Source organism: Rissa tridactyla, chromosome 2 (assembly GCF_028500815.1).
Source record: "Rissa tridactyla isolate bRisTri1 chromosome 2, bRisTri1.patW.cur.20221130, whole genome shotgun sequence".
Taxonomy (NCBI): Eukaryota; Metazoa; Chordata; class Aves; order Charadriiformes; family Laridae; genus Rissa; species Rissa tridactyla.
The window spans coordinates 62881664-63025842 of NC_071467.1; the positions used below are offsets into that span (position 1 = coordinate 62881664).

General features: G+C 37.5%; 1 protein-coding gene across 1 annotated transcript; it reads right to left on the reverse strand.

The window, feature by feature from the left end:
* Positions 1 to 25604: 25604 nt before the first annotated feature.
* On the reverse strand, positions 25605 to 93121 carry NETO1 (neuropilin and tolloid like 1). Its single transcript, XM_054191911.1, has 10 exons — positions 93094 to 93121; positions 89390 to 89443; positions 87655 to 87792; positions 78880 to 79128; positions 54694 to 54735; positions 54457 to 54584; positions 43665 to 43893; positions 29686 to 29799; positions 26832 to 27390; positions 25605 to 25665 (listed from the first exon to the last, which is right to left on the reverse strand). Exons 1-10 carry the CDS (start codon positions 93119 to 93121, stop codon positions 25605 to 25607), a joined length of 1602 nt encoding a protein of 533 aa, XP_054047886.1.
* Positions 93122 to 144179: the final 51058 nt, after the last annotated feature.

Here is a 144179-nt window from a genome sequence, read left to right on the forward strand (position 1 = left end):
CCCTGGACAGGAGACTTTGCAATAGTGGTAGCACCAGAAACTATATGTAGCCTTTACAGATTCTGACATTATTTATCCATGTCAGGATCAATTTCAAATATTTTCTACCTCAGCATAGCTACAGAAATGTATCTTCCTAAAGACAGCCGTCACAAGGCTAATTTGAAAATTGGTTTTTTATTAGAACCAAGTGAGTCATACCAACACGTTGGGTAAACAATGTGTTTACGTAGATTCTTAGGTTTGCCTGCTTTCCAGACAGCAGGAATGGATCATGCCTGCCTTTATATTCCTTCCAGCAATATAGAGCATATGCCTGCCCAGTTTGGCTGGCAGACACCAATGGAGTTTTGCCCTTGATGGTTCCTGGTTATACAGATGGCTTTAAAAATTTTACTGGAAGAGAAAACAGCCTGAACTGTAGGAAGCATCTTACATAGGAGACAAAACTTAGCAAGGAAAAGTGTTTTCATCCTACTCTCCTGCGCTTGAGCACAATTTGACTGTGGGTCTTGAAATTAATTTTAAACTAATTTTTGTCTGTTATATTTATTCATGTCAAGATTTTCAACATGATATTTTGAAGATCCCATTTAGAAGATTAATTAGAGATCTGGATATTTGACTCGCCTATATTAGTCATGGTTTTCTTCCCCTCCAAGCGGATAGAAGGAAATAACTCAGGTGAATCACCCTCCACATACTTCACACTTGCCTTTGCATGGAATGAATCACTCTCTAGAGAGGGTTATGCCTTTCCACTGACTGCAAGGGGAAGCTTGCAAAACAAGATGTAGATAAACTACAGATAGGGTCAGCATTTCATTCCAGTGTCATATTGAAGCCAGAGAAAAAAATTTCCATTGCTGTCAGCTGTTATCAGGCTTCCAGCCTTTGCTGTGTGAATTGCCATCTGTAGGGCTACTGCCACCAGTTATACAATAATAACGTGCCTCAGCAAAGTATGTATTTCTTTTAAAGCTGTACGTGGTGGAAATTCTAGCAGTTGGTTTTCCTGATCCGTAGTATGATTCATGCTCATTCACTCATTAAAACGATCCCGTCCTGACTGTCTGCATTCATACTTGGCTGATTCCATCGCCCCCAAAACAAACAAATAGAGCAATACAGAAGAACTATAACTAAGTTTTGCCTTGGTCTACAGTAAATGTACATACCAGAGATGAAATCTGGCCTGTTGAGCTCAGTGAGCCTTTTAACATTGACTTCATCAGCACTGAGGTTTTGTCTCAGAAAAAAACCTCTTTTTGAGGGCTAAAACCCCAAACTGCAAAAAGTACATAGAGTAATAATACATTAAGTACAAACGATTAACTGCCCATTTTACAATTATTTTAACATCAGTGCATGCTCACCTCATCTGACAGTTCACGAAAATTGGCCATAATATGTCTTTCTGTTAGGTTCAAGATGATGACAGTCCTTGACACCGCAGTTAGCTGACACTGCCCTTGCTTAACAGCAACAATATGTAAGCCTGCTGTGGCAATATAGATAGATAGGGCTATAACTGAAACAGAAATTAAAAGGAAAGAGCTTGCAGAAATTAATAGATGCCATTAGCTGGGATAATGGAACTATCAGGAGTTAGTGTTTTTCTCATCTTTATGAATTCTAATCATAAAATTAAATACTTTAAAAAATCTTATGATAAATTTGTAAACAAATGACATTGCTGTATATGGAAAAAAATTATAAGTGCCTTTGGATTATTATCATGGAGATAGAGTCACATAATCACTTTATAGACACTTTATCACCTTCTTTAAATTATAGACATCAGAAAACAATTCTCTCTGACCATTTGATCATAGAATAATCAAGTTCAGAAGCTTAATCTTTGAAACAATACCCAGTGAAAAGCTTCTCTATATCTGTGATCACCAGTGTACAAGTCTGGGGATAACACAATTGTTGCTTTAACTTTTAAATTTCCATATTTTTTACGTTAGATGAATTCTCCAAACAAAATTTTACCAACACAGGATTCAGAAGCGACACAGCAAAGTTGTTGATTTTGAAGCGACATGCAGTTTTGTACAATTCGATGAAGTTAATCTGTACTGAACAGAATTCATTTTTGAACTGAAGCTCAGTCAATTTTAGATGAAATGCAATAATAACTTTGCATTGGCAGTGCTACGATGAAAGCTTTGCATAAACAAATGGAAACTGTTTTCTTCGTTCTAAGTAGAAGGAAGATTTTTATGCACAGTACTTGGAAGTAATTAGCTTCATTAGGGAAGACCAGATTAGCCCTGGGAAAATTATAATGAAAGAGATGTAAGAGGTTGTCAGAATGATGTTTTGTGTTAAAGACAGAGGTTTGTTTATCAAGGTTTATTGAGTGTTTTGAAGAATGCAGTAACAGGTAACTAGTCATCACTCTGGAGCCTCCGATATTTACTCCAAGCAGAAACGTTCATTTTCTAGACAGGCAGCAGGTTAGTGACTACTTCAGTGTAGCTGCTATATAGAACTGGAGTGTACAAGTGTGTCCCTACTGACAGAGCATTGTGAAGCTGTTAGGTACATCTGAGAGCCATTTAAATGCAAATAGGATATGAGTTTGTCAGTGACTAAAAACAGTCTTCCAGGCAAGGGTCTTAGTAATTAGAAACCATCTGGTATCATGAAAGAATACAATATTTTCAATATATCCACAGGCTAAAAGGATGCGTTTTATCTGCTACAATAACAGAAACACCTAGGCTTATATATTAGAGGTCTGAAAATTAGTATGCAAAATCAGATCCATCTTGCTATTTTTCTTCTGGATCACTCCTGGAAAAGAAATAAATGAGAAGCCTGGAAGAGACACTGCCATAAACTACAAAAAGGACGTTTAAGAAGAACACACACATGAACAGTTGAGTACCTGACAAAATGAAGGAGCCTCGTTGAAACTTTTACCTCCTTTTTACCTAGTAAGATTATGAAAGACATCAAGAAAAAGATAAGTTTGATAGCTCACCTTTCAGGTCTCCTTACAAAATTATGTTCTTTATTTTCAGTGTGTGGTATGTAGAAGTGGATTCAAATGTAATTAGTTCTTCTCTGTCTCTTAAAAGCTCAGGGTTTAAGATTCTAATGCTGCAGAGTCTGAAATAAAAGAAATCTAGTTTGTCAGTCTAAACCTAAACTACCCTTCATCGTCTTTGTTTCCAAGCTAATATACCCTATAGAATATATAGGCAGGTTATTTTCTATTAAAAAAAAAACCCCAAACATCACACCTCCAGTGCTAGCCTGGGAGGTTAAGTGCTGGTTGAATACTGACAACAGATAATTTGAAATTTAAATTAATAGCTGCAGTGCTTGTCTTCTTCAACATCACATTCATGTGACATTTATAGTCTTCAGTTTCATTTGTCAGTTTGTAACAGCTGACAAAAATACAGAACTTCAGCTCCAAAATTTATTTGTGATAACTGTTTATTAAGGATATGGAAGAAAGTAATATTAAAATATTTCATTTTGAGAGTTTCAATAGTTAGAGGAGTAATAGGAGACGCCTCATGCAAAGGATGCAGTTTTTATGCACAGCGAAACTGTTGAAACGCCCAGGTCTGTGTGTTTATCAAAATAAAAAGGTGGTGGTTGATCCACAGTAGTTCTGATCAGCTTGCATGGGAAAGATTTAACACAGCCAACAATGCAGGTTCCCAGGCTGAATAAATGTCTTTTGCAGGTCATCTTAAAGCCTGTACCATGACACAGCTGTGTTTCTGGGACTACATACTACAGAAATTGAAGCTGTTCCTACACCTTATTCTTACACCTGCCAAAATCCTATCTCTTTTTGCTGTCATGCAAGATCTTCTTTCAAAAATAAAATACACCACAAATACTGAAACTGAGTCATCAAAACAGTGAATAGCAAATGTATCAATTGTGTGTGAAGAGGGTGTCTGTGTGTCTGTTTGTGTGTGTAGCACATTTCCACAGCTCAGTTAATGAACAGTATTTTTTCTTGCATAGGTGAGCATGGCAACTGAGACTTTCTTTCAAGCTCTCAAGACTCAGGATTCCGTACGTACTAGTACTTTGGGATATACCAACTCTGAACAATGAAACTGTCCTGGTTTGATATAGAACAGAAACAATTTTCTTTTCAGTAATTTTACTTTTCAGTTAACTCTCTTCTAACTACTATACTCTCTGAAATTAACAGCATATTTTTCAGACAGTGTCCACTTCTAGCAGAGACAAGGCCTGATGTTTATAGTTAATACCAAGGAATGGTACGCAGAGAAGCTCTTGCTTTTAATTATTGCTATGACAACCAAGGTCAGTTACCTTTGATAACTGCCACTTCAGAGGGTGGGAGGGGGAAGAGTGTAAAAGTCATACCTGTGGGGAGGAGCAGACAGGACAGGTGACCCAAAACTGACCAAAAGCTGAGGGATCAAAGGGGTTATCTCTCTGCTCTTCAATGACCGGTGTCCAAAGAGGACTCTGTCTGTTCATCTGACTTTGACCCCAACCCGTGCATTCCTGAATCCAGTTCCTGAGTCCAGTTCCTGTCTGTCGCCGAGTCCAGTCTGGGACTTTCCTAGTGCCTGCCGATGACGTGACCACCATCCTGGAAGCTCAATACTGGTTTTGTATATATTTATATATATATTGTATATATTTCATTATTTTGTTGTTAATATTATTGTATTTTCTTTTTATTGTTAATAGTTTTCATTTCATAATATTTAATTAAACTAGTTTAGTTTCTTTTCAACCCATAAGTCTCGCTTATTCTCTCTCCCTTCTCTTTTGGGAAGGGAGAGAGGTTAAAGAGAGCATCTGTTGTTCATTTAGCGGCCAGCCCAGCCTAAACCACAACAGAAACTAATTTCCAAAGACATAAATCTATTTGAGACCATCAACTGTGAATCAAAAAAGTTGTTCCGCTTTCTGAGTGTAAACTCTGGGTTAAGAGGCCTTGATATAGTTTCTCTTCTAACATGCATCACTTCTGTACAAAATCAACATTATAACTCTCTAGTACTCATAAAAAATGTCTCTCCACATTAATGGATTGTTTTATAGCCTTATTTCAATCACTACATGCGGTATAAAGAAATCAATACTGTTGCAAATAACAATGCTTCATTCAATATCCCTGTGTGTAATAGCTATTTAAGTAATTAATTTTCATATCAACAACCATTTGTTCTCTTTTTATATGTGAGAGGATGAATTATTTTTCTGTATACTTTTGAGTTATTGTCCTAAATAAACCTTAATCAATGAGAAAACAAACATATAGAGACATCCAATTCCCCATAATGTTTGGTTAATTTTCTTTGTCCATTTGCACATCACAATGGTTTTCTAATGTTCAGCCATTTCACTTCTATTGTCAGCTAATGCACACACATTATTTTGATATGAGAAACTAGCAATAAGATAGTCCTAATGTATTTGAAACAGTGATAGTTTCATAGATAGCTACATAGTTAACATCACTTAAAAGACTCTTAAAAATAAGACTGCAGCAACTTATGGGTGGTCTGTAGATAACATAAATTTCTAGACATAACATATCAAGTTTCTGCAGAACGCTCTGTCTGAGCTGGGGCAATAGGCAATTTACCACACCACAGTGGCATACTTGAATGAATTCTTGCATTTCATATTTCTGTGTTGTCTCAAAGAAAAAGAAAAGAAAGAAAAGTTATTTTTTTTACATAGACACCAGAGAAGGAAGTTTATTAACATCCCTGTAATTTGGTCAATTTGAATTATCACAGTTTGTAAAACATATGCGCATTGTTTAAGCTGAAGATGTAAATCACCATCCATAATACTAAATACAGTCCTCCTTTTATAACATCACCCATTCACACAGCTGATCCTCCAATTCGCCATTCATACCTTCACATGTATTTTCCTTGCATGACTTTTCTTGCCAAAGCTGTTGAAAGGTTTGTAGTCTGTGCCCTTCATAGTTTGTTAGCTCAGCTTTACTGAATTAAAATTTAATAACAGAGATGACAGAAATAATTTACATGATATAAAGGAAAACAATTACAAAACTTTTCGTCAGTGTTATCATAGCATTTTTTCAAAAATATAAAGAGGCATACTACCAATATTCTCTTACAAGTTAGGAAAAGAGATTCATTACAGCAGGCAATATATTAACAGTTTTAATTAGTGTTCCTGCATGAAGTTTAAGAACTAGCAATAAGAAAATGATAAACTGAAGTGAAGAGACTATATAAAATAAAAAAAACAAGTGAGTGTAACATTTATTAGGAAACTATAAAATATAAAAGCAACCTTCAAAAACCAGCAGCCGAAAGTCAACCTCAAGACAGTATTTACAATTTACATATACAGATTTACAGTTTGGTTGCATTATTAACTACATTCATGCCAATTTGCCCCACAGAACATAACTTTGCAAAACTTAAGAGTGCACCTTTCTGGTGTTCAAAGAGAATTTTTGACATATACGACATCGTAAACTGCACAGATGGAGTCAAATAGGGTCACATCAATCAAGGGAGATAAGAACTGTCACAAGACACCTAGTAAGAAATGTAACTTTTTATAAGAAAACAAATTATCAGGTGAAATAATGATCCCAACTATGATACATACTTTGATTATAAAGTTTCCTGTAAAATTTGTGTTAACTGACAAGATTAATGCATTCAACTTGTAATGTGAAAAGACATTTGGATTAGCTATAAAAGCAAGCATTCTTGAGGAGTTCCACTATATTATTCTATTTCCAAAACATATTTTTCAAGCAGCTCCCTTTCTATTTAAGTCCTGTTGCAGTCAGCCAGCGAACTCTACCTTTATGGAATTATTGTAGAGGATGGAACCACCACAGAAGCATGAACAGTCTGCCCCATACTATTTGTTCAGTAGAAATGATTAGTTTTGTCAAAGATTATGCTAATTAAACGCTATAGATAACTCTTTTCAGAGGTGCCAAATAGAACAAAAATTTCAGAGGTATTTTATTTCTCTCTATGCCTAGGAAAGGAGGACAGAAGTCTCTATTTAAAAATGACAATTTTTGACTGAATTTTCTACAAAGTACCAGAAAGTAATTGCTTCAGGCTGTTGGCCGGAAATGGAAGACATGAGCACCCTCACATGGAAGGGGGAAAAGAAGAAGAGGGTATCAGGACTGTCTGGACTTCAGATGTCCCTCAACAACTGGCAGAAATCTTTCAGGCTCCTGATATGCAAAACACTTCTTTTAGAGATGTGGAAATTGAAATTGGCAGTGTCCAAGTCCTCTCACTGTTACCGTAAGGATTGCTGGAAGTCCAAAGGCTTTCTCAGCCACTTCACTCTTGAGTCTCCAGCCTTATTACAAGCTTTTTGTTGGTCCTGATCACAAGGTTTTAAGGTTCTCAGTTTGTATTAACTGAGGAGGGAGGCTGATGCAAATCATGTGCTTAAATGTATACATGTATTTTTTAGTTGTCGTGTTTTTTCTTTCATAATCAGTGGTTGCAGCATAGTTCATCAGATCAACTTTAAACAATGTCATGAGCATGATAAGATTTCTGCTACAAAAGCATCCTCTGTAAAGAAAATATTGAGCAACTAGCTCAGACACAGAGACAGTCCTGCAGATGTCTGTCAAGACATCCCGTAACTAATTAAGACTATGAAGCCAAAAACCTTGAAGCTGTTGCTTAGCCTGTGCTTTCAGGCACTCAGGATTTCAGACATTTACGTGACTTGAAACAGAACTTTTTCCTGGCAAAGTAAATGGGTTCAAGAGGTAGGGGAGTATTTAAATTTTTTCTACTTGCTCTTCAATTTAGGAAAATTCTTTAAAACTATTCAGGAAAAACAACAACAAAACAGGAACTTTGTAACCCCCTACTGTTTGTTCTTTTTGAAGAAATTCTTTAGTTTCCTTCAATTTTGTAGCATATTTAGATCCCTTGTATAGAAATAGAAATTTTGAGGATGGTCACCCCTCATAGAAAAAAATCAATTATTTCCTTGGTAGTGTTAATTTCCGTTACAGTCATTGTGACAGAAGAAGAAGTCTCTAGTGATATCATTGCTTTTTATTCCTGAATGTCAAGGATCCACATACTAGAGCTCTGGGATTTTTAAATTTAAATTCTCCCCTTTCCCTTGGGAACTAAGAAATACTAAGAAATTTATCTGCATTGTTTCCCATAATTTAACAATTTATTATATGAACATAAACCTCTGCTTTCTAGATAAGTGTTCTGAATGTGACCAGCAATGATTAGACTTCAAGGGTTTTCTTTACTTTTAAGATACACTGGGTGCTCCCCGTGAGTAGTTAGCCACACTCGTGAGCGAAGAATGAGTATACTATTGTCTTCAGCATCTTCTAAGGTCTCAGGAAAGGATGCCATTCGCTTACAGCAGACTTTCGCTGGGAGTCTACTCATTTTAGGAAGTAAAGGCCTGATCCAAACCCCACTGAAGTCAATGGAAAAAGACTCCCATTGACTACAATGGGCTCTGGATCATGCCCTAAATCCAATCTCTTCATTAATGCAGGATTAATAATAAGATGTCCTTCCAGTAGCCTGGAGTAACTTAGGTCCCAGAAATTTCAGCTGAACAAATTCACTTTAGATTGCCATCCACTGGAATTTGAAAGGTGAAGCCAAGATCATTTTCAGTGCCAAGAAAACCTTAACTAGTTATATTCAATCCCACCAGTTCAATCAAAATCCTTAGGCATCCTAATGAGAAAATAGCAAGACCAAGTGAAGCCAAAGAAATATATTCATTTGTTCAGTGCACACTTCAGTGCACTGAGCAGTGCACACTACAAATTGTTCAGTGCACACTTCAGAAACACAGTGTAGGCTCTGATATGATCAATGGACAGATGTGCTGATGCTTTTGGAGATATCAGTGTAGAGCCTGACTACACAGGACAAATTAAAAGACTATAGCACAGTTAACTATATAAGGTGTTTGGTTGTATTTCTTTTTAAACTAACAGAGAAGGTGAGATACAAAGTTTCTCAAACTGTTTTCTCAGTTTGCACAACAGATCTTAATCAATTCATAAATAATGAAAAGTGGCAGAAAGATATTAACATTATAAATCGTAATAACACCCTTAAGTTCTCAGAACATGCTGATGTGAATTGTGAATGTTATATTAGCACAAACTTTGACAGACAGATAATAAATGGATAGAATTACTATAGTGTCATTAAATGAGATATAAATATATATCTGTAATACAATCAGTTTTATATAAAATAAAAATTTGAAACAAATATAGTTTGTGCTTTTACAGCTTAGAATTTGTATTTCTGATAAACCACTAGAGAGATCAGCCATTCTAAAAGATCTCTAGCATTATCCATTGCTCACATTTCATTAAATTGCCATTAAAAGTAATTACTGTGTTCCCTTGGTTATTCATACTGACAAGAATGGCTCCAAAGTTGAAGTATTTTCATTTTGTAATTGATAACTAATTGTTCCACTAAAAAATAACATGCAGGCTGCCATGCACTTTATAATAAAGATCTTTCTAAAGTTATATTCTAACATTTAAAAAAAAATCAATGTAATTTTACCATAATTTCAATAGGATTTTTCATTAAGAGATCAGCACATTCACTGATCTGTAAATGCTTGCAGGCATGTCACCATCCTCCCACTAAATGAAATAGATCAATTTAAGCTAAGTTTTGAGCTCAAGAACTGTTTTTGCCTTCACTTTTATTTCAGATTTTTTACCAGGGTCATTTCTGTAATACTATTAGACCACTCAGATTTAGTTTTAAGCAACTCAAAGCCTGCTGATAACATTTATACTAATTAATTTTAGATATAAAGGAACAGATCTTAAATATCTAAATCAAAATATGCCAGTTTTCTAGAGTAATAGATTTATTTTGCATATGCATAAGTACAAACTTGCTCCTCCAAGGACTCTACCAAAATATGGAAAAAACACAGGTTTGAATCTGTGGTATGAATCACCTCAGACTCATGTATTTCTGTGCAAAACACCTGAATACTATAATAAAATGCTGTGGTTTGGATCTCTTGCTTTTCCTTGTTGAATTAATAAAAAAAAAGATCACGTGATTATTGTGCTGCTAAATAAATTTATGTCATTTTACAAAGCTTGACAGCTTCTGGCAAAGGAAAATTTGCCTTGCTGTACAGCATAACTTTAATCACATTTAAAAGTCACATAGTCATGAGTGACATCAAGGAATACCTGATTTGAGATAAATGTGTATGACATTTATTTTTATTTCTTTTTCTTCTTCATCTAACAAGTTCTGGCCAGATACGTAGAATCTAGTATTTAGTAACACAAAAGCTAACCCAGTTGCAAGCCTGTTGAACAAATGAAGTACAAGACCTGTTTTCGGTTTGACTCAATATCTTTTTCCATCCCTTCATTCTTGTTTAAACTGACATCTAGTCAGTACTGTTTCATTCAAACTGTAGTCTCTTAAACTTGATGGAGAAAATGAAAGCATCCTACTACCTGGATCAGGTGAAAAAAGAAGAAAATTCATGCAGTTTATATGACGTGGGCTGAAGCCCACATATAGACAAAATGAAGTTTCACATCTCTTTGTTTAAATAAAAGGCATTAAGTTGCTTTGATGTGGTTTTCAATTTATCCAAGGATCTCCATTTATCACTTTCCAGATGAAAGGTATGGCTATAATCAGCAAGATCAATAGAAATCAAAGCTCTTTAAGCAAGTTTTAGCAACCGCTTGCTTGAGGCATATATAGCTTGGCTACTAAAATTAGCCTGGATCATTGGATTATAAATAACATCTTGATCAATGGCTCCCATGTCATTTAACTAAACAAATATTAAATTTCTGCCCTTAGAGTCTCACAGTGACACTGGCCAAAATTCAAACCCTGGCAGTTGTCCAGGATGTACAATGCATAGAAAACATTCCCCATTGATTTTCAGACAGAAGAAAAAAGTATTAGTCAAGATAAAATGCTTTTCTGGGGAGGATATCACAGCATAACGCTGTATTGAGAAAAATTATTTCTTGCACTTACTGCATCTACAGCAAGGAACGCAAAGCACGCAGGACAATGCTCAAACACCCTCATCAGAGGGAAAAGTTAATGCTATGGTGACATTCAATACATTGTTTAAGCTAGTTTTAAAGTCAACAATTAGACAAAAGTATTTGTATATTAAATAGATTGTTTTCAGCGGTTCTAACTCTTTCATTACACATCTGAGACATAAATTTCAGATCAGTCTGTAATCTCCCTAGAGATCTAGGGAAATCGATGAACAAGGCTATAATGAATTCACAAGGCAGTTTTGTTGTTAGAAAACCTTGTAAGCAGCCAACAGTTTAATTTGTACAAGGAGTGGGAATCACTATCATGCATCTAACACTTTAGACTGTGTAATTTAGGTTTTTAGAATAAAAAGAGTCAGCAGACTTAATTACATTGCACACCATTAGAAATAACTTCTTACTGACCGGGCAAGTCAGTGGATTTGATGGGATTTTACTTTCTCCTTTTCTATCCCCTTACAGTTATTAAATCCAAATCAAAATTTAATTTTTCATTAATTTCACATGCCCTACAAATGCCCTGAATTATCATCTTTCATATACCAATATGCTGTGTGTACCTGCACAGAAGAGAGATAATTAATAACTTTTTGGCCTTGCACATAAGGCCTAAGTCAGTAGCTATAGTGCAAAGTCTTCGCTTAGACCAAAGTTATGATTTTCAGATATGTGCCTGAAAGGGGGCAATATACATTCATTCAAGTATTAGCCAGGCAGTATTACTGGTACATACACTGCAAACCAACAAGTACATGGTCACTAGAACAAATCTGTACGAAAATCCAGCCAAATTACTCCCTTTCTCTTTCCCTTCTTCTCTCCACTACTCAAGTAAATACCTTCCTTCCTCATGGAAGAACATACCAGCATTCAAGTATGTTTTTAGAGGTGTTACTTTGCCCACATCTCTTCTTTTACGCTCTTATCTGAATCTATAGTCTCTGGCATCACATTCTTTTCACCTCTATTGTCAGTTATATCAACCAATGCCACAAATTGGATCAAAAGACATTACTTTTAGGTGTCACTAATGTAAAATAACAAGCACTGATCTGACAGGTTTAAAAAGAAGAATGAATGGATAAGAATGTAATGAGGCTTCAGAAATGAAACCAACTATCAGTAATACTAATCTTGTTTTTACAATGGACGTTCTATGAAATAGAAAGGAGGTTTATCTTCTCTGGAGAGCCTTGATTAGAACCAGGTTTCTTATTAATCAAATGTATTCTTTTTTTAATTAAAAGAGGAGAGGATATGCGTGCTTGCTCTCATATCCCTTATTCGTCATCTCATTTCCCAATTCATCCTCAGGCAAGCACATTTGATAGATAAGGCCTCCACTAGAAAAAAATCATGTTCATATTTTTTCTCTCTTTAGAAACCATCAAAACCGAAGCGTATCCTGAAAAGTTTTAAAATAAAACAGCCTCCCTGTACTTACATACAAAGGAACTCTTAATTAAAACTTAATGAAGGACAGAAGAAAAAGCAATAACACAATATCAAGGGACAGGTAGATGAGAAGGAAGCATTCAATCTGAGATATTTAATATTTTAATTGGTTTTCTGGAAGAAATAAGAAACTGAGTGTTATGAGTCTGATTCTAACCTTATTAAAGTCAGTGGCAAAAAGCCCAGTGAGTTCAATGGGGCCAAGATGAAGCTCTAATTGAATTAGGAACTGACTTCAGGTAAAATATGTTACGTTCTTCCCTTCATCTTCTCATTCTAGCAGAAAGAAATAAGATTTAATGAAATTTGTCACAGAGGCAGGTAATTGAGTTTGTTTTGACCTGGATCAAAAGAAATAAGTACTCATGAGGAAAGTAACTTTGACTATGAATTCATTGAAACAACAATGCTGGACACTGAGTTTTCTGATAGAAACTGTCTGCCATACTCAAGTGTCTAAAACCTGTCCTGCACTGAAACCTGAGGTGTCTTATCACCTTGCTGATAAGGTAGTTCTATTTAAACACAACAAATTTTGAACCTTTCTCTGAGAAAAAAAAAATAATGCAGAATTAGTTGAGAGAAAAAGGCACATTGTACTTACAGTCCCCTCTGTCAGTCAGCATTTGCTGTAAGTTCACACAAGGTGTGAGTTCACACATGGGATGTATGTACTAGTTGCCCAAAGAAACCTTCACTCTCTTTTAGTGGATGCAAGACAACTTATCAGTAGTTACTGGTGAAAGAGCAGTAATAATAGACCAGGAAAAGACCTCAGTTTCCCTTTGCCAACCACACCTCAGGGTCTCATTTCTCCAGCTGCTACTGGTTGCTGCTACCTTGCTGACCTTGGTCATCTGTGAGAGTGACTGAGCTGGGAGGAAGGGAAATTTGGCTGAGGCATCTGTTGGGCAGCAGCCCCTCTTTTGTAAGGATTTTCTTCCAAACCTCAGAAGCAGGAGTGTCCAAATTCTACTGGAATAGCAGAACTGAAACATGGAAATACAGATGCAATATCAGAGGCTCTCTTCAACAGGAAGGTTTCAGACAGTGTTACCTAAAGCTTTGAATTCAAATAACTTAATGGAAATTAATTATTCTAAAACTAATCACCTGCAAGTGCAACAGTCTAACAGTTCTTGCATGGTTCTCTGTTGTATTACTCTCATGAGAGCTATTCCTTTTCTATTTAAAGAAAACCATTCATGACAACAAGAGAGAAAGTGAAAGGAAAGGAGTGAGGAAGAGCCCAACTCCTTGACCCAGTCTTTCTTTTACATGGGAGACTAAATTTCAGACCTCCAGGATCACGTTCAGAAGGAGACAGCAATTCTATTGCATGAAAATTAATGCAGATGAACAATCACCTAGTAATAAATTAGAAGAATGTCAAACAGCTTGAATCTGCCTCATATTCTTTTTGATGGTGGCAAAAGAGGTACTTTTACAGAAGAGGGACTTTATTTATGGTGCTTTGGTCTCGGAGCTACAATAGGGTTAAGGAGTGCAACCAACCTCTAGAAGTTTTTCAGACAAGGCTGTTTCCTTCCCTACTCTCCCTGAAGTGGCACAAGCTTGGGGAAATGCCAAGTACCCATTGTTCCCTTTGGCTCCTGCTGTACTTATCCCAGTAAGGGTCCAACCCATCCAAGATCTTCTTGAAGTAAGACTCAGTTTTGAGACATTACGTACCTTTGACTAACAGCTTTTAAGGTTCAGTGATTGAAAGACATAAAAAGCAATACCAAAACACAAATAAAGAAAGTGTGGAGTTTTTTTAGTCATAATCTGGTAGAACAGATGTTTTCTAAGTATTATGACATTTTAGCTACATCATTTTTTTGTCCCAGAATAAAACACTACCTGCATCTTCAGAAAGAGAACTGATAAATCTTATTTAATTTATGTTCATCATTATAGCAATTGAAATACATTTTGTAATGCCAAGCATGAAATGTTCTGGAAATGGATTAAAACCTTCCTTTGTATTTCTCCGTCCAACTCCATTGTGCAATACAATATTTGCAGCATTACCTTGGGCACATTTGCAGTTTTCGGAAATCTGATGACTGCTTATTGCTGTCTGGGGACATATAAGCTCTTGTGTTCATAATGGAGTATCCACGTACCTGGGCCATATACATACTAAGTGATGGAAAGCATGCCATATTAGAATATTGATTGCACATGTCAGCATATGCACCATATTTTTACAAAGTAGTCTGTGTTAAACGCACTGTCTGCATGACTGGGGGGAAGGGAGGAATTCATGACTTCTGTTCAAACTTGAGCTTCCTGCAAATTTTTAATCTAGAATGTATTTCCTGCTGAAAACAGCAAAGGCAAAATGTAATATTCTCATATCATGTTTTTTGGATTTATGAATTTTATGAAACTTCAATAACAAGCTTTGGGGAGGCTCGCATAGGCATCAGCATTACATGTTATGATCAAAAGGCTGTATCAGTGCAGAATTCTCCCCAAACAATACATCACTCAAGCAGCAGATCTAGAGATAAGCATTACTATTATCATGAAAGTAAAAAAATATCTGGATTATACTTTTGTTCTCCCTTTCTCCTTCACAAAGCTTGTTATCATTTTAGACATCAGCATATGAAAAAAGAAAATTTCAAGCTCCTCAGAAATAACTCTGCACTGCCTTTTCTCTAAAAGGTCCTTTTCCAGGACTGGGTCCTTGAATGTGACCTTATATTACATCACTACATTTTTCCCCTTCAAACAATGCACTACGATTACAGTACTGGCTAGATGCCATAGCTATGCAATGTTTTACTAGGCTCAACAGGAGTTCCATAGTGTAGTTCCTGTTTCTAAATGATCTATAAAATACGTAGAGTAGAGGAAGGTGTTGGAAGTGTCTGGCTAACAGCTTTCAAAAGTATTTAGGAATGTATAGAGGTTGTAATTCTTAGAACTCGATGAAGCAAACATAACCAAAATGTTAGCAGACAATGCTTGATCCATGTCTAAAAACAAACGCCATAAACTCATTAGAAAATCTGCAAATTGTCCAAAAGGAACAGAAGTGGCTCCACCCCATGGTATGCTGTACATTAATTTTATGCACAACTATACAAAGATTTATTTACTTACCACTGCTGCGGTTTGGGATGTTTGTTTGTTTGTTTTCTTAGCAGCCTTCTTTGCTTTCCACTTTCTCTTGTACATACTTTGAAATTGAGGATAATAAGGACTGTTTTCACATGGCGAAAATACAGCTATGGCATAAACCTAGCTCGTTGGACCTTTAGGTTTTTTTCTCCCCTAACAGTAGAAGCATCCATGTGGCTATAGTACTCAAGTTGTTCTTCACACTGAGAAAATATATTAGCAATCTTCAAATGCAAAGATTTTCTTCTTTCTTCTGCCCCAGCTGGTACTCATCGCTGACAAAAGTCAGCTCCAAACTGGATAACAGTTCCTGAGAAGCTTGGAGAGCTTTGAAATGTTAATAAATGTTGGGGGAGGTGAGGGGTGGGTTATACAATAATTTAGATTTTCAGACCCTCATGCTCAAGCTCAGCGTCACTTGAGCGATGACGTTCAACAAGAAATGTTTCAGATAGGTGTTTATCAATGAACATGCCTGTGAAAATCCAGAGTGATAGAATATATTTTAAATTAAATTAACTATCCTGTTATTTCTACTTTGACTGCTAAAATATAGATAGATACAGACAATATACATATATAGTTAAGGCTTAACTAGATGAAGTTGTCCACCACCCACTAACTTCTGTTATTACCATCATAGCTGGAGGTGGTGTTAGCTGCAGTGCTAACAAAAATAACAGGTCTGTCATGAAGAGCATCACCTATGAATAATCAGCGCATTTAGTGTCATCAGCAACAGATGACCTCACAGACTGAATGACAAGACCCTGACTCAGGAACTAGACAGGAGCCTCAGTAAGAAATGAAGTTTCCTTGTGTCTTCATTTGATGTTACCCCCTTGGTATGTAGCATCTTGAAATCATATGCCTTATAGTAAGGAAATCAAAAGGTGACGTTAAGTTTTGCAGTATTTATTTACCCTTGCAGGGTAGTATTTACTAGGTTCAGAATTGCAGACCATACTTCTAAACACTCACTACCATGATGTACTTTTCTTGCTTCTTAAAGATTGCATTTTATACCTCCTATTAAAATGTTTTAATGCACAGGTGCTACAGAAAGGAGCCTGTGCAAAGTCAGTCTGACTAATTCCAAAATAGAAGAACAACTCATTTTCTCAAACCATTAAAAAAGTTCCTGAATGTTCCCTTTCATTTCTCCATATACTCCAAACAGATGTGTGTTTAAAACTTTGTGCTATATAAAGTTTATGTCCCTGTTGAGATTTCCATAAAAGTTTATGCCTGTTGAGATTTCTACCTTTTGATCAAAGCCAGTTGAATAATAAAATCATAGACAACTAAAATCATGCAGAGATTCCAGAGTACTTTCCTATTTTTAATTTTATGCATCTTTGATCTAATCAATTTCCAACAGCCCATTAAGTGATTCAGCTTAACTCTAATGACATCTGATAACCTTTTTTAAAAAAGCTGTATATTATATGTTATCATAGCATATATTTTTTCTTTATGAGTCCCCACTAAGATACTGAATTGTCAGAGATTTTCATCCAATAAACATATACAGAGTACAAATTTTCCATTACAAAAGGGGGAGGAGGAGTAAAACTAAGAATTCTATCTGAATTTAAGGAGAAGAATCACAGACCTGAAAACCCTAGCATATATAATAATAATGTTGCATCATCTTTGCTCCCTTCTGCTATGAACTGAAAGTTTTCCATGTTAATATTGCTCTCTTTTTCAGTCACCAACGTGATGCTGATATTAACAAATGGAGATGACATATTCGTATTATTTCTAGTAATTTAAGGTTTTAGTTATTATTAGCTAACTAACTCTCAATATTTGCCTGGACTGGTGAAGACTTTCCACCAACACAGTGAAAGTTAACAGGATCCTTTATGTCACTAAAGTTACTCTCAAATGACAGCAAAAGTCTCTGGGCCTGGATCTTTGCCATGCAACTTAGGTAACAGTTGAAGAAATTCCTCCTGCAGGCAAAGCTGTAATGTACTGTTTCATTACTAAAGAGGTGCCAGATACACTCAGAATATCAAACAAAACCACCCCATGGGTGTTTTCTACACCAAAACAGTCAGTAGAATGTGGGAGCTAAAAAGTTGTAAAGGCATTAAAAATTTCTTCCATTTGGCAAGGAAAAATCAAAATGCAGGGACTTGGCTCTGAAAAATAGACAACAATAATTCCTTCTGTCCAGCAAAATCAGTTGTATTTAAAATGTCTGTGCCAAAATAAAGAATATCAGCTCCTTGTTCAAATGTTAAATTTATAATTTTAAACGGGTATACATACATAAAATCATTCATATTCCTCAGCTGAACTCCATTTTGTGATACGAAATTTGTCACAAAAATGAGGGTTAGGATTGGGTTTGTATAGTAACCATGTATTCAGCTGTTAGTCTTCTAACTGTTAAAAATATTGCATTCATCAGCGGGGAAATATGCTTACTTTAGATATCTGGCATTCTCTTTCATTGTTTTACTTCCTTTTTTAACTTACATGTTAAAATCTAAGTATAGAGCATTAAGTTTGCTTTGAATCACTGATTTGTCAAAGGGAAATAGCAGCTCACCTATATTTTCATTGATGTTGAAAACTCCTCTAGTGCTAAGCAAGAAATGTGGAATGAAGTTCTCCTTCCCCAATGTAAATTGTATTCTGTGCTTCACTAAAGACAGTGAAAGCCATTTTCTTTCAGCACACTGTTTTTTCCTAATTAAAATTTTGGCTAAACTCAGAAAAAAGCATGATCTAGAGGGATGTTGCGACTACAGCATGAATCAGGCTGAATGAATGCAGTTTTATTAGCAAAACTTCAGATTAAAGATGTCTTCATTTGCTCATGCAGTTGATCATAGAATCATAGAATCATAGAATAGTTAGAATTGGAAGGGACCTAAAAGGTCAATTAGTCCAACCTCCCTGCCATGGGCAGGGACACCTTCCACTAGACCAGGTTGCACAAAGCCCCATCCAGCCTGGCCTTGAACACTTCCAGGGATGGGGCATCCACAGCTTCTCTGGGCAACCTGTTCCACTGCCTCCCCACCCTCACAGGAAAGAATTTCTTCCTAATATCTAACCTAAATCTACACACTGTCAGTTTAAAACTCTTACCCCTCATCCTATTGCTCCCTTCCCATCTTTCCTGTCTCTGGAGATATTCAAAATCTGCCTGGATGCGTTCCTGTGCAACCTGCTGTAGGTGACCCTGCTCTGGCAGGGGGGCTGCTCTAGATGATCTCTAGAGGTCCCTTCCAACCCCTACCATTCTCTGATTCTGTAGGCCCCCTTTAGGTACTGTTAGGCTGCCATAAGGTCTCCCTGGAGCCTTCCCTTCTCCAGGCTGAACAATCCCAACTCTCTCAGCCTGTCTTCATAGGAGAGGTGCTCCAGCCCTCTGATCATCTTCATGGCCCTCCTCTGGACTCACTCTAACAGGTCCGTGTTCATTTAACCAGATATATCTAGGATCTGTGAAAAGCCCCCAGTTATTTATTTTTTTACAATAGATGCCTTTCAGATCCCACTAAATTAAATGCCAAGTAACCACTTTGCAACAAACCCACCATTTTAGAAATAGTTGAGTGGATTTACTATGTCTCTCACTGGAGCTGAGGAGGACAGACTGAAGAATGGCAAACTTAAAAGTTCTAAGTAACTAGATATCGCAGAGCTGTTCACCGCATGTAGCAGCACAAGACTGCCCCTATAGGCCCAGTAAGTCCTTGTCTGCCTACATTTATGCAAGGAGCTGGTAAATTCTTCCAGAGCCCTAAACAAAATTGGTACTCACAGTTGTGGTATCCTGCTCCCTGGGATAACGAAGATGTGCACTTCAGTCTTCCTTTTTTGAGAAAGAAGAGATGCAATGCTGCTGCAGGGTGTTGGTCAGGCCTGTTACTTCAGTAATGAAATCTGAGCAATCTTGTTCTTTCTGAGTTTTATCATGGGCTGCTTAGATTGTCTCTCTACTCCTAGTTATGGTTTGTTGCTTGAAGGGGATAGCAGCTTCCCTTTTTTCCCATAGACCTTGTTGGGAGATTGAGGATCAGCATGACTCCTTTTCCTGGGAAAGAAAACGGAGGGAAGCAGCAACTTCTGCTTCTCCTGGTAGGTGATGTTCTTACCTTGCTGATGATAGCTCTGCCACGCCACTGGCAGGTGTTTGCCAGGCTATGCAGCTCAAATGTGTTTTAATAGGCATGTGAGGGAGGCTAGCACAGGGATTTATGTTGTGTGGAGTGACATACTAATACAAATACAGTATAGAAAAACACATAGAAGTGCTTGAAACAAAACTTGGTTTGACAATGCTGCAGGCATCACTGGGAATAGAAAAGGGGTGAAGGTAAGTTTCTCTTTGTGGCACATTGAGGTATGACTATAGCAGGAGCAGGCATGCCAACCCACAGGTAGACGGCCCAGACAACATAGATGCACAGTCATTAAAATACAACTCCAGTATCCCCAATAAGCCCACACTCCAGTCAATGCATCTTCATAGCATTTGTTGTGCTGCATAAGTTAAAGATAATTAAGACATGCTGTGATGACATGTTTTTGTTTTGCTGTTTATAGCCAAGGTAAGGTTAAGATGGCTCTGAAGTGATAGATGGGGAAGAGCCAGGTGGATGCAAGGGTAACACAAGGTCCATAAGCTGATAGGATTTCAGCATTTACAGTGAATTTGGAGGAGACAAGGGAACAGAGCTGAACTCACTGTAGACAGAAATGAAAGGCAGCAATGATAAATATGTAAAATGATCATAGAAGAGTAAAGAGAGATGATGTTAAGGTAATGATGAGGAAGAACAGTGGAGCCATGAGTCCAGGACTTCCCATCAAATATTGAGTCTGGAGTAAAGGGATAAGAAACTTCCAGATCAGATACGGACTTCTGTGTTAAAAAGAGTTTTGAATGGTACAGTTTTCATCCTTTGTATCACTTAGCTCTTCAGCTGTGCTTCCTCAGCTGGAATATATTTGTGGTAGCAGGGAGATTGCACATAAAGTAGAAGACAAGAAAACACAAAAGGCCAACTTCTTTTTTGTAGGACAGTGTTCTATAAAGCACAAATATTACAGCTGTCTTTTCAAGTTGCGTATGTACAGTACATTTTTATTTGGTGTCTAAGGAATTTGTCTGTCCTAAATATGTCTGTAAATTTGTGAATGGCTGTGAGCAACAATCCTTCATACTCTTCTTCTAATTAGCATACATTTCTCCGTTTGTTTTCTTTGTCTGCCTTTTTTTTTTTTGGGTGCTAGCAATTTCTTTTGAGCAGGAAACCTTGCTACTTTCCCGTATTCACTTTCATTGGTTACATCATTGCTAGGTTCAAGAGAATATCTCCAGCATAAAAATGGACAAAAATAGAAGAATAAGGTAGTAACATTTCTCAGAGCCTTTTTTTTTTTTTTTTTCCTTGAAGCTGTTTTTAGAATCAGGAAGATAGAAAGGGTTTACGCTGTAATGGTTTACAAAATGGACTTCCTAGAGATTTTTAAAAGATACTGCAGAGAAGACTTCATAATCTGAAAAGGCCGTACTTCCTGGAGCAGAGAAAAATGTTTGGGAGTGGTTGTTCCCACTGTCATCTAAAAAGAAAAGCATATACATAACACTACATCCATGGGAGATAAAAGAAAAAAGTGAAACTATGAACAATGTGGCAATGCACTGTGATAACAAAAACTCATCTTTAAAAGAAATAAGCATACTGTCAACATGGCTATACATCACACACATTGCACCAATCAAACCAAAATCGTCTAGTAACTACCAATCTTAATTTAGCTTAAGGCAAACATGATACAAAATGCATGAAGCTAACACTATCAGATCAGCTGGTAATTTAGCAAGCCAAACTTTCTTTCTGTAAAATGGAAAAGATGTAACAGAATAGGTTAAATTTCACTTATTGTATGTGGTGAAATACCAGTTTTGAGCATTCGCTTCATAGCTAATTGAACTTGCATGAACTCGAAGTTGCTCGAACTAGCTTGTCTGTTTGAACTAGCTTGCTTGAACTGTCTTCTGATTTTAAAAAGGTGGCTTCATAATAATAAAAAATACTCATAGGAAAGGCAAACTGTTTATTTTCAGCAACAACCCCTTTTATTTTATTATTTTGAGTTTTATAGATTACATTAATATATCCTACTATTGTGTGATACCAAACAAAAGTTATCTTTACTGTTTGCAGTATAGAGGACTAGGGTATTATTTACACTGACTATATACAGAATATAATTACTTAAAATTAAATATTTAAATTATAATGTTTACTTTGGGTTTGAATTTATTGTTGTTTAGGTTTTTTTAATAGATAATTTTATAATGTGACCTTGTTCCCTCAATATACACATATTTTGTCACTTACAATGGTATTTTTGTTTAAGGGTATACCTAGTTATTAGACAACATGTTTCTAAAGGCGTTTTCAAGATCAAGTAAGCATTACCATTTTCACTTTGCTTGACCTGCTCTATTTACACAGGTTTTTATGTTTCTTACTCATTTTCCCTGACACAAACAAGTTGGGTTTTTTTTTCAGAAAGCAAGGATGTGCATGCAACATAATTATTAATGCCCATGTCTTCTCCAATTCAGTTGCCTCAGTCAACACTTGCTTCACTGGAAAAATCATAAAATTGATTTCATTGTGTGCATGTCTAGGAGGGATTAGACCAACTCCATGTTTCAGTGGGATTTAGGCACTTAAATATATAGTAACTTCGAAATTCAAGGCTTCAGCATTTTTCTAGGTGACCAATATAATTAATTCAAGGCTAAATTCTCATATTTAGATTTCTCCTTATATATTTGTTTATACACTATCTCCATCAGCAAATGTTTATAAATATAGATAGATGTGTGTGCATGTATATGCATTCTTTCAGCAAGTATTTCATTCTTCCTTGATTTTATAATGGATGCATGTATATGCATCAATTTTAAGCACAGATGAGGCAAATATCTTAACAAAATATACTTAAAAAAGGATTATGAGATAGGACTTACTTAGAAAGATTAAGGAAAAAAAGAGTGATAAGGTATATGAACTTGGAAAGAGATACTGAGCTGGAAATGAACTATCAGTGCATGCTAAAAATCCATGTTACTGAGAGATGACTCAATGACTCTCAATGACTGTAGAGGAGGAAAGACGACTTTTCGCAGCTAATATATGATAACAAACAAATTAATCAAGGTAAAATCAAACTATGTAAAATACATTGCAAATATAGCGTACAAAAAGGGAGGCAAAATATCTGAAACCCTCCTTCTTCTCATGTGATTCCTAAATCATATTTGTAGAAATTGCTTTGTAGAAAACAGATTTCCTGTATTTTTAATTATGTAAATTATGTATTATATATTTAAATAGCTTATACAGATCAGTTTATTTTTTATGTCAGTCTTTCAGGTTTTCTCTTTTGACATCTATACTTTGGGAATATCCATGGAATTCTTCCAGCTTTTTCAATAAAACTAGCAAATTTTTTTTATACAGAAAAACCTAATGACCACGAATGACACGATATGTTTAAGAAGGAACTGGGATTTGTTTTGAAACAGAATTTGGAACATAATACTTTAAATAGATAACAAAACTATAATTTTACACATAGTTACTGAGTTCTTAAATGAGGGCGGTTTCAACTTTCCATAATTGTGGCTTTCCAATCTACAGTAATTCCTTAATAACTTAACCTACCAGGTCTGATTTTGGTGTTGGTTACTAATGCTTATATCTTGAATTATGAATATCATTTTATCTTGCATAAGGAAGTGGTTTATACCTGTATCTCTAAAATTGGATCCCAACCATAACATTTGTATAACTGATAAAAACCTGCTACACTGAAGCAAACTTCCTAATACTTATCATGGAAATAAATTAGGTAAGAGTTCAGAATTGAACAAAAAGGTTATCACAAACCTTTTAACTGAAATTAGGTGATCAACTTTATGTATTATGAATACATTTAAATCTTGAGATATTAATGTGTTTTGCTTTTCAATAAGTGAGGGACGAGAGACAGCTGATTCTCTGATGTATCTGGGTTTCAAGTTCCTAGAAGCTACATTTTGAGTTTAATCTCCCGAATTACACAAGATTTGAAAATTTGGTAAAAGAAAACATTGCCATTAAACTCAAGGTAAGAAATTATTATACATTGTTTTATGTATCTTTATATAAAAAGTTACAAGTAGCAAGCATATGACACAGAAATGGAACAGTAACAGCAATAATTGTGAATGCATGCTTTTTACAATGTATCTAATAAAGGGATTTTTTCCAACTCAAATATTCAGTAACATACATGCAGATTATTTTCTCAATGTCAAATTCAGTCATATTGCTAGATGCTTATCCAACAGACATTTCTATTGAAGTGATTATGAATGGCTAAATACCTGATTTCAATAAACTGTTCCTGAAATTGGGAATTTAACTTGCAACAAAAAGAGGAGAGAAAAAGAAAAAGAGAAATGACCAATAAGCATAATAACCAAAGTCTTATTGCCTTCTAGTAATTTTACTCAACACTGTTTGCTGAATTTTGTCATGATATGAGAATAGCTGGTCAGAGAGTCCATAAAACCTCTAGCTGGTGTTTCCAAGGACGATAGTTTCACATTTCATTGTAGCATGTTCAAAATCACCCAGGAGCGCACTATTCTCAAGCAGTCTATATAATGAAAACAACGTACATATAACAAAAGTTCAATGTAAATCTTCTTCCACATATCACACAACATACAAGTAAATAACAGACATAAAACATATCAACTGAAATAAAACTAAGATTAAAAAAAAAAAAGACTGTCTCAGTTAGGAGCTAATTTCTTCTTCAAGTTTGCAGCAAATCTCCAAATGTATTTAAAAACTAAGGAGCACTTGGTGGCTAGCAAATTACAAAAGAAACATTATTGTGCAATGGGAATATCTTGTTAAGGAAGTAAGATGTGCCTGTACTTCTTAGGTTTGGATAAAGGCAATGAAATGAAATTAGAAACATGTCCACTTTCTGTACCAGCTGAAATGATTCACTATAGGTTTTTCTGTTCAGCGTTTGCATGACTGCATGAATAGTTGTCTGAAAGCAAACCAAAGTTAAAATATATTCTCTCTATGAGGAAAAATACAGACAAATATTTACCTAAACTACCTAGAAGCAAAAAAGCATTAATGGATTCTTGCCCAGTAAAATTGCTGTATACATATATATACATATAAACATGTATATACATGTCTATGTTTATATATATACACATAGACATACATAAATTGTCAGACTAACAGCTATCTATAATTTCATTATAAACATCTGAGATTATGTTTATTGAGAATGATGGTAACAAATTATACAAAATGAAAAGCCTAGGAAAAGACTCAAAAAAGGAAGTTTAATTTGCAAACATTAACATTAGTGCTACAGAATCTCCAAATTTATCAGTACTACCACATACCCTTCCCTCAACACTTCACAAGGCTGAAAGAATAAAACGAACAGAAAACAGATAGTTCCACATCTTCCTGACTTGGGTTAGATTGCCAAATTTTACATATTATTTCACATGCTGGGACTCTAAATTTTATTTTCATAAATAAAAAAATAAGTGAAACAGCAGAGCCATGCAAAGCATTTGTCTTTTTGATGTGTTTGGAATGAAAATTATATTAAGCTAGGGGATGATTATATTGGTGTCAATAATAAGGAATTATTAGATTTTGCTGAGTTTACAAAGCTAAAGTGGTCATCTGTATTTAATTTTTCTCAGTATTCAAACCTGTCTCTCTCCATACAAGGTGACATATAACTTGAGAACCAACATGCATTTTAGCAATGTAACAAATAAAATGGAAAGCAATAGATGGTTCAATTGTTGTATAGGTATATTTACTTACCTCCAGTCTGTCTCTTAGACCCTAGTTGTGTTGTACTCAGACTCATGTTTGCTTAGAGACCCAATGAGGCAGAACCTGGAATGTTATGGCTATTTCATTCAAAATAATAATGTTTGCATAGAAAAAAAGAAATATATGCATATAGATACTTAATAAACAGTATGCCATGATAATCTGATCAATATTCATGAAGTAATTTACATTGGCATGCAATTAGATTAAAATAATCAAATAACTTATTTTTTTTAAGAGACAGAAATGCCTTAACGTGCAAAGAAAATATGGAGGGCATGTAAACAGTCACAAGAGGTGTATAAATAATGCATGCAAGAGAAAACACAAATATATATAAAAAGTTTCTGTGGGTATTTTTTCAAATAAATGGTTCATAAATGTTTCTGATTTTCTTTTTCTTTTACTTGTAAACTTTTAATCATTCATATTTACAGTCATTCAAAGTGCAATATACAGTAGAAATAGCTCTTTTATTAAAAATATCATGCTTGACTTTACTTTTTTATTAATTAGAAAGATTCCTCTTAACTACATTCTTGTATGTAAATATGCAAGTATTCTCTATTCACTATGCTGTCTCATATTCTAATAAATATATATATATGTTAATATGACAATCCAAGATACTGTGGTTAATAATGGAACAGATACAGTAAAGTTCTGCAAATACTGTCATTCATTATATAAAAGATAATGTTTCATGAGGAAATGGGTTTTCTTACCCCAGGATTATGTTTCTCATTATTGTGCCATGCATCAAAGTGGACACATGTATTTTTTATTTATTGATGTATTGATTTAGAGATGCTAGTCCAACAGTGGATAATACTCAAGGCCACCTCAGTTACAAGGAAACCACATGCATGTGGCTCTTTCAAAAACTAGATTCATACAAAATCTTCTTTGGTTTTTAAAAATTGTACCTGTTCTCTGTTGACCTCTGTGTGTATGCATGTGGGTATGTGTAAAATAGTAAAAGAAAAAGAAAGATATAAAGTAGAAAGGTAAAACTGAGATACAGAATCCTTCAGGAAACAGAAGCAGAGATGAGAAAAAAGAAAGACAGGAAGAGAGAGATAATATAATGGTATGTGCTATCAGGAAACAGAAATTTAAACAATAAATAAAGAAGAAAGAAAATATGTCTTTACTGAATAAAGAGTGAATATGGTTGGGCAATCAAGTCCTTACACAATAGTCTTCATCAAAAATCTATTGATACTGACCGCTGAACAGCTTTATCATGTCTCGACAGCCTGTGACTTGTGGTTGGTACCTCTTCAATTTCGTCTATCTCACACGCATCTGCAGCATCTTGTGAGTAGCTATGCTTCATGACAAGGATATTTCTCCTGTTCATGGGCTGAATGAGTGGTTTTACAGGCTGGGGTTGTATTTCTGTCAAGACAGAAGCATCTCTTGTGCTGAGGTTACTACGGCTGCCCTTAATGCTAGACACTTGTGATCCACAGTGATGGTCATGAATGCATTTTGAAGATGATCTCCGCAGTTTATGATAATTTTCAAAGTCATCTGCAACATCAGCAAGGTCAGCTGTAGTCCCTGTCCCTCTGAGGGTGCATAACTCATAATGAGGAGGCTCAAACACCTCCTGGAACACTGTTTGATCAAAGTCTGTTTTCCTTTGGACAAATTTTTTACGAGGCTGCTTGATCTGTACTATAACAGAGATAACAATGAGGATGATCACAATGCAAGAAGTCACCCCAATTATAGTCCCACTGGTATTGGTAAGTTGGTCCAATAGGTTAGCTTTTCTTTTTTCTGTGTGACAGGAGAAAAAAAAAAAAAGCACAGCATTAATTGCAGTTCAAGAACAAATGATGATGGGTTCACAGATTACTGCAAAGCTGAACCTAGTCTGCGTCTGAGTTCACTTAATCTCACTGACAAAAAATAAAAACAAAGAAATCAGGTATTCGTGAAAGCCAAATAAACAACACACAAGTCCTCTGTGTGCCTATTCGTTTGGAAAGTGATTTATTCAGCATATATTACAAGCTTAATAAGATGAAAGGATTATTTACATTTTTTATAAAAAGCAACCACCGTAACAAGCAGATGGCTTTAGTGTCACCTCTGAACTCCATTTGCCTGCTAAAGCCCCCAAGACTGTTACAGATGTTCTCTTCATTATTTTCTGTCTCTTCCAGTAAATATATGCAACTAGGACATTAGGACCAATGAAAGGGCAAGACTTTCAGGTTTTAAAAAGAAATTCTTTGCATTGGGAACTTTAGTGAAGTCCTAATATTTGTGAGTTGACTGGGACTGTTGACAGTACCAATGAAAATTACAAACAGGAGAAAATAGAAAAGTTATTCAAATTGAGGTTTCAGAAAGGGAAAAAAAAAAAAGTGCAAGTTATTTCTTTTTTCCCTGACCTATTAATTACCACAACTTTCCTAAACACCCATAAAAGTCCAAAACCTGATCCTACCTACTATCCTTTAATCAGGGGCCTCTAGGAAGTCAGCCAGCAAATTCAGCATTGTGAATGGAGAAAAACAGAAAATATGCAGTAAAATAGTAAAAAGGAAAAATAGTTTCACCCTACTGTTGTGTATGTTTCTCTGTGATTTGCTTTCAGATGGCTGCAGACACATGAGACGGTGACTGAGCCTTGTAGAAATCCAAGCTGAAAGCATTCGCATCAGTCTGTCACAGGCATAGCAAGACTCGACAACTGTGATTAAGTTTCAACACCCAGTTTAGTGTAACTTCTCCTGGCAACCTAAAACATATCAAACAACTTAATAAAAAGCCTTTGGAATGAAAGTTATTGGCACCAAAACAACAATGTCCATCTCTTCATAATCTCCTCGATATCAAAAATGAACTTTTCAGTACTCCCCGTTGCCTACTCTTGTAGATTCACCTGGGGGTTCTCTAACTGACTGACACAGGCTCCGGGGAAGCAGCAGAGTTAGAAAAAGCAACACAACAGCAAACAACTTTTTTGCTGGAATCAGCAAACCTCCTTTTTCTAGTCAGGAAAACAAGAGAGGATAAATAAACCCATAAAAAGATACTTGGCAAATGAAAGATGGAAATCATTCTGGAAATTAAAGAGTGGAGAAGGTTTTCTGTTTTCCTCTGTGCTGAACAAGTAGAGAACAGATAATTATTTCCCAATTGTATGTTTAGTTTCTTTGAAGAATATTATTCCATGCCACACTTTTGCTGTGTTCTTTTGAAGTATGTTTTCATTTGTGTTTTACCCTATTGCACTGCTTGTCAGGATTTTACAGGCTTCAGCAGACTTATGAGCTGACTGCTAATCCATCTCATTCTGATTTTTTTACTTGATTGGTTCCTAAATTTGGCATATCCCATGTTTCCAGGAACAAATCTGCAGTTGCGGGAGGGGGGAGGGAAGAAAACTGTCTCCCTAGCCTGCAGTGTAAGTTAGTTAAACTCTTTTCTCTGAAGACAACACAGACGCTATTTTATTTTTTTTCCCAGAAACACAGAGCAATATTTAGAAACGATTGTCACCACCTGGTTGGGAACATCAGTCCCTACCTATGAAATAGACATTATGCCTGATTTCCTGTGCTTGTTCCTTGCTCTTCAATTTCACTTGATTATTGGTAGATTTGGTTGCTTTCTCACAGTGTTAATTCCACTTCACCTTGTCTTTTTAGCCCACCTGGGCTATTATGAGCATGGCATGCAGCTAAAAGACACCTGCTACCCATATGTTACTCAACTACAAAGGTAACTATGACAAAGGAACCAAAATATTACTTTTAATTACATTTTAGATTGTATGGGAAACAGAGACCAAGTGCTCAGAAAGCCCCCCAGAAGGCCATAACCAGCCAGAAGGACATAACCAACACCAATCAACACCAAGCAAAACAAATGCAAACACTGAACGTAAAATCCATTGGTATTTTTACAGCTTTTCTTTTGTCTATTGCTTGATGTGTACTCTCCCTGAATTATTCTTCCTGAGCTTTGACCCATCTGGCATGTACTTAACAAGAAACTAAGGGTAATATGCTGTATTCCATGCAGTCTAAATGACTTGACATTTCCAATTCTACACCTTACCTTTGCAGTGATTTTCATCCCAAGGATACACACAGTTCTGGAGTCCATTGCAGACCAATGTATTATTAATACACATATTACTGTGGCAAAAGAATGTGTTGGCTTCACAAGGGGCTAAAAACAAGAGAGAAAAAGCTGATATTAAGTAGCAAATCACTCAGGTCTCCACAGCAAACACATCTAGGAGTGATCATGTAGTCTGTAATAGGAGAAAGCTATAAACACAGGTTCCTCGAACATATTTAATATTTGACATGCAGCATTGAGATCACTCAAGTCACACACTGTTTATTATTCTATGGCAACAGATTTTCAGTTCTGTCTAAGATGGATGGACTTTCCCATAGTCTGACTCTTACGTGAGTTGGCCCCCCCAAACGTTGGTGGCGGGTCATTGATATGTTATCAACAGTTTTAGCCACAGATTCAAAACACAGCACCCTATAGGCTGCTCTGAAAAAGGTTAACTGTATTCCGGGTATGGGAAATAATTTGTTTCAAAGATTGTTGCTGAAACTCCAGTTTTATAAGAAAACTTCTGTGACTGAAAGAAGATATGTACTTTAGTGCCCGTATCAATGGTGCCTGAACATTTATACACAGAGAAAACAAAATTATTTTAAAACCCTATTGTTCATAAGAAAGGCTACAGTAAAAAAGTACGCCTTTGATCACAAGTGTGAAGATTAAAAAAAGCAACAGTCTTCAGTGTCCCTGATGACCATGGTCTAGGAGAATCATGCAGATTAATGCTGCAGGATGAAGCATTACTGAAAGAAAAGAAGCAGCTTGGAAGCCACCAGAAGGAAGTGTACACACTGCTAAACTGTGCTACTTAAGTCCTGGGAGATCCTTGGGGTTGGGAATGTAGAGAAACTACTCCAAAATTATATAAAATAGTAAATATAAATTACTCCTTGTATTTCTTTCATTAAAACCAAACCAGAAGACCTTCCTTGATTTAGAAAAAGAGCTACAAACTTTATCAGTGTTAAGTCACTAAAAATTAACTGTTTATGGATTTTTTTTTGTTTCAAAAAACCCAAAAGCATTATTATAATTATTTTAAGGAAAAATTAAAAAATAACCTAAGACCCATATCTAATCAGAAAGGAGCTGATGCTCATATTATTGATGCTTAGAATTTGTTGCTTCATGGTAATTTTTCTCCTCTGCAACTTTAAAAGCAGTTCCTATGACAACTTATATGCATAGCACAGAGACTAGCTGAGAGCAGATGACTGCTTCAGTGGTTTGTTAACTAAGGACAGTGCAAAGGATTTGTATCGTAGAACTCAGTGACTCCATATACCATATCAAGAAAAGCACTTTTCAATAAATGCTTAAGTTCAGATACACATAACTGACTGTAATGGCTTCTTCAGAGCAGTTATGGCCTGTTAAATAAATAGTATATGCCATCAAAACTTGTACACACCCCCAAATACACAAACATCCACTCAGATATAACAGTATATGTATATTGTATCTCTTAGCCAGTGCAGCAGACTGGTTCTGCCCACTGTTCAATTTTTGGAAAAATCTGGTATACTACCTCCTAAGCTGCATTGACCCTGTTCAGGTGCTAAGTTTGTTACAGGAAGGATTTTTCTTTAAACTGGACAGAAAGAACAGAACAGCACATGTGCATATTATCAAGGGAGGCTGTTTTGGGACAGTCCTTATCTGTTGCTGTCATTTGGGGACAGTGAGGGCTGAGCCTGGAGGATACTGTGACAGATCACACAGAGGACCCACCAGAGGTACCATCAACCTTCCACACTCTAGCTGCAATCCCTGTTTCTGGGAAAGGCAAGGATCTTTGGGGACTGGTTCTTTCCAAGACACAGAAAGATTTTCACTGCCTGCTTTAAGCACAAAAAGAAACAGAGAAGGGGAAAATTCATGAAAGGGAAACCTAAGAAGTCCTAAGTAGCCACCCATTCAAAATGCATGGCAGTGAGTAGAAAGTGCCCAAGAAAAGATGACCCAAATGACAAATAGAGAAACGTGTAATACGGAAACCAGGAAGAAAAAATAAATAACGCAGAATTAGGAAAATTTATACTAATAAAGCAATAAAGGAGAAAAAAAAAAACAACCACAGAGACACCAAAAGACACGCAGAGTAACATGAAAAGCCTTAGAAGTGAAGTGGTGAGGACAGAGTGCTATGTCTGAGCAGGGGGAGCCTCTTAGATGTCTATGGCTTGCTCTTGTCATGTTAAAATCAGTTTGATTTAATCCTGAATGCAACCACCAAGTAAGGATTAATAGTGGAAAAACAACCCCCAAAAGAATAGACAACAACTTAAGGGAAGGAAGGAGAGTTGTGTGAGGAAGAAATAAAGGAATTTAGAAATACAGTGGTGGTAAGTAAAAAAGGAGGAACTAGAGGAAGGTAGTAAAGGAAGTGAAAGGAAGGGAAAGAGAGAACTGCACAACAGAAATAGATGACACGAGGCATTCTGCATGTAAAGGAATGACAAGAGATTTTATTTCAAATGAAAAATACTAGGAAATGTTTCAGAAATATGAGAGAAAAAAATAAGAGCAGTACAAAAGATATTTTTTTCAGATTTAAGAAGAAGGGATAATTATGCAAAGTGATGGCCAGGAGATCTGGAAATGAAAGGCAAGGGAAAGGAAGAAAAATGAAATAAAGTTTCAGTTTCTCTAAATTGTGCTGTTGAACTATGAGGAAAAAGACGGTATGTGAATGAATGTCAAAACTAGATGAATAGCGAGGCATAGCAATTTCAGAGTAAGTACAGCAAACTTAGCATGAGAGAAAACCAAAAGTAAGATTCCTAAACTTCATGACAAACAGCATCCTCTTGTTCATGTTTATAAAATTGGTATAGTCAAGTTCTCTCTGTGGTTCCTTGAACCTGGAGTGATTAAGCTGGACAAGAAATCAATATATTTTCCCCACTCTAATGAAGGCTTTTTGCTGGAATGAATGAAAGCACCAGGGGAAGCTGAAAACTTGTCAGTCCCATTGCATATTGGAGGAATTAGGTTTTTTACCCTTGAAGATGCACAGCAAAGAGGTCTTGGGATGCTGCATCAAGGACATTCTAGTAACAGCAAAAAGATAAATGAACTGGTAGTAAACAGGATTCTTTAACAGCAAGATGGATCTGGTCCTGATTCTTTCCTGAAGCTGTTACAGAACCCAAGATGTGAACAGAATCAAGCAGACAAAGTATGTGGCAGCAGCACTTGATAGCTTCAACATCATCTATGACAATGTCTCAATATGTAACCATTTAAGCCTGAGAAAAGATTGTGGGTATTTTCACAAAAGGAAGCTGCTGCTATAGAATCATAGAACCATAAAATTGTTAGGGTTGGAAGGGACCTTAAAGGTCACCTAGTTCCAACCCCCCTGCCATGGGCAGGGACACCTCCCACTAGATCAGGTTGCTCAGAGCCCCATCCAGCCTGGCCTTAAAAACTTCCAGGGATGGGGCTTCCACCACCTCTCTGGGCAACCTGTTCCAGTGTCTCACCACCCTCATGGTGAAGAACTTCTTCCTAACGTCCAGTCTGAATCGACCCATCCCTAGTTTTAATCCATTCCCTCTAGTCCTACCATTACCCGACATCCTAAAAAGTCCCTCCCCAGCTTTCTTGTAGGCCCCCTTAAGATACTGGTAGGCCACTATAAGGTCTCCTTGGAGCCTTCTTTTCTCCAGACTGAACAACCCCAATTCTCTCAGTTTGTCCTCATAGGAGAGGTGCTCCAGCCCTCTGATCATCCTTGTGGCCCTTCTCTGGACACGTTCCAGCATGTCCATATCTCTCTTGTAGTAGGGGCTCCATAATTGGACGCAGTACTCCAGGTGGGGTCTCACAAGAGTGGAGTAGAGGGGGAGAATCCCCTGCCTCGACCTCCTGGCCACGTTCCTCCTGATGCAGCCCAGGATACGATTGGCTTTCTGGGCTGCTAGTGCACACTGATGGCTCATGTTGAGCCTCTCATCCACCAGCACCCCCAAGTCCTTTTCTTCAGGGCTGCTGTCAAGCCAGTCACTGCCCAGCCTATATCAGTGCTTGGGATTGCCCCGACCCAGACGGAGGACCTTGTACTTGGTCTTGTTGAACTTCATGAGGTTGGCATGGGCCCCCCTCTCCATCCAGTCAAGGTCCCTCTGTATGGCATCCCTTCCCTCCAGCATGTCAGCCGCCCCACACAGCTTTGTGTCGTTGGCAAACTTGCTGAGGGTGCACTCTATGCCACTGTCCATGTTGCTGACGAAGACGTTAAACAAGACCGGTCCCAGTACTGATCCTTGAGGGACTCCACTTGTCACTGGCCTCCACTTGGACATGGACCCATTGACAGCCGCTCTTTGGGTGTGGCCATCAAGCCAGTTCTTTATCCACTGAATTGTCAGTCCATCAATCCGATATTTTTTCAGCTTGGAGAACCGGATGTCATGCGGGACAGTGTCAAAGGCTTTGCTCAGGTCCAGGTAAATTACGTCAGTTGTCCCCTTGTCTATTGATGACCTTCTCATAGAAGGCCACCAGGTTTGTCAGGCATGATTTTCCCTTGGTGAAGCCATGTTGATTGTACCCAATCACCTCTTCGTTATTCTTCTGCCTCAGCAGTGCCTCCAGGAGGATCTGCTCCATAATCTTACCAGGCACAGAGGTGAGACTGACTGGCTTATAGTTCCCTGGTTCCTCCTTCTTTCTCTTTTTGAAAATGGGGACTATGTTTCCCGTTTTCCAGTCAGCGGGGACTTCACCAGATTGCCATGACTTTTGGAATATAAGAGAGAGCGGTTTAGCAACCTCATCCACCAGTTCCTTCAGTACCTGTGGGTGTATCCCATCAGGTCCCATGGACTTGTTCACATTCACGTTCATCAGATGGTCACGAACCTGATCTTCACTTACGATGGGCAGTTCTTTCCAACCCCTGCCATTGTCGTCTGTGACTCCATGAGTGTGGCTGGAGCTCTTGCCAGTAAAGACTGAGGAAAAGAAGTTGTTGAGAACCTCGGCCTTCTCCATATCACTCTTCACCAGCTCCCCCGTTTCCTTTCTGAGGGGGCCCACACCCTCCCTATTCTTCTTCTTACCATTAATGTACCTATAGAAATTTTTGCTGTTTCCCTTGATCTCCTTGGCTAGATTTAATTCTAACTGAGCTTTAGCTTTTCTCACCAGGTCTCTTGCTGTTCGGACAGCTTCCTTATATGCCCCCTTTCTAGCTGTCCTTTCTTCCACTCCTAATAAAGTTTCTTTATATCTTCTATCTTCTATCATTACCTTCAACTAGATGAAGAGCACAAACCCTTCCACCCATCAGCCTATGGTCTTTCCCATGACTGTATAAATGCCCTTTAAATGAGAGAGCAGCGGAAATGCACAGAGCTCTCCCTTGGGTTGTATGAGGAGCCAAGTGAGAGTTTTTGGGTCAGGATTAGTGGTCAGCCCAATGTCGCCCACAGCTATCAATATTGTAGTTGATGTCTGTCTGCTATGGACCACCTGATCAGGGACAAGAAGTACATGAAACCTTCAGATAATTGGAAGAAGCCTCACGTTTGCAGGCCCTGGTCCTCATGGGGGATTTTAACAACCTGATATCTGTGGAGGACAACACAGCAGGGCACAAGTAATCCAGGAGGTTTCCAGAGTGCATTGATGATAACTTCCTGATACAGGTAATCAAGGAGTTGATGAGGGGAGCTCTGCTGGGCCTCATACCTTTATAAACAAGGAAAAACTGGTTAGGGGTGTGAATGTCAGGTACAGCCCTGGCTGCAGTGATCATGAGAGAGCAGAGTTCAGGATGTTGCAAAGAGGCAATAAGGCAAAAAACACAATCACAACTCTGGGCCTCAGGAGAGTGAATTTTACTGTTGAGGGTTCTGCTTGGAAGAATGCAATGAGAGATGGTCCTGGAAAGATAGGTGTTCCAGAAGAGTTGGTTGATTATGTAAGATCACCTCCTCCAAGCTCAGTAGTTGTCTATCTGGACAAGCAGAAAATCAAGTGAAGGTGGTAGCTAGCCTGCATAGAAGAACAATGAGTTCCTGACTTAAACATAAAAAGGACACCTACAAGAGGTGGCAGCAGGGTCAGATGACCCCAGCAGAAATACAGGGGCACTGACCAAAGATGTAGTGATACAGTTAGGAAAGCTGAAGTCTGCTTGGGTTTGAAACTGGTAATGGTCTGTGAAGGGCAACAAAAAGCAGTATGTCAGCTGCCAAAGCAAGATGGGGGGAAATTGCGAATGTGATGCTAAATGAGGCAGGAGACTGGGTGACAAAGGACATGGAAATGTCTGAGGTAGTGAAGGACAGACACAATCCCATGGTCCCTGATGTGATGCCCCCAGTAGTTGGCTAATGTCATTGTGAGGCCACTCTTGATTATCTCTGAAAGGTCATGGTGATTGGGGGAGCTTTCCAAGGACTGGAATAAAGCAAATGTCCCCCCGTCTTTGAGAAAGCAAGAAGAAGAATCCTGAGAGCTACAGGTCAGTCAGCCTTATCTTGATCCCTGGGAAGGTGACAGAGCAAATAATCCTGAAAACCATTTCCAAACACATGAAGGACAAGAAGATTGTTGCCTACATTTACTTACGAAAGGGAAGTCATGCTTGAGCAACATGACAGCCTTCTACAATTGGATGACTGGCTTGGTGAGTGAGGGGAGAGCAGTGGATGTTGTGTTTCTCCAATTAAGAAAATCTTTCACCCTTATTTCCCATAGCATCCTCATAGACAAACTGATGAGTATGGTCTAGATAAATAGAAAATGAGTTGGACTGAAACTGGCTGAGCTGCCAAGCTCAAAAAATTGTGATCAGTAGCATGAAGTCCAGCTGAATGCCAGTCACTAATGGTGTACCCCAGGGGTGAGTACCAATACTCTTTAAGGTCTTAATTGATATCCTGGATGATGGGACAGGGTGTATTGTCAGAAATTTCAAAGGCAGTGCAAAACTGGGAGGACTGGTTGTGTGGCTGTGCAGATGTGCCTCAATAGGAGAAACTGGAACTTCAAGCAGATCAACAAAAGGAAATGCAAAGTCCTGTGCCTGGGGAGGAATAACTTCATGCACCAGTAGATGCTGGGGACTAACCATCTGGAAAGCAAGTTTGCGGAAAGGGAACTGGTGTGCAACAAGCTGACCATGAGCCAGCAATGTGCCCTTGTGGCAAAGGTGGCCACCAGTATCTTGGGCTGCATTAGAAAGAGCACTGTCAGCAGGTTGAGGGATGTGATCCTTCCCCTCTACTCAGCACTGATGAGGCCTCATCTGCAGTGCAGCAAAAGAGAGACATAGACATACTGGAGTGAGTCCAGCAAAGGTCAACAAAGACCATTAAAGGCTTGGATCATCTAACATATGAGTAGAGGCTGAAAGAGATGGGACTGTTCAGCCTGGAGAAAAGAAGGCTTGTGGGGAGGAGCGGTGGGAGAGCTCTCATCAATATGTACAAATACCTGATGTGAGGGAGTAAAGAAGACAGAGCCAGCCTCTTCTCAGCAGTTCCCAGTGACATGGCAAGAAGCTATGAGCACTGAATGAAATACAGGAAATTCCTCTTAAATGCAAGAACAAACTTTTACTTTGAGGCTGGTCAAACACTGTGTGACACCTGGTTTCCCAGAGAGGTTGTGGTCTCTCCATCACTGTAGATATTCAAAACCCATCTGCACACAGCCCTGAGCAACCTGCTGTAGCTGACGCTGCTTTGAGCAGGAGGATTGGATTAGACCATATCCCGGCGTCCCTTCCAACCTCAATCCTGTGACTCTCTGAAAAGATGGCTTCATAATTAGATTAAAAGTAACAGCTGGGAACACACAGTTATGTTACTTCTCCTGTGTCCCAAAGCTGCCTTGAGTCAAGCTCTGCCAAGGTACTGGCCTAGAAATAAGTGAGATAGCATATTTAGCATAATGAACAATCCATAACGAACCGTAATCCAAGCAAGCAAATTAGAACTATCCATATAACTCACCCTGATGTATTTTAGTAACTTTAGGTCTTTGTTACATTGTTGGATTTTTACAGCATGAAAACACTATAATCTAAATTAAAGCACCAATTAAAGAAAAAAAAATATTATTAGGGGCTCTTATTTTAGTTTGGATTTGAAACAATAATTATTTTTATGTAAAATTATAGTTTATATAAAATAATATATACAAAACAAAAAAAACACCTTAAAATAATTTCATTTTACATTATTTTTAATGATAATATTTTCTTTTTAAAAATTTCTGTGGTATCTGTAGGGATACCTTGTATCTTAATATAAAAACAGATTTTATAGTTATTGAATTAATTATAATGTAACATCTTTTGCTCTGCAACAAGTATTTACACTGAACACAAGATGGTGCACTTATCCTAGAAGATATATAAGCAAGTGAGCTAACAGGAACAGACATGATATCTAAGAGATATTTCTGTTATCTGGCATGTAAATATATTTTTTTCTAGTACAAGTTAGGAGATTGTTATAATGATCATATTTCCAGAAGGTTGCCATCGCAGTATTTAAAAAAGCCTGAGTTTAGTATTTGAAGGTTACTGCTTTCAAAATTTATAAAAATTGAGCCAATAGAGTTGTCTATATTTTCTTTCTATTGGAAGGTTTTGGGAATGCACATGCAGCCAATAATCTATACTTTTTCATTTATGAATGCAAAATGATCATAAATTCTTTTAATGCTGAATAGCCCTAAGGCAGAGAAACATAAAGAACATTAATAGTTCTTCCATATGGCACGTTTACGAAGTAACAGAAATAAAGGCATTCATATTTTATATTTTTTTAAAAATTACTACTTTCACTGAGGTAATAAAATAAATAATCACAAGTAATATATGCTCATTTATACTATAAAATAACAGTATTTCTAAAGCACTATAGCAATTAAATATTCTGTGTGTTATTAATAATTATTACATTATTGTGATGTTATGAAATAATAAAATACATTATCTGCATGTTGAGCATCATTTTGTTGGGCGCCACAGGATACTTTGGGGATAAAATGCAAACACGGCCAGGTCAAAATATTTTTGCAAGATGAAGTAAAAAGCTGACTTGTTACGGGCCAGATGTGAAACCTGGCCATTCCACTTCAGCGCAGTGCTTCCTCCAGTGTATTTACACTGTTCCTCAGCACCACACAGAGTTAGTGCAACTCCTTTGCTTCTGGGGTGTGAATTAGCTCCGAGCAAGATGGCTTGGGTGTCGACACCGTACTTCATTGAACTGTGTGGATTTACCCTTTGAGCCTGTTTCAAGACAGGGATTTCAGTCCAGGGATCCCAAATCTTAGATGAATACCCTACCCTACTTGCTATTTTTAGACTTCTCTCTCTTCCGCCCTTCCCTTCTTGTCATAATATTTTTGAGAATTCTTGCCTTCTCTTGAGGGTGAATTCAAAAATCTTAATAATGGTTAGATGCGATAAACATTTTACGCTGAACTCGTTAGACATTTCACACCTACTCACGTCCTCAAGATAGTTCATTGCATCATGCTCTGCACATGAATTCTTTAAGTATAGATCATTTGGCTTTTCCCACTGTTCCTTACTGAAAAATAGAGCTTTCTTTCCTTCACAAGAGAAAGAAAAATTAAATTCTTCAAGTGTTCCTTGAATCATCCTTGAAACAGAGGAATTTTTCTCTCAGCCTCTCCAAGGAACAGTTTATCAGTCATGCTGAGAGAGTTTCACTTACTTTATTAAAATTATAAAATTATTAGGATAGTTTTAGTACAGTACACTACAAGTATATTACCCAAAGTAAAATTACTTATCATTTGCCACTAATGGACAAAAAATTATTAAAATACAGCTATTAGAAACTTGAAAATAAAATGTGCTTAATACTGAATTTTCTTTCTCAGTCACCTTCAGACAGCTTCGTTCAAGATAAATGTAACTTTTATGGATAGTTAATGCCACGAGATACATATCGACAATTTAGTCTTTAAAAAACACTTATATGTGGTTCCATGGGTTTTTTTGGAATATGAACTCACCAGAGAATGGCAGTTCAGGAGCATCTTCTCAGAGCTCCAGTCTATGTTCAGTTTATACTCTCTAGGCACCACTAACACATATTTTGTTCAGGGGCAGAGAGACACTGGGATGCTTAGCCAGTGAGGGTTTTTCACCAGAGATAACCGCAAATAGCACAGAGAGGCAGAAAATGTGATGAGTGCTCACCAATAAGGAGGCAATCCCAATGTTTTCTTTTTTTATATATGATAGAGTGGAAGCAGGAAGCAAAACCAGCAAAGCTGCAATCTACTTACACTCACAAGTCCTTGCAAAGGGAAGCCATCTCTTCACTTATCGCTTTGTTGTTCCCTTTCTCAATAGTTCCCTTTGCATCACCACAATAAACACAGGCATTAATACTGCATACCCACGGTGCCTTTTCCCCATTAGAAAATTGCCCTTGCTGGGGTGATCCTCTTCATGGATTCTGGCTGTAAACGAGGACTTCAGTGCTGTTACTTGATAAAGCTATGCGCTACTCTTCTAAACATGGCCCTAGATTTCTACCCAAGTACAGTTTTTCTTAATAAAAAGAAAATAGGAATGATAGAACTTATGCTTCCTTAGGAAAGCCATGTGTGACAGGGCTTTAAAAACAGACTTAGAGCTCAAAGGGGCAACAAAATAAAAGTGGTATTTTTCTGGTCTGGGGTTTGTGATGCAGGGTTATAGATGGAGAAGGAAACAGTGCTACCAAATAGCAGTCAGAGGTGAGAGAAAGAACATCTTGCCTGCTGTGCATACAGAGGCATTTTCTCTTATCCCGTACGCCCTGGTTCTATGAATCTGCTTTTAGGTTAAAGCGTAGGTGTGTCTGCTCAGGAGCAGCTCTTTGAAGAAGCTCTAGGTGTAATAAAGCTGTCATTAATCAGGCTGGAGATCACTCTCACAGTCATGGAAAATGAAATGAACAGTTAGTCAGCGGGTGAAGAAACAAAGACTAATCTTTCAAGTCATCTTACCAGATGAACAGACACCTTTTGATGATACCAGCTTTCTTGTTTTCCTTTTTCCAATCCTTAAATTAATTTATCAAGTATTTGAAATCTATGGTAGACAATGACTCCCATACACAAAAATACTATTAGATACGATTAGATACATATTAGAAGATATTTTGCATGGAAGATATTTTAGATATTAAAAAGGTAATGACATAAGCAGACAAAACCCATAATGATAGTTGGAATAGGTAATAATGCTGATCATGAAATATCAAATCATCACTCTAAATTATCAGCTATCAATAATTAATTGGTTATTAAGTGTTACTTAGAGCTCTACTACTATTTTGATGGTGTGCGAATCATTACTGATTTTCTGGCATAGGAAATTTAAAACTTCTTGCATCGTATGCCTTTCCTTCAGACATATTTAAAGCACAGCTGCTCTGCAGAGCATCACTGGTAGAGGTTTGGAAACTTGTAAGACCACTTTTTAGACACCAACAAAAAGACACACATATTTCAAATGTAATTGGAACATACTTATCAAACCCTATGAAAATAATCATATAAGAAATGTCTTTAAGATTTCTCTGTTCAAGTCAGTCAGAGAAATGTCAAGTCCCCAGGACACAGCTCTATAACAAGAATTAACATTGAGCAGACTTACACAGAAAGAAAACATTCCTGAGGCTAAGTAAGTAGTCTGTTTCCACAAAAAAAAATACTTCCAGTTCACAGACCCTTCTGTTAGGGAAGACTGTAATATCAGCAACTTAACTCCACACTAAGGAGAGGAACTTGGGGAGCTACAGATCACAACACCTCCTGGCCATTCCCACAGCAACAGTAAATACAGGGATTTTACTTCGTCACTCTTTCCCATGGACATAACCACAACATAATGTCATCTTCTATTTTGTTTCTTTCACAGATGTAGGTGAACAAAATTACTTTTTTCCTCTTTGTCCCCAAGTAAAGACACAGGTGTCTGTTCCCTGATGCTCATCTCCCTGAATGAGGACTGACATTCCTTCTCCTCCATGCAGATGATCTAATTATTCCCACACACTGCTGAAAGACATTGCAGTTTACATGCTATGAGCTGTGTCTCACAGTGTGCACCACCGGACATCTGCTCTAGCTGACTCCTGGCAGCTAGCATCAGTCTGCGGCATAGGGCAGCACTTAGGGACAGCTGACTTGGCACAGGGTGTACAATCAACACCACCTTTAAGTCTTTAAAGTCAACTTCCAGCATTAAAAACATGAATGGATTTTCTTCTAATATTTATGAGCAGGCTGTCTATACATATGTCAAACACAACTGAGCCCTTAATAGATTTTCAGCTTTTAGCGAGCAATGATTCTTCAGAATAAATTTACAGAAAACACAGCATGTTAATATTTTCAAATTCACAGTCAGAATACCATACAGTATAAACTATCATCTGTTTACAAGAACAAAGTAGCTCATAAGATGTAGCATGTCAGGTAAACATATTAGGAATACTATAAGAGAAAAAAACACATTTTTCCTTATTTTCCTTTAAATTAGGAAAGCCTTGCAAACACACACTTATTCAAACCTTCATTTCAAGTTAGTCATCACAGTGCTTCACTCTCCAGTTCTTTATGTGCCGTGAACCTCCAGTGTCTATGCAGTTGTTTCTAAGGTAACAGATCAGGATGCCTTGTGAAAAAAATGAATCAGATCTTGAATATTCAAGACATCTCCAGTTGCAGAAATGAGAAAAGGGCAGCACCATCTCAACTGAAGGTTCTTAGTATCTTTTAGACCCTGGCCTGATTTACAGACAAGAAAAATGTAAGCCACCCTAAGGCTGCAGTGTGAGAGTACAGTGGTGCATGCAGTTTCAGGCATGTAGACTGTCAGAAATTTTTAATCAGAGCCATAATTAAGGAATTACAGAGGCTGTTCTCAACAGAATCTCATTGCCTCATTGCAGGGTACACACACACAGAATACAGATGAAGAATGTGTTTGGTAAGATTGTGCCTTCATTCCGACCACTGACAGCCGCACAGAAATCTTTCTGTCAGACATGTGATGCTTGAACCAAAAAATACATTAAAAATTAACATGAATCAGCATATGAAAATAAATGCATATACTCCTTCCTCAAGGGACCAAATGTGCATTATTTCCATCAAAGAAAACAAATCGATACCTTTCACGGGTGATTACCTGAGTCAATAATTTCCAGTGAATGGGATTATTGGGTCTCATTGAGGGTTTTTTTGTGGTTTGTTTATTTCATTGTTTTGCTTTTGTTTTTTTTTTTAACTGGCTAGAACTAGCTTTTGTTTCTTTCAAAAGCTATTTTGCTTATTATCTGAGTCCAGAAATTTTGTGAACATATGAATGCAAGCAAGGTGTATAGAAAGAATATTAACCAAAACATCTAGTAAGGCTTTTAGAAAACCTCTGCTACTAGAAAAAATTAACTAAATTTTGCTTAACAATATCTGACATATAGGTTTATTGATATGTGCATTCTAGAATATGCACAAACACACCCACTATCTGTGATAAAATAATCACAAGGTATTTTTCAAATGCCCATTATAATGAGATCTAAATAATCAAATTCATAGAAAAAGGATCAGGCTTGATAAAAACCTTCAGAGCTGTATTATTGTCCATGTTGTGTAACGGAAAACTGAGACATCAATAGCTTGGGGATCAGATAAAAGTCATGGTTATACGACAGGACAGGTCATGACTACTCATACTTGTCTTCCTGTCTCTGAATCCTGTGCTCTATCTACTGCATTACGAATTATTGCACTCTGTAAATGCTTGGAATAAAAACTGTTCTGAATATTTACATAGTTTGTTTGGGAACATTCTTCAGTGACTTCTCTGCATGAAGAAAATATTAAGAGTTTTGGGGATTTGCATCACTTAACAAACTGAAAGGCAGACACATTGATTAGGGTCTTACGTTCTTGGAAGGATGTGAAGAGCATCTGGAATCGGCTGCTTCGACTGCCTTCATCTGCCCACATGCGGATTACACCGAGGCCTGTCCGCAGCATTACATCATTAGCAACAGTGCTGCAAAACTTCGCTTTCAAATCCTCCACAGAGCTGCTTCCGTCATAGACGGCTACAAAATTCCTTTTACATTCGTTGGAATTCTGCATCTCATAGTCCAAGAATCGCAAATAGATCTATGAAACAAACAAACAAACAACAAAGGTAACATGTACAGACGTTTGAGAATGACTAAACAAACATTAAACACCTTTGCTCTACGTTGTGGGAGAAAGACTACACAACGCCACCACCAAAATGATTTTTCTGGAGCTGATGATCCATAGGCCACTTCCCTGGAAGAGCATTAGTATGGAAACTGAGAACTGTTTATACTGCCTGGTATTTTGTCTCGCTTGAAAGTAGAATCCAGCAGAAGATCTAGATATTTTTGTTTTCCTTCGCGGTAAGGTCCTTATTTCCAAATATATACCCATCTTTGAGAAGCATGTACAACAGTCCTTCAAGCTGAAGGACGGACAAGCTAGAAATTTCTTCTTTCGCTGGCTGGCACAATATTACTCTATTACGTGCCTGACATGGAAAATAATAAGGCAAATAATTGCTGCTCCCTCCCCAGAGTCAATATGTGTCATCTTTGTGATATGACTCAGCTCCACTGATTCAGGAAGTGAGAATCTGGGAGCCAGGCAGAACTCAATCATTAATCTTTTTACGTTTCCTCAAGCAATTTGGCCACCATCTCAGCTTTTCTAAACAAAACCTTATGGTATATATCTTCATAATTTAACAGGGTTGAAATCAAGAGTATTTCGTGGAAACTGCTAGAAACCTAGAAAGTTTTTTAGGAAATGTCTCTTGCATACAAGCTAAGTTCTCTAGTAAATGTAATAGATGTCTTGCCCTTTGCAAGAAACTCTTTAAATCTACTCAAAAAGAAGCAGAGGTGATTACAAAATGCTATTATTTGATATTCAATTCTATATATGACTTTAATAGGGAAAATCACTCATTTTAAAAGCAATTGCTAATGAAAGCAACATCAAGTATTCCAGTAACAGAGAAGCTAAGTAATATTTTAAATAAACACGTGATACATAATCAAACTGCCAAGTGTACCCAGGAGACTTCAGGAGAATGATACAGAAAGCTGAAGTAGGGCAGAAATAGCATAAAAAGCCAGTAAACACACTCAGCATCCAGCTATATGCATCTTCACTTTAAAAACTAAACAAAAAGAAACTCCACTGTAGTAGATATCAGGTATACTTCTTCACAAACAAGCTTGTTAACTTCATGTAGTTTTTTACATGCACAGAACAATTGCTTAAAAAGCTTCTCTGGATTTGCCTAAATTACACAAACACAGGTATCCTAGTAGCAACAGGACTCACCACTTCACCTCATTGATATATTAAAGCTTTTATGGTTTAAGAATTATGTGCTATTATCAGTCTGTCACTGTTTAATAATAACTCAGATTTTTAAATGAGCCTTTTCAGATAATGTATTATAGTACATTTTCATTCCTTATTATGCTTTGCTGTTGTTCTCTCTGAAAAGAATATTTGTACAACAATTTTTACTATCATATGAAATTTGGTATACTAGGTTTCATTTGCTGGCCTAACCTTCTAGTATTTTATTTCTTATGGTAATCCTTACTTCTCTTCCAACATTCACATCCTCCAGAAGAACTCAGGAATATATCTCAATTAAATTGCACTTAAGTGACTTCTATTTTCGCCATGTATCATGTTTTTTAAATACTATAAATTAAGGAAGCTGCTTATATTGATCTCAAAAATGGAACAGTGAACAGCAATACACAAAGTAATATTCAGCTAGCAATATCTTATATCAAGGAATACTTTTTATAGTGTTTTTAATTTCATTTACTGGTTGTTCCACCCCTGCAGTGGAATGAAAAATTACTAGATTTCAGTCATCCAGCATTGCTGAAATTTTCTCACAGTATCCCCAACTTTTTATAAATGTGTTGTCTTGAGACGTCTCGCCATTTCTTCTCCTACTGGGGGACATGCAGTTTTCATTCCTGTTAAAACAGGTCACCTACTTTCTTGGCGAAGTCATACTTAAAGGCTTGTTTTGAATTCTGAAGATTTGTTGAGTGCAGAAAATGCATTTCTGAAGTTCCTCTGCACTGGCCACTCCCTCTACAAGTCTCTCTTTCATTCTCTACACTCTTCCTCCCTTCTCCACGTGCTCAGGCACCTGACCCTTTACTCCTTCTTGTGCTCCAAATCCATGTTGGCGTTCTCCAGCTATTTGGATCATTTTTGTCTTGCTGATGCCTGACTACTTTAGCCCCTCAGGTAAACATCGTCTTCAGCATGGTTCGCTCCTACTCTTCTCTGTTTATACAGCATCAGCCGCTTCCATGGCCATCAGGCACATGGTTGACCTTCACTCTCAGCTACTTCCTAGAAATTGTTACACCTGTGTAATCAAAGTGTATGAAAACATGCAGAAATTAACTGGAACCAAGCAAAAATTAGTAGCAAAAGGCCAGTGAGAAAGCTGCAGACAGGAATTTTGGACCAGCCAGTGACTTAAATGCAGCCATGTAGAACTGGGGTGGGCAACCTGAGACGAGCTCTTAGTCCTCACTCCTCACTTCTCGTATTAGTGGCTTTAGGGGTCCAGCTGGCAGAGGCACACTGTTGTCCTGCGAGTGCAAGATTAGGAGGGAGGGATGTATGGGAAGAGGCAGACCCATGATACCCACAGCCAGCAACTGGCCATAGTTGGACATGCTGGAGAGCTGCTTCCTGTGTCCTACAGACCAGTTGCTCCTGCTCAAATAAGAGCACAACAGGCACTGTGAAACGCTGGCACCCAGCCTCTCCTGTGAAGCTGATGAGATAGTCCATATTCCATCTCTGCACAACATTTCACTTAGAATGGAGAGTTAAACGTGTGCCTTGCTTTTCTTTCCTCCGCTAACAGAAGCTGCCAGCTTCAGATGGGTGCTCCAGTCCTTGCCAGCTTTGTCTCAGGCAAAAAGTAAGTAATGCAATAAAATCCTTCCGCAGCTGATTCTATGCAATACTGTATACACATGACTGTTCTCCAGGAAGCAAAGCATGTCAGATAAATGTCTCATAGGTACGCACAGAAGGCATATTATTGTCATGAATAATTATTTTAATGCCATATATGCCTATCACATATATACTGTATATATATTCTAATATACCATGTATAGATATAATAGACCATACAGATATAATGCAAGGTACGTATATCATATTTTTGTCTTACTACATTCTTCAGGAAAGCTCTTACTTACTCCAGAAAAAAATACCTTGGTCTGACTGCAGAACAATAGTAAAACTATACTTCACCTAATAGGGGAAAGACCTATTACGTTTGCTCAGTTGTTCATTATTTTTATCCTGCTGTCTTATATATATACATTTATATGTACATATATATGTGTGTATACATGTATATATAAGCACATATGTCTTGTATCGGGTATCCCATTTCAATACTGAGATGTAATTTATATCGGTTTTCATTCTTACAAAACATGTGTGCTAATCCTCACTGTGGTTATAAAATACCAGCTTTCACAGCAATTTCCAGCATTCACCAATTATTCCTGATCTGTTCAAACAGATTGTTCATATAACAGTACAGCCAAAGTCTTATTTCTATGAGCTTATCATTTGACATTCTCTAGTTTCTGAGGGCACGCCAGCCTTATGAAATAGTAAAATGTTTCTTAGAGTAGCAGTCGTAAATGCTGAGAAGGGATCAAGAGAACAATAACTTAGTATTTCACTTTGAGTCTTTCAGTGAAGAAGTGAACATTTCCAGTTTTTCTCAAGCCTGAATTCTGCTATTGGTCATACCAGTTCATTTCTTTCTGTGATAAATTCAGCTAAGATCATAACATATATAGACTTGATAGGTCCTGGAAGCACTGGAAAGAAATATTTGGCTTTAAAATCTATGTCCATCCTTCAGAAGAAAGATGGCACCTTCATAAATTAGAGAAAATAAATTCCTGATATTCTGAGATAGCTGGAGTTTCATTCTCATAGTCTCCTTTGGAGATGACTATTCCCAGAACTTTATATAAAGTAATGAGGACTTGATCCAAAGCTCACTGAAATCAGTGGATATTTTTCCATTTGCGTAAATTCATTTGGATCAGACCTATGGATTAAGACTGCAGTGCTTTTTTAAAAACTGGAAACTTGATTGCACAAACTGACATCCTGATATTGGATCGGATTTTATTTTAAAGAGCTGGAATAATTTAATTGCATCTGCACACCTCTGCCAATTTTTGTGGTTTTATTACTATATATTTGCAATTGTTCCTGTCACTGGCTGTAAGACCCACACTGGCAGAAGAAAATGACTAATAAATTGACTTCCCCAGGGAAAGAATAAAACTGATTATATGACAAACTGTTATCTAATGCAAAATGTTCCTGATACATAGTTTTCTGAAATCAGTGGCAATATTCTCATTACTTCTACCAGTATGTGGGTCTCACGAAGAGAAATTAAGGAGAAAGTGGTAGAAAAATTTTCAATATTTCTGGTTATTTCATTTACTGGGATCTTAGTCATCACTTCTACCAGCAGTGGATAAGAAACTTTGCTCCCTTAAAAGAAAACAAATGAACAAAAAAGAGGTCACAAACTCAAAAGCCAGCATCTGCCTTCATTAAGATTTTTTCATTGATGCCAATGGGAGCTTTTAGAATGATAACATTTCCTTAGGTACTGACACATTATATTAGCATAATCAGGACATTCTTGTTGAAGAGAACATCTTATTTGAAAGAAGCAGCATAACTGCCGTATCTCCTTCTTTCACATTTTTGTTGTAAAGTTTTAATAAGATGCTTTACTCAAATCATCAGTTTCACATTACTCAGAAGAACAGGCTCCTAGTGCACAAGTATTACCTTTTACTGAGCCTCAAGATGTTACTGCAAATGCCAATGCCATTAGCAACAAAACTGATAAAGCCTTACTGCAACTGTGGCATATATAATTTACACTCGGTCACAGTATATTTTAAATAATTGTCTTGTTAACTTTAAGGTTTGTATTGTCATCATAATAATGAAAAAGGAAACGCTGGATAAGTTTTACTATTTTTTTATTTTAATTTGAAAACAACAGAAACCTCTGACTGCATATATTAGAAAAGAAAAAAAAAATGGTTGTAAACTATGAATAATATATCACCTCAGTCAAATGGTCAGATTATAATCTCTTCACAGTGAATCACTTTTGATGAGTTCTGCTTTTTAATCAATCACTGAAGGTTAGGGCTGACAACATGATTGATCAGGCCAGTCAGGAAAGGCTTCAAACCATATCCCAGAATATCAGACTTAATATATGTGCACAGACATCCAGTCCTTTATAATGCATCAACACAAAACAAAACAAACCAAGCAAAAAAAAAGCCATTGTTCAACAACAAGTGAAGCTCTTCTTTGCTTTGCCCTACTTGTTTCTTCAGACTTCTGCAAGTCCCCAATAACTGACATTTATTCTGTCAAGTCACCCTCGTTTTTCTCTTATACAGTGGCAAAATGCTTGCAAGTGGCAACCTTTACAGCTCCTTGGTACCGTCCTGCTTTTTAACACTGAAAACTGTAGATCACATCCTGATTCTTCTGTTCTCTTTGGTAGATGCTTTATTACTTTCATCAGTAGTTTTTTAATTGCATTTCCTAAAAATAATTTGGTTTGGGGATGCTGGGGTTGGCTATATTTCTATACCTGAATGGAATAGATTCATGGTAACTTAAAAATGTTTTGGGTTTTTTGCCACTATTACTCTGGCATGTGTATTACCATGCCTGCTAGAAGAAATTCTACATACGCAATTCTACACAGGTGATTGTCTTGCGTCTTCATCTAACAAAACTGTTTCAAATAAGTTGTTTTAATAGTTTAACATAGGTACACAATATTTTGTATTTGTTTAAACATAATTTGTTCACCTTGTTCCAGGGATGCCACATAAATGTGTTGTGTTTTTTTTTTTGTTTTTTTTTTAATTCATAATATTATTTGCATTATCTGTATGGTAGCAAGCTTCACAGCTTCTTCAAACGTGGAGCTCATCTGAAGCCTTTAAAAGTGTCTCTGGCTATTAGGTTTTTCATTTTTCTGTAACATTTCAGGAATCACCATTCAAAGGCTTCCTATTAAATTTTAGTATACTGCTTAAGGCTTCTCTTCTACATCTGATTAAGAAGCCTCTAAAAATTAAGGATATGCTAGTCTGCTAGTGCTGACAGCTTAAACGTGTTTTCCTTGCAGGTCTCATCCGAGAGCGTAAATTTTCACTTCACATGTGAGAACAGAAAATGTTTCTGTTTAGTCAGATTGGTTTATACAGACTTGTAGCTCTACAATTTGCTTCACCACGTGTTTCCTCCTAACTGCCTAGGAAATGTGTGCGCAACAGCCCGTTCCCCTCACCAGACTACATTCAATCCGAAAATCAAGCACCTGGAACTGAAAGTGTCTACCAGGTAGCAGCACCTATGCTTTGTAAATACGCAAGTGTCTTGGTCCCACATGGGCTTTTGGCCCACGCCTGGCCTCGAGCCTCACTGCCCCAGCCTCACCTCGCCAAGCTGCCACCCCAGCGCAAGCTTTGGCTGTCCCCATTGCCACAGGTGTATTCCCACCACCACCACGTCCCGGCCACCACGGCTAGGCCTGCCCGGCTCTCCTTGTCAGCCATGTCCTGGCTCTGTGGCCACTCTTGCCCTGCTCCCACCCTGCGCGCTGAGCATCCCCTTCCCTCTGCTCCCCAACGGCTCTGCTTGAAACAAATGTCACTGCTCATTGATAGCTCAGGTTTAAGGATACTACATTAATATCTCAAAACTAGATACTTGTTAATTAATCCTTTCAGTTCCTTAAGGTTTTTATTAAGTCTTGCATCCTATAACCTGTGAAGATATCTTCTTTTGGACAGTAGTGTGGTTAGGTGGGGTGGGAGAACTAGGCATCACTTTGCCTAACTAGCTTACAACTTCATTTTATTTCTTGTGGTGTCTCTAGACTATTTCCCCAGTCTAAAAGTACTTCTTGCTCTTTTCTCCTTGATAACTGTCACCGGATTAAAATCAATGCTTTCTTATCTGTAGTTTGGATGCTCTTTCCTGAGCTGACCAGACCTTCTGATTATAAGCACTGCTTAGTGTTTTTTCCCAGCATCAGAACATCATCTTTGTAACAGTTTAATTATTTTTACCATGAAATTCTGCTGTCTTTTTTTCCCTACAAAACCTCTCAAGGAATAAGCATGATACAATGGTACCTTGCTGGGAAAGTTACACAGCAAAGGGAGCGTTACCAGAGTGTAAATATGCTTTCTGTTTTCCTGTGGGGCCTTGTCAAACTCTGCTGACACATCCAAAATAGAAAAATGCTTGTCTCTGATATTATCCTTTAATATTTCACCCTTAACAGAAACTGAGAAAATGCCATCATTGTCTTAATTTTCTTATTTTCTACCTGTAAATAGAGAATTATTTGCTTATCCACTGCTGTAGCCTACGATATCTCTGAAATTTTTCAAATCCCAGTGCAATAAGCTTATCCACTTCCTCCTTTGGCTTTGTTCTACAGTGAGTAATTTTGGGATGGGGAGGTTTCTCCATCTCTTTTCTGTTTTGGGTCTGTTGGCACATTTGGTCAGCAGCTGCCTCCTCATTTTCCATTCTTGCTCTCTACTAATTGAAATCTGCTTCTACATGAAGTGCAGAACCGTCAGCATTTCCAAACTCCAGATTCTCAGATATCTTGCTCAGCAGGAACTGACTTCAAACGATTACAAGAAACACACACTTTGCAGCCAGTCACTGACAATATAAGGCTCCAGGTCTGCGTATAGATTGAAGTCCTGTTCAAATTGCCTTCTGCTGCCTTCTGCACTTCCAGAAAGTTTCAGTTCCTCATGCATTTTCAGCATTTTGCTTTCGATTCTATAAGGAAATTAGTGATGGCTCTACGTGTGTGCAAGAAATTTGCTGCTCTCTGACCCATTCCAGCTTGCTGACGATAGCAGCAATATTACACCCAGACTGTCAGTTTGAAGCTCAGGCTTAGAGATCTCAAGTTCGTACTCCCTGACTGATCTCATTGCTCATGTGTTGAGCTCAGACTTGGCTTGAACCTGGAACTGCAAACCAAGGAAAGGACTTGCATCTTGCTTCTGCAGACAGTTTAGATTGGATGAGTTTAAGCCAAATGAAATTGCAAGCAGCCTACATTCTGGCACAGTTTAATTAAGAAACTAAAGATGTAAAGATCCAACCCAAACTCTGTCTGAGAAACTCTGGCCTTTTAGGCATAGTTCCCAGTAACAAACTGTGCAGCCCAGAGTACAGGAACATGTGGATTTAAAGACGTCTGCTGAGTTCTTACTGTTCTTAGCAGGAAAGCCTGTTTTCATAGGTGCAAGCTGCCATAAATTAGAATGATCTCACTGAATTATTGCACTGAATATGTCATTAGTTCAAGGTTAAATATGCACAAATGAAGCTGACTGTAAAATATGGACAATAGAATCCAGTTCAATTGAATCAGGCCAATAAACAACATAAATCTTACTTCATACAAGGTTTTTTAAAATTTTAACCACTAAATCCTTACATACTATATGAAAATTCTGTAAGATGGGAGTAGCAAGATTCATCAAGAGATGACCCAGCACACTCCTCTGCCTAAAGGTAGGATTAGTAATGTTTCTCTCATTTTTTCATAGTTTGTTACCTAACCTGCACTTTAAGACTGCTAGCAATGCTGGCTGAACAAACTTTCTTAACCAATCATTGATAATCGCCTCCCCGCTGTTTGAAATCTTTTTTCCTAGTGTCTAACCTGAATCTTTCTTTTGAAGTGCAGGACCATGACTTATCCTATAGAAATGGACATCAGAGCATTCCTTCCTCATTGTAAAAGCCTTTTATTATCTGGTATCATGCTCCTTCGCAAAATATTCTAGATGACATTAAATAGCTTCCAGTCTCTCCTCAGGTTTTCTAGAACTCCCTCATCGTTCTCCATTCCAGATGCTCTTCAGCTGTTACACACTTTTTGAAATCCAGCACAACTAAATGCAGGTACAAAAGTTCATGAAGAACTAAACAGTTTTTAATCCTCTATTAACAGCAGAAGTGTGACATTCTGTTAGACACTGTGTTTACAGTTATGTGGCTACACAATTTGTGTTTTTACATCAGTGTGGATGAAGTACATGAAGTGTGGATAAATTCTACAGGTAAATAAATGTGGGATTTCTAGCAGGACTTCGAGTCATATAGAACTTTTGTGGTGGTGTGCCACAAAAGAGTTAGAGTTAGATCAAGTGAGAATATCACAGTGACGTTATTTACCAACCAAGCATAAACTGAAATTAAGACTAGAGGACAATACTACTATCTTATTTAGTATGCTGATTCTAATAAGCACAATTCTAATTTTGTGTTTACCTGTTTTCTTTCTATTAATACCTAAGCATATAACATATGCAATAATCATTCATCAGTCCAGCCATTTCACATCTATAGCTACTTACTGCAGCAAAATGGGAAGCCCATCTACTTAATTGAAAACGTCTATGAATATTGAATTTATCCAAAAGTAAAAAAAAAAAAAAAAAGGAATTAAAAGTATATTCTGGAAATAATTTATCTGTAGTCTTTATGAGCCAACTATTCAACTCCTTCCCTAAACTTTCATCATAGAAAAATGCTTATACTAATGACTTTTTCTCTTCTTCTGCTTATTCAATACCAATACCCTTCCCCCTGCTTATTCAATACCAAATGCTGGAACAATTAGATATACTCAGTAGAGTCTGCTTTAAGATTATACAAAAAAGCCTTATCTGTATAAAGATGTCAGAGATTAGTGGATATATAAATTCTACTTTGTAAAACCTTTTCTGTCCAATAAAAGAGAGCTAGAAAAAATATAATGTGGAATTGTCTTTAACAGAGTGAATGAAAGTAGGTGGGAGGCACGAAGCTGTTCCAGTTGCAAAGAGAGGAGGAATGGTAGTGCAGCCAGCAACAATTAATCCATAAAATAACTAATAAACCACGGATAAGAGAGGAACTCAAACAGAATCCAAGAAAAGAATTGTTAAATTCACTGCAGCCCTCTCCTTTTTGTTACAAAGGCATGGCTTGCTGACTGTGGTGGGAGAGAAAACACTCTCTTTTTTTGTCTGTGGCTCTAAACGAAAGGAACTAAAGCTCTCATATAAAGGAACATGAATTTACCTTGGCTCCATTTTCAAAGCTCCCAGATGAGGAACAATGATGAACCTAGGGAGTCAGCAGTATTCCCTTAGTATTCTCTGTATTAGGTATTTGAAATATATTGAAAATTAAAGTGATAAAATTACCCCCTGCTTAAGAAAACACATTGATTCTTTAAAAAATATGAGCAAAATCAAAGATGAATTTAAGAAAATTACTTATGGCACAAAAAGCACATTAACACTGCCCACATCATTATTTATAGAGAAAGAAGGTTATTTTGACTCAGGTGACAAATTACCCTTCCACGGCAGAAGAAAAAAAGTAGTTTACAAGTTCAAGCTGTAAAGTTATTAAACAAGATCTGACTGTGCTAAGAAATGCACAACATATTAGAAAAGTCAATTTCTTAAATTAAATGGCAAATCAGCAACTGGATGAAGGACTGACCTTGGATCGGGGTGGTGCTCGGATGTACCATTTACAGTCTACCGCTTCAGTTTCAGAAGCTTTTCCTTCTTTGACAATTTGTACAGATTCCACAATTCCTTCAGGTCCTCCCATCTCAAACTCACAAACTGAATAACAAAATACCAGAAAAAATGAAACCTGAACAGCAAACAAAAATATTTTCTACAGCAGAGTGCAAAGGCCTCGAAGTCTAAAAAATAACACCAACATACCAACCTGGCAATGGTTTCAAAACGCCAAGGTCCTTAAAATCCGGATCTTAAAAATTGAGAAAGATAAAATTAGTTTTGTTCAATATCTTGGCTATAATGTCAATGTGTAATGTCAATGTATTAAAATTTGACAATGCACTTCAGTGGTATGATTGTACATATATTTCTTGGAAATGAGAAATGTGTCAAAACTATAGTAACAAAGTTATTATTAATGTATAATTTATCAACACTACCATAACAAGTTCTTTTTTTTTCTGTTATGAAATCCTGCTTTTCTCTGCGTCTTTTTTTCAGAAGAGTTCAAAAATATTTCTGCATACACTAGCAAGCAAGAACATCACACAGCTAACCACATGATATTTTAATACATCAGTCTAATGAAAGAGGATATATTTACAGATCCATTCAGAATCCTGTTGCCTATTTTGCATTTTGCACTATGATTATAACACTCATGTTAACTAGAGAAATCTAAACTACATTCTGTTTATGAATACTCTGCCATCCCTACTGACAAAGAGGAGACACTTTCTTTAGCAGAAACATCCATTTGGGCTTCCTGAAATAAATACCATAAGAATTTACAATGGAATTCATTGTGCTAACAAGGTAATAAGTCTAATACATGTGCTATTTTCAAACAGATAAACATGATTATATTTACCCACTGAGATGCTTTGTATCATGTTTTTATAGCCAGATATAAGACATAGATGAAATGAGTTTGGTCTTAGACCTATGCTTCAATAGACAGCTATCCACAGACAAATCATAATTTCACAAAATTTGTCCAAAACCAGAAATGTGAATGAGGCTAAAGTATTTCAAGAGAAGATGATCTCTTCAGGATAGACTGGTCTTGTCTGGGAGATTTGCACTGCTTTTTTTAACTAAAACGAATGTTCCACACTGTTTTTTCTCATTTTCAGGAGAAAAAAAAAAAAAAAGAAAAGAAAAAAAAAGAAAAATCCACTGGCCTTTGTATTTCTCTGAAAAGTTGATAGTATCTGTTCTTCTGAAAACAATGATATATACTCTTCATTAAGCTTCTCCTGAGCCACATACAGAGTGCCAAGGCCTCAAAAGGATTGCACAAGAGGAAAACCACGGTAGAGTTTGAGCCATGTACTCTACTCATGGAACTGATCTTATTGTTTCAGAATTGGGTCAGTGTAGAAAAGGCTATAAATAAAGCAATGAAGAGAAAGTTTGGAAGTAGAAAACATATTAAAAAAAAAAACTAAAACAAATAAAAAACAATCCACCACCAAAACTGCTGTTCCACTCTAGCCTTAGACAAGTCATGATGGTAAGAATCATAACTAAATAATATCCGGAAAAAGTCTAGTGTTCTGTAAGAAAGATCATCCATTTTAACTTGAACAGTGAGAATCTGTTGACTTCAAAAGTCGGAGTTGTAAAATACTTTTTTAAACTGTCCCTCTATAACCAGGTTGCTGTTCTTCCCAGTTATCTTTTACAGTTTCACAATGCAAATCGTGAGTAAATACCATGAACTTAAGGGACTGCAAATATAATTGAGTAGGCAATTAGCATTAATTGTTAAGCAATTTTATAGATCAATAGATAAATATGATAGCCAACAACACTAAATGTAATTAAATATTTCAGTTAATGTACTCAGATGTTGATATCTAGTGCTGAAAGCAAGATACTTAAGGAAGCCTACTTTGACTACTGGTTCAAATTAACATACAAACCGTGTCTAGTGTAACCATTACATTTCTTCCTTTTGCTGAGTTTGCAAGGATCACTTTGGTCTACTGAAAAAACTCCACGACATTACCAAAGTAGAGAGGAGGAAAGAAGGAGAAAAAGATCCAGACAGGATTTCTCCCATATGAAGGAGTTTTCATATAAAGGAGTGTTAATAGCAAGAATCCAGGCTGAAGTATAATCTAGACCATGCAATTTGACCTTCCAAAAAATTCCGGAAGTATGTTCTCATTTGCTAACAATACAGTTAGAACAAAACCACATAGAAGTGCACAATCTGTTAAAATTGTAGAAATACGGTAGATCTTGTTCAGTTTTGAAAAATGTTCTTTTTGCAACCTTTCAACATCTCAAGAGTGATAGTGAAATAACATCTACAACACTCGAGGTGATACACTTCATTAAACATTAAAAGTATACCAATATTACTGTAACAAAAACAACAATCTGTAAATAAGGTATTACCAGAGATGCTGGAAATTCAACCATGTTTAAGCATATTTACCCGGCAAATGTTTGTGTTTTATATAGTCTACCATTAAACAGATTATACTTTAGCAGCTCTTCTGTATGTAATTCAATCAAATTGTTATTATCAGTCTGGCTGAGTCAGAACCCTTTTAATGATATCTAAACACTGACTGGCTAGATCTTCCGATAGACAGAGTCCTGATTAAAATCATGTTCCCATTAGGGAAACCTCCCACAACAGGAAAATTTTGCTGTGAAAAATAAGATCGATCACCTACAATGAGAGAGAAAAACAGGAGGCAATAGGCCTTGAGGGGAATGCAATATGTGTAAATTTTTTCTTGGGGATCTCCTTAATGGGGAAATGAAGTACGTACAGAGGAAACCATGAATTTTCATAAGAAATGTGAAAATGTGTGAAGGTTATGTAAATGGAAGACCTTGTATCCAAAATAAGTTCTGTGGCTCTTTCCTGAAGCACTGAATGTCTCTTTTAAAACCAACTAAAACCAACAAAATAAAGGTTATCCAGAAATTTCCTTTGGTGATATATTCCACAAATAATAGATTCCTGTGATTTTTATTACTGTAAACTTTTCTGTAAACTCTCCATGAAGCACAGTAGAAACTTCTTATGAGATGCAAAAATCTGTGCTAGCTTATTCACAGTTACTGTCCAACAAGCAGAATGAGAAACTTTAGAGTGGTCCAAGGAGAAAATGGTGATAATCTGTAGATTTCCTTAACAAGTAAAAAAAATTGGGTGGATGAGAAGACAGTGAAGTAGACTTGAAAGTGGTTGAACAACCAGGCCCATGATGGTGGTGATCAGTTGCACAGTCTAGTTGGAGGCCAGGAATGAGTGGTATAGTAAAGGGGTCAATACTAGGTCAGATGCGGTTTAACTTCATTCATGATCTTGATGATGAGGCAGAGTGTACCCTCAGCAAGTTTGCTGCTGACACAGAACTTGGAGGAGTGGCTGATACACCAGAAGGTCATGCTGCCATTCAGAGGGGCCTCAAAATCAGCCCTGGAGAAATGAGCTGACAGACACCTTATGAAGTTCAATAAGGGGAATTGCAAATACCTTCCCATGGGGAGGGACAACCCCATGCACAATATATGTTCAGTCCACCCATCTGGAAAGCAACTTTGGAGAAAAGGACCTGGGGTGCCTGGTGGACACCAAGTTGAACGTGAGCCAATAATGTATCCTTACGGCCACCAGTAAGGATACATAAGGATACTCTTTCTCATAAGGCCACCAGTATCCTGGGCTGCATAAGGAGAATTCCTGCCAACAGGTTGAGGGAGGTGATCCTTCCTCTCTAGTTGGCACTGGTAAGGCCGTATCTGAAGTGCTGTGTCCAGTTTTGGGCTCCCCAGTGCAAAATTTATATGGAGCTACTGGAGACTAGGGGTCATAAAACTGATTAAGGGACTGAAGTATCTCTCATACAAGAAAAGGCTGAGAGAGTTGGGGCTGTTCAGCCTGGAGAAGAAAAGGGTCAGAGCAGATCCTACCCATGTGTATAAACACCTGAACTGAGGGTGCAAACAGGATGGAGCCAGGCTCTTTTCAGCAGTACCCAGTGACAAAACAAGAGGCAATGGGCACAAACTGAAACACAAAACACTGGAGGTTCCCAGTGAACATCAGAAAACACTTTTCCCCTGTGAGGGAGACTGAGCACTGGCACAGGTTGCCCAGACAGGTTGTGGAGTCTCCATCCTTGGAGATGTTCAAAAGCTGTCTAGACGTGGTCCTGGGCAATGGATTTGAGGTGACCCTCCTTGAGCAGGGGTTTGGACAAGATGACCTCCAAAGTTCCATTCTAACTCCAACCATTTTGTGATCCTTTAATTCCTTAATAATTAAACACTGGAATTGGTTAATATTGAAATAACTAGCTGAAAGACAAATCTAAGGTAATAGCAGAGGTTAGACAAATCTCTATCACAATACAGTCTTGTTTTGGTGGAATTTGCTTTGAGACATAGGAACTTTTATATCTATCCTGGAGAAATCTGTAATATTTAGGACTGGTTCTAAATGGATCCACCAGCTCTTCATGGGAGCCTCTAAAATTTTCAGGTGCTGGCTCTGGGATCTTTTCTATACCTGGCCCGTGGAAACCATGCTACATTTATTTATTTTTAGTTTCATTGTTAAGATGCAACACGTCTGGATTTTCTAAGCAGCTGTGAAGCGTGGAATTTAAATGCAAAAAAAAAAAAAAAAAGAGTTAGGACATCTGATTGCTCAAAAAGCTTATGAAATAAAGAAAAGTGTAAGGTCAAAAGGGATTAACTATTTGAAAAGTATGTAAATCACTTTGTTTACAAGTAAACTGCAACATCTTATGTGATTGCCCAGCAGTGGCATATCTACACGGACACATATCTAGCCACCTCTGCACTCACAGGTATGCTTGCACTCTCTCACTCTAAGTCACTTGCACAGAGAGTGAAATTGTTTAAAATTCTATTACTTGAGCGATTTCTGTAAGAGACAGGTAGATAGTTTCTAACAGAAAAATGAAAAATGCACAGAGTTCAAACTAATTACTAGCAACAAGATATTCTGCTGTTAAGTATTATTAAATCTATTTAAAAAGATCAAATTTTGAATAAAAAATCCAGTTATCAAAACTGTTCAACTTGTCTTCAAGTACAGTATCCACAGGGCTTTTAAAAGCAATTTTAAATCATACAGAAAAAATACAGTATTTTCTTTCTTACAAACACAAATTTGTGAGTAAACCTTTCATATTTTGTTAATCAGTGTCTTTAACTTTTCACATAAAGTTCATTTGGACACTTTCTTATGCTATCAATGTCAAACCTGTTGCTTGTACTGACAGAAATAATAGATATCTCAGTCTTGGAAGTCAAATGATTTAAGTCAACAGATGTTTCAATATCTCTTAAAAAATGGAAGATTGAGTTTGTATGTTTCTTAGCATATCTGGGTTAAAATAGACTTAATTAGACAGATTTTAATTTTTTTTTATCTGAAGTACGGTATATACAATGAAGAATATGAGCAATTACTGCATGGTCAGAAGTCAAGATGAAGGAAATGTGTACCACAAAATCCTGATGAGATATGAGGCCTGATTGTGATTAACTTTTGAGGTGTTTTGCTTTGTTTTCTTCTATAAATGAGAAAGAAAGGAATTATTTGATCAACCTATACACTACAAAGGGTTGGCATTTGAAACATAAAGGAGTTTTTACTGTTTGTGAATATAACCCCCTCCTTTTTTAATGGATATATACACAAGGTAGTCACAATATGTAGAAACCATATTTCCTAATGATTTATAGGAAAACTGTCCATTTTTACTAATTGAACAGACAGCTGTAGATACATGTTTTCATTTTCCTGTCTTTTGAATGACTAGAAATAGGCAACTTTTATCTATCAATATTTAAGAAATTTTAACGCACGCATGTGGTTCTCTGTCACAGAACTGATAAGAGCTCTAATTTTACATGCAAATGCTCAGGAAAAGTAAAGAAATTTGCACTATTCAGCAAGCCACCGGTTATTTATTTTCAAGTTTATGAAGTCAGGTTCTTTTACAATGATTTCTGGGAGCCTAAACCAGCCCTGCCCTCTTGAGGGTTGAAATATAATTCTCTGTAAAAGCAGAGCTTGCAGAACTCAGTACAAAACAGCAGGATTGTTCTAAGGTATTTTATGTGGTTTCCTCCTAGTATTTGATGATAGAGTAAAAATACTAGAAAATGATGATCAAAAGATTTTAAAAGCATAAAAGTCTGCTCAAAGAATCACTAAAGCATTTCTAAAATATGAGTTTTTATAAGTAAACATTTTTTGTGAAGTGTACAACAAGGGGACCTAGCTATTCTACTGGGAAAAGTAAAGCAAAAGTACAAACAAACAAAAAAAAAAAACAAAGCCAAAACCAAAAAAACAACTGAGATAGATGTGCAAAAATACACAAATTATTGTCTTGTTAGCCAAAAGTTAAATTTGTTCTGATGAACCTTTTCAGCTCTGTGTTCTTGTTGAAACTTCAATATATATGTCTATATCTGTATTAAAGATATCAAAGGATCTTCAAAGAAGGCCTATAGTTTGATAGACAACCTGAAAAACAGTGCTATAATAATTATAGCTGGCAATAGTATGTTCTGTATTTGCTCTTCGTTTTCTACGTTCTTTCTTTTAAGAACAGTATTGTGAGCAAGGGTGGCTATTTTGGAGGCTATGTATTTGTAATCTAAAACAATGCTTCTCAAATTTTTCACTCCTTAGCAAAGTCATGAAAGAATTTAAAGGTGGAAAGTGCAAATGTAAAATTGAATATGACTCTTGGTACTTCACCTTGAAGTTCTACCTGCTATTAGATCAGGAGGAAGTCATATGCAGACAAATAAGCCAAAAAAGATTTGTATTCTCGAGAAGTTTAAGAAACTCTTTTTTTTTGAGGATACAGCTCCATAAAGAGGCACTATTTTGTCTTGCTTTTGTTGATCTTTTCATGCACACAATGGCAGGCTCTGAGATCTTAGCCTGCTTGCTCCCTTGTCTACTCTGAACAGTTCAGAGTAGGTTCTTTCTGTAGTGTAAATTTTGTATGGGTGGAAACCATCTCAGAAGGTAAGAGGATTCATGACAGCTTGGCCGTCATCTTCAAATGGTGTTTGGACTATTTAGTATGCGTACCCAAAAACCACAAGTGAGAAGTCCTTCTTGGAACTGACATAGTAAGAAAGGAGAGCAAGAATGGGCGACAACGTCAGACTGCTGAGTGGAAAGAGGAAGTTTGGGAGTCTTGATGATATGTGTGGGATAATTTGGCAGATCATTTTTATTATGTTAAATACTTACACTAGCAGCTGAGTGCTCCATTTAGGCATCGTATTCCCCTTATGCAGCACACTGTGTGTGGAAACACAGAGAAAAATGATCCCAAGACGAACATTTCAGGGGATGCATATACCTTTATCTGCCAGTTGCTCGGAAATGTGTGAAACAAGACTGAACGAGCTCAGGAGTCCACTTTATCTGAGCAATTCAGCCTTGCTGTGACAGTGCAGCTAACTTGATCGCCAGGACAGACTGTCAGTCAAGGGCGATATCTCGTATGTGTCTCCCCGAGATAAGATCCTGGTGGCTTCCTGTGATTGACTAATGGTCTCCGAACTTGACTAGGAAGAAAGATGTACAACATAAAAGTGCTACAGAGCTTTTCCTGACAGATGTTGAATACTAAGTATGGCCTAGTCATGCAATTTTAGCATAAAACTACTAAGGCTTGAGATTTGTCTTGTTGGTTTGTTAGAGACAACTCCTGACCTAGCCCAAGGAAATGACACTTTAAGTTCACAGCAGAAGTATAGGGAAAAATGATCCAGAGAGTTTAGCCACAGCTGTTGCTAGGCATTACTTCAGATTGAACCAATTTATACATGGTTATTGCTTGCTACCATTGAGTGCTAAACTTGCATATCCTTTTCAGAGAGGGTGTTCATGCTCTATCAGTCCATGGAGTGGATTTCCCAGGAGAGAAGGAACTTACAGGAATAACTTGGTGATATAAAGTAACCTTACTTTGTCATTGGAGAAATTCTTTCTCCTAGTTTTACCTCAGAACATTCAACAGAATGAATTCACTACAGTGTTCCAAATTTTGAAGAGCTACATCTTTTTCAGTTATTCTATTCAACAGAATATATCATTTGTGCTACTTCAAATAGTACTGAATAAACTGTAGTTGACCACATATTAAGACACATTTCCAATACAAACAGAAATGTCAGGATAGTGTTTACCCCTACTGACATTCCCTTGCTGTCACCGGCCACACCAACCATGCCATGTAGGCTACTGGCATCTTTTTGAAGACAACTGCATCTCACATGAGAAGTTCAAATATCTCCTCTAGTTTCCATGTGCAAACAGTTCACCTTCCACTTTAATAAGAGATTTCTTGTGCTGTCTCCAAATATTTTTCTCTTACAGCTTAGCAAAACATCAGGTGGACTTTTGCTAAAGTGATTAACCATGTCAGAGAGCACTGAAAGATGAGTTGCATTTTTAAAAACAACTGATTGCTTAATCATCTGACTATATGAGATACCAGAAAGAGATGAAGCAGACACAATACTTCAGAAAACATGATCCTTAGAGTGGAAAGAAATGAAATAGCCATAGACAAAAAGCCATTCATTGGTTTACTGTGCAACTGCTAGATTTTTCAAAGTTATTCAATTAATTATATTGTAGTGTTATCCTATAACAAAGTCTTTGTATGATTCCAAAAGACAATGTGACAGGATGTTTTAAAAATGTATATCTGGACTCTATATCCAGAGTAGAAATCTGTTGGTGTTTAGCATCAAAGGAAGAATTCTAGGTTTTCATTCCCACAGGACCCTGAATGCTCTCTTCCTAAAGGAAAACAAACAAACAAACAAACAAACAAACAAACAAACAAAACCCCAACGAAATCAAAAGAGGAGGGAAATTCATTCATTAAACCAAATTGTCAACTCTAATTGTAATTATATGTGCCCACCACAGACAATGCAATAGAGCTTAAACCTAAACTTTCAGTGAGCAAGAAGAAGAACTCTAAAAGCCACACAGCTCAATGAATTGCTGAGGAAGGCATATTAACACCAAGTCCAAGAAACAAGTGAGGGAAAAATAAGTCTTCTGTCCTCTCCTTTCAGCATCCATAGTAGTATAGCTTTCAGTGACTGTAGTTTTCCTTCTCTTTCTGCTACTTTTAGGAGGTTTCCTGCCTAGAAATTGTCCTTTCAGGGACCACTGAGCTGTTGACCCCAGCAGTCTTGCCAAATGTACTAAGCCCTCTCTACAGGACGAGAAGATGCGTTTTCATCAGCTTTAGCTACTGAGTATACAGTGGAGCTGCCCTGGAGATATTCTGGCAGTTTCTTTTTCTTCTTCATCCTTTTAGCAGCACAGGGTAGCAGTTTTCTCTGAGGAAGAGTTTCAGTATAGTGCAGTTGCCAAAAAGGAGATAACTCTGTGTGTTAAACTGTGAATTCCTACTTAAATTACCCACAAACTTACGAATTTTACATTTTATTATACAAGATAAAATTCAGATATTTAAGGGATATAAATAATATATGGGAAGGGAGCAATAACCCTTCCGGTCTTTCTACTATTATGAAATTCAACTTCTCCTGAGATTACAGAAGGAAAACATTTTGATAAATTTTTGGTAAGTAAGGTTTTACAGCTAGGTTTTTTGGCCTCACAGTTCATCTGCTTCCTGTTGGTTACAACTGCATGAGTCTGACATTCCCTTTTGTTCAAATAGTAGTTTTTTTCTCCCATTTCATGCAAATAAAAGTGCCAAAGAACAGTCCAAACCAGGCTTAATTGCTAATACTGACCTAACAAACATATAATCTGTTAGAAACAAGATACTAGGTCAGTTAGGACTTTTATTATTTTGATGAGAAAAGCCTTACTGTATGTTTTACTACGTATTTGACTAAAACAAAAAATTCATACAAACCCTAGCTCTAAATTGGTTCCACTTAAATTAATGAATAAAGATGGTTGCTCGTCAGTAAGACATTTTTTGTTATATGCCCCCATGAAAAAATAAACAGGATGATAAATTCTAAATCAAAGGATCTTGTCTTCATCCTTTTTAACTTTTTCTTTAAAAAATCTTTAAAAAAAAATTTTCTTTAAAAAATCTTTAAAAAAAGATCCTTCTAATGGATCCTCAGTCCTCTTTGAGTATCATTTATGCCACTTGTTCTGTGTTCACTGACCGATTCTCAAACTGGTTTGTCATGAACATCAGTAGCCAAATGGGTCTGTGGACAGCTGGAGATCTGTAATCTAGAGTTTGAATAGTTTTACATTTTTGTCTATAAAACCTCAGTTACCACTGACTCTTTCACACCCCAGAAACTCCGGATCCAGCTATCCCTAAAGAGTTCTTATATTCACTATAAATTAGCAAATTTTTAATTCTATTGTCATAACTTGGGAATTTAGATTTAAAAAATCATTTCCATGGAATTCAACATATTTGCAGATTTCCTCCTCTATTCAAAAGCTACCAGTCTGAAGCAACAATTTGATTTCCACTAGATTTACTCACAGTTTTAATATTGACTCTGCAGTTTTAGGCCCACAATCTGACCTGAATTTAGCAATTGATTTATTGAGTGCTACACTGATTGAATGCCTCAGCCTCATGCAGAGAATTAAAACTGGTCTTTTGCATCACATTCACCATGAAAAAAACATGATTCATTAAATCATACTTTGGAAAGGCAGCGTTCATAATAAGTCCTTATGTCTACTTTATACGATATGCAATATTGCCATTAACTGGCTGAAGAGACTGGGAAAAGAAGAGCTAAGTGGCTACTGATCAGAGATTCTCCAGTTCTTCTGTTGGTGTGCTAATATTTAGAAGAAATTAAGTATCAGGCTAGTTTTCACTTTCAGCAGCAGAAGCAGGTCAAACATGACTGTCAGTCACAGTACCTGGGATTTTTAAGTATGGGTCAGACCCTTATCCAACAAGCAGGCCATAATTAAATTTCATTTGACCACATCAAGTTTTTGTCTGCCAAACAGCAGGATTTTTCCTAGCTTGATTTGAAAGAGTTATTTAAAGCTCTAGTGATCAAGAAAAAAATCAAATATAAATAAAAATTTCATATAAAAGCACTTGGTAAATCATTGATCCATATGTATATTGGACTATCACTGATAGGCAACATTCTGGTATGCAAACAACTATATTAATGATATAAATTATTCTTGTGGGGAGAGCACATACAATTACAGAGATTCAAATTACCTGAATCTGGTTTTTAAACTACTAAGTACAAGGGAAGGGGAAGGGGAAGGGGAAGGGGAAGGGGAAGGGGAAGGGGAAGGGGAAGGGGAAGGGAAGGGAAGGGAAGGGAAGGGAAGGATCCAGAGAAAACAAGAAGTGGTGTCATACAATCTTTTATTAACCCACATACTGCAACCAGCAGATTTGATAACATTGTCTCTTGAGCTTCAACTATCAGATAACATCTGGCAAATTATGTTTGTAAGTCCTGTTACACAACATCTTCTGGCTTCTCAGTGTCATCTAGGGGACTGATATGTGACTAGAATAACACATTTCACACTACCTGCTTCTGTCATGCTAGTACAAATTTTTAATAATGGATGTGCCACAGACATCAGTTTATTTGAATCTGAATTCTCAGAAAATATTTCACAATTCTGTTCTCATCATCTTACTCATGACTCAAGCAATCTTTCTTAATGCAAATTACTGGATATTAGATGTTGTCTTTTGACATCAAAGTATTCAAACAACTTCTCTGTATCTCTAATGTGTAATGGTATCTGAAGCAATATTTTTAAAATGTTGATCAAAAGTATTTCCTTACTTATTTTCACAATTTTGCAATGAAATTATTCCTTTTGATGGCATTCTCAATTGTCTGGTAGATTTCATCACCCTGAACATTTAAAAAAAATTTAATCAAAAGTCAATTTTAGACCGTGTGACACAGACCAAAATATTTTGTCTCACTGAAGTTAAATTCTCCTCTACAAATCTATTTGAGGAAACACTAATGTCAGACACTCATTTACCTAGTGAATTGCAGGCTATGCTGTGATCATGTAAACATGTAAACATGTAATCGAGAGGAGTCTTCAGAGCAAGAATAATTTGAGAGCACTGGATCTCTCAATTTCAAAAGAGATTTGTGTAGTTGAATATATGTTGTATTTATTATATAATGCATTTTCAATAAGAAACAGAAAAAGTCTGTCTTGAGAATTTCTCTCTAAGGGCAGAAGTAATTTTGCTAACAGTAATGTTACCTGATTTGATTATGAATGACTAGCATATATTTAATGAAAGGTTCTCAATTAGTCTGTATGTCTATACGATTGCAAAGCGCTCTTAATTCATATTGGAAATATGTAATGTATGGAATAAAGTAGTTTTAAAGATTTCTTTATACTAATAAAATAAAAATACCACATTTTTATCAATATAATGTAATTTAGAATCACACAATCATACAATCATAGAATGGTTCAGGTTAGAAGACACCTTAAAGATCATCTAGTTCCAATTCCCCTGCCATGGGCAGGGACACCTCCCACTAGACCAGGTTGCTCAAAGCTCCAGCAAACAATCAAGTATTGGTTTGGTTTGGGTTTGGTTTTTTTTTTGTTTGTTTGTTTGTTTTTTTTATTTTAGCTGAAGGGGAAATAAAAGGCAGAAAATACAAATAGAATTACAAAATGTAATTGAAAGATAAAAAAGTGCCAGGTTGACAAAGAACATAAACTTCTTAAATTTGAATCTTTCTAAATTCAGTTCTATTGCTTAAATGATTGCTTATGTCAACAGACGTCTCACCACCTAAATGTCTTTACAATTGGTCCTAAATGAATAAAGAAAATAAATGAACAGAGAATGTAGACGTTTTTAAATGTCTTCAGGCTGAATAAATGAATGAGTAAAGAGTAAATAAATGAGTGATAGTCATAGCTGCCAACAGCATACAGCATGGAAGACAGACACCATTCTTTGGAAGATCAGCACCTGAGCTAGCTCAGGCTCAAGAAATCTGAGTTTATTCATTATTGGAGAGCCGTGTGATAAAGACAACTCCTCCTCACTCCTAATGAGTTTCAAAATCAGCTAGAGTGGGGAGATGAGATTTTGCAGAAAAAGCAAGATACTAAAGACCATTTGGCTTTCCCTAGGTATCTCTTGTTTGTGGAGATTTCTCTGTGAGCTTAACTTCCAATTTTAAAGAAAAGAACACATGATAACACAAAAAATCACTGGCCTCAGGATAATTTTTTGAAAGGAATAAATAATTGTTCCTTTCAAAAAATTATCCTGAAGTTCTGCTCCATTTTTATTTTTAAAAGCCCATTTGGCAATGGATGCACTACCACAAGTTTAAGTAGTGGGAATGTAGTAATAATCTACTGGAAAGTGTAATTTATATTTGAAATTTAAAATCCAAGGAGTGGAACCAGTACTCATTGCAAATGGTTGCAGAAGTGGTATTACTTAATTTTACAAGTATTAAACATGATTGACAAACTGAGTTGACCAAAAAGCTTATCTGAATGAACTCAGTTTTAAGCATGGTTGAAGAAAATGATACTTTTTTATATACAGAAAATAATTTAACTTCAGACAATTCTGAGGTGATTTTTTAAGGACAAGGATATCTAGAGGAAGAATAGCACAGGAAGACAGACAAATCACTAATCACCATGTTATTACTCCAACAAAAACTCAAGTGACTGTAACAGAATATGAAAACAAGTGGAAACTGGGAGTTAGTAAATAAATTGAGCCTACTTAAGGCTATATTAGCGTGACACTGATCAAATACGCAAATGCTGAATCAATATATACTACCACATAATTTGTGTAAAGGTAGAAAACTAGTTTTTAATTCACAAAAAGAGTTGAAGAAATAGTAGTTCAGTTCTCCAAAATAAACAAATATGTCATTCTGACTTAGTTCAATAGATGAAAAGGTAGAGGACAGTAAATATAGTTACCTCTAAGCACCCAAGCCTAGAGATTGCCCATATTTAGGTACATGCTTAAATGTAGACTTCCTGAAGTTGTTTGCTAAATTGGGGCTAGATTTAGTGGCTTGCCAGTGCAGCACTTGAGTATAGTAAGCTTAAGCAACTGTTCTTTGGAATTAACCTTGGGCATATCAGAAAGTAATTTCAGAGATTTTTGACGGATTGTAGTGTTAAATTATAGTAGCTATTATTCATATTTGGCTTGAGGGCCTTAGTGAAATGAACAAGTTTTTCAGAGCGAAAAAAAAAAAGACACTTAGCAATTTGGACTTACCACAATAAAAAATGTGTGCAAATTAAAAATAAACACATTGAACATAAATTGAACAAAAATTACTTATTGGCTTTCCCAAACAAAAGAAAAACATTAGCTGTGCTAGTGGCATTCTGCATGTAAAGGTGATTTCAAAGATTTGCAGGAATGAAAATTATGTGACAATTTTTTATTTATTTCAAAGCTAACTAATAAAACACCTACAAGATACAGTGGAAATTACATTATTTGACATTATAGAAACAGAGCATAGGAGGCTAAAAAATTCTAGAACTTTAAATAGGGATGTCAGACATCTGTGGCATCCTGTGTTCAGTAGCTGAACATTTTGTCAGACTTACCCTGTTGACCATAAGAATACGCTACTTAAAAAATTTTGAAGGAATATGTCTGCAAAATGTGAATTAATATTATAAGAAAAAAAGACACTAATCTACTCAGCATTCACAAGCATTAAACAACGCTCGCAATAAGCAGGTGACTCTTGCCTGAACCTATTATTACCAATATATACCTCTTCATTATAGATTTTTATATTTTGAAGTTTGGATTCTTTTAAGATTGAACTTAAAGAATTCAACTTCTCACTTCCTCAATTTATCACGATTGTTTTTAGGATAGCATACCTGTGTTTATTATATACATAACATCAGTTAACATTACTGAGATGAGGTTTGCTCATAACTCCTTAGTGTATGTATAAGGTAAATGTATATAAGGTAAAAAGAGTTTGTCAGTAGCTTGAGGGAGGTTATAATTGTACAGAGAAAAAGAGAAAGAGAGAAAGGGAAAAACCAGATAGGAGTAAGTCCAGTTATTCAGAGGCTTGAGTCAAGCTCTTGATTTTCCACCACGTTCACAACTAGCAATACATATATTGTCTAGAACTAGCCATAGAGATGATATCTACTTCTCACAAAAATCTTTGTATTTCTGTTCCTCACATGGAAAAGACTATGCATGATAGTATTTTTCTACCCTATAAGAGCAGTATGGTATTAAAGATCGCCAGGTCTTTGATATCATATAATAAGAGAGAAGACAGATCAAAGGCATAGATAATCTAATAGGCCAGCTAAAAGTCTATTTACAGAAACATTAGGACAAAATTTCTATCAAAGTTGAATTAAGCATGATCTTACTTTTGGACCTGAGCACCAAAGAATCTCAAATGTTACATCTGACATGAAAGAATTACATAGTCTGCATTTCTGAACAGACAATAAACAAGTCAACATTGGTCACAGCCATCAATATCACAAAAGATATATTAAGGTGACAACATACACTTTCTAGAACTACAAATATACAAAACAATATTAAGTAACATTAACCTCAGTTCTGGTCAGAAAATTAGACTCTCTGGATTGACCTCTTTACAAAAAAATATAAATACTACCCTAAGAAAATGAACCAACGCTAAATAGTTGCTGAGTATACACTAAAATGCTGAGAGAAGATATATTTTGAATTTGATACATTTACTCATTAGCTAATCATTGCATACTGCAAAAGGATTCAGTTCTAGAAACAGAAACATGACTGACTTTTCCAAAGACTAAATAATCAGAGCTTCTAATTATTGATCAAGAACTTTATTTATTAGTTACAGAGGACTGGGAGCTTTCTAATAAGGGTTTGTGTGCATTTCTTTAAGGAAAATTAGCTGGAAGCATTATTCAAAGAGTTATTTATTCAAAATCTGTTAAGGAAAGCTAAATATGTCAAAAAAGATCTTTACTTATTGCTGTTAGAATTGAGAAACACTTCATCAAAGGAACAGATGATAACAACAAAATCAACAATCACAGTTACTTGAACCTATGCAAATATCAAATTAACAAATATGGATGACTCAACACAAGTGATATAAACATGTTTTTTTATCTAATGTAAAAGCATCGCTTTCTATATGACAGCTAAAGAATCAAACTACTTGCCACTCTGTGGCTAGAATAAAAAATAGCTTATCTGCCTAACAGAAGGGCCACGGTCATGCTGATGAGACAAAAGCACTGCGTTATTGTCTATACCCATAACACCTCAGAAACCTGTAGATACAATACATAAAGATGAAAAGTTAACAACTTAAGGAATGGATAAGTAAAGAAAAAAATGCTTCAATGTCAGCAGAAACTCCACAGACATCCACATTGCCAAGGTCACTAAAAGAAACTATTACAGACGACAGTGTTGCCAGGATGAGGCTGCAACACAATCAGCCAGAAGTGCATCCCAGTAAGAGCTACTAGAAAATCTGCCAGATAAGGAAGTCAGAGGAACTGGAACAACTTTGAAGAGTATTCAAAAATTCCTTACTCATTACACATGAGACACAAAGTTTCTCACTTTTTTCCCTGAAGAAATAGTTGTTAAAACATTTGAATGAGAACTACCAAGTAAGATACTTAACAACAGGTTTTGGAGGTGCTATGCTGTTCAGTACAAATTCCATATTATCTTCTCTGTTCTGCCATTTACCAGTGCTTCACAAACATTACAGAGAAATCAAGAATTAATAGGGAAAACAAATGCCCAGGGCTCACTGATTATTTCCACATTTTGCAAGTGTTTAAAGCAAAGGGTAATCGCTCTATAACAGACCTAAGGTTAAGATAATTCAGTATAGTATTTGCATAAAGCCAAAAGTGTATCCTTAGGGGAAAGAGCATAAGAGAAAGACCATATTTAAGGAAAAACCTCTCCTGCCTCTAAGATTTAGTTTTAATTGTTCTGTAACAAGTAATAACATAAACTATTTTGAGAATTACGACAATGGTGTTGTAAAAATGCAGCTTAATCTAAAAGTGTTCATCTTTTAGTATTATTTTTGGATGTAAATCTAAGCTTGTTAAAGGTTCCTCCCAGGTGCTTCTGAAATGACAGACATTCTGTCAGAGAAATGTGGTTCCTCTGTAAATAATATTTAACAACGCAACATCATAATCACCTTTATTGGTGAGATCACCAACATATCAAGGGAGGTATTTCCTCTAGACGTAGAAAAGAATTATTTGTATCGGTACTGCTGTACAATATGCTAGTAAACCTCCTCTAGAAGTCTGTGTTCAACTTGTTGCAGAACAGAAACAAAGAAGATATTCAGGAAGGAAGAGGGGTGGTACTGATGGAAAGGGGAACAAAGAGCCTACGGCATTAAAAGAGAATACGAGAATTTGCCTTGTGCAGATAAGCAAACTGACATCTTAAAAAAGAGATGACTGCCATCACTAAGCTCAGGACACAGTGGCATATAGTCTTGGTGAAAAAAAAGGTTTCAAAGCTCACAAGTAATGTTGCTATAAGAAGGCAAAGGCATAAGCTGGCTGTGAATAATTTTGGGTAAGAAATCAGAAGAATATTCCTAACAATTTGGATCCTGGAACAGTCTTTCATAACAATGGCTGAAGTAGAAAATACCCAAATAAAATTAACGCTGAAAGTCTTTTAAGATCCATCAATAGAGGGATATGAATTTAAACACTTATGACATCAGCTGGAAACTTGCTCCTTGCAGTCCTAGTGTGTGAGATAACACTACAGGACTTGGAAAGACCCTTCCCTCCGATGTTCGTACATAGTCAATACAAATGCAACTCTAATGTCCCTAGTTAATGCAGCTCTTACCAAACCATGTGATAGGGTACTTTCTTTTTTCCAATGTTAGAATACTTAAAACTATATCTTGGTTTTATGTTGCTTTTATTTTTATAGCAAAGATCAACGAGTAGGAACATAAGTGTTTAGCTTCTTTTTGTTGGTAATACGATACTCCCAGCATGCAGGGATTTCTAAAATAGGAAGTTCTGTAGTTGCCTTTTGGGTATTGTAGAAAGAAAAATATAAGTATGTGATAAAAAAAGGTAATATGGGACCTGAGAATCCTGTGAGATTTTTTAGATACTCATTTGCTCCACACACAGAATTTCACTTGAAATTTAAAATAAGCATATTATCCCATTATAACCTCATATTTATGGTACTGAAATATTCTGGGCCTAATCCTACAGTTCGTGTAAGTTAATGGAATCTTGCAAATCTAATTCCCTTGAAAGGACAATATGTATGTAGCTGATGATGATTCTCAATGTAAGATACAAATGCAACATCCAGAGGTTACAGTGAAATTCATTGTCATTCACAAGACCAGAAGTCCTAATACATTGTAAACAGCAATGAAGTGCCTGACTGTTGTGTGTTTGTATGAATACACTAAACTTTCATAACTCAAGGAATCTGCTTATAACAATTTGAAAAACTGAGAGCTAGAAATCTCAGTAAATAAAAAGAAAAAATCACACTTTTTTTTTTTTTTAAACATCAGAGTGTTCGGGCTCATCAGTTTAAAAGAGGAGTTATGATGAGTAATTTCTTATAATTTCAAACCAACTCTGATCCCAAAGGAAAAAGATTCAAAGTTGCATGGCTCTGAGGTTGTTTATTGTTTCTCAGAAAACTTAACTGGGTTACAAGTTGGTTGCCTGACCAACCTTGTGGCCTTTTATGATGGAGCGACTACACCAGTGGACCAGGGAAGAGCTATGGATGTTGTCTATCTGGAGTTCTGTAAGGTCTTTGACATGGTCCCCCCCAACATCCTTCTTTCTAAATTGGAGAGATACGTCTGGACTGTTCAGTGAATGAGGAATTGGTTTGATGGTAGCAGTCAATGGTACCAGATGGTACCAGATGGTAGCGGTCCATGTCTCACTGTCCAGATGGAGATCAGTGAAAAGTGGTGTCCCTCAGGTGTCCGTATTAAGACCAGTACTCTTTAATATCTTCATCAATGGCATAGACAGTAGGATCGAGTGCACCTTCAGCAAGTTTGCAGATGACATCAAGCTGAATGTTGCGTTTGACACACCTGAGGGACAGGATGCCATCCAGAGGGACCTGGGCGAGCACAAGAAGTGGGCCTGTGTGAATCTCAGGAGGTTCAACAAGGCCAAGTGCAAAGTCCTGCACCTGGGTTGGAACAACCCCTGGTATCAATACAGGCTGGGGGATGAAGGGATTGGGAGCAGCCCTGAGAACGCCTTGCGGGTACTAGTGGGTGAAAAGCTGGACATGAATTGACAATGTGCACTTGCAGCCCACAAAGCCAACTGTATCCTGGGCTGCATCAAAAGAAGCGCTGCCAGCAGGTCGAGGGAGCTGATTCTCCCCCTCTACTCTGCTCTCGTGAGACCCCACCTGGAGTACTGTGTCCAGATCTGTAGCTCTCAGCACAGGAAAGACACGGACCTGTTGGAGCAAGTCCAGAGAAGGGCCACAAAAACGATTAGAGGGATGGAACACCTCTTCTTTGAGGAAAGGCTGAGAGAGTTGGGGTTATTCAACCTGGAAAAGAGAAGGCTTTTGGGAGACCTAATTGTGGCATTTCAGTACTTAAAGGGGGCTTATAATAAGGATGGGGACAAACCCTTTAGAAGGGCTTGTAGTGATAGAGCTAGGGGTAATGGTTTTAAACTAAGATAGATTTAGATTATATAGAAAGAAGACATTTTTTACAATGACAGTGGTGAAACACTGGAAGAAGTTGCCCAGAAATGTGGTAGATGCCTCATCCCCAGCAACATTCAAGGTCAGGTTGGATGGGGCTCTGAGGAACCTGATGTAGTTGAAGATGTCCCTGATCATTGCAGAGGGGTTGGATCCCTTCCAACCCAAACTGTTCTATGATTCTATGATTCAAGTTGTTGCCACTGCTGACATTAACTTAGAAGCGGTCGGACCAAGTTCAGAAGAGAACAGGAAAAGAAATAAACAAATAAATAAAAACAAGTGAGCAAGCTCCCACAAGTATTCAGCTGTCCCAGGTGACTGGGGAATAGTCCTGCCCAAAACATACACAAGGGAGGGCATGGACATTACACGGCCAAATGATCTGACAGTATCTTATCTAAGTTCTTTAAAACTGTAATTGAATTTAATAAATTCACAATAAATATTTCATCAGTCCTAAAATATGGAAATTCCCCAATCAGGAAGAATTTTTGTGGTTGTTTTTTTTCCTCAAGATAGATGATGTCATTATTCTATTACTCTGAGATTCTACAGCTACTTGTACCACTGCAACGGAGATGTAAAAGTACCATTATTCTGATTAGGCAGTGTTTTACACTCCAATTTTCAGGACATAAGAGTATAATTTTTTTTTCTTTTTCCATTATCAGGCAGTTGAACAGAAAACATTACTGACTGACCTTTATACTAATGAGGCTAAATAATAACACAGATGGCTTCTACTAAGTGAAGGAACTGAAAGTAATGATGTACTATCTTAAGCCAGTGTCCTGCAAAATCAGGGACCAGGATAAAGAGAAATCTGATTATTCTAGCTGAGTAAGAAAGCTCAAATAAACATATCCTCTCTCTGAATCTTTGGCTACGCTAAAAAACTGACTCATTTAAAAGAATGTTTTTTCAAGAGTATATCCCCTTGAAGTAATACCTGAATTTTTCTACACAAAACTGTGATTCAACATCATGAGACAGCTTTTTAGCAAAAATGAGGGTAACAGACTGAGTCCAAGAACTCAAAGATGTATAATGAAATTTCAGCTGTAGGCCTTTCAGTGGCCCAAAGAATGACAAAACAAGAGCAAGAAAGAAATATTATGTGACTTATCTCATGTATCTTTCCCTAGCCAATCATATTTGCATTCAAAACAAACCAGAGCAACCTGAAAATATTGTAGTATGATGTTATTTCTTTTATACATGGCATTTGCAGAGAAAACAACAGAATGTTTCTATACATTTATGAAGGTTTCATAGGTTCACATAGTTCCATTTATAAATTATCACAGTTAATTTGCATTTAACAATAAAAAAATAAAGTAGTACATAAAGAGTAAATATGTTTTGTTTTGCTTATAAACTCTCATGTATACAAAATCATTGAAAATTTACTTTACATCCAAATTGCATCTCCTTATTACTGGTAGTTAGCTATAATAATATAAAAGAAAAAGACAACTTCTCCTAAGCCAGAGTTTTGATATTTAAAATAGTTCATCCTTATACCATATATGCAGCTTCATTCAGCCACATCTGCTTAACTGTACAATCTATAAAACCACAAAAATGAAAGCCTAAATTATCCCTTCAATAAGGATTTTTTTCTGCAAAATTTTCAGTAGTTTTATCACTTACTGGGAGTGGTTTGTGTTGGTTTCATGTGTAGTTCTGGATTTGTCATTAAAGTTGTTTCTTCTGCTAGATCTCACCTTTTAGAGTGCTGAAAAGTGCTCTGAAAACAAATCTATTGAAACGAAACAGAATTCACAGCAAGAGAATTATGTTTGTTTCAAGATGCCTGAAACCCCAGCCTGTTGAGAAACTACTGAAACTCCACTGGACATTTGCATTGTTGGATGGAGTTCCAAAAATTTCAATACCAAGGAGTCAAAGAAATTATTAAACAGAAAAGTTCCAGTAATTGCAAAATATTAGTCTATTCCTCAGGATTGTTCGATAAAATTTCTTTTTTTAAGACTTAGTCCAAACTAGTTTTAAAATGCCTCAGGTGACAGGGCTCCTTCCTTTTGCACAGACTAATGGATCTTCATTGGAACATTTTTCCTGATACCCTAATTGATCTTTTTTTTCAACTTAATCCAGTTACCTCTTTTTGTACACCCTGGAGATATAGTAAATCATTTCTTTCCCTGCTTCTCCAGGTACCATTCAAATAATAATAAATGGTTGCAGTTTCAATTTAGTCACATTTACTTAATTATTTTTTTTTTTAAATCTTGCCACACACCCACACATTCAGCATCACATTTCTTGTATTTATCAACAAACCAGAGCCTCCATCAAGACATCAAATACAAAACTGGCAGCTGAGGAACATTTCAGGGGTGGGTGAGGACCACAGAGGTAGGGAACATCAAAGACTGCTGGTACTGTACTAAAGAAATAGTTCTGTTGCGATTATCACTGGGATCGAGAAAGCCTGCTATGCAGTTCGGCAGAGTGTGGTGCTCGTGCCACATCAGATGCAACAGATTGCATCTCCCCTGAGTGTTCAGCTGCTCTAGATACCAATAGTTTCAAATGAGTCTTTGCTTTGGTTCATTTTCTTGACGTTCTTTAAAGAGAGTATGGCTGAAAATTTTCTTCTGATCTCTCCTTTGTTCATAGCTTAATTTCATAAGTTGTCACTACTCAAGACAGACCTAGATGGTTTAGGTGATAATTTCTGGAGGCAATCCCCCTCTACGCTATTCTTTCATATATTCTTGAAAGCCACCACTCTCTTTGATGAGTTGACAGTGGCCCCTCCACATATTTGGACAACAGATCTCAAAAAAGCATATCCATGCCTATATAATAAAGGACTGGTCAAGCAATCATCCAATATGAGAACTGCATTTTGTTACAGGTGATCGAGGAGGCAGCAGTGCTGTTTTGCACTTGTGAGATTAATCATATTCTCATTTTGGCCAATATTCCTGAAAACCCTCTATCATTTGCAGAACTTTCTATTGAAATCTATGAAGGAAAAGAAAAAAAAAAAAAGACATAGCTATTCCGTCTGAAGTCTGGAATAATTTATGCCGCTATAGCAATTTACCAGCATTGATCTCTGTGTAGAAATCCACCTTACATCAGTAGAAAAGGAACAAGGATAAAACATGGCCCATGAAATTGTTTTTCACTTGAGAGTTTTTTAGACAGAATAAGCTGCAGATTGCGCTATGAACATCTTTTCAACCATAAGACATAACCCTTTGAAACAAGAAGGACATGAAACCTAAAGCAAAGAAATTTCAACGGAGGTGGGGAGGAACATGGCAAAAGCCCACAGAGCCACGGAAAATAGGAGATACAAATTTAACTCATTTTTCAAGACAAGTAAGTGTGGCTATATTAACGTCTAATCCATTGTATTTGTATTTACAATATAAAGATATACCTCACTATCAGATTATTTGCTACAGAATTCTGTGTTCCATTGCTGTTTGAAACTTCTAAGTATGTTTACCCTCTGGAAGACAGTATCTTTGACTTAAAAGAAAATTGAACTATTCTGGTTAATTCTGTAACTATTTTCCTTGCATTAGGGAAAGAAAACCACATAGAGGAACACTCAAGTTGTCCTGTTTTTTTCTATGATGCTACTGGAATAAGAGCAAGCAGAATGTGGGGCATGTTAATTTTAGCAGATATTCTAAAGAATATTGTTCCACCTAATACAACAGTTTAGCTGAAACAATAGTGACATAATTGACAAAATTACATAATAATTACAGTGCTTTAGAGTGATCTATATTAAGGTATGACTCATCACTCAATACATAAGAAGGTACAGAACTACGTCAAATCCAGCAGTGCAGTGAAGCATAGGGTAGCTGCAGCCAAAAATGAAATTTAAAATCAGCAGTCTTTCATTAATAAGCGGGGGGAGGAGAGGAATTAATGGAAAGTATGAGTATGGTTTTTGTTTTACTTTAATTAATTAAATTTAAAAAGTGACAAGAAATAATTGTACAATTACAATTAAGATTTACAACTTTTTTAGAAAAATATTTAATTCATTTTACTATTTGAACCTCATGCTTCCTCTGGCAATACTTGTAATAGTTTGCTTTATTGAAAAGGGAGAACTATTCCACACCTCAGTTGGGGAAATGACTGGTGAAGTGGAAAAGCAATGATGGAATTTCCTGAGATAATTACATTTTTTTATTATAATACTTTATCAATGATCATTTTGAAAGAAAAGCTGCACAGTGTAACAATCAAGCATAAAATGCATAACTTCCCATGAAACATTTTGAATGATTTTCTCTAATAGAATTCAATTGAAAATAATTCTTTTAAAAAACTACAGAGGCTGAATAGATGCATGTTGGACAAATCTACATTGAAAATTTCTTCCTTGAATAAGCCTTACTTGTTATGTAAAATTTATATATACCTTCTATCATTTTACTGTCTGTTAATACTTTCCTTGATAATAAACGTAGTCCCAGTTAAAGATATTATTCAACACCACAATTATACTTCATTAGCAAAGTTACTAGGATAAGCTTTTTCTATCAAAAAGTGTGTTGGTTTGTACTCACCAGGTGTAAAATTATACCGAGCAGAAAACCCGATAGATTCCAGCTCACCATCAGCAAAAAATTTAATCCATAGGAATCTGCCACTGGATTTTATCATAGGCGGATTTTGCTGTCCACAGAAACGTCCAATGATTGGGGAAAAGCCAAAAGGTCCATCTCGTACTTCAATATGGTCAAATTTACACTCCCACGAAGGCTCTATGGAATATTTTTCATCAAAGTGTAGTTCAATGCATTGTCTAGGGGCAGCTAGAGATGAAAATAAAATTATTTTATTATTTTCTAAACCAAGACCCTTCAAACCTAAAACAAAATTAAAGTAAATTAAATATATCAATTTTGAATGCATCTTAATGTTTTGCTTAAAAATTTGTTTGAAAATTAGTACATCTATGTTTTTATAGATTTTATCACCATCAGTTTACTGATCTATTCTTTTCCTTTCAAAAAGTGCTCATGACAGTAGTTCTTAGCAAAACTAAGAGAGATACCTATGATGTAAGCAAAATACAATTTAGGAACAATAGGTTCAAACACAAAATCTTTCTAAGAAACTTATGAATCTGGAAAACCGGTGTTTTATTAGATTGGGGAGGGCAGGGGAGAACGTTAATCAGAATACTCTTTTACCTAATGTTCACAAAGATGAAGGAAAAACTGATCAGAACTGTGCTATAGTTAGAAGGACAAATTCTGTTTCTATATGTATTGCAGTTAATGACAGGCTTGACTGTAATTGCTTTTACTCAGAATTACTTACCATCTCTTTCGAAACACAAGGACAAGTGTAGTGAATTCTCATTTAAGAAACAAGATAAGGATGAAGCAAAATTAATGTCTACCTAAAGAGCAAACAATATTCTACTGAAAACTTTGAAGAAACTTTATAGCGGCCACTTAATTAGACATAAAACCCATCTTTATTGAAAGATACTAAGGCTAGTGGCAGTGAGGATGATCTCTAACAGAAATATTCCCCGGCATCTCCTGCATAAAGCAAAATAATTACTGGTTGAATTATAGTATTTCCTTAAAAGGTGAAAAAAAAAATCATGTTTTTGTCTACAAATTTTAAGAGCTGTGGCACCCCTGGCATTTGCTGTTCCTCTGCTTAACCCTGTCCATAGCAAAAAATGCGTGCCTTCAGTGTACAGATCACGGTGCGACATAGCCTTTTGCTGACAAAGCCTTCTGCTAAGACAACGGTTTGTTGTGTCATTGCATGCTGTGACTCACATGGGATCGAGTCCTACACTTTGCACATATTAGAAGAGGTTGAAATTGTTATGAGCTTTGCCTGAGTTACCATTTTTTTCACATTAAAACACATGAAATCAAACTCCAAGCCGAGTGCCTAAGCTTAACATGGAAACTGCTGTCACTCCAGCAGTCAGCATCCTTCCATTTCTCTCCTCAGAAATAATAGCAGCACTATCAGTGTGACCAGAACCTAGATCTTGTATGTATTTTGAAATGTTTTAAGTTGGAGCTTTTGGGATGACTGCATTACTTACTTAAGAAGAGAGACTATTTAAAATTAACTAAATAAGAAGACATTAGGTAAATCTTACAATCGTTACACAAGCTCACACAGTCAGATCCCATTTACAACTATTTTGTGAAAATAAATACAACCTCGTTTTATGAGAAGGATTGAAGAAGTAACTTAATAACACAGGTTATTCAAGAAGAAAGAATATTTTTATAGCTTTACATTCAATGTTAATATAATCAAGTGATCCATGTTTATTGAGATACTTATTTTAGAGTAGGAAAGAAACCTTGCCTACTGTTCTCAATTTGAAGAAATTCACATACAGAAAAGTACTTACTATTGCCTCATTCTTATTTATACCAGTGCATAGGAAATTTGTGATCTTTGTGCCCATATAAATTCACTAGCAAAATCAAAACCTAAAACATTACATATAATTGCACCAAATTCTCAGCCCGTGGAAATGAAACTACTTTGAAAGTGTGAAAAAACTCACAAAATTAAAATCTGATAATAAAGCTTGTAAAAAAGATCTTACTAATGCTACTCTTGGTAGCATTTTAGATTATAGTGAAAGACTGAATCACTGGAAGACATCATCGATTAGTTTTTTTCAGATGTTTCTACCCTTGACTTCACCTATTTATAACAAATATTGATTTAAACTTAACTAAGCAATACTAAAGCAGAAGAGAGCAATCAACACCTTTCAATCTATGATTGTACTTTGTATGCTCTTATTCCATTTAAGGAGATTTGTTGAGAACTACTCATCATTCACCTAGGGATTGCAGAGTCAGGTATCAGAAACTCCATCCCGGCAATGCTTTACATCATCTTAAGAATCCTTATTAAGGCTTGAAAGTCTCATATACTCTGCATTAAAATATTATACTATTAACCTAAATAAACTCTGTTGTAATTCTTTAGTGTTGGAAACTAGATATGAAGATGAATTCCACTAGTATTACTAGTGTCAGACAGCATCATACCACAGTGTGTGGCTGCTCTGCTTTCCACGGCAACAAAGAGATACCTGCTTCAAAAATGGTCTATGCCATTGTTCTTGTGTATACGCCATTATACATTTGTAATAAATTTGTCCTTTATCAGCTTCCTGTGTTAGGACTTCACTACTCCATTTCATACCAATAGGAGTCTTAGAAGCGCTGGCCCATAATTAAACCCTTAACAGGTCTTCTCTGGATGCAAGACTCGTGTAACACATGATAAAAATGGGTATGAGGCCCTTGAGCTTGGTCATTTTATATGATTTTGAAAAGAAGCTTTAAAGCTATTTATAGCTTCAGTATAATATAAAAGGAGTCTTTGTGGGTAAAAGAGAATCAGACCTACACTTACACATGAGACCTATTGACTTGGTGAAAGCTAAGCCTGAGAAAAGACTGCTCAGGTTCCACAACCTCTATATAGAACTCTGAATCTCACATTGCAAACTAGTTTTAGGATCAGAATATTGCTATAGTTTACTCTCCTCTGCTTTTATTTATTTTTCAACAAAGTCAAGATGAGGCTCTTCCTATGAAGCTCAGTTCTTGCCAAGAAGGTCAGAATCACATCAGCTCAAGAAGGGTTCAAGGAAGAGTTTCTACTTTCCCTCAAAGCTCCCATGTGTAGAGGCTGCTCCACTTTAAGAATGGAGCATTGACTATTCATTAGCACCGTTTCCCCGCTGATAAATAAAACAAGGCTAGGGAATGAGATTAGGGGCTGAACCACTGACCATTCACACTCCTTAAATGTTAAAATCGCCTCCTGGCATCATTTTGGCCATGCCAGTCAGAACTGCCAAAACCCATTCTCGGGCATGATGTGGTGGTTCGCATCAGTCAAGGACCATTCACGGCAAGCAGCTTGCATCTGTACTCTTGACTGGGAAGGGGAAGGGAGTTAATCTGTACATGCATGATTGTGTCTATCAATTTTAAGGCTAGTGAACATTTCCTGACCTGTTTTAGGTATTAGCATAGGTACTGCCTGCGTCCCAGCCTGCTCTGCAAGCTAGTCCAAACAGGACGAGGTCCTTTCTCCTAACTCTTACACGGAATACATCACTTCATGTTTCTGTAACTGAGAACTGTGGTGATCACAAAAGATTGGGCAAAGGAAGGAAGGGGTCCTATACACACATCCATGCACCTTTTCACCATGTGCTTTTAAAGACACCTCCATGCTTCATCTTATAAGATATTTAGAGTTAAGAGTTAAATGTTTTTTTTGCAATAATTTACCTAAGAAACAAAATTATTGAAATCTTCCTGGAAATTACCATAAGGGATGAAAACACACAATTCAAACTCCCAATTTTAACTCCCTTTTAGAGAAAAATGTATTGTTTTGGACTTATACTCTGTCTTTAGTAAAGAGTTTCTTTGCCGAATGCAAGCTAAAACAAGCAGGTATTGTATAAATACACATCTTGTGCCACAGCTTTTGCAACAAAGTCTGTGCAACTGTGGTCACAGTAAAAGTTACAGAAATAGAGTGAGAACAAGTCCAGAATAATAACTAATAATAATGTATGTACAGCTACAGAAGAACAGAACAAAACAAACAAACAAAAAGCCCCAAACATGAGGTTCTTCCAGACTGGATTGGAATCTGGCAATCTAATCAGAAAAGGAGTGATGGAGTGGTCATTTCTGGTATCCTGATTCACAGGTAAAGCCCATACATGTTGTCAGAACTTTTTATGTGGCTGCAATGTCAGGAAAAGTTTTTGTTAAGTCCAAATAAAATATATTGAGGCTGTCTCATAGAATTATTTTACTTCACATCTTAAAAATCTTCCATATTTAGCTTCCAATTATCTTTCTTCAAAAATGTTTAATAGCATGGAAAGACTACTTAATGCTTGCATGTCTTGTCATATTTTTCATCTAATTATCTTACACGAGTGCTGTCTTGAGATTTTACATTCAGTGAAAAAAAAGGCATTGGGTTCCAACTTGCGGTAGAAGAACAGTTGCAGCAAAAACACACAATTAAGGTTTTAATTCTGATCAGCCTCTAAGTCTGTGTAACTGACAGCTGAAGTTAAGCGAAAAATCTGTTTCAATTTACCAGACTGCATGGAAATGAGACACTGAATGCGACACCTAGCCCCATCTATCTGAGCTGCTACGCTACTAATAGTCTTCAATAATCCTTGGGTTTTTGGGTTGTCCAGCTATTATTGGTAAGAAAGCCACCTATAGCCTCCTTTCAAAAGAGGATTCTTTCCTTGTTTTGATGAAAAACTTTTTGAACACAAAAATCACTGTGAAATACAAAAGGACTTTGAGCAGAGATTTTTCATACAGTGATATGTGACCATTTTCTAACACCTGTGAAATATCTAGGATTAAAGAGTTCAATGGTCTTTAGTGAAAACACGGAAGACCTTTGAGAGAGCCAACTCTAAATGTAACACAAACATGAAGCGGAAGATTTATTTCATATCTCTGTTAAACAGTTCTAGTCCATGACTATATTTATAAATAAGCATTTAATTATTAAAAACTGAAGAATGGATAAAGTCTTACAAGTATTTCACTTACAGGACTTTCAAACAAATTCTTAAGATATATTGTGTAAAGTATGACTATCCCACTTCCCAAATATTTTTAACACAAACAAAACTTTGCTCCTACAAAACTTCCTGTGCAAATTTGCCTTTGGAGCACCCATGCCAAATTTTCTGCAGCCTGGCAAAGGCTAATGCTACCATTGCTGCAGTTGTGCTGGGCAGCTGTGAATTTTGCTGGGTTAGAGTCATGACTATGAGAAACGAGGGTCAAATTGGGCCCAACAGGGAATTTAATGTGTACACTCAGCTATTTCCTACGTTTTATATATGCCCAATAAGACTGAAATTAAAAAAAAAAAAAAAAAGATCAAATTCTAAATGCATTTTGAAAGGCAGATGGGATTCACCAGAAGTTCCTCTATAGCATAATAATTTTTGTACTGAGTCCATGACTTCTGGATGACCTAAAGGATTTTTTTTAGAAAGGCATCCAATCTGGACTTTAAAATTCCAAGTTGTTCCAATAGTTAATTATCATTACTACTAAAATAGAAGAAAAGAAAAAAAATACGAAAAGAAAAAGAAACTTCTAGCTCTTTGATCTACTTACGCCTTCAACTGCTAGGATAGAAGCTTCTGCAGTCAGAAATCCTCTTCTTTTTTAGAAACTCACAGTCTATGATCATGGCAATTTTTGCCAGCTCCTTTACTTCACCAAAGTAATTTTGAAATGATAAAAGGCTTGCATATATTTCACATGAGCTACAATGTGGCGGGAAAAACTGTATCATGAGATGAAATTCAATGTTTTTACAACACTACATCCTGGAGTCCTCGCTCAGGTCCGCTGAAGTCCGTAGGAATTGTGTTTGAGGGAAGTCATCAGAATTTGCCCTAGATTGTCTTTGCAAAAGTGAAGGAAAGGCAGCAAACAGGCAGGAAGGAACCTGGTGATTCACATAATTATCTAAACTCCCACCACAGAGCTGCCAGTATGGTATATAGAGCCCTGGTACACGTAACTTTCTAAGACATAAAAATGGGAGAAAGCAATGTGGGAATGCTATTATGGATGACACTGACAGTCCCTGTAGTTTGGTACTTGGTATTCAACAGCAACCAGAAGCTATTTGAAGCGTGTTGGATTCTTAATAATAAATACAGGAATAAGATGCATAGAGAGACGTTTCTGGCTTCCTCTAAAACTGAATGGATGTTTACGTCCTGGATTAGCAAGGATTATCCACTCCATAGATTGTTATCCTACCTCAGAGATGTTATTATTAGTAAAATAATTAATCCTTTTTTTGAAATCCTTTAACTTCAATATCTTATGCCAATGAGTTCCACAGAATACAAAAGAGGAAAAGTTTTCACTTGCTAGCCGTCTTTATCATTTTCTGTTGTCTTCGTGTTTTGTAAAAAGAATAAATATGAACAAATATTTGCCTCTAATTACAAAGTAATTTTTGTTGCCCTTGAGTGTTTTGCATTTTGCCTCTTTTGAAAACTGTCACTTTTTAAAATATCATTGCCCAGATGTCTTACTATATCTCTGTTTATATTTGTGACATTTTTCACATGACTATTCCCAGTCTTTTTAGAAGACAGAAATGGGCAGGGGGATATCAGAGCTGAAAATGTTGTGCAGTATACTGACAGAGCTGCTGTCAGAAGAGGTTTTAAAATACCCTGGTACAATCCAAACTGTTGATTATGGCTGGACAGGATGCAGAAAATATTGATGTCGTAAGAAATTACGTGCAACTGGTTTTTGACAGATTGATTTTTCCCGTAAAATATAGCAAGATGTCTGTTGAATTTGGATTATTCCTTCTGCTATACATTGCTCCATATTTGTGAACATGGAGCATCTTCATCATTGAAGCTGTTTGATTAAATCTTTCCTTCCTAAATTGTTCTTAGACATTTCCAATTTGAGCTATTTCAATAGCATATCTTGACACCTTTCAACTAACTAACTATCTTTTTATAAGTACTTCATTAATATAATAAAGACAAAGGTCTTTACAATAAATGTCTTTCAGGCACCTTCTTACTAAGATGAGGAACACCTTATGGCCTGATATACTGGACTAGTTTTAGAAAAATGGCTATATTTTATTTCTTTTTCCACACCCTTTCTCTTTAATGATAAAACACATCCCTGTTTCAGATCCTTAAAGATAAAATCGGCTTACTGCTTCCCAGTCTCACAGGAACATTAAAAAGATCATTTGATTAATATATGCAAAAAGATCTGGATCTAGCAATGTAAGTGTAACAAAAATCTAACACTAACTAGTGCATATTAAATCTATAAATTTATCTGGTTTGTTTTCCATTTTATTTTTATTTTGAATCAATTACTAAACTATGAAAGAACTTAAATGTTTACTATATGTCTGCTTAAATTCTGGACTCAAAAGGGAAGACTACACAGCCATAAATTTTCTTTAAAGGGCTTGTTTGACTCCATGATTTATAATCAAGTCTTTACTTCTGACTTCAGTCAGGTTACCTAGTGCTAATGTGGAATTCAGAGAACTCAGTTATTTTGCTCTGATTTTTTCTTCCTAACCAATACATACAACATTTTCTGTCCACCATTTCTCTGGAAGATTTTTATGAAATATATTTCTTTAGTAACTAAGCATGAGATTTGGAAAGGCAGACTGGTTTCTAAAAGTGCCTAGTCGGGGGTTCTAAAGGGGCTAATACAATTTGAATTAGTTACACACCTTTGAAGATCCGTCTCGGAACTACCTGCATCTTTAGTTAAATAAGTATTTCGATAATTCCTGGTTCCATCATTTGTTGTTAATAATCTATCCAACTAAGCATTGACAGAACAAGCGTCAGTGTTGTACTCTGCATGTAGTCACAACCCATGAACGAATCTTCTTCGTTCCAATGACTTACCATTCTGTACCTGATTCATCTTTTCTGCTACTAAGCTCTGACAGTATCTAATCTCTATTACTTTCCACAGATTCATTTTTACAACAATCCTTTCAACATCCATTGTTCTAGGACTGATGAAAAGAAACCATGTAACTTTCTTGTAATATACGTCTAACCTTTCTTAGAGAATGTCCATGCCTGCAACTGCCTACTTTTTAAAAACTGTGTCTTATAGCTGTGTGGTGTTTATTCTTTTCTGGTTTTCTTTTGATTTTTTTTTTCATTTATTTTCATCTCTCATGAACACTTGGATGGAAAATAATTTTTACGCTCGCTATATGGATATTTTCTGTATGGTTTTCTTTACTGTTCTTTGCCTAGCTATGCTTGTCATCCCTGATTCAGTTATGATAAGCTTAAAATACCTATATGGAAGTCAAAAGCATTTTTGTTTCCAGTGTTCACTTTTTAAACTAATTTTAAAATATTATTTCTTCAATCATATTACAATATTTTAGGTTCTATTCATTTTCTGAATATCCTGAAATAAATTACACTGTGTTTATTATGAAGTGACTCATGCGTACTTACCACCTGAACTAATTTATGAGTGATGTCAGGAAATAAATCAAATATTTTCCAGTATTTCTTAGTATGCTCTACAAAATTTTTAATTTTTTTTTACCAAAAAAAAAAAAAGTGCAGACATAGAGCTTCTCTAAATCTTGTGTTTTGAAAAGATTTATCATGATCATATAGGCTTTACCTACTCTTCACATATAATAAAATAAAACCTTTTTTTTTAATACATTTGATGATAGAATATAAAGATTCTTCAGCTGGTCACCTTCTATAATGTAGACACACTCTCTGTCAGGAGGATACTTGTTGGGGTAATTGGGAGAAGTGAAGATGCCTCCTTCTGCATATTTTGTCCAAGTTCCACACTGCACTGGTTTCTGTCCTTCGGAAGTAGTTTGCTTTTCTGTGAAACAATCACATTAAGCATTATATCATTATCTCACAAATTATTATGTCCCTACGACAATTAGAACTCTCTACAGAATAAAACAGTCCCTTCTGTCTGTGGCGCCAGATTTTTTCTACTGAGACTAAAAGTATAAACCATTGACCTGCGGGAAAACAAGGCTATTCTTTAGGGGTACGAACGTATAATTCTTACTCAAAACATTTTTTCAAAGCAGAGAAGAGGCTTGGATGTCTAGGGGAAGACATATTGATACTGCTTTTTAAATAATAACCTTGTAGAGAAAGCACGTGCTCAAGAAGTGGGAGACGAGTTTCCCACTCATGTATCTCAAAAGGCTCAAGCATGTGCTCTGTCAGCAAGCTACATATTGTAAAACAGGAATACATCAGAGTTGTAAAATCAAGAAAAAAAAACAGAATTACGACAGAATATATGAATTGTTTTAAATTCACAGCAGTTTGACTTTATATATTCACCAGGCAGAGATAGACGGGGGAATTCCTGGATTCTGGTTGGTAGATTATTTTTATCTCGCTGTTTGCTGTAAAATTAATAAATAACTCTGAGGCTACGAGTCACAGCCCAGAACTTTCCTCCTCTTAGGTGAATCATCAGAGAGTAGAGTCAGACCTTCTTGTTTGCTTTCTTCTGAGCCCTGAAACTCTTGCACTCGTTTCTGCTCATTGGCAGAAAGCCTGGAGACAAAGGTTTGAGTCTTTTCTGGCTGAAGAAGATGAAGGATCACTTGCTGGGAATCATGCTTTAACAAGCAGGGTAAAATAAGACGGATTGTTCAGGGGGAAAAATACCTAAGTTTGCATTAAAAGTAAGGATAGTAGATTCTAGATCTCACACAGGTGTCTGAAGAGGACTCCTGTGGTTTGCTCCAAATGTGGTATCTATATCCAAGCAGTATCCCATCTAACTTAAGCCTCTAATGTGTAGAGCCAAGTCATTTGAGGGTCCCTCCTATGATCAATGGAGGGATACAAGCACCTTCCAAGGATGATCTTAACCACCCGAGATCTGACTTATGCTCTGCAAGCATTTCTCTTTCTTCCTGGTCTGTATCCAAGCTGAGTGAAACACAGATCCCAATTTCCTGAAATGAATTCAAGCCTGCAGGGACCGAGCATTCAGACACAAATTCAGACACACACCATGCTTAGCAACTCTCCCTGCTTGTCTGTCACCACACTTAGCATCCAGGGCCTTTAAGAACCTCTTTCTAACACCACCAACTTCAGATTTGGAATTCTACTTCAACAAGCAAAAAGATCTTAAGAGTAGATAGCCCGATGCCCAAACTGGACATCCCAATTTGAAAGTGGGGGCACTTTAGAGTCTTTAGTTAGAGTCAGGCTGAGTCTTTAGTTAGATCTAGCTGTGCATCAGGTCACTAACTTGTTAAAAAAAGTACCACTGGATTTTTGTGTGTGTACAGGCACACTAGTACTCAAAGCAAATGAACAAAGGACAAACACTGGAAGTAGGCAACTACTAAAAATTTCAAGAACTAAACTAAAAACTCAAATCCATACTTTGGACTCTAATATATAATATCTGAAAAAAATGTCTGAAGTTTACATACCTGTTCCTTTTTTGGTTGCCCCAGACAAATGTAGAATGATTAGACTTGCTACAACTGAAAGAGAAATATGCATTAGATACCACAGTGTGATAGTGCCTGCAATTAAATCAATTGTAACCATCTATCTTAGAAGAATACAAGTTAAATAGAATTACTGTAAAAAAAAAGTTTCATGCTTACTTGCATCTTTAAATTGCACATTTTATATAAACAAGTTTCTTTGTGATCTGTCCTTGGAAGTGTTTATCGTAGTAAATGTATCCAAATACAGAGGAGATCTTTTGGCTTGAAAACAAAATTCCCAGGCACTGATGTTTCCCTCCTATTTCATTTTTTTTTTAATATTAGAGAAAACCGTTTCACCAATATTTATTTATATAATCACAGCTTGGGCCAGTAATAGAAAAGCGGCTGACCTTACAGAATGGTTCAGGCTGGAAGGGACCTTAAAGATCATCTAGTTTCTAGTTTAACGGAGGGAGACAAAGGCCTGCTAAGTCGCAGTGCCACTGGTCTCACATCTCTTGCTATAGCATAATAAAATTTGAAAATGAGTATTGGGACTGTGAAAGAAGTGAGGGGTTGAGTTCTTCACATCCATCACAGCATTTGCAAATCCCCAGTGAAGTAAATTATTGTGTGTGCTTAACAGTCTCATTAATCTAGTTTGTTTGACTTGTCGAGAGGATGTTGCTTTGTGCTGCAGTGAATCTGCATCCCATTTTACAAAGAGAAATCTCCTATCTCCAACCATGATAGGACAGCTGTGCCTCTGGGGAACAAATGTGGTCTTTCTCACATGGACTTTAACCTGGAGCTAATTCCTGAGTTTCTGGGAGTTTACGAATATGACATTTTAAGTAGAAAAAGCTAAAAGGCAAGTACTTAGGCCAGTGGTAATGAGGTTGCTTGGGAATATCAAAGTGACTAGTTGGCTACCTGATGCAGAAATTATGCACTGATTTTCTTGCCATCACCCATATCTTCTTTAGCTATTGGAGAAAATGGGATAGCAATAGCAAAAGAGAACAGATCCATCAGTTCCTGGAGTGCTCGGGGTTTTGACCCCAGATAGTTTGGCATTAAGCCCAGACATAGTGCCCAGACTGCACTAAAGTTAAAGTGGAGATGAAGTTGTGCGTTTATTCTGAGTATTTTGGATTGATCAGCTGACATTCGTATTGTTGCTTGTGATGAGGAATTGATGGACCTGTGGTCTTTAACAAATATAACTGAATGGCATACTTTCCTCTTCTTATCCCCAAGAGACACCAAAAGGCATCATAGGCTAGTGATTAGGTACCTAAATGATGCCTTCAGAAATGGTGCTTGCATCATTTTCAACTTCTAAACTGCAAATTGTGTACCATTTTTACCCCGAAGGAAGCCAGTGTCTCTATATTTCCAGTATTCTGCTGGCATTAGGATCTCTATTTCTATGCCTTTAACCCCTCCCATGTGACAGAGGGTTTGAGGCATGGATGATGGCTACCTTTTCAAACAGGGAAAGGCTGAAATGCTGGGAAAATGAAGGTTTGGCAGCATATTCACTATTTCTTGGTCAGGCTCACAGCCCCTGTGTCTTTTTGAATCCCCCAGCTAACAGAGACGGATGTTGGCAGGGCTGGTAGTTAAAAACTCCTCTGTGTCATGGGCATTCAGTGAGAACATTACATCTTCTGCTCAGATCTGAATGCTACCCAACCATTCATGCCCTTAACTCTCCTCAGGGATGGATTCTGGAAATACATGCTAGCTGGGACTCTGCCTGCCGGCTGTGTCAGAATCTGAAGGGGATGAAGGATTCGCCCATTTACTAAGTTGCTCATTTACTTTCACTGTGTTTCACGCAGTGAACATAGTGCATCTACGCCTGTAATCCTCACCAATCAAAACCTAATTTCTCAATAGCGTAAGGTGTGCTGTTGTTAGAATACGGAGCCAGCTGCTGGTGTTCTTTCTGCCCATGAATTTATGGCAGCTAAATAGGAGGCACAGCAGCTAAGCAAACCCCGTGTGAGAAATGTTTTTCTCTTAGGCAATTAATAATAACTCATATCTGATTCTTACAGGTTCATTTCAAGCACCTTTATCTATTAGTTCTCCCCTTCTTTTTTGTATGGAAAAAATAGAAGTTCAGAGAGGTAAAGAGAGTTGGTCCAAGTCACTGAGATATTATTACCAAGATGACAGAAAAAACACAAGTCTCTTCAATTCCAGCTGTAACCGCTAGAAAGGATGCTTCCAAGTTGCAGAGCTATGTTTTTCCAAAGCAAGGAGCTATACTTGCATATCATCATGGCAGTATTGACTACTAATAAGGAGTCAAAATAATCTTGAAAATAAAATGTAATAGGCAAGAAGGCACTAAAAGACTAAGTAAGTTTTTTCTGGACACACCATATCTAACATTTGGATAGACGGAGAGAAATACTTCTATATTTCAAAAAAAAGAAAGCCTTTAGTGGCGCTAACACCAGCATCACCAAAATCTATATATTGCCAAAAAGTAACTAAAATTGTGAGCTTTATGGGAAAAGATAACACGATATTTTTTACTTCCAGAGTCAAAGTACTCCATTTTATTTTATGACCCCTTGCCTTTTTCTTTCTCAAGCCACAGGAAAAGAACAGTGCTTCCTAGAGAGAGGGGAAAAAAAAAAAAAGACCCCTAAGAGATCAGTCACGCACTCTTCACTCACTCAAAGCTGTCACTCAGGAAAGCTTTGACAGTATGGCAACAATATTGTGATTATCTGGGTCTGGGAATATTTTAAAAGAAGTTTCACCAAATTTCTTGTTGCTTTCTCTCTGTTTTCCTCCTCCCCCTTTCCCTCCTAATCACGGGTGTAATTATAATCATGCTTTCTAGTGCCACTCTGATTACGCATCTTTGCATCTTTTTGGATCTGTGCGGTTTTCCATTACAAGCCGTACATTAAGAGATTTATCTCTTGGCCAGGCAGCTTTTTGGAGGCTGTGATTTGGCATGGATGTGGCTTAGCCTGGCAAAGAGTTGTTGGACAAACAATACCTGGCAATAGCGCTTCTATTTTACATGTGCGGGCGTAGAGAGAGGTGCTGGATGGAACTGTTGCCTGTCAAGCCTCCTCAGTAGAGCGAGCCCTCTGCGAAACTGAGGCGGGAGAGAGGGTCCCATCCACGCAGCCTGAGCCCCCGGCGGGGGTCTTCGACGATTAATTGTTACGTTTCGGTGCCTGCCCGCTGCTCCTGGAGGTTTTTCTCCCGAGGGGGCCGCCCCCGCCCCGCAGCCCCCCGGGATCCGCGCCCGCCGTGGGCGCCCCCGCCGCGGTGCCGCCCCGCGCCCCTTCTCCCCAAGTCCGTCGGTTCGAGCCCCGGCTGGGGCTGCCACCGCACCGCCGCGGACGGCGGGGGCCGTTCTGCCCCCCTCTCTCCTGTCACGCCGAAAGCCATCAGACGCGTCGCGCCCAGGTGAAAACCTCTAGCCCGCAGGAGCGTGTGTCCCCCCCCCCCCGCCCCATAGCGCTGACAGACACCGGCTCCCCTCCGCTGCAGCGCAGAGTGGTGAGGAAGGGGGTGTTGTGTGTGGCTGGGGGGAGTTTACCCCCACGCCGCGGAGCTCTGGGTGTCCCGTTACGCGAGTTGTGGTGGCAGCGGAGGGCAGGAGCCCATGCCCGGCGGCGGAGCTCAGCCTGGGGCGGCGGGAAGGGGCAGATACTCACTGTGAAAGAAGCTGCGCCCATGGGTCATGTCTGTTCCTTACACAAGGGGCTTCGGTCTCCACTAATTCCATTTAGATACGGGAGGACTTCCAGTGGCGGGGAGAGGATGGAAGTAGGAAAAGAAAAAGAAGAAGAAGAAGAAAAAAAAAATAATAATCCCGAAGCCCACACACAGCAGAGCGGAGCAGCCCTTCCTCTCGCTCGCTCTCCCTCACCGCCTTCAAATAATCACCGCCGGCTCAATCCCATCACACCCGAGCTACCATCAGCACCACCAGAAGCGTTGCATCGCGGCGGCGGGCAAGGCGGCGGCGGCGGCGGTGGCCCGCGCATCCAGGTGCCGGCGGGCGGCGGCGGCGGGGCGAGCTGAACCCCTAGTCACCAGTTTCGTACAAAACCAAAAGCAGATCGAAGCATTTCCTGCAGGACTCCGAGCCCAGCGACTTCCAGCCCTTCGGCTTCTTTTGATGCATTGAAGAAGGGATTAATGGGTCCGTCATCAGCTCCCTGTGCTTGCTCCTCTGAAGGGGTGGGGGCGGGCAGGAGGGAACCCAAAGAGGAGGGGTGGGGGGAAGAAAGATTTACCAAATAGGGGATTTAGTCATATTTGTGTGCAATGCGATCCTTATTAGAGAAGAAATCCTTTAAAATCGAACAAATCCATTTTTGCAAAACCCTCTCCCTGCGCGTAGCATAGTATCAAGTGGTAGCAGCGGCAAGAGGCTGAAAACACATTGCACCGTTTGAAATCCTCTCGGGAATGGATGGAGCGAGATAGAGATGGATGAGGATAGAAAGATGTCCCCTCACTTCTCCACTCCAGGGCGAGAAGAAGAAGAAAACCTTGGAGACTCTTCCATTCATTCAGTGCAGGGGAAAGGGAAGGGGAGGGGAAGGGCGGGAGGGTGGCGGTGGTGGGGAAAGAATGATTTCAAAACTGGGAAAGGAAGAGTAAGAGGAGAAGGATCGTTTCCCCTCCCCTAATCAGTTCATGGATCAGACAAAACGCTCGTTGAGTTCCTCCTTGAACTGCACCTGCCAAAGGGAAATTGAAAAGATTTTCCCCTTTGAGAGGCGACTTCTCCATTTACACACCCCCATACACGCACGCACACACACACACACACACACGCACAAAAGGGAGCAATAAAAGTTTAGCTGCTAATCCTCCGGCCGCAGATAGAATGATTGCCTCTTCCAATCAGCCCAGAGACGACAGCAAAATCTGTCCCTTTCACTCCCCCCTCCCCTTCTCAGGCTGATCTTCCTCTCCAGCTACATCCCACCCCAAACACCCATCCGTTTGACGAGGTTGCAGAGGGCTAGCGGCCAGGGCGGGAAGGGAGCGGGGAGAGTAGAGTAGGGAAAACATATTAATAATAAGAGAAATGAGAGGAGCTGAAATGATCTCAGCGAAAAAAAAAAAAAAAAAAAAAAAAAAAAACAAGAGAAGAGGAGGAGTGCATGGAGAGAAAGAGCAGCGTCCCCCCTTGGCCCCGGGAGCCGGCCCTGCTGCAGGCCCGCGGCAGCCGGCCACTGCCTCCCGCAACGCCGCGGTCCCCGCACCCCCCGGCCCGGGCAAGGGGAGGGCGGCGGAGATAGAGGTGGGGAGGCGAATAGCACTACGGGGGCGGCGGGGAGGGCCGAGGAGAGGGGAAGATCGGTGCCACAGGAGTGCGAGGGGAGCAGGATGGGATTCCCCCGGTCCCCCTGCACCGCTGCTGCGGCGTCCTGGCTGGGGCACAACAGGCGCGGGAGAGCCGCCACCGCCCCCGCGGGGATGGGGGGGGGGGGGGGCACAGCCGGGGGACCTGGGTCGCGGGGCACCCCACGGGGTCCCCACGCCACAGCCAGCACCTCGGAGTTCGGGGCGCGCCCGCTCCTCTTTGCCCGCACCTGATGCTCACGCCGGTTGCAACGAGAGAAGTGTGTCTGGAAGCGCGCAGCCGGAGCGGGGGGGGGAGGTCGGAAGGGTTTTGGGGAGGAGGCTGGAAATCAATTAAAAATCAAATACAGTCCAGGCTCCACCTTTGCGCGGGTGAGGAAAGGCAAAAGAAGGGGCGAGCGCAGGTCAGACACAGGCGATCGCTGCTGGCAGAGGCAGCCCCCGCCGCCGGGCGCACGGGGGGGGTGCGCACCCGCGGAGCCGGGCTGCCCGCGGGGTCAGGGCCCCCAGACGGCCGGCTATCGGCTGCCGGTGGGCGCCAATTACGTAGCGGGGCGACCTGTTGTCTTTAGGGCACGTTTTTAATGAGGCGGGTCCCTCTGCTCCCTCTGGGACAGCACTGAACCGCGCAACTGCTATTCCAGAAGGTGAAGGATGAGGAAGCCTCCGTTGGTTTTTTTTTTTTGGTATATCGTCGTGTTTTAACAAAGAATCTCAGGGGTTTTTTTTAGCCTGTGGATTGTCTGTTCTGTGCTCTGAAATCAAGAGTATATCTGCCATCGATGCTTACGAATGCAGACAGCAATAGCGGCATGCACATTAAGATAAATCTGAGGTGATCTGGGCTAGCAGAATTCATCCATTCAACTAGCCGGCCAGCCATCACCCCAGCCATCCTGACTTTGAGCATTCAAAAACGCTCAGAAAGGCACAGGATTCAGCTACAGGTCTCTGCAGTAAGCTCCTTACAGTAAAGAATATAGAGGATGTATGACTCCATGAAAGGATTCACCTATGTTTTCTGTAATCTGTCTTGCCATTAGCAACATTGTCTGCAGCTGTTAATCTTAATAAACTGTCCTACTCCGCTTTCTAACCCTCTCAGCACTTTCTCTGACCTTCCCTATTCTCTCCCACCTCAAGTTAAAGAACTTCATTTGTGCAGTAATTGCAAGTCATCTGGTTTATCCATAGGATAAACGTCTATAATACAGATGTGCAGTATGCTTTAGTCAAGCAACAGTAAACTAAAAAAAGATACTGTTGAAAACAGTCATAGGAGTGTTTATAGACAGTCAGATGTTTCTTCTGCAGGATGAGGCAGACATCCATATGGCTAAGTTTCAAGTTATAGTTACTTAAAAAAAAAAAAAGGTTATAGAATAAGTAGGCACAAAGCAGCTGATTTTGCTGTTCTGAGAAAATGTGCTGTGTCACATCATATAACAGCGAGCTTCAACATTTTTCCTTTTCTGAAATAGGATGTTTTCATCTTTAAAGATCTTAGATCTCTTTTGGTTGGCATTCTTAATGTTAAGGACATTGTTGCAATAGTATTGGCAAATAGCACGTGGTACATACCAGGTATGTTTAAAATATGCCAAAATGTAATCAGTCACTGTCGTTACGGAGTGAGACCTCCACAAAACAGCTGAGGAATGACTACAGTGACCATTGCCTGTTCTGCTAATGAGAGCTTAAGGGGATATCTCAGGATCTACGTAGCTGGGTGCTTAAAGCTTGTTTAAATGTGTGTATAAGCAAGCACACGGGGTTTGTAAGTTAGAGACTGGTCAAAATCACTTTCTACCTCAATAGATCTCCGTCCTGTAGAGAGTCTGAAATATTGAACTTCATACAAGTACTAAAGTCTTCACCGCCACCTTTTTTGCTTGATGTCTCATTTTGTGGCAAAATCTGTTTATATGAGTTTTGGTAAATACTCTTTCTGAAAAGGTAGTAGCTCACCAGCCAGCATGCACTTTTCACTACCATAGTTTTGTATGGGTAAATATTTATATACTTAGTGTGTATTTTTTGCATCTTTAATTCACCAATATATCATATTTCTACCCTTATATTTCTACTAGGCAGTAAACTAAAAATGGGAGAAAGGGATTAACATTTAATAAAACATGAAATGTAAAAAAAAAAAATTAATGGAAAAGAATAGTGACTATAAACAATTGTCTCAAATGACATCTTAGTATTGTTTGGAATCCTTTGGATTTTACTTGGTAAGAGTCCTATTGATTTTTAAATGGGTTTAAGTTTTTCTGAAGTTTTAAGTTTTGCATTTTCCTTAGAGTAAGAACATTGCCTTATTTTATTACATGGAATGACAGCTACACTTTTAGATTAGAAAGGTACTTTTATTAGTTCTTTATTGGATGTCAGCTGAAATCTTATTTTTAAAAATAAGCAACACAACCAAACACAATTATGTTCCTTGATTCAGTACATAAAAAGTTATCCTTTGTAGTTTTAAACCATCCATTACATGGTAATCTCTTCATATAGCACATTCTGTCAGGCTCTGTCTTCCACATTCACAGCTAAGTTTTTCTATTGGTTTTTATGGGAGTTTGTTTGAACCTAGAACATTTTATTCAGCAAGATATAAAGCACTTCCTTCCTGTGGTCAAACATCTTTAGGCTAACCTAAGACACTGATCAGCCTGAGGATGGTTAGCCTAGCTGAAAGGAGATCAACCATTTGGAGGCCAATTTAAGCACTATGGAACATTTTCAAATTGAGATTACAAAATGAAAAAAAGACAAGTATGAAAATATTTCTAACAGTTTTGTCAGAAACAGTCATGTACAGTCTCCTATTGAGACCTAAGTGAAGGACTGGACACTTTCCTTTAATGGAAAGAAGGAAAGCTTTTGCCTCAGAACTGTGTTATGCTGGTGTTCCAATCACAAGAAAAAAAAATATCTGCCTTGCTTCTCCCCTTCTGTGGTTAATCGATGTGTTTATATGAAAAATAGAAGTAAATCCTGGAGAACTGCCTAAGCCAGGGGTATTGGACCAAATGACCTCCAGAGGTCCCTTCCCACCTCATCCATTACATGTTTCTGTGATTCTGTAAGTGAGCACTGAGGGACAATGGAGCACAAAGGAAGGAATAGTTTCATTTTTTATGGTTATTGAGAAAAAGAAATTCCGTAATATTCAGGATTGAATTAGCCTGCTTTCATTTGTAACATATAATAGAATTAGGCAATATATCTGGATTATTTTCTCCTTGAACTGGAGGAGATTATTCAGTCTCAGTTAAAAATTCCCCAATGTGGAGACAGGTAAATTGTCCCTGTACCTTTCTCTGTTAAAATTTTTCTTATGAAACCAGCATTTATACCTTTTCTTGGCCATTTCAGATAGCGTTGTCCTATCCCGGCTCTGCCATTGACTACTGTTCTAACTACGCCCCCTAATAACTAAGTTAATTAATTCCCCTTTGTGTAGATAAAAGACTTAAAGGATTCAAAGTAGCCATGAGTTACTCCCACATTCCTACTGAAAGACTCCTCGAACCGCAAGAAACAGCGAAGTTCTGAAATGCAGGAGACATTGCCTTCCTGATTTATGGAGAGCAATCTACCCATCTGAGGGTGGAAAAGAAGAAATGAGAGCGCGATATTTCACTTCTCCACACTTTTTTAAAAACAGTGTGAATTCCATGCTGACGTATGTAATCACAGATGCATTTTTTGTCACGATCTCTTTGTGAATGGGTTTTGTAGCTAGAACGTAGCAGATCCAAACTACAGGCTCAGAATAATACAGCTATACACAGTGTGACATTTGGAAACACTAAAATGAGCCATCAAGATGATCAGCACATCTACGTTCGTGTTTTAGTTCAGATTAGGAATGTGATTTTGAAGTGAATCTTGCAATTGCCCCCACTTACTGTATTTTGGATTGCAAATTGGAGCAGTCTTGAGTGTGTGAGCTGTGTTACTTATGGATGAAACTAGACTGAGAGATGTGTTGCAGGAGAAGAGTGTTTTCCAACTTCTAAAGGGCATGCAGTCCATGGGAACAGAGTAAAACTGATGCTAAATAAATACTCCTTAAAACAGATACAGAGAAGGCATGGACATCTCAGTATCAACCGTTTCACCTTTCAGATAAGCTTCTTTTGCACTGAGTTACTTATTAATGTGGACTTACCCAATATTTCTTTCAACTAGAATAGAAGCTGAAACAAGAAAAACTGAAATACGCTCCATTCTTTTTGTGCTGAAACACCTACCGAGAGGCATAATATATACAGACACTGGTCCCTGTTGGATATCAGGATAGTGGCACCTTTTGGTCCCTTAAAACAAAAACTATTCTCTCATTATCCATTTTCTGGGCATTTGCAGACCCGTCTCCTGTAAGTGCAGGAGGACTCTAGGTCTCTACCCTCCAACAAGACTTTCCTGAACACAACACAGTTAGAACACGTCTTCTCACAATCTTTTATTGGAAATTGATGTGTGTTTCCCTTCTACAGGCTAGTCTGGATGATAATACTTAAATATAAGAAGAAAACATTTTAAAAAAGGAAAGAAGTAAAAATTGATACTTTTTATCTGCAGAGTTACTCATAATTAGCCTAGGATTTACTAAGTGCAATTTGGATTTACACAATACCCCATGATTTCAATGAGATAATAGATTTCTCTTCTACAGGATGTTTACTTTTTGGTTTGGGTTTTGTTTTTGGGGTTTTTTTTTGTCTTTTCTTTTCTTCCCATTTGATTTAGTATCGCTCTGAAATGGAATGAATTAAAAAGTATTGGTTGTGCAATACAGGAATTGGCAAGGTTGCCTACTGTACTCAGTTTTCTTTGGTTCATCTAGAGCAGTGGTCTGCAAAATGGGGGGAGATTGTGCACTCACAGGGTGCACAATAAAATCCATAGGTGTGCGAGAAGACAATATTTTTTTGCACAATTATTAAACAAAATTAAGAATATTTTTAAAAATAGTGTTTATTTCATCTTTAGCTCATCCTTTTTAATTACTATTGTTGTATATGTTTTATAATGTACAAATACATTAGTGCAGTGGTACATGTATATCATTTATAAATGAATAAATATACATACACTGGGGGTGCATGCTCAAAAATCTTTTACTGATAGGGGTTCGCGATCAAAAAAGCTTGGAGACCACTGACCTAGAAAATCAGTGCCAACTATCCTCTCTGGAACAAATGATACTTGTAGAAGTGCTAGCCAGGATTCCAATTTTTAGTCTGAGATATCTTTGGCACTTAAATTAAGGATTTCAAGAACCTTTGATTTTACCATTTAAAGAATAAGGGTCACTCCTGACAGAATTTCTTAGTACAGAATATGGTGGGGGTTTTTGTAATTCACGTGTTGGTGAGTTGCTTTATGAATTAAACATAGACATATTGCTATCTGAAAGAGCTCTTGAAATCCCATGCTTTTTATTGGCAAAATCTGGAAGAAAGCTGTTAAACAGGAATATTTGAAAATATTTTCTCCTTTCCAACTCATCTAGTAGGAATTTTGCGATTACTATTCTGTGGCCAAAATAATTCATGCTAAGAAAAAAAAAAAAAGAATGAACAAGAAAAAAATGATAAATAATCAGTTTTCAAACTACTGTAAGAGTACATGAATCTCATGGTAAATCTTTCCCAAGATTATATTCTGAATCATTGATCACAGACTAAGAATCTGAAGGCAACGGTGGAAGATAAACCATGGGAATATGCTTAATATACTGAAATGGCAGAAGTTAAATTAATTTTAAAATGGATAACTTACTCCTTACAAAACTTCTATAACTCACCACTCAATGAAAATTTATGCTACTGGCATTTTTTCTAAAGAATATCTTCCAGCTAGTTTCCACACAATGGTCATGTTGTATGAAAGTTAAAAGGTCTCATTTACATAGATCAGTCTAATCAAAATCAATAATATTACAGTAAGAAAGTTCTATTAAATTTTATTACCACAGAATATTGACTGGCTCACTTTTGAGATGGAAGACTCAGATATTTATATCACAGTTAAGGGTGACCCTTTAAACCTGTTGACCACCATATAATCAATAATTGGTATAATAAATTAATATCTATTGCAAAATCAAATGCAACACTGTTTTCAGCCAAATGTTGTTGAGCAAATGCATTAAAGAGTTAAAACTATCTGATATTCATTATGAAGTAATAAATTACAAATATATCGTTATATATTAACGGTAAATATTTTAACAGTCCTTCTGTAATAACTTTACTATTAAACCTGCTATTTAATACTCAGAAAAACTATGTTAGATTCAAGAACAATATGATATTAAAGGATCTGAAGAATTATTAAGAATGATTCAAAATGTTTATATACCTACCTATTTTTAAATCCTGAAAATAATCCCTTGGGTGGGAAAATATGCTCCTCTGTGATTCATATTTACACAAACAAAAGTTTGTGAATTTTTCAAACTGCAAAATATCTAGGCCTTCTTTCACTTTTATATCCTAAACTATGTTTCACATTTTTAAATCTTCCTAAAATCAATTGCTACATAAATGCATAAACATAGTCATATGCATATGCAGAATTTTGGAATTAGGTATTCATAATTTTCTTTATCTTCTGTAATGAAGACTAGAAATAAGTCAACTTTGAGGTTTCTCACTTCATTTTTTTTGAACTATGCCAATTCAAGTGTGAATACTCACACAAATCAGAGCATTCATTTCCATATTTACTGGAATTAAAAGGAGGCCTTACAGAGATTTTGCTCAATCCCGAAAAAAGCGGGCGGAATAAACCTCCCCGTATGATGCCAGCTGTAGAAAATGTTAATCCAAAGTGAAAGCATCTGATAAAACTACAAGGCTCCAAAGTGGAGGAGAGAAAAGTAAATTGTAGAATGTATTTCTCAATAAAATCAAGTGACTGCATACTCCATAGAAGGACTCCAGTGGCTGTAGATAGCCAACAGAAGCTGCTGATGAACTCCAGGAACTTTCTGCTCACACAAGTAAGACAGTTCTGGGCCTTGTTCCTGTTGCTCTTCTGAAGAACTTTCCCTATCATCTTTAATTAGTTATTTGCAGATACGGTAAGAGAACATTCATTTGCCTATTGGTCTGCCATGTGTGAATAGAAAATGTTTGGATAACTATTGTGGTAATAAATTATAGCCTAATGATGGATGCAATTGGGACCTCAGCACAATTTGCAGTTAAAGTAGGCTCTATAGCCATATTCTGGCGACATTAAATATTATCTGATTGATCTGCACTTACCTCTGGACCATCCTATTGCAGCTTTCCCTGCAGTCTTTTTCCTATAGCTGTATTTAGGGCAAATATATCCAAATACCAAATGGGAGTCCCACCTGAAAACTGCCTTTAAAAACAATGTGATGTATGTAGGGACTGTATGTACTTATTCTTCATTGCATCTTAAGGCAAAGTTTAATTTACTTATAAGGATACTTGCATGTTTCCCTGAAACTCATTTAATATTCACTTTGGCATTAACAAAAGAAATGACCTCCTTACTAAGACAAAACAGCACCTTTTCTCCTACCTAATATTATGGGATCTTAAAAGAATTAATTGGAAAGTCCAACTAATTTTTATTTCATTAGTGTTCTGGCGGAACACGTGATTAAATGCGTTTTTTCCAGAGGTTTGCTAAGAGGAATGAATTTACATTTTAAGACAAACACTTTTTTTTACACTAGGGAGGTAGGGTAGGTCATCTTTATTATTAGTTATTGTTAGGTACCATGAAAATATCCATTACTGTAGACCTCGTTAAAAAAGGGCACTTATTTATAACCTCTTAGAGAAAAGGAATTGGAATGCTGCATGCAGTTTGCTAACTGCAAGTCCAGAGAAGGGCCATAAAGATGATTAGAGGGCTGGAGCACCTCTCTGTGAGGACAAGCTGAGAGAGTTGGGGTCATTCAGCCTGGAGAAGAGAAGGCTCCAGGGAGACCTTATAGCAGCCTAACAGTACCTAAAGGGGGCCTACAGGAAAGATGGGGACAAACTCTATCAGGGAGTGTAGTGATGGGATGAGGCGTAACAATTTTAAACTGAAAGAGGGCAGACATATTAAATATTAGGAAGAAATTCTTCACTGCGAGGGTGGTGAGGCACTGGAACAGGTTGCCCAGAGAAGCTGTGGATGCCCCATCCCTGGAAGTGTTCAAGGCCAGGCTGGATGGGGCTTGGAGCAGCCTGGTCTAGTGGAAGGTGTCCCTGCCCATGGCAGGGGGTTGGAACTAGATGATCTTTAAGGTCCTTCCAATTCTAACTGTTCTATGATTCTATAAAAGAGGAAGAGTTATACAGGAACACAGAATTAGAAGCAGAAACCTAGCTTTGTCAGCAGATGTAAATCAACAAAATTTCACTGAAGATGTTGGATACACATTTATCAGTCCAAATGAAGTCCTATTTTAATTACTAGCTTCTAGATTAACACATAGTTTAGACTTTAATTGTATTGTTCTGTTCTTAATCTTGAGGCGGCGAGAAAACAAGGGATGGAAAGAGTAAATATATGAAGGCGAGTCAAAAATCCAGGAAGCTCCACTATTAAGTATCACATCAAGACCTGGCACTAGAAATCTAAATACTTCTGAGGACTTGAATTCATGTGAAAGAAGTACTCAGAGAAAACCTCCACCAGGATAGGATCCATTCAGGATGATATCACTCAGCTTACATCTTTCATGAGGTGCTTGAGTTTTAAACACGGTGACCGTAAATGAAAAGCGAATCACGCTGAAGTTCTCAGCAACACAAGCAAATTCATAGTGGTAGCGTCCCCAAAATGGAGACAGTGACCTGAGTAGAACATGAAAATCGCTCCAAAGAGTCACTGCCCCAGCAGCACCTACACAAGTGGAGCTGGCGACTGCTGCTTCAGGGAGTGTTCGTTAGCACCCCAAATGTCTAGAAGAGACTCTTTCCTGTGTATCTGTACTTGTTTTGTCTGGAATAGATTTAATTTTCTTCTTCATAGCTTGTATGGTGCTGTTTTAGATTTGTGACTAAAACAACATTGATAATACAGGGATGTTTTGGTCATTGCTGGGCAGGGTTTACACAGCCTCACGGCCTTTTCTGCTCCTCACACCACCACACCAGTGAGCGGGCTGGGGGCGCACAAGAAGTTGGAAGGGGACACAGCAGAGACAGCTGACCCCAACTGACCAGAGCGATATTCCATACCATATGACGTCATGCTCAGCAATAAAAACTGTGGGGAAGAAGAAAGAGGAAGGGGGTGTGTGTTCAGACTTAAGACGTTTGTCTTCCCAAGTAACCATTATGCCTGATGGAGCCCTGCTTTCCTTGGAGATGGCTGAACTTGCCTGCCCATGGGAAGCAGTGAATGAATTGCTTGGTTTGCTTTGCTTGTGTGAGCAGCTTTTGCTTTACCTGTTACATTGTCTTTATCTCAACCCACAAGTTTTCTCACTTTTACCTTTCCAATTCTCTTCCCCATCCCACTTGGGGAGGGTGAGCCAGCAGCTGTGTGGGGCTGAGCTGCTTGCTGGAGTCAAACCACAACAGTATCACGTGTGGTTCACACAGCCAGTCCCTGTCTATAATGGCACAGGACACACCGTTGCCACGTCTGTCCTTACTTGGGTCTTTTTACTGCTTCCAAAAGCCAGTTGCCTTACGTAGGAGCCTACTTTATTAATGCCTGAAGTTATCTAGGGTGTTTTTCTTGTTCTGCATACATGGGAATTTCACTTTTAGGAGGTTGGCATCAAAATACTCTAAATGAGGCAAAATGATTGTATTACACTTTAGGACAAAACGTTAGTAGGTATTAAGGTTGTAATTTCTCCAAGAAAATAGCTATTAATACAGAGTCTTTCCTTGACTATTATTTATATCAGTAATTTTTTACCAGGTGAAAACTTTTCTCAATTTCTGGTTTAAAATGCATGTCCTGTCATTTAAGTTCTATAATACTTCTTCATAGTTAAGAAAAATATGTTAAAACCCAGCATTTTTATTATACATTTCCTGTAAAATGCAAACTATTTCTTTCCAAGGGCTGGGCTCATGGAAAAATAGTCAGCTGTCTATAAAGTCACAGCTAGGGAAAAATTTAGTATCATTAGGTCAATAATGTTAAAATTAGCTTTGATTTCAATCTTTTGTATAGCCTTTCATTTACAGTGCACATAAGCAAATTTTCACTGAGGTCTTCATGGTTAAACGAATAGTATGCACTTGCACGTGACAGTTTTTTAAATTACAGTTCAGTTTACTCAGTGTATTTTGCATCAGCTTTCTAAAATGAATAGCCTCAAGTTTAGTTATTCTGTTTTAAAACTGCCAAACATTATTAGTTAAGCAGAGAAGCAGTTCAAAAAGTAATTAATTCCAGGGCTTAGAGTAAACTGCTATTTTAATTAAAAGAGCACTAAATACTAATGTCCTGCTTTGTTGTACTTAGAACATGAAATAAAAAGTCTAAATCAGTTACATTTAATACCCTTTAAATATAAGTTGGAATATATTAAAGGCACATGTCCTGGTCTTGCTTTTTAGAAACTGACTCAAAAGAAAAAAATCAAAAGTTAGAGAGATCATATAGTGTATTTCTTGTTTATGCTGTGCCATTTTTGTTATTGATTCTCTCCCAAATTGTGCTGATCAGAAAAATCAGCTGGTACATAATAGGTCTTTTCAACATATTCATATTGTATAAGATGCCAGGCCTCAGTTGTATCATTATGACAATTGCCACCTATAGGTCCACAGAAGGTATAAGGTCCAGAACACTTCTCATCTGAAGCTGTGGACTAGTGCTTTCTATGCTTTGTAAATTTACAGCTTCTCTGAGTTGTCCAAAATTTAGGTTATATGCAAGGAAGGCACTCTACCTGTGAAGAAACAAGAGTTTAGGCAGTTTGGTTTCTACTACAATTTGACAATCTCCCATTTGGTGATTCTGTCTCTGCATGGAGCCCTGAAAGGCATGGCTACTCCCGAACTAGCACTGACTTCCAAACAGGAACCTCCAACAGGATAATCACCATGGCCTGAAGGAGCTTGATCTCTGTGTGCCACATCACTGTCTGAGCACTGCTTGGGTCTAGCTCAGGCATCTATGTACGAAGCTCCTTTGCACAACATAATCTGCGTTATTACTTATGCCTGTCATGCTTATCTCACCTCATAGCTGAAGTGCAGCAGTGCAGTAAGCGTCACTACAAAATTTCACATGTGGAGAAAATTCCAGCTTGTGCAAGATTTAAAAGGCACATATTTTTGACAGGCTTGTCAGACAGACCAGGGTTGTCCTCCATCTCCATGATACTTGACTTTCCCTATAATTTCTAATCTAATTGCTACTTTATGGCCGGAGCCCAGGGAAACTAAAAGGTCAATTCAAATTTTGGGGAGGAAGACACAGACAACAGGCTTACTCTAGCAGTAAAAAATAAATAATCAAAACTCCGTTGTAGATTGCAGGTCTAGCCAGATAAAGTTGAAGAAACTGACACAAGGTTTTATCATCACTATGAAGCAAGGACAGAAAAAACTCCTCTTTCTTCTCAGCTACGAGGTTCATCTCTTTGACCTTGTCTTCTCTAATTAAAGAGTTGGACAGGAAACCTTTATCTGGAATCTGAGAAATCTTGGTTCAAGTATTTTTTTTTCCTGATTCAGACTGCATATTTAATCTAGAGGTACTGCATCCTTAATAATTGTCAAGGTGTTGACCATGACCTGTTGTTTTACTTAGAATCGTAGAATCATAGAATCATTCAGGTTGGAAAAGACCCTTGGATCATCGAGTCCAACCATCAACCCCACTCTACAAAGTTCTCCCCTACACCATATCCCCCAACACCACATCTGAACGACTTGTTTACTTTTCCTGGAAAATCCAATGCTGGACAGAAGAAACTTTTCCCAAAAGATGTTTTCTTGACACTAGCTCACTGCTCCAGTAAGTTTCACTTCAAGAAGTCATTATATTTTAATAAAAAAAAAACCCAACAAACAAACTACTTTCTTCTGTCAAACTGCTGCACTGAAAAAATGCTAGCACTTCCAAAATATAAGATAATATGTTCACAAGCTAGAAAAACCAAAGCACAGCATTCCACTGCATACTCAAGACAATGAGATATCAAGTACTCAAATTATGTCAGTCACATTAATTTGTGCAACACAAAAACTGTGTTGGACAATCCATGAGGCTTCTTCAGCTCAGGTGTCTGGTAGGAGAGACTGAAACACTAAATATAAAACATAAATATCCATACCAAGAGCATTATTGGATTTGGTCCTGAATTTATATTACCAGCAGAGATACCCAGAGAGGGATGTTCAATCATTCATTCTCTGCTCAGAGAATGAGTTTAACTATTCAATGAGTTGGCCATTTACTGATCCCAGGATCAGTGAAACTTGCTTTTGATGTACTGCATGTTTGAGTAACTGTTCTTTGCCTACAGATAAAATTTTTTGTCATCTTTTTTATGGGAGAAAATTTTATCAGGGTTATCATGGTGCTATATGAGACAATTTTTTGCAAGTTACACTATTGTCATGTGACATGTTAATATTGGCCCAGTGTTACTGATATGAGCACATATCCTGGATGGTGCATCAAGGCTTATCTTGAGTTTTTCCAGCATTTTCAATTTTAAGGTCCATTTCCAGTTTGTTATACTTTTCTAAGCTTTATCCATTTGTGTGGACTTTTTCTGTCAAGTATCTGATTCTATCTTCATACTTTGTAAAAATGTCAAAAATGGTTCAGCCATTTTTCAGTCTGATATAAAGGAAAAAAGAATATCTGCTAATTAATTCTTTATCTTTATGATAATGATTTTACTGAATAAAATTATAGAGACCTTATTTTAAATAGAAGGATAGGAATTTAAGTTAAATTTCTAATGCCTTATACAAATAACAAAAGTAGTAAAAGTCTACCCAAGAGACTGAGAAGCACATTAGGGCTATCTTCCACCCAGTAGGAAGGAAAGAGGAAAAAAGATAGATGAGAAAAGACTAACACATAACTGAAAGTATACTTCTTCTAGATGGTGCTATTGCTTCGGTCTTGTGGAAAAAAAAATCTTTTAAGAAAAAAATAGATTGTGATAATTGAATTAGGGTCTATACTACTGTTACACAAACAAGGGATATTATTAGGTTATCAAATAATCTCATATATAGCATACCTAACTTCTGAATATATATAATATTTCTGTTTCCAGGTACTTTTAAGATAATTTTCAATTTTACACATATTGCCATAACTAAATTACATTGCAGTAATTAACAATATTAATTGGATTTCATCTTTCAAATTTATACCAAAATGAGCCTTTTCCCACAGAAAACTTGCCTTTTTCCACTGACAGTATTAAAAGGTTTGAAAGCCAGAAAAGGCTCATAGAACCCTCTGAGATCTGTGTGTACGTGTTACTAATCATGTTACCTGCACAGCGATCAGAAATGAACAAGATCTCCAAAGGTCAAAAAGGAAATGGACTAAATCAGAGAAGTGTTCTTTATAGAAGTATTTACATTTATTAGCATTTTAGCATACTAATCAGTTCCTAACAATCAGAATGTGTTCCCTTCTGTTCAAATGCCTAATTTATTTATATGGATTTAAGAATAAAGGCTTCACTGGTAATAAATTGAGGGATCCAGTAGTATAAGTGTTCAGAAAAGCTGTAGTTCAAAATCACTTACCTGGCAAAAGTCCCAGGAAGACAGCACTGGTGTCATCTATTCAAAACATTATATGGCTCCATTACTGCAGTCTGTGAGCATCTCAAAGCTTTTATTATATTTCTTTTCAAATCTTCATAGAATCATAGGAAAATAAAGCTGAGAGGGACTTTAAGAGGTCACTGAGTTCTCTGGCACAAGGCAAGATGAACTATATTTTTGTCATTCCTGAAGATGAGCTATATATTTGTCGTTCCTGATACATGTTTGTGTAGCCAGTTCTTTAAAATCTCTAATAAAGGAGATAAAGTCTTGATGGGCAATTTCTTTCCATGCTGCAGTGACCCTATTACTACAAACAGTTATGCTAATATCCAACCTGGGTCTTTCTGGATGCAAATCCACTGTATACTGACAAAATGCCATGGGCCAGCTGAGCTTGTTTCGGCATCATGAGACTCTGGGCTTACGCTGCTCTGGGTGCAGAGGTGCTGCTCGGTTGAAGCTTCCCCTAGTAAGGGAACTAGATTTGTCACGTTTAAACATTATGATCGGTCTAGTCTTTGGCTCAGAGATCACAAAAAAAGAGTACAAAAAAAGAGGTATCCCAAAACATAAGCTGCAGGCTTGACGCTCATAGTCCCTCCCTCCAAACTACCTGCAGAGGAACCCTTTGCCAAACTACTGTTTATATGTGGGATACTTTGTTTTCTTGCTGGTTTATGGAAAGCATTGCAGTTTGACTTCAGTTACACCATTTATGCTGTTGGTGGTATAGGATATAATGTGACACCACACACCTGAGACATTTGGGGTGCCAAGTATTCCTTCCTCATTTCCCTCCTGGCTGCTCAGTGCAGCACATGACACAATGCCCCCCACTATGGCTCACCTTGCCTGTTTTGATTGCTGCTTCTAATCAGAGTTTGGTTCTTATAGCAGACTTCTGCATAAAGCTTTAATAAGCAAGAAAAAAAGATAGATCACAAAGTAAGCACAAAGGTCTTTATGACTTAACCACAGCATATAATATTAAGGTACAGTCTAGCACAAGGGCCTGTGATCAGAACATACTTGCTGGAATCTAAATAATTCCCAGATAATCCCTAAATTTTCTAATAAATTTCAGGAACAGTCAGATGATGGCATTCCTGAAAATAATAAAGGAATAATCCTCGTAAATCATACCAGTTCACTTTCAAAATATTTAGAAACTTGCCTGTCATACAGAAAGGGAGAAATCACAGGTGATAACATTTCTGAGATCATTCAAAAGTTAATTCAAGAGTGCTCTGAGAGTTATAGTCTGCCTATCCTGTTGTATGACGACTACTGTGTTACAAAGTTTATACCGTCCTTAGCTTTTCTTTGAAATGTACCTTTGAAAATGGACCCAAATTCATCACTAAGTTTTCTTTACCCTTGCAAAATAAATTATCTCAATTAGAAAAATCCTATTAATCAGGTTTAATTTTCACAGTATATCTGAACTGAATAAACATATCACTTATTTCATTTAATGAAATGCTGTATTTGCCAAAATAGTCTACCAAAAGCCACATTCACATTCTCAGTTATAGGATGAAAATTTTAATAGGATTAGCATTGGATTTCATACTACATTCAAAATCAGAAATACATAATGTAGTGGAAAAGGAAATGTGTTCATTTAGTTTCCATTGCTTCATAGCTTAATAAAAACCCAACAGGCCAGATATATAAGACATATATATAAGGCAGATACACATAATATATAGAGAATATGCAAGAACACGATTTTTTTTATCAGAAAAAGTAGATAAATTCTATGTATTGGTTTTTATCACAGAGGAGGTGCGTATGTTCCCTCTCTGAAATTATTCTTTATGGATGAGTTTAAAGTACTGCTTAAACTGGAATTGGTACTAGAGGAATAAAAAGTGACATTAGCAATGCCAGTTTGTGAAAGAAACATGGATAATGATTTAGGTAACTATAGATCATCCTGAGCTCTACAGTGGGCAAAATGGTAGAAACAAGAGGAAAAGGTGACTTGAGGACAAATACAGCATGCTACAAAGAATCAACACAGCTTTTGTAAAAGAAAACCATGTCTGATGCATCCACCAGGATTCCCCAAGACATTAACAGACTTGTGAGAAAGTAAAAGGCAATTCAGTTAATAGATCATTCTTGGCTTTTCAGTATATTCTATACAGAAGTTCTGAAGTAAACTAAGACGTCAGAGACACCGGGTGAGATTTTCACCTACTGAGAAACAAAATATGGAAATAAATGATCAGTTATCACAATTATAGGGACTTCTCAGAGGAACCTTTTGGGTTGTCTTTGTTTTAAATATGTTCACAAATAAATCTGAAAATTATAAGAGTAATGATGTGATATTGCTTGCTGAGAATACAAAATCACACAGAAGAGTCAAAGCTGAATGTGAAGCATTACAAAAGAACCTTATCATATTTGGAAGAAGCCTCAGGAAACTGGAAGATAAAGTAGCAGATTAACTCAAATAATGAGATAATACAAGGTAGTTAATTAAAAAAAAAAATAATCACCCAGTGACACACAGTTACAGATTCTACTTTATTATGATGAATGAAAGAGCTCTTGAAGCTTTTGTAGGTAGCTCTGAAAATATCAGATAGAATTTTCAGCAGGCAAAAAGGCAAAATGAGTGTTAGCCATGATCAGGAACAGAAAAAAGAACAAAATAGGCAATTTGGTTAGAACGCACATTCTTACATGCTGCCTATGGTCCCGTTCATCCCATTTCAAAAAACTTAACATTAACATGAAAAAATATGCATCAAAAGATAGGAAGCTTGTTGAGAGAAATAGAGTAGCTTCTATAGGTTTGAAGAGAGAGTACTGACAACAGGTATGATGGGGGCCCCACAGAAATATTAGTGACATGAAGTGGGTGAATTGGGAAAGTTGGAGGGTAAATACCTGATTTCCTTTTTTCCTTTAAGAAATTGCACTTGTTGATTGTGAGAGACAGGATATTGAACAAGATTTTGGTTTGATGCAATGCATAATTTTTTAAAATATTCTTACTACGATGCTTTTCAGTCTCTGCTTAAAAAAAATGCATGTCAAAATATCATTTTCATGCAATCTGTATGATAAGTCTGAAAAGAAGGAAATTTTTACCTGGACTTGGTCACATCACATGAATTGCTGGCCAAGTACCAGTATGTGCTGGTACAGGCTTCCAAAGGGTGATGCTGATTCTTTCAAAGTTAGCTGCTTCACCTGCTTAAACCAGCTGCTGCAAATGACCCGAAAGATTCTTCCTTTTTTCCCTGTGTATTCTCAAGCAGGTCATAAGGACTTGAAGATGTTCAGATTCTCAAGTCCCACGGAAGTTCTGCCAAGCAATCTTCCTCTGCCTTGGTGACCACAGAGCTCTTGCAATGTTTGAGGCTTCCTGAGGTGCTTGAAAGTCCCAAGGGCTCTCTTGGCTAAGCATCCTTCCTGGGGTTTCTGGAATCCCTGATTTAACACTGAGCAGCTACAGGCTCTGGAAATCCTGACTTCCAAACTCACTGTCAGTACACCAGTAATGTCTCACAGCCTGTGCCTATTATGCAATTTGGGTAAGAACCTGTAGCTGGTTACACAGCTTTAGTACTTAAAAGATACACTCAATTATTTGGTCTGATTCATTTACATTCCCAAAGGCAAAATCTTAGCTTATATTTAATCGATATAGGGATTGAACTATTAATTCTACAACTCAGGTCTGCTACAAACTGCTGTGAAGAGTGGAGAGAAACTGTACCCAACCCCCCAAAAAAAAACCCAAATCCAACAGATCAATACTAATTTTACAGAACTTTACAGAAAAGTAAAAAGTCTGGCTATAATAAAATCTGCATTTTGAGCAAAATCTTTTCTGTTTCACAATCCTGAGTAAAAAAGATCGTGTTTAAGTTTTGTCTCTTATCATAATGCCACACTAAAAAGCCATATTTAAAAGAGAAAGAATGGAATTCACTTGTATTGTAGGACTCAAGGTGCAAAAGGAAAGAAATGCAATTCTTTCAGAAGTTTTACTGTTACTTAGTCCACAATGCACTCCGCATTTATGTGTGTTCCTATGCACTGAATGAATGATATTCCCAAAATCTTGCTATAACAATGATATATGTTGTAATACTCTTAGCTATACATTAGAAAAAAAAACTATTTAAATTCTTGGTTTCAAAACCACTCTCTCATCCTTAATCACAGTCTGAATTTCCTTTCTTTTCTTGATTTATCATGGACCCATATCTGATATTCATGTTTTCCTCTCTGCTTAATTACAGAGTTACCGGATTTTTCTTTTAAACTACTTTAGGTTTGGACACTGCAGTTTGGATGGGAGAAAGTTTTCTATTTGTACGACTGAATAAATGAAGAGAGAACAGAATAAAAACAAAAATAAAAGCATGATGAAGACACCAGCTAGCATGTTTATTTTGTTATGTTCTTTACAGATGTCATAGATGAAAGGGAGCATTTGCTCCACGGTGAATCCGACATTTTTGAGAACTGCATTATTAATGTTTGGCCATATTCATGAATAATCAGAACTCTTTCTGGAGTGTCTGTCACAACTTTGCTTTCATTGTTCTACAGCAGAAGAGGAAGCCCCTTCTCTCTTGAAAATCTAATATAGCCATCCCATCTACTTAAGGTATAACATGGTGGTGGACCATTTGATTTGAATCGCATGGCCAAGCTTGAAGGGTTTTTGTAGTTTCACAGATAAAATAAACCCATTTAAAAAAGAATATGTGCCTCTGCACTGTAGTTGTGTGTCATCAATTACAGGAGTACAGTGAGATTTCTTTTAAAATTATTAAATTGTGAGATTTTTACTTGAGCAAAGCTGTGGCTAGATAAACATTGAAAGGTGTAAAATGTGACTGTTACAGGATGCTTTAAATAAGATAATTTTAACTGGGAAAAAGCAAAAAAAAATAATTCACTGGGTGAAATTTTAAACAGCTGTGAATGAGCAGACATCACACAGTGCAGTAGAAAGGATGCTGAACTTATTTTCAGCAGTAATGTAGCATAAAGCTATTTCAAAGACATTATAACAGGAGAGCTTGAATCAGGATGGACAATCATTTACCACACATGAACATTAAACACATAGAAGTATAAGATGGCTTTATCCTTCAAAGTAGCAGAATCCTGACATGCATCAAAAAGGTCCAAACCACATGTCAATGCATGAAGATAAACAGACTTCAGTAGCAGACTACCCACTTACCAAAATACAGCCAAGATGACTGTGTGATCAATTGACTCCACGAAGAAAACAAATTATTATATAAAGACCTGATGATGACCAAAGTACTTTGCAAAAATAGGAGGTTGGCATCGCAGTCTTTTCCTCATGGCTGCCCATACTGATGGTACTGGGGGAAAAAATGGAGAGAGACATTCTAACCATAAGAGAGCATAGATGATCACTTTTTGCAAGCTACAAAAAACCTGTTCTCCTGACCTTGAGGTGGTGAAAGGTGACTAATTAGTCTGCTCTGCTCTGACACCACGGTTCACTGTTCTTGGGGCAAGCAACGTGTGGCAATTTATCGCTGCATTCTTTAGTAGCTTGAAAAATTAGATGATAAGACATATCTAGGTTTGCGACCAATGTTCATGTGGTCTCAAGAGTGTCTTACATTGTCAGATATATTAACATAACTTTAAGGTTTCAAAATCATCAGGGTATTCCATAATGTAAAAACACTCTGTGCAGAAAATGCCTTTCTGTCTGCCAAATACCCTTGAGCAGTATATTCTGATATTTCTACAGGATAGCCATTGCAAAAAGAGAATGTAGCTCCTCCAGGAGGTAATGAAAAGTCAGACTAGATTTCATTTAGCAGATTCTCATTTTGAAATCTTTCACATGGCGTCAAATGCTGGTGGTGTCAAGAATAATGAGATAGTTCTGAATATATTAAAAAATGTCATGCAGGAAAACAGACATTGCTAATGGTATATAGTCACATGTCTGGGGATATGAAAGTTTTGATAGTGATTTATTTTTGAGGGAGGTATATATTATACAAGCTGTTCAAGTACCAGTTCGTGGGCAAATACCATTTAAAATGTTGTTAAAGGCAGCCTAATAATGATGACATGAATGATAAAGTGATATTAATAGCAGGTCCTCGGGCCTTTTTTTGTTACAAGTCAAAAGTAAGCTACCACTTGAATTTCCAGTGTCTTATGAACTATCAAGTGACTGCTGTAATCCTGTGTAAAGCTGATATAGATCATTGCCTTAAGCTGCAAGATCTGTGAATAGAACACAGCAGAAGATAATAATTGCATTCTTCTTATGATTTATTTTCATATTTTTGATTCGAAATAAAATAGAGACCTTTGAACGCTTTAAGCGTGTGCCTTTTAAGTGTAAAGGTTAGGGTATTCACTCAGATGGTAAGATTCAAACCAGTTTTTGGTCTACACTGAAAAATCTCACTCAAAATATCTTATATCTGCAGGTCAAGACCTTGAGGAATCAGCCTGAGACAACATCTTCAGCAACACAGGGAAATAATGCAATACAACAAAAAATGTTCTGACATGAGATGAGGTCACAGTTACTTCTTTCTGAGCACATTTTTGTCTCAGAGTCTCCACTCTCATCTATTTTTATCAAAACACTTTCAGAAGACCTCTAAAAGTTACAGCCAGTATATGTTTCCTGGCAAGAACTTTTTTCTTTAAAATGCAGTAATGCAAGAGTTCTCTATCATATGGTTTAACACTCCAGAGAGAAACAAGTCTGATGATATTTACTGTCAGTACAGGGTTATACTGCCATTCATTTCAATTTCAGTTAATCAGGACACTGAATTGTAAAGTACATAAATGAAATTTGTTAGGGTCCAAGAAACAGAGGTACATAGTCTGCGACTGTTTATGTTCTCAAAATACTTTATGAAAGATTTACGATCATATGTGCCTATGACTAGGAAAGTGTCCTGCATGTGCAGATGGTGGCACAGAAAATTTGATCTCAGAAGTTCACCTCAGGATCTCAAGCTACCAAGCAATATCAACACACCCAGCTTGCATATACTCCATGCACCGTAACTTGCATTCACTCTTATGTGACGTATTAGCCATGGATGCAGTTCTATTTTGAGACACATTGAGAAATGACAGGTGGAAGTATTAAGAGCTATCTTGTCCCTGACCTTCCAAAGTAATTTCACATTTCAGTAGCACATTTGGATGAATCTCTGTAAATTTTAGCTGAGGAATAACTAAGGAGACCATTCCGTGTTTGCCAGATGGGTAATTGCAGTCTTAAGGGAAAATCAACATTAAATCAAGGCAGGTGAAGATGTTTATCCTATTATAGAAACACATCCATAGAAATGATTTAAAACTTCATGGCAGTTTTTCTAATTTCAGCAGGGTACAAGGTTGTGCAGGTCTTGTCTTAAGGTACTAATATAAATTATTGAGCCACCTTACTTTCTCTGTCCAATGACAGTCCGGAAAAATAAATGAGGATTATAGCCAAGACAATGCCCAGTAATTTTTCAGTGACAATTAAAGCAGGTTTCTGAAATTACCAACAGGTCAGCACAACTGAGAAGATACAAATGAATGAAGTGCTTACATGAACAAAAAATACACAAAAATGCACTAATGAAGTCTTTTCTTCATCTCATTATCCTAATTTTTACAACTCATGTATTGTAAGCATCCTAACCTTTTCTTCAAAATTACAAATATTTTGTGACCTTACTGTCTCCCAGTTAGGGATGACTAACTTATCCCTGAATGGTTTTAGAAAAGCAGTAGTAGTATCTTCCCATTAACAAATCCCTGTAGATTGGCCACCTGAAAAATGAGTCACAAACCATCAAACATTATAGAAAGAATAAACCATAAGTTAAGGTTTTCCAGACAGCATGCTTCAATAGACACAGCAGACAAGTCAATTCCTTAAATTGTAGGCAGACAGAAACTTGACTGGAAAGAGGAATGAGAAAACGTGACTCGGTGCTGCGTGACACAGATTTCTAATATCTAGAGAAATTATCTGCCATGAACATTCAAAGTTCAATTACCCAAATATACATTGAATTTATTGCTTAGTTTCACTGCATTTTCAATGTATTCGGTTTCAGCAGATTTTCAGTCTGTAAAAATTCAGTACCCTATTTCCAGCTGCATTGCAGTAATTTCAAAAATCATCTCATTATATTGTATAGGGCGAGGTGAAATACACCAGAACTCCTTTAACTTCTGCTGTTCATGAACTACGGTGTGGTAGTTTTGCCATCTAAATGTCCTTCTCTTTCAATGTGTAACGTAGCCTGTCTCAAGGGTTCTATATTTTGGGGTTTAGATTATTAGGCTTGTTTTGGTGCAAAATGGTAGCCTTTGCTGCAACGATCTCACCAGATATCACCATAACCTGATTTCAGGAAAATAATATGTCAAACCAAACAAATATAAATCTAACAGAGAGACATACTGGTAAACAAAGTCACAGCTGTTGTTGATCTTATTTCTCTTTAGGTCTTTGACAATGAGAATAGACTTACAGTGTCTTGATTATTACAGGCAAATCAAACTAAAATTTAAATATCTCTGGTTTGCATTTACTAAAAATATTTGCTTATATTTTTTTTTCCAATAGTATTTTGTTAATTATCTTGTCAGATAGTTGCACATGCCAAAGAAAGATTTTCTGGTAGTATAATCACATGATACTCAGTATAAGTTCTCCACAATATCAGGCAGTAAAGTGCTCTTTTTTCTAATACATACTTTTTCCACTTTCATATTTTTCTGCTCTTAGGTGAACTGAAATAGCACTTTGCTAGAGCTACAGCAGACATATGGGATATGAGAGATTTGCCTTTTTTCAATCAGATACAAAAGTAACATGGAAGCTTTAGAAAAAGGAAAAAATAAATATAGAAACGTGAGTGGAAATGTGTACTTTAAAATATAATGAGTTTATTGTTTAAGAGTGCTAAGATATTGACAATTAATGGGTTCTTCTTGATTTATTCCCTCAAGTTGCTATTACTACTTACTGTATTTCTAGAACCTTAAAATTCTTCAACATTTTCAATCTTTCCTATCATCTTCATCATTTGATCAAGAAATTTCTTAACCTCACACAATTAGTATTATGTTATACAGCAGATCCCTGGAAGCTCTTCTATCTGCAGTGAAGACTTCAGTAGACATATACTGTGACAAATTAAATTATAAACCTGCATGGCTTGATTAAAATCTTGATTATTCTGGAACAGTAGGGAGAACATGATTTTATTGTTTACCTTTCTTTCCAATCAGCTATTGTACAATATATTTTAAAGGTAAATTGTTTAACTTGTCACATAAATCATATTCATTTATGCTGATAAATTTGTAATTATTCTTCCAACCTAGGATTTACGTTTACTGTCCTTTTATATAAATATTTGTGTGTTTATATGTGTGTGTGTGTGTTCATAAATAGACAGAGTTTTTCATTGACATCAGAAAGTCTGGTTTCCTCTTGCACAGGGAGATTAATTTCAGACACAGGTAGACACAGACTACTGCTAAGAAGAAAGATTACTTAACTGCAAGTGATTTTCTTTGTCTCTTACTGTCTTTCCATATGCAAATTCTATGGCCAACTTCTGAATTGCTGTACTTGCAATTATAGGGTAGTAAGGAGAAAAAGCATGTGAAACAGAAAAAAGATGCTCCGACTCTTGGCTTAATTGGAGTTGAAAAGAAAATGGTAAGAGGGGTTTAAGGATACTCTTTGTTCCTGTTAACTAGACATGTTTCAGATGAGACTGAAATTATAGAGAAAATGAAAAGAGATGTTAGTCTTCTACATCTTCAAGTGGCAAATGACGGCAAAATTGTCTGTTCTGACTGTTAGTGTCACAGACAAGGGTTGTGCATGATTTAATGTGCCTTTTGTGAAATAAGTATAAAAACTGGTTCTTGCTTTCTTCTCAGGGGCACTCTGGTAGGACCTGAGGATTAGGCAGTGAAGAGAGGGAAGGAAAATAATCTCCTTATTTGTTGTGCAAAATATATATTGGCCTTGAGGCTTTAAAGAATGTAAGAGCTGGTATTCACACCATAAGTGGTATCACCTTTAATTCAAACATCTTGGCATACTAGTAAAAAAGTTTTCTAGTAAAAAATTTTCTCAGAGAAAATACTAAGATCCACATTTTTTTTCATTACGTAAAGAGTTAGTTAAACATGAACAACTATCCCATTCCTTAAAATAGTTAATGGATATTCAGACACAATGAAAATAAGAGGATTTTGAAAAATTATTAGCTTTGTCACTCTTTCTGTAAGAATTAATATCCTAAATGCAACCTCTCATTAAATGTGTACTAGATTTCATCAAAGCTATAAGCTTTTCACCTCACTCTATGATCATCAGTTTGAACCTTCAAAGCCCTTAATGCGGTATAATAGATGTGGTTTCATAGTTGTGAAGTAGGGTAAGTGCAAGTCTGAAACAGAATTTAGATTTGTGTCATCTGCTAACACCACACAGAGAGGTAATTCAATGTTTAAAGGAATTACCTACTGCCCTAAATCATACTCCAGCCTGTCTGTACTTGGCAATAATAAATATGATTTTTAGTGCGTCCTATGACAAGCTGATCCTATGGTACTTGCATATAAAGAAACCATGGTACTAGAACCAATTTCCTTTAATTCAATACTAAAATATGTTCCAACTCTTTATTCACAGTCACTGTGTGGTGGAATTTTGGGACAGAAAGCTAGTTCCTGGTTTTAGTTTATACTCTGTAAACACGCATGCAAATATTAAAGACTGCAGCATAAAAATTCATGAGATGGTTGGAAGCACTAGTAAAAATTGTGAGCAGTTCTTTAAAAATGGGACAAGAGCCTCAGAAGACTGCAGTTAATGTCTGTTTTCTCAAAGAAGCACAATATGAGAAGTCTTTTAAGGAACCAAAGCTAAAAGTTTCTATTGCAAATGTACCTCCTTCACAAAGAGGCCAATTTTTGTTGGAAACAAGATGAGCACATGGAGGTGTGCTCCACAATACCAATGACCTATTCCTTATGTCCTATCTTGTTAGTTTTCCATAGTGGTATCAAACAACAGTTTCGTTGTAACCAGATTTCTCTCATCCCATGGGTCACAGACTGTTCCTGTTCTGAACTGCGAAAAGTGGCAATAGATGGCTGTGCTTAGACAGATCAGGGACCAGATGAAGTATGGATATTCAGATGAGCTACTGTTGAGCAAGACCATAGGGTTTTATTACCTTTCCATAGTAAAAGATTTATAGGCAAAAGGAAAAAAAATCCAACACAAATAGGGTAGATTCAGATGAGTGAGTGTTCTTAACGAGGCCAAGGTCTTGCTGTGCTCTAAAATGATGAAGTGCAAAACTTTAAGTCTATCATCACAAAAAAAATCTAGTTTTATGATTTTAGCCAGTCATAAACGGCCCACAAGTGATTTTAAAATCAGAATTTAGAAAACAGAAGGGCTTAGAAAATGGTGATGGGTGGGAAATGTAGGGAAAAGAAGGCAAATGTGGGAGCTGACAAGACAAGTCTTGGGTCTCATATGTTCTGGGTGAGCTCTCCAGCTAGATGGTAGATGGATTGTAGTTTGTAAGAAAAGCATGCATCCTTTCAGATTTTGGCTAGGGAGGTGGAGAGGTAGCGTTGGTCACATATTTTGAACCAGGAAACACATCAAGCTGTGAATGTCACTGACGCTCAATGTAAAATCACCATCAAACAGTGGTCAGGTTTGCACCGAATCACAGAATGGTATGGGTTGGAAGGGACCTTAAAGATCACCTAGTTCCAACCACCCTGCCCTGGGCAGGGACACCTCCCACTAGATCAGGCTGCTCCAAGCCCCATCCAGCCTGGCCTTGAACACTTCCAGGGATGGGGCATGCACAGCTTTCCTGGGCAACCTGTTCCAGTGCCTTGCTACCCTTACCCTAAAGAATTTCTTCCTGATATCCAATCTAAATCTACCCTCTTTCTGTTTGAGGCTGTTGCCCCATGTCATGTCATAATACTCCCTGATAAAGAATCCCTCCCCATCCTTCCTGTAGGACCCCTTTAGGTACTGTTAGGCTGCTATAAGGTCTCCCTGGAGCTTTCTCTTCTCCAGGCTGAACAACCCCAACTCTCTCAGCCTGTCCTCATAACATAGGTGCTCCAGCCCTTTGGTCATCTTTGTGACCCTCCACTGGACCCGTTCCAACAGGTCCATGTCAAATAGGAATATGCCCCATTTCAGAAATGTTTGCTTATAAGGATCCTTTTGGCATCAAAACTTGGCACTTTGGAAATTCTGGAACCTCTGCAGCTACAAAGAGATTTTAAGGATCTAAACTTTGGATTTAGATATCTAAAATGACAATTATGAGTGAAAATCTTTGTCTCAGTAGTCTTATCTCTGTCTTATTTTAAGACAACAAAAACTGTTCAAGATAAATAAATGCTAGCACTCTCCTTTAGGGTGCTGTGATCTTTGAAAATATGTTTATATATTCATTTGAATTGATTTCACCATCTGTTCAGATATGAGTGTCTGCTAAATCACAGAATCATAGAATCATAGGGTTGGAAGGGACCTCTGAAGATCATCTAGTCCAACCCCCCTGCCACAGCAGGGTCACCTAGAGCAGGCTGCATAGGAACGCGCCCAGGAGGGTTTTGAATGTCTCCAGAGTTGGAGACTCCACCACCTCCCTGGGCAGCCTCTTCCAGTGCTCTGCCACCCTCAAAGGAAAGAAGTTCCTCCTCATGTTTAGGTGGAACTTCCTATGCTCAAGCTTGTGCCCATTACCTCTTGTCTTGTCCCCGGGCACCACTGAAAAGAGCCTGTCCCCATCCTCCTGACACCCACCCTTTAAGTATTTATAAGTGTTGATAAGATCCCCCCTTAGCCGTCTTTTTTCCAGACTGAAGACACCCAAATGCCTCAGTCTTTCTTCGTGAGAGAGACGCTCTAGTCCCCTGATCACCTTTGTAGCTCTCTGCTGCACCCTCTCCAGCAGTTCCCTGTCCTTCTTGAACCGGGGAGCCCAGAACTGGACACAGTACTCCAGGTGTGGCCTCACCAAGGCAGAGTAGAGGGGTAGGATGACCTCCCCCTCTAAAATGATATCTAAATGATAATCTGCATAACAATACTTAAAGTTTCCTTCACACATTGGAAGCTTTCGTTGCAAAACAACCTTTGGCTGCCGCCTACAAACTAGTAGAGTCACTTGCTGAGAAGGGCAGGACAACTTTTTAAAACTGGTTTTGTAAAGGTCTTTGAAAACTGTGGAAACCCTGAGTACATCGTGTAGTCAGTTTAGCTCTTACTATATCAGATGCATTTACGTGACATGCAGTGGAGTAAAAAACATACTTAAATTAAGAAATATATTCCTTAATTTGAAGTAAAATTTTAATGATTACACAGTTATATGAACTATTACAGAAAAAATCTAAAAGATGGTTATGTCTAGGTTATATAGATGTAGAAAGAATATTGCAGCTCCTGGAATTGTATGACTTGCAAAAAATAGTGACCTAGGATCTCTTGCATGGTTTTCATCAACCAATAGCCACAGTAAGTTACTGACCTGTCATATTTTAGAAGGTTTGTCAAGTGGTGACATCCAAAGATTGAGGCATGTTACCCTGGCATTTCACTCGGATATTCTGTGACTGGTGGGTCAAAATTAATTTTATGATCCTTCACCTTTTAATATGAAAATGTTAATTTCATGTGATTTAACTTAAGGATGAGATGCAAAAGCTAATTCTGTATCCGAGCACCACTAGACAGTTGTAAGCGGTTCAGCTCTGGCTGCATAGTCCTAATCTTACATTCAGTCACACACATAACTGATTTCCACTTCTGAGGTTCTGAACTATGCTGAAACCCTCTGGGTTTTATTCTTTCTAATGCATCTTTTCTCTCCTTTTACTTTACCTATGACTTGCTCTAGATTCATGATCAGCTTTTGTTTGCAGAGCTATTGTTTCTGACTTCTTAACCCATGAGAAAATATTCTGATCTTTGGTGGTGGGTAGACAGGGCACCTATAATTTTCCTACTGAAAATGTTGAGCTAAATGGTTCCCTGCTGTAGTAAGTGGACTGCTTTGAAGAGCCTTAGAGCATTTGAAGTGATTGTTGGGAATGTAACCTCCCCTCCCGCCCTGCAAAAAAAAAAAAAAAAAGGTGGCAGGGAGAATCAACAGCCCAAAATTTCATGAAAACATTAGACAGCATGGGGTATCGCTGTCTCCATAAAAAGAAGCCTTGCTTTTTCTTCAGACCAGAAGCTCATTTCTGCCTTTGTGTGACACTGAACCAGATATGGGACCTGGTCTGGCTTCACTTTTTCTTATTCTTCTTGATTGAGTTCACCAGTTAACTATTAAGTCACAGTGAAAGTCTGATGTGGGTAATGCCAATGCTCTCAGGAAATGTTTGTTGGATTTGCTCAGAGAGGGACTTCTGAGGTCTAAGTGAAACTCAAAAATGAAAAAAAAACCCTGAATTGATTTCTCTATTGAAATTGATCAACATCTCTCTCTTAACAGATTGGGTTTTCCCAGTAGATACCATTTTTGCAAGCAAATGTCTCAAACATAGTGAGGTCTTTATTATTTGTTTATAAGGAGACATTTCTGTGTCACTTTAGAAACATCAGCATGCTAGCAGCCAAGAAAGTTTTGTCTGGATGAAGACTATAAAAAATGGTCAATGGGTTATTAAGCTGGTCACTGACAGAAGCAGAATAGCCTCAGGCATACAAGGGTGCAGAATAATAACAGGAATTCTGTTATTTACAGTGTACGTCTTTTTGCTCTCTAACGGTCTTTCATAGGAAAAATCTTGACAAGTTTATCCTCTGAGTCTAAACACACAAGAAATTTAGGAGCCCTCTACTGTATTGGACACAACTGTCAGGGATTTGTTAGTGGAAGGGCCACAGGGGAAACCTGTGTAAGAGGGGCCAGGGACTGCCCTGTAGACATTTCCAGCCACCTCCACAAAAGAGAGCATAGTATGATGCCTCTGTGAAGACATTTAAGTAATAATGGTCAATCCCAAGAAAAGATCACCATAGGAAGGATGCTGGACAACGGAGGAGACACAAAAGACAATGCCAGGGCAGGGGCAAGAAAGAAGTGAGAAATATGCCAGGGCAGGAGCACGAAAAGCATCAAAGCAAAGCTAACTGTCCCAAGCAGGGCAGAAGAAAAAGAGACAGCCAAGAGCGGACAGAGAGGTGACCCAGCAGGAGGCATGACCACAAAGACACTGTGGCGAGTGGAGGAACCCACATTGGAGCAGCTGAGTAGGAACCACTATGCACTGACCCTCATCTCCTGCGCCACCTGTCACCTGCCCAAAAGGACTAAGTGTAACCTGTAACAAGGGGACTGGAGACCAAGAAGGGGGAAGGAGATGCGTCCAGGTGGAAGCTGAGATGTTGCCCTAAGTCTTTATTTGTTTGTTTTTATTTTTAAAGACAAGAATCAGTAATGAAAAGTTTGCTAATTGGCAATAAATTAAATTGATTTAATTTCCTTGACTCAAAACTGGTTTCGGGTAAGTGATAACTACTAAGACAGAAGATTCTGTGCTTAGGTTTTCTGTAAAGAGAACAGAAACAATTAAGAATTTTTTTTTTCCTTAAGTGTCAACCTTAGTGAGTGCTCCTTACCAAAATAAGAAGTATATTTCTTTAGTTATTTTAAGATCAAGCACCTAAGACTGTAATTCTTAATTTGTGAAATATGTTCAATAACTCTTTGATCTGATTTAATCAAGCAATCAGAGGGAGAAAGTGTTTTCAGAAAAAAACCCAATTCTACATTCTTTCTAGTTATTCTAAAATATTGGCCTGAAAAAAAGGTAAAAGAATGGGGGATAAATTTACTTGTGCCTGTATACATGCTGAAATCGACTCAGGCTACGTGGGCATGGTGAAAAAGTTAATTAAGTTAGCTAAAGGTGTGAGTTTAAAGTAGATTACTTAACCCCATCTAGTACTCATATATGCATGTTCATTCAAAACTTAAATGGAATAATTGATTAGGTGCAATTCACTTCAAAATACATTAAACTAAACTGAACTGAACTGAAATCCTGTAATTCTGATTAAGCATCACCACACAGAGGTTTAATGTAATTTAATTAATCCACTTGAAAGGCTAATCCACAGTAACTTTGGAATGTCTTTGGATACCCTTTGTGAAGAGACTGAATGGCTCATGAAGTAACAACTCTTTGTTATCTTTTTCAAGAACCTGGTTCAAAGTCTATCCAGGCTATAAATAGAAGTTGTTCAGTGAAAATATGCTCAGGAATGTGAGTGTATCATTGATCTACCTAGAGGGTAAATCAAGGCTGAAAAAATTATTACCATGGTTGATATTAAGTATCTTGTGAGCTCACTTAGCAAAGGAGAATAAATTGTTCTTTCACGTACTTCTAGGACAGAATTAAGGGAAACTGACAAGGCAGGACTCAGAAGTGGCGTATTGCTGACTCATTAAACTGAATACATTTGACCGAGAGACGTGACTCTTGCCCATTTGCTAGGACTAATTATTTAAACATACTGAAGCAGAGCAGCCCCAAAACATAGAAATTAGAGCTCTTGCTGGAATTTGGGAGAACAGATTTGAAGTTCTGTGTGCAGCTCAAGAAGAACAGAAATTTGAGCTTTGGAACATCACAGTGAATCTCTATGTGAGTCCTTCTTTGTGGAATAAATGAATAAATAAATTTATTTTTTTAAAGAACTTCCTGAAATCTCTGAGAAAACCACTTCCCTCTAATTCGTCCCTGTGCGTGCATCTGTTTGTCTGTTGTACCTAATGAGATTTCTTTCCTCATTATATTTGATCAGGTCCCTTGATAACTAGTGGCTTAAACAATTTGACAAGTAGATAAGCTGCCTTCTCTGTGTGTGTGCATGTATGTGTGCTGCACTTCCAGAAATCTTACTGAATCAATGAAAATGAAGCAGTGGTAGGGATTATTCAGATCAATCACTATAACTCGACAAAGAGCTGTGAACCATATGTCTTTGTTTTGTTTTCCTTTAATTGCAGTTTAGTTTGCTGAAAAGCACTTGAGTTAAACTCTGGAAATCAAGGTCATTTATCTGTGGTTGTATTTGTTATGCAGAACAAAACTATCAGCAACAAGCTTCCCATATGAACAGAGAGTAGCTGACTAATTTCTACTTACATTCAAAGCACAGTTGAAATACTTTGAACTTCTCTGATCTTATTCCAAAGGTAATTTCTCTCAATGATCAAATTCAATTCTTTATGAAAATTTCATTTGTGACGGTACACCAGGACACACCAGCTTTTCTCTTGCTCCCTTAACAAGCACTGAGTATTGTTTCTTTATTAGGGTATTGCTCTGCTAATAGTGAGTCTTGTGAGGAAATAAAGTCCTGTTTCTCCTATGGAACTCACTGGAGATCAGTAGCAAGTATCATATCACAAGTCAGACTACATGCTCATAAAATTGTAAATAATTTTACCATATTTCTTCCTATTTGTAATGTAATATTTCACTGCAGTTCCCATTTTACATAGATTTCTATTTTGGATCTGATCACTCCTCATCTAAAAGTCTAAACTGTGCAAAACCCCATCAAAACCAGGTACTGACAAGTGTAATGTCTTTTTTCTCTACATTTTCTTCTTTCTATTTCCACTGGGAGAGGTGGATGAAAAAGAAATGAAGTGGGAAGAAAATGCAAGAGAAAAAGAAGTTAAATACATCTGCTAGTTCACAAATTCCAATGCCATGGAAATCAGCCCAAGCAGTTACATTCATACCCAGAGCTGTAAGTATGCAAAGGACTGAAATTCAGAAAGGTCTGGATATAAACTTTTAGTTCAGCACACCGTGAATATAAACTTGCCTATATCTGTACTCACTTAGATTTTAGGCCATTAAAAAATGAAAAAATAAAAAATCCAACAAACAAAAAGAACAAACAAAACCAACCAACCAAAAAAACACACCCAAACAAAATCTCCCAACCGGAAACAAGACAAAAAATCCCACCGAAAAAACCCAACTAAACTCCCAGAAAACTCCAACTACGATAGATTATGGACAGGATGTTGTAGCAATGATTCCATTCATTGCTACATTTCTAAAATTTAATACTAACAGTCAGAGAGTACAGACGTAAAGATTTACATAGTGCTGTCAGTGAGCATGAATCTTTGAATTAACTTGTGTGTACTCAAGAATGAGAATCCTGTTTTAAATTCACATCAACATAGGCTCTTGCTTTTAATTCTGTATAACTTCCCTAGTCATTTTCTCCTGTTAACTGAAGCCTGAAGGCAGATGTGTGATTTCAGAAGCTGTCAGTACACACCCTATGGATTTCCTACATAAATATTTTAGAGAAATTGATTGTATGAACCAATAAGAAAAGATATAAGGTACTACTGGATTAACATCTTGGAATGGTAACGTTCAAAGAATATCAAAGAAAATGACAAGAATGAGGGTTTATTTATTGATACTGGAAGAGAAAATAAATGTCTTGGTAACCAGGTTGATGAGATTGTGTGTGAACTAAGAATTAGGAGCATAAGGACTTTTGGAATTCTTAAAAAATCTAAAAGAAGTGTTTTGTCCAATTCTTTTTGTTCATATTGCTTGCCTGAAATTATCATGCCAGCAGCAAAATGAGGATGACACTTTAAATCAAAATTTGCACTCCTGTACCTAATGAGGTTGAGCCTTGATTCGAGAAAGCCCTTCAAACATAGTCTTAAACAATATGAAGAACAATCCCTCCTATTCCATAGCTCTCATCATTTATTATCAGGAATCCCTTCATTTTTGGTGACATGTATCTGCTCTGCTTTCTCTCTCCATCAGTCTTTCTAGCACTGGGAGTTCTTTTCATATTTACAAAGAATTTGGGGATATTATCACTGTCTAGTAGAGTGGATGGATAGGAAAGAATGAGGTACGTCAACTTAAGCCCAACAGGTCCTTCAGGTAATAACACTGACAATCCAGTAAGAAAACTCCTTTGTAAAATCCCTAGAACGTAACAGCCCATGACTAGTTCTAGGAAACAGAGCATTTGCTTTCAATACTCCCTTTAAAGACTATATAAAAATTCAGAAACATTGATCTACAGTTAAGGACTCTACAGAGACCATTTGAGAGAAAGAGCATCCTGGGTATCTGTTCAGGCTCAAAGTGATTCTGATTTTAGCAGCAAATGAATCTCATGACAGACAGCTGTGTTTAAAAGGTTTAAGGACAGCTTTCTTTCTTTCTTTCTTTCTTTATTTATTTATTTATTTTTAACTACAAGAATTTGTAGTTACAAATACCCTCTGTTTCAGAGGGTTTCAGAGAAGTTTTCAGAGAAAGTTGTCTTGGTACCTTTTCACAGCAAGACATCAAGTCTACAATTTTTATGGCCCTTTAGGATACACTCCTGTCTAAGAGATTCACTCTAAGTTACCACTTTCCCCTCCTACAGGTAACATTTGCTAACTGGAAAATGAAAACCGAAAAAGAACATTATTCAGTTTTATACCGTACTGGCTAGAAAAGGGTATGAACAATTGGTGTTCAAAAATCTGAGTTTTATTTGGCACCCTTAAATTACAAGAGAAGTAAAGGAAGTGAGAAACTTCAGTTAGCTCTGCCCATCCCATATACACAACGGTATATATATGTTGCAGTGCTTTGAACAAGGTTGTGCTCCATATAAGTTGAATATGGGGGGACCTACACAATGCAGATACGAACACTTTGTTAATTTTTTTTAGATTTTTTTCCTTGACTAAGAAGACTGGTAAGTAAAGAAACCTGAAAAATAGTTAGTAGGAAGACACAAGCTGCTCTGAAGAAAAAGAGGAGATCTACTGCCACAAATTCACAAGGAATGAGTTTTTTTACTGTCACTTAGCATGCTTGGCACTTTGGAAGGACGTAGGCACATGACCAAATTTCTCCAGGAATAACAAACAGTGTATATCAGCTGATCTCTGCTAAAATTAGCATACTTCACTCCATCATGCTCAGCAAAGCTATCAAAGCTGAACAAAATATGTCTAAGTGTTTCCACAGTTCATGTGATTTTGATGAAGATATTATATAGGAAATAAACAAGTTATATACACATTATACAAAATACAAACTCAGAAATGAATAGCCATGCTAACTAGCAGAATATTTTTTTCAGACCACTGCAAATGGAAGCTATTTCCATTTTGACAGCTCCTGTCTATTATCTTGTAAAAATCATACTTTGCAAATAAATATTATCACACTTAAAAGTACGACAGATATAAGACAGTAATAATAAGGAAAAGACAAGTCAGAGTCTGAAAACAGAAATTAAATCGCTCAAGAAATATATGTGATACCCATTGCAAATACACAGTGATACACTCTCGCACTTGTGCTCATTCCTCTAACTCTAGCACCCATTAGTTACTCATGGTAGGGATGGCAGGTGGGAAGGAAAACAGGCAATTTTTTGTACAACTTGTTTAAAGCATGCACTCCTACAAACTCACGTCTTTGGTTTAAAAGGTAAGTAGGCAGGTTCAGTGCCAGCCTGTCAATGAATGCAGTTCTAGCCTAGACGGACCTCACCCCAAGGTGGAGGGGGAATATTTGCGTCCTTTCTCCACTTGCAGTGTTTCCCCTGATAAGAGCATTTTCAAGGGAGAGCCAAATTACAGTGAGGGGTCACACGGCCCAGATGGCAGCTCCCTGTCTTTATCTCTAGTTAACATTTGAAGTGAAATGCGCTAAACATAGCCTACGTGGAAACAGAGGAAGGGTCTGCGTTTCATTTTGTGTCTGTTACAAAACCATTCTGTAACCAAGACACTGAGCTGTGCGTTAAATGTGTAAAACACCTCTGAGGAGATGACAGGTTCCTCATAGGTTCATGAGCCCTGATAACAGAAATTGCTGAAATATTGTTGCTCTGGACTTGCGCTTTCAAATCTTTTCCCAAGTGAGCTGGCAAGCAGGGGCTGGCAAAGGACTGCTTAACGTGCCTGAGAGCAGCTGCTGTGTCTGGACTAGGAGCCTGGGCTCCTAAGGTCACTCATGTCTCAGACCCTTAGAAAAGAGCTTCTCACTTTGTAGGAGGTGCAATCCAGTTGTATAGTGAAGGTTTGATGAGAGAAGCGGAGATTTATATATCATCATTGCTATATCTTAAATAAAACAAGGCATTTCATCCACTGCTTACAAAAATACACAAAATTAGAAGACAAGTACACTCTATATAGACAAAACTAATTTGAGTGAAAATACGTAGATCCCTGCAATAGCTACTAGCGCAGTCTAATTACCTTCTGCTGTGGTCCTTGTGGTGTGGCTGCGTTATTCACTCAGCAATGATTGCAATGGCACATTAATTCAGTTTGTTAAAAAGCCTGCAAAAAAAAATATTTAAAGAAAGCAAGACAAAAGCTAAAACTCAACAGGAGTTGGCAAGTCTGACAGGAAATTACACAGGTCCAGTTGCATACTGGAAATACTCGAAGAATAAGGTGCAGAGGCCATTTTTCTGAAAGAACTGTTTAATTGAGTATTTCTGCTGCGTTTCTCTAATCAAAGCCAGCCTGACAGGCCAAGAAAAACAATTGCTTTTCCTATGCAGTATTAATACTCATTAGCAGCTGCTGCATCCCAGATTGCATCATATCTGTCATTACTTGAAGGTTGTGGTTTAGCACTAACGCACCTGCAGCATACTAAATGCGTCCCAAATAGTAACTGTGCCTTGTACAGTACAGTTGAATACTGTACGAGTAAATTGTGTGAAACGATTGGAATTATCTAGTCTTCTGTCTGTAGCTCGTCTTACATAACTTGCATTAGGCTTGTGAGTTTGGAAAGACACATTGGCAGCTTGCCAGGCCTCAAGAATTCATTGGGATCTTAAAGCTCCTAATGATCTTAGCGGATATCTCTGCCAAATATTTGTGCAAGTGACTTTGGTTTGTTGCTCTTCAAATGAAAAGATAATCAGATGAGAGACTCTCCCAGGCTTTTAAAAGTGCTTTTTCCTAAAATTAACTAGCAAGTACAGCTATCTTACTCTTTTAAACCATTATTTTTCAAGGAGAACATATTGAAGTCACAAAAAAAAATTCTGATTCCATACTTGTAAATTTGTGGAAATGGAGGAAATTCTTATTCTTGTTCAAACTTCATATCCTCAGCACTACATTGGCAAACAGTAGTTCTGCAGACACTTATTTGCAGTGCTAGAAGCAGCAACTCTAAGCCACTGTTTCATATTAGCATAAATGGCATTTCTTACTAAATAGTCTGTTTTACCCCCAGCACTACTGTGGTATGTAATGACAGAAATTCAAGTGGCAAATGAAAGACATCACTTTGCCATTGTCTGATCGGAAGATTAAATTGCAAGGTATTTACACATTTTTTTACACTTTTTAATAGAAATTAGGTAAAAATCCTGAACTGATACTTTAATTGAATTACAGTCTAGTTTGTTTATTCTTGCTTATTGCAAAATATATGAAGAGTCTGATATACGTAAAACAAGACTGGAATGGTATAGCTGAAATACTTCAGACACTTGCATATTTGTAGTTACTGGTCACTTCAAGGAGACGGCTCATCCTTAAGGAGGTTAAGCCACTGGGTAAGGGTCCAAGACCTTGCAAAGATTTTCTCTAAGTTGACTCTTCTCTTGTAAGTGTGTTTCACATATTTAAATGGTCACATTTAAATATTTCTATGCTTTTTCAGCTCAGTTTGAGCAACTGCTTCTTAATGAGATATTTAAACCTTTGTGCATTCTATTCACAGAAATAATTGTTCCTCATCTGTTTGACATTCACGACAAAGGATGGAGCTAGCCACAATTACAAAGGCTGTTTGTCTGAGCTGAGGTTGCAGCATCAGGCCCTGGAAGAGGTGGAGTGAGATGAGGTGCTAAGGACAGTGTGTTCTTATTTGTTTTGTAGTTGTGTTTTAAGTACTTTGTACTAACAATAAATAAAAACTTATGAAGTTTGGCAGGCTAGCTCAACTGCGGGATACAAACACAGTTTTCTGATAGCAACCTCACAGCTTTGTATCTTAAAGTTCATTGAGAGTCAATGTCAAGTCAACAAAAGACTACAGGCGTCATGCCACAGCCAGAGGTTCAACTACTTAGACCATGGGACTCACTTTTAGAAATAAGGTCTACTTGGGGCTGATGGGGTTCATCTGCCAGGAATGGGAAGAGCATCTTCAGTCACAGGCTTGTCAAGTTCTTGAAGAGGGCTTAAACTACAGTTGCCAGCGGAGGGGAACCCCAATCCATTCCACTCCTACCAGTTGATGCCAGTGACAGCAATAGATCCCCAGAGCCTGGAGAAGGATCAGAATTCAGCGTGAGAGCACCTAGAGTGCAGTACAAAGGAATCCCAGTCACTCCAGCCAGTAAATCAACTTAATCGGGGGGCCCAATTTAAATGCCTCTGTACAAACACACATTGCATGGGGAATAAACAAGAGGAGTTAGACACATGTGCAGGCATGCAGGGTTATGATCTTATTGGCATCATGGAGACATGGTGGGATGAGTCCTATGAATGGAGTGTTGGAATGGAAGGATACAGGCTCTTTAGAAAGGACAGGCAGGGAAGACAAGGAGGGGTGCTGCCCTCTATGTCAATGACTGGCTGAAGTGCATGGAGCTCCACCTGGGGATGGATGAGGAGCCAAATGAGAGTTTATGGGTCAGGATTAAAGGGAGGGCAGGGACAGGTGATGTTACAGTGGGGGTCTGCTACAGGCCACCTGACCAGGAAGAACGAGCAGATGAGACCTGCCATAGACAGACAAGAGCAGCCTCATATTCACAAGGCCTGGTCCTCATGGGGGACTTCAACCACCCTGATATCTGTTGTAGAGACAACACAGCAGTCCGTAAGCAATCCAGAAGGTTCCTGGAATGTGTTGAAGATAATTTCCTTCTCCAAGTGATACAGGAGCCATTGAGGAGAGGTACTATGCTGGACCTTGTTCTCACCAATAAGGAGGGGCTGGTGGGGAATGTGAAGCTCAAGGGCAGCCTTGACTGCAGTGACCATGAAAAGGTGAAGCTGAAGATCCTTAGGGCAGTGAGGAGGGCACACAGCAAGCTTACTACCCTGGACTTCAGGAGAGCAGACTTTGGTCTCTTCAGGGATCTGCTTGGCAGAGTACTGTGGGATCAAGCCCTGGAGGGAAGAGGAGCTCAAGAAAGCTGGTATATTGACCAGAATCACCTCCTCCAAGCTCAGAAGGAGGCTTGTCCCAACAAAGAGGAAGTGAGGCAAAAACACCAGAAGCCTGCATGGATGAACTAGGAGCTCCTGGAGAAACTCAAACACAAAAAGGAAGCCTACAGAGTGTGGAAGCAACAATGGGTAGCCTGGGAGGAATACAGAGAAATTTTTTAAGCTGCCACAGATCAGGTTAGGAAAGTGATATCCCAGACAGAGTTAAATCTGGACAGGGACATCAAGGACAACAAGAAAAGCTTCTACAGGGATGTCAGTGATAAAAGGAAGACTAAGGAAAATGTAGGCCCTCTCTGGAAGGAAACAGGAGACCTAGTTACCCAGGATGTGGACAAGGCTGAGATAGTCAATGACTTTTTTGCCTCAGTCTTCACCAGCAAGTTCTCTACTCACACCACCCAAGCCACAGAAGGCAAAGGCAGGGACTGGGATAATGAGGTACCGCACACTGTAGGGGTAGACCATGTTCAAGACCATCTGAGGAGCCTGAAGGTGCACAAATCCATGGAACCTGATGAGATATATCTGTGGGTCCTGAGGGAACTGGCGGATGAAGTTTCTAAGTCATTATCCATCATATTTGAAAAGTCATGGCAGTCTGGTGAACTTCCCACTGACTGAAAAAGGGGAAATGTAACCCCCATTTTTTAAAAACAGAAAAAAGGAAGACCCAGGAAACTACAGGGCAGTCAGTCTCGCCTCTGTGCCCAGCAAGATCATGGAGCAGATCCTCCTGGAATCTCTGCTAAGGCACTTGGAAAATAAGGAGGTGATTGGTGACAGCCAACATGGCTTCACTAAAGGCAAACTGTATCTGAGAAATTTGGTGACCTTCTATGACGGGCTTACAGCATTGGTAGATAAGGGAAGAGCAACTGATGTCATCTACCTGGACTTCTGCAAAACATTTGTTGCTGTCCTGCACTGTCTCTAAATTGGAGAGACATGGATTTGATGGATGGACCACTAAGTGGATAAGTAATTGGCTGGATGGTCGCACTCAAAGACTTATGGTCAATGGCTCAATGTTCAAGTGGAGACCAATGATAAGTGGCATTCCTCAGGGGTCAGTACTGGGACTGGTACTATTTAACATCTTTGTCAGTGACATGGACAGTGGGATTGAGTGCACCCTCAGCAAGTTTGCCAATAACACCAACCTGTGTGGAGCAGATGACACGCTGGAGGGAAGGGTTGCCATTCAGAGGGACCTTGACAGGCTTGAGAGTTGGGCCCATGCGAACCTCATGAATTTCAACAAGGACAAGTACAAGGCAATCCCGAGCACAAATACAGACTGGACAGAGAATGGATTGAGAGCAGCCCTGAGGAGAAAAACTTGGGGGTGTTGGTTGATGAGAAGATCAACATGAGCCGGCAATGTCTGCTCACAGCCCAGAAAGCCAACTGCATCCTGGGCTGCATCAAAAGAAGCATGGCCAGCAAGTTGGAGGAGGTGATTCTGCCTCTACTCCGCTCTCATGAGACCCCACCTGGAATACCGTGTCCAGCTTTGGAACCCTCAGCACAAGAAGGACATGGACCTGTTGGAACAGGTCCAGAGGAGGGCCATGAAGATGATCAGAGGGCTGGAGCACCTCTCCTATGAAGACAGGCTGAGAGAGTTGGGGTTATTCAGCCTGGAGAAGAGAAGGCTCCAGGGAGACCTTATAGCAGCCTTCCAGTACCTAAAGGGTGCCTACGGGAAAGATGGGGAGGGACTCTTTATCAGGGAGTGTAGTGATAGGAAAAGGGGTAATTGTTTTAAACTGAAAGAAGGTAGAATTAGATTAGATATTAGGAAGACATTCTTTACTGTGAGGGTGGTGAGGCACTGGAACAGTTTGCCCCATCCCTGGAAGTGTTCAAGGCCAGGTTGGATGTGACTTTGAGCAACATCATCTAGTGGAAGGTGTGCCTACCCATGGCATGGGGTTGGATCTAGATGATCTCTAAGGTCCCTTCCAACCAAAACCATTCTATGATTCTATGATTAAGTAGGTTAAACTTGACTGCTGCTCTTATTAAAGTCAAATTGTGATTTCTTGGAGTGAATTTTATCGAGTATTCATACCTTGGAATTATACCTCTTTTTCCAGCATCCTTTCCTGTAAATAACTGAAGGGGAATAGCTTGTTTCCTAAGTAGCTCTTTTCACACTTGTGATACTCAGATGTATTTTACCAAGTATGGGTTAAATACTGAAGGTACACCAATTGTATAGAAAAATAAAGCTGTCATTATGCTTTCGGCAAAGGCTGGACAACATCCAAAGACATAGGCTGATTTTAGCAAAAGGGCATGTTGGTGAGAATCCTGCAGTTATTTGGTGGCCTGATAAGGTAAAAGAACAAATCCAGAAATCAAATCAGATTCTCTCAGACAGTGAAGAGTATTACTCATAGCACTTCATTGTCATTGACTTTCTATAGTTTTGCCATTTATCATATTTTAGGTCCTCAGTTCACTGGAAGGTTTTTTATTTTTTTATCAATGCTTCATCACTTTCACTGAAAGTGACAGTGAATGAATTCTTATTTACCAATACAAGACGGTTCCCTACTCATTCTTCTACTTCATGTGGTTGTTGCCTCTATGCAAAATTCCTTTTCTTTTCCAAATTTGATACCTGTCACTCTGAATGGACAATCCTTCATTTACATACTCATATTTTCAGATTTTTTTAACTGTTTGCTATCCCATACATTTTTCAAGGATTGTGTTAATTTGGGTAAAAGGTGGTTTATGGCTCATGAGTAGAATTAGCTAAATGTGTTTAACATTGCGTATGCTTTTTCATTAATAAACAATTATTCATTTTAGTTCAATACACTAGAAAGTTATATTGAGAGAGTATAAAGTGCTAGCATTCAGGAAAAATGCTAAGATGATAAAGTTAGATTTATTTAAAATATTAATTAGTTTTGAATTTTTAATTTTAGTTACAGTAGGGTTCGTATTTCATTGCAGTCACTCAAACATAATAAAGTAATGCCAAGCAGTACAGAATGGTAAAAAAATTTTCTGGCATGACCAAGACACACTGTGTGAATGCTATTGTCTATTGCAGTTTAATGAGTTTTGATAACTGTAGCTAATAGGTCATATCGTGCAAAGAAAAAAGGCACAATTAAATGTTATTTCTATGTAATTACACTATCCATTATTCATTACTAAAATTAAGAAAATTTTAAAAGCCTTCTATGACAATAAATTATCAGAGAAAAATAAAGATCATTTGAGATGAAACCTTGTTTTTATTCTTTGTTATATTATGTATGTACATGAGTGTCTGCAGTCTACCCTAGAAAAGGAAGTCATTAACTTATTGAGATGAGAAAGTGACAAGAGCACACCAAACCATCATTATCAAACATTATCACTTATACATGGAAGAGGATGCAAAAGAGACATGAACGACACCCATATCAGAAAAACACAAGATGTCATGCACGCATTTTGTAGTATATGATAGCTGTGCAGGAAGAGGGTTATACATATAACAATAAAGCAGTGTAGAAAGCGATGTGTGTACTTGGTATGCTATGAGGTAAAACTAAATAGCTTAATTTTTGCCAATGCTAAGCAGCAAACTCAGCCAGTGGAAGAATTTTCCAGGTGACATGAAAAAATCTTTGAAGTTTAGAGAGTAATCTCACTGCTTCTGTTTCATTCTTCTTTTATCTTCCCATGGGAGTCTGGGAATCAGAATAACAGAAATTGAAGTTAATCAAAATTGTGATATCAATCTAAATATGGAACATAAATCATGAGTAACTAAGTTTCCTATGAAATTCAGTAGCATACAAGACCAGTCACCCAAGTTAAGGCATTTTCCAACAAAAGAAATAAACAAATACCCTTTCCTTTTTTTTATCCCTGTGACCCCTACTGAAGAAACCAAAGCATTGATGAAGTGCCACACAAATTCCAGGGAAATGCTCTCAGACTTCAAGCATAGGGACAGACTAGTTGACTGTTACCATATTGTTTAAATTCTGTAGCTCAAAATGGCAGTAGTGATAGGATCCCCAAACTGAATTCTAAAGCTTAATATTACTTAAGGTCAATAGTACCCACAAGATAAACAGGCTGAAAAAACCTCCAAGAACAAGTTTGTCAGCAAGTCACCTATGTTTCTAAGAACATATTTTGAACACCAAGATCAAGTGAGAGAAACTTAAAATATCCACACTGGAAACTTTCAAAGAGGTTTGGTTCCAGCTCAGCGATTAGAAATATACCTTCAAGGACAAGTGAAGACCAGAAAACGTGTGGTAGTGAGATCCAAGTTCCTTTAATATTTTGTGTTTCAACCACCTAATTATTCAGATGGTGAAGACAGTAGGAATGATGCAGGAGGAGTGATACCCTCTGTCATTCTAGACACTGCCTGGCAGCAAAGGAATAAGTGAATCAAGCTGTTCAAGACATTCTGGGGAGAAAACGTACTGACCTATTTGTTGATCTACTGTTGTAGTGCAGCTCTCTACAAAAATCTCAGCACTTGAAAAAAAGTTTCCAGAAAAGGGACCAAGAAGAGACTTGCAGGACAGGGCAAACAGCACATGGGCAGTGCAAAGACGGTGGCACATTTCTTTCCACATTACTGAGAATTGCTTTCCGCAGTTTTGACTTTTAGAATAGCTTGAATATAAAAGACAATGGAATTAGAATACCAAAGCATTTTTCAGCAAGTGCCAGCAGAGAGAGAATGAACCCAATTATACACTGATACCAGAAGAACAAATGGGCATTTATAACAACAAATAATGTGGAACAGATAAAATTAGAGAACCATGTCAAGTCAGTTACAAATGGGAAGATGGATTACACCTAGAGAGAAACAAAATGAGCTACAGTCATCAACTGAAGAGGATACAATGGCATGTACAAATTCTTTCTATGGTCAGACTTGTTTCACAGGGTGGATATTAGATTTGCTAGAAAATAGGTAAACGCCATCCAAAAGAAGCTGGACAGCTACTCATTGAAAGTGATATTTTCCAGGCTGATAAACAAAATGTTCCACAAAACTTAAAATGAATACAAAAGATTAATAATTTCCTCAACGGAAAAATAGTAATAAACCATGTAACATTTCTGATGACGCTAAAAATATAAAACATTCTAAAGACAGGACAGGCAATAAAGAGAGAGAAATATTGTTCTTTACATCATAGATTAAATGGACTTAGATCTTGGTCTTAATATTAGTCTGAGGCTAATAAGTCAGAAGCTTGAGCAACACAGAAACTGCCCCACCGTAACATTACATGGAATTGTGACTTACATCCATTGTAGCTGATTCATACCAGTACTTCAGCTTTAGATTAAATATTTTTAATTTTCTTGGAACATAAGTATTTTTTGAAAGCTCAGTATTCTAGAGAATTAAATTTCTGACAAGACAAAATTGCTGCACCTTGTCAAGCACTGTTAGCAACTGAGAATTTAAATAACAGTGAATGTGTGAAACATATTTCAATCTGTTGTTAAGGTATCTCTACTGAATTGTTGTTTATTTTTTTTTTATTGAGCACTTTTATTGCACATAGTTTGCCAACAAATTACAATATTTGAACTCCAAAAAAAATAATCCAGAGTCAGTGTTGCTGGATCAAAATATCCCATTTTACTCCCTAATATAAAGAAATGTTACTATAGAAAAAGAAATGTCACAGAGTGACACAAAGTGACATCTTTGAAATATATTCACTAGAGGAGTATTGCAATAAAGGTTCAGAAAGTTGTGCAGAAAATACAGAAAAAATAAAAAGGAAAATTTAGTTAACCTCTAAAGTGTAGTTCACAAATAAAGATAAAATCAAGAGACACTGTTAGCTGCAGTCACGGTCAGGTGTGCTCTGTGCCTTCTGGCTAGAATCCAAAGCAAGGCACAGGATGTTACAATAAGGGAAAGAGATCTTGCCCTGTCACCTCACATACTGTTACCTATCATTACCTAGAAACACAAACATTCAGCCATCTGGCTTTAAATAAGCCTTTTATTACAAGAGCAGCTTAATTGCCAGTGGAAGTCAAGAGGTAGTATCTGTCCTAACTGTGTGGCAAATGCCCCTTATGCACTGGTCAAAATGCCATCTTTCCCACCAAACACCAAACAAGCTTTCTCATTATCTGCTTTAGAGTTCCTGCAAACTAAGCATCTTGCTGCGGTACTGCCTAAAAACGTCCAAAATGTGATGCTCACAAGTGCTCTGGGTAAAGCCTTGCAAAGCCGCAAAGCATTGCAAGGCCTGACAGGGAGCAAACAGTAACTACAGAGTTTTTAAACCTCCATTGGTCTAGACAAAAAGTTGCTGCTGCTGTTACATGGCTGCAGACCTGAAGAGCTCCATAATCAAAATGATAAGTCATTCTCTGAGCAATTCAATTAAGTGGCTTCTAGTGTTCGGCAAATTCTTCTTAAATGTATTCACAGAAGTGGACAACCAGCAATATAACATTGTTTTAACCTTGTAGGAAAATGTCAGGCTTCATTAGTTGTTTTATGATGATTTAGGTCTTCAGTTAATGACACCATCTGCTTAAGTATATTTTTCCCAAATTATCATTAAAAAAGCACTGGTTAAAATGTTAGGTAGTTAAGGGTGGCTCAAACCGTTTTCATTCTAATCAACCCATGTCTGTCTTTCATTACTTTCATTTTTTGTATAAATGTTTTCTAGCTTTCTCCATTTGATTCAAATGTCAACGTTTGAGAGGCATATCAGAAAACTTGTCAGATGTATTTATAGAGTAAAAGCAAGCTGCCTTCGCAATATTTTTTGCTGTGTGCTAGAAATATTGCAGTCAACTTTAAAACTTCCATTTTAAAGCAATATTTTCAGTTCTTGATTTGAGCTTGGAAATTTAGCTAGACTATGTAAAATTGTTACATTAGATGAGACTGAAAACGAATTACGTAAGTCCAAACAAAATTATCCAAACCTAATGTAAGTTGCAGCTAACTTAAAGTATTACTGAAGTTTGAAGGGTTTAGGGTTTAATGTCTTGTTTAATTTTGTGGTCTGACTGGCTGGTTCTCTGATAATAAAACCATGACTGATGCAGAGAAGGCGGAAAGAAATATTTATTTTTCACTGCTTTTTCTAGTCCAAGAGCAATAGGGCATCAAATAAACTAGCAGATACAAAAGAAACCAAAGAAAACGTGTCCATATATGATGCATAGAGGACTTGTGTTAACTCCTTGCCACAAAACCTTTCCAGTGCTAAAGGATTCAAAGGTTTCACAGAAGAGGATCCATGGCCTTTTATGTACACCATCGAATATCCTGCTTCTGTCATGAGGAGCCCCTGGGTTTCAGCTCCCTGATTATTGGGAATGCATTCAGGATGTATAACTACATACTTGCACCGATTTGTATTTTTTTTCTGGGGCATTTACATCAATAGACGGTGTGCTCAGCTGGGGCTTTGGTATAACCTGCAGTGGACATCTTGCATTCTTAGAAAATACACCCATGTGCTTCTGCAGGTAACAGGTAATAGAGTTCTTTCTATATTGAAAAGCAGAGGCCTGGTCCAAATTTGTACAGGTTAACTAGAGTCAGGGTCTTGAACTCATCATCTGGCTGATTATATTACAGCCTCATCTATTAACTACTTACTTAGAGAAAGCATTCCTGTAACAGCCTATTAAAAGCAATTATGATTCCTAAGAAGCATTTTGTATTTACCCAGAAAAGCTGCAGTTTACTGAAACACACCTAGGTTACACGGCTAGGATTAAAGGTTAAATTTCAGAATGGAAATAATCTTCACCAAGACATACCTTTGGGTGAACTGCCATAAACTGTTGTTTGTACTGGATAGTGCCCATTCAAAGTATTCTGCAGCTTTTTGAACTTAGGTGTTGCTGCAATTAGGCATGTTGTCATCTAATTCAAGTTAAATGTATTGTTAATGTGACTTCCATTGTCCACTGCAACACTCAGGACTCATTTTCAGATTTGACATGGCAACATGGGAATTAGGTGACAGGACTTCTCCTCTAGGCTGAGGTACAATAGTGCCAGTGACCTGTAAGTCAAAATACCAGTTCTGCTCTGACATCCTTTTTTTTAATTGCTATGAGATCATAGACAAGTTATTTGGAGTCCCCGTGTTCCCTCTTTCCTAGGGATTAATATTTATGGCTCTGTTGGTTACAATGTCAATTAGGCATGTTTCCTTAATTATTGAGAAGACACAACCCCAAAATGAGTTGTTATCACTACTTGTTCTTTGGCGTTTAAAGTAGTAGCACAAAACCATACTCTAGAAGACAGAATTTCCTCCCCATTATTCTAAGTCTTCTGAGGGGAGAGGTCATCTCAGGGTGCATAAACAATTTCAGACTGACACTTTCTTTTGCTGCCAGAAGAAGAATAACAGGCAAGGCGCAAAAGAGTAAAATGAAGCTTTTAGGAGAAGTTGAAAGAATAGCTTGGAGCTTATGGTTTGAATATTTACTATAGCAGAATTATTCAGGTTTATACCGGGCAAAAGCTGTCTTACACCACCCCACTTGAGGCAGGAACAGGAAGTTAAGCGTGATGAAGTGGTGACCGTGATTTTCAGGCAAAGTCTAAACACAGGTTTTTTTACTACCTCTTTCAAAATTACCATTCACCACATGTATTCGTGGAGGGTGGTAAGGGAGAAGAAAGAAAAATAGCACGATATCCTCTTGCCTTGCCTTTATGCAAAATACTAGTCACAGGCCTGCCTCTTTGAGCAGTGATCTACCAAATTTCTGTCTGTCTGGGCTACAATCCTGGGAAACAAGCACAACCTATGCACAGAACATCACTACACACAAAAAGTGAATCCGGTACATCCCAAACATATTGAATTATTTCAGGACATGATACAAAGTCAATGGGTAAGTGTGTGATAGATCTAACACAATGTGTGATAGATCTGATATTAGGGATACAGTAGAGATGTTGATGAAGCTATACAACCAAAACCGTACTCAAAACTGTCTCAGCTTACACCAAAACTGTGTACTTAACATCCTCCTGTACGTGTGAATATGGGCTGGATAAAGTGCCTTGTGATCAAAAGTTCCACTGTGGTTAGATTAACATATTTCTACTATATATGCTAATATCCCCCAAAAGCTAAGATGTTAGGTTGTCTCCAAAAAAAACTGGTAAATGATACTAGCTGGTAGTGAGTACCCTGAATTTGGACATCATTAACATGAACTCAAGTTGTGCAGTAGCTAAATGTCAAGAAAGTGTGAAATGTTTAGAGACACCTCAATTAAGACTAAAGACTGTATCCAAAGTGTTGGAAACTTTGGAGAGTATCTAGTTCAATACAGCTTCGCATCTCAAAAAGGGTAGCTTCTTTAATGTTTCTTAGAACCAGTAAAATTAGATGCACTGAGACATTTCTTTCTGTTGATAAGTCCCCCTTTTCTTTTTAGTGATATGAAAGAGCTAGCTAGTTCTCTAAAAGACAAAATTTGGTTGTGTTTTGGAACCTTAATGAAAAACAACCTTAACTTGATGCCTTCTGCTTTCACTGCATATTTCAAAAGTATACAAAAATTAAAATAATTTCTATGAAAATACAATATATATCATTCATTTTCCAGGAAAAATGAAAAAGAAATTTCCTTGCTTTATTTTCTTATAGGAGATAGCTTTCCTTGAAAAGGAACAGTTGCTCCAAAGCAGCTGGAAGTAGAACATAAGGAAACATTAGTTGTTCAGAGCCAAAAGATGAAAATTCAATTTATGTTATTGAATACACACAGGGAAATGCCTGTTGTATACAATTTTATGCCGTTTTCCTCCATGTTATTCTAATCAGTATGTCACTCGTAGAGCATATACATAGAGAAGGCTTGTGAAAAGCATGCACATGAAAAAGATACTGGAAATGGAAAATATTCTATGATAAAATGGTCTTGTAAGCTATTTTCATTATTATCAATAGGTAAATATGAACATATGTTTGGAATACAGGAGCTTAACAAGTGCTGAAGAGAAATAGACTCTAGTTACGATTGTGCTCAACAATACAAGGATTTTTGGAAAACTTATGGATACATCAGGTTAGTGACCCATGCATATTATCTATCAATCAGTGAGACTGATGTGACAGCAGAGTCAGTTGCAAAAAAGGCCAGAGCACACAGGAGTTTTTTTTAAAGTGTGCTTCAGATATCTGTCACAGACTTTCTTAGAATGCAAAGGCAATGTAATTTGAGCCCTGTTACAACAGGCAATAAACCTTCCTTAAGACAAATGGCCATTATTTCTGAAGTCAACAGCTACTGTATATTTCTAAAAATACAACCATTGTCTGTAGAATATTTCCAACAGAATGCAACCACTGTGCTTCCTATTCAGTGATCGAGCAAATTTATCATCCACAATTTTTCATGAACTCAAATAAATTCTGAGCATCTGCTGGCTGCTCCAGGTAGGCCTTGGAGATCCAGATCAAAAAAAGTAATTCTGAGCTTTTATTATACAGTTCTTAGTACTTGGATCTCAGATTTTGGATATGAAACTAAAAATAAATGTAAAAATATCAAACAAAAACTTCTAAGAAATGTATCTGAATTCTACAACATAACAAAATTAAACCAGAAAACATTTGTTTGTAGTATAATTTTATTATTGTTCTACATAATGCTCTAGGGAATTAAAGCAAATAAAACCCAGGAACTCCCACAGTACGGTACTTGCAGGAGCTAGATATTTTTACAATTCATGACTATTCGTTATTAGATACTTAGAAGGACTTAGACGTATTGAGCACATAATAGGTTTCATCAGTTGTGAGAGAGAAATAGGATGAGGAGAGCTAGAAAGAAAGGGATTGGACAAATTTTGTAAAGTATGGGTAGCCAAGAGTAGATACATTTCTCATCCAGTGCTTTTATTTTTAAGAAAATTAATTGATTAACTCTAAGAATTTAGTGTCAACCTGATGTGGTCAACAATGCCAACAAGAAGCAACATTTGCTTGTGCTAGATGCTCACCAGTTATGATGACTTCTATTCCATAGGCAAATAAAGGCAATAGAAAAGATAGGCAGAAGGAATTTGAAAGGATATTACTTGTGAAAAAAAAAAAGGCAGAATTGGAGAGAGGGAGCCCAAGCAAAAGTGAGAGAACCAAGGAAACAAACACAATAGCAACAAAGGAGAAAAGAGCCTGCAAATTATAATGTGTAAGGAATGAAGATAGAGAGCTAGTGCAAGTCCATATGTGAAGGTCTTCAAATGAGCATGTTAATAATTGATTTCCTTTACTCCTTCCACAATTAAAAACACTTGAAGAATGTTAT

Bases quoted from the DNA above. Each gene is read 5' to 3' on its own strand.
- NETO1 (XM_054191911.1), bottom strand. From the start codon at position 93,121: ATGACCCATGGGCGCAGCTTCTTTCACA. The intron at 89,444-93,093 runs GTGAGTATCTGC...TTTCTCTTTCAG, and splicing joins TGGGCGCAGCTTCTTTCACA to TTGTAGCAAGTCTAATCATT. The intron at 79,129-87,654 runs GTGACCAGCTGA...TTTCATCTCTAG, and splicing joins GTGTGTCTACATTATAGAAG to CTGCCCCTAGACAATGCATT.